Source organism: Acomys minous (assembly GCF_964271855.1).
Source record: "Acomys minous genome assembly, chromosome: 7".
NCBI lineage: Eukaryota > Metazoa > Chordata > Mammalia > Rodentia > Muridae > Acomys > Acomys minous.
In genome coordinates, this window is record NC_140488.1 from 26237221 (window position 1) to 26381399 (window position 144179).

Genomic DNA, 144179 nt, shown 5'->3' on the forward strand with positions numbered 1-144179 from the left:
ATACAGTATAAGCCATGGGTTATTTTTCTTTAATCAAAGCAAAATATTTGCATACTTTGAAAAGCGAAAGTAACCACATGAAAATACATAGTTGCATTGTGTACTTCTAAATTCTGATTGTGGAAGAGACCACTTGCAACATTTTCAGCTCTTTCTTCTGTTATTTAGTCCCATGTTTGCTTGTTTGTTTGTTCCTCCCTCCATTTCTCTCTCTCTCTTCTTCCCCTCCCTCCTTTCTTTCCATTTACTTTCCTTCCTTCTTTCTTTTCCCCCTTTGTTTGTTTGTTTCTTAAGCCAAATAAGTATTTATTTCCATGTTTCTTAATTTAAGCTGTCCGAGTTGGTTGCTCAGAGACCAAATCCTATATCCTCAGGTGATTCTTCTGACTCTTCCTTGGCTTCAACCTTGGCTGGGCAGCAGCAGTGGCGGCGGCGGCGGTGGCGGCAGAAGCGGCAGGAAGAGTACTGGTGGCTGCAGCCATAGAGGCAGTAACCACGGATGCAGATGGATCATCTAAGAAGGTCTTGGCCTTTTCCAGCAAGTAGGCGGGTATGCTTAGTCTCTACAAACAAAGAGAGGACCTGGGTGTGTCCATTGATAATAGAGTATGGCACTAAGGCAACAGTTGGGTAAACAATCTGTAGACAAACACTGGCAACATTGAGGACATCCTCCAGAAAGCCAGACTGCAGTTTCCTTTGTGCTGCCATGTACTCTTGGAGCTGTAGATACTGCCATTTTCAAACACCTGCTGAATGATGATCAGTCCAAAGCAGAAGGGAGAGAGGTGTTTACTGTGTTTATCAGTGTGGCTTTGCTAGCTCCCACTTAGTCTCTAGTCTTAATCAGGAGCACATTACTAAGAATTTCAGTGGTACCCTTGGAGATTTCATTAGTAATTTCTAAGGCCTTGAAGTCTTCCTGGGCCCAAGACCAGTGTTCTAGGCTGACACAGTGTATTAACATGGGAGAACGGCACCAGCATGGGTGCCAGTTGGCACCTTTTTGGCCAGCATGTCTCTGATCTCAGTGAAGTCTTCCTTGTCAAAAACAAAGCCTGCATCTTCTTGGGTATGAGACAACAGTTTTTCTAGAGATTGGTTGTTTTCTAGATGCCTGCTCATGACTTGATCAATGATGGTATTCTTGCCTATCAACACCACAGCCTTTCCTTGGAAATTCATGCAGATCTCCTTGGAGCCCAGATTGTTGGCTCACACAATGAAACACTTGGAAATATCTGGGCTTTCAGGTTGTTCTGTATTTCGTAGGCATCACAGCAGATGATGTGTCAAGCATCTAGGGAAGATGCTTGACAAAAGGAGTTACTCCCCTATCTCTGAACAACTGTGCAACTTCATTACTTCCTTTGGGAGTTTCCTTTCTTATTTATCTTTTTACTTATTCATCAACCCACTTACATACTTATTGAAATTGAGCAAATGCAATGGAATGATAATAACTAGAAAATCTAAGTGAATTATATGTAAGTATTTCTTTCACTAGTCTTTCTCTTATTGTATAGCTTGAAAAAATTTAAAATTAAAGCACTTGAGGAAAATTTCCATATTTTAAAATTCACGTTTTTATTCACTTTACATCCTGACTGCAGTCTCCCTCTATTTTCCCAGTATCCCCTCTGCATTCGCCTCTTCCTTTTCTCCCCTCTCTTCCTCAGAGAAAGGAAAGTCCCCCATGGGTACCAATCTGCTCTGGCACATTAAGTCACTGCAGAAGTAGGTGCATATTCTTCCACTGAGATCAGACAAGGCAGCCCAGTTAGGGGAACAGGATCCAAAGGGAGACATCAGAGTCAGAAATGGCTCCCACTCCAGTTATTGGGGGATCCACGTGAAGACCAAGGTATGCATCACTTACCTAAGTGCAGAGAGCATGCCCTTTGGTTGATAGTTCAGTCTCTGTGGGCCCCATGTGCCCAGGTTAGTTGACTGTGTAGATTTTCTTGTGGTGTTCTTGACCCCTCTAATTTCTTAGGATGTAACACTCCTTTTTCTTTCCTTATGGAAAAATTTTAGATTATCTTGTTTTATTATATGATTATTTGAGGTTTCATTGCTCTACTCTGGCATTAGGCCTTTTTATAGTCATTATGCTAAATACTCTGTGGCCCTAAAATTCCAAGAAATTATTTTATTCTGTTTATTGGTAATTTTCTTCTAATTCTATTTTTTTTCTGTTTTAAAACTATCAATGATTTGCATATTAATCTACTTCTATTGGCAGTATGTGGTTAATATTTTCTGTTTTTAAAATTCTTATTACTATTATTCTATTTTGGATATTTTTTAGTTTAAATTTCCTACATTCTATTGAATTGTTCTTTCACTAAGTTATATTTATTACCTTAATTTTGTATATAATTAATTGTTTATTTCTCTTTTTTAAAATGTGTTTTATTAATTTATTCATATTACACCTCAATTGTTATCCCATCCCTTGTATCCTCCCATTCCTCCCTCCCTCCTATTTTCCCCTTACTCCCTTCCCCTATGACTGACTGAGGGGGATCTCCTTCCCCTGTATATGCTCATAGGGTATCAAGTCTCTTCTTGATAGCCTGCTGTCCTTCCTCTGAGTGCCACCAGGCCTCCCCATCAAGGGGACAGAACTCAAGAAATTAAACACCACCAAACCAAATAATCCAATTGAGAAATGGGGCTCAGAACTAAACAGAGAATTCTCAACAGAGGAATATTGAATGGCTGAGAAACACTTAAAGAAATGCTCAACCTCCTTAGTCGTCAGGGAAATGCAAATCAAAACAACTCTGAGATTCCATCTTACACCCATCAGAATGGCTAAGATCAAAAATTCAAGTGACACCACATGCTGGAGAGGATGTGGGGAGAGAGGAACACTCCTTCATTGCTGGTGGAAATGCAAACTAGTACAGCCACTTTGGAAATATGTCTGGTGCTATCTCAGAAAACTGGGAATAGGGCTTCCTCAAGACCCAGCTATTCTACTCCTTGGAATATACCCAGAAGATGCTTCAGCACACAACAAGAAAATTTGCTCAACCATGTTCATAGCAGCCTTACTCATAATAGCCAGAACCTGGAAACAGCCTAAGTGTCCCTCAGTAGAAGAATCGCTAAAGAAACTGTTGTTTATTTCTCTTAAGCTTCAAAGTCAATGCAATGTATTGTTTTTTACTTTTTCTTCTTTTTTTAATAGCATTTTACATTTGTTTTATGGGTCTGATACTACTATTTTATATCTTGTAATATTTTCCCAATTCCTTGGGCTTTTTGTAAAGTTTCTTTCACTTTTTCATTTTTCTTATATTCAGGCGATTTCCTTAGCAATTCAATGATTATAGTTACCTGTTTGATGAGCATGATCCTGAGTTCATGCTTTCTGTGAATAAGCAGAGTGTGCAGTGCAGAGGTATTCACTGTGGAATGGTCAAATGGTCCACTGGAGATCCCAGATATTGTTATGTGGGCATCTTTTCTTTCAAGCTGTTTTTGTCCAAGAAACTCAATTCCAATTTCTTACTGAATGGCAATAATCTGGTTGTAAGGCTTTTTGCTCACAATGTAGACAAAGGGTTGTACATTAATAGTCAAAGATTTGTCAACTAACTTTTGTACTTTGTAATTCATGCTTATTTGTCATCTCACTTACTTTCCCTGATTCTGAAGAAATTCTAGTGTTTTCAGCCAATGAGTAAGATGCAGCTTCTGGCTTAAGAAGTAGGGTTTTGGCTAATGATTTTCTGTGATTACAAGTTATATCTGTATATATGAGAGTAAACTTTGAATATTCATACATACATTTCCAATTCATTTCTCATTTGCTTTGGTCACTACCCTCTTCCAAAAATTATGGCTCAAAGGTCTAATCTTATTGAGTATCTTTTAACAAAAATTCTCAGTATGTATTTTAAGTATGATTTTCTTCACTCTGACAAATTAGTTACTACTTTTCCATTTCATTCTGTCTCCTAAAAACATTCTTTTGTAATCTGATGTCTAATCTCCTGCTATAATTGGCTTTGCTTATTCTTTTTAATATTATAAGGAAACACATATGTTTAAAACATATCTGTTCTTATTGTTTATGAAAATAGGGAGTGAAACTAAAGCCTCACACATGCTAGATAAGAGTTTGGACACTGAACTACATTCCTAGTCTTTCCTTCCTTCCTTCCTTCCTTCCTTCCTTCCTTCCTTCCTTCCTTCCGTCCTTCCTTTTTTCTTTCTTTCTTTCTTTCTTTCTTTCTTTCTTTCTTTCTTTCCTTTCTTCATTAAGTTCTCTATGTTCCCTATGCAATTGACCTTGAACTTACTGTGTAGCCTTAACAGGCCTTAAACTGTGATCTTCCTGGCTCAGCCTCCCATGTAGCTGGGATTACAAAATTGTTTTCATCATTTTTTATTCTAATGTTTATTGTAACACATTTCAAGAATGAAACATCTATTGGAGGTCTGTCTGATATATTTTGATGCTAATTACTGCTTGCTGTCTCTATGGCCCACCTTGTACCTTGCTGAAGAGCCTAACCTGTTTGTCCAATGAAAGGCCATCACAGCTGGGCAGGGCAAATGGGATAGGTGTGGCTAAGGTTCCAGGGCTTTGGGAAGCAAAGAGAAAGAATCTTGGAAGGAGGAGAGACTAGAGGAGAGGAAAGGAGAAGAAGACTGAGCCTTGGGTTAGGTGGAAGAGAAGCACATGGCTGGTATGAATGGAGATTTGGCTCAGATGATGATAAATAGCAAGTATTTGGGATTATGGATGGGAGGTAGCTCGATAGAAATCATTAAATGGCACAGGATTGTGGCAGGTATCCCATACCTGTGCCAATATTGGAAGTAGTTTATGGATTTAATATCTCCCTTGCCCCAGGTTAACTAAGCCCATTTTAAAATATAACAGGCATCTGTATCTTGATTGGTTGCTAGTGGGTTAGAAAATACAGCCATAATAATAATTATAGGCGTGATAATAAACATAGTGATAATTAACCACAACAAACACCTTTAAGCTTTACCATGTATATGGATCATCAAGATGATTACACATTAAAATTCTATTCTGAGTGATGCCTAAGATTGTACCTTTTACACCAAGATTCCTGACACCACAATGACTAGCAGTAGTCTACTGCCCAAATCCCTTTGATATTTATCCTGTTTGACATGCTTAGGTGACAAATTCTGTTTGACTTGTTTCTGTGAGATTTTTAGATGTGGAACATGACTTGAAAGGACATAAAGAGGCTCCAAATTAAAGGTACTCCAATTAGGAATTTCTCCATATGGTTTCTAGCACCTGAAACATTCTCTCTCTCTCTCTCTCTCTCTCTCTCTCTCTCTCTCTCTCTCTCTCTCTCTCTCACACACACACACACACACACACACGTGTGTGTGTATAAACCATCTGCCACAACACTCTTTAAAATGAAAAAAAAATAGTATAATGCTTGTATTCAGATTTTTCTCTGAAAAGCAAACATTGTTACAAAAATGTGTAACCAGTAATCCTGTAACTCTACTATGGTGATGATAGTTATTAAAGGTAAATTTTTATAGAACCATATGCAAAATGTACAAGCAAAACTGGTGAGCTTTTACTTTTTCTGAAGATGCCACACATACTGGCCTTAGGACATAGAGAAATCAAGCTGGAGTTGTTTAGAAACTTTCCATGTGCTGGCCAGAAGGTGTTATGCAGGCTTCTGGGGGAGAAATGTCATCAACAATATTACTTAGCTGTAGACCTGTGTGCAACAAAACTGATCGACCAGGCAAGATGCAACAAAACTGACAGGCCACTGGTGCAATGGTAGTAATTCTTTTATGGGGATAACTAACTTTTAGAGTAAAGCTGGTGAGAAGCTGAGGATTAGGGAGGTCATAGGCCACAGTGGGGAAGCTATTACTATTGTTTTGCTAAGTAGAGGTGTTGTGCCCATCCAATTACCTTCTAACTATGCTTACACCCACATATTAGTGCTGCTTTAAGCTATAGTCAAAGAAACTTCTTTTATCAGTGTACAATACTGACTACCGAGACTCATAACTGGTCAAAATACTGAGACTAAATGACAGGTGAATGTTCAGCTATAAATAGATCTATATCACTCCCTCCAAGGCTTAGGGAATATACTGGAAAGAAGAGATGCAATGTAAGAAACAGAGAAAGATAACAGTGTGCCATGCTTCCAAACATGTAGCTGCTTGACCTTACAGTAGCTATCTATGTACCTTCAGAAGATCTGCAGAAGATTGGACCTGTGTAGTGAGAATTTTGGAATTTGGTTTCTTTAAAACACACTGAAATATTATAAAAATATGTTTCAATTTAATACCAGGTGTGGGGATACAGGCTGCTTCACAGCAGCTGACTATGATTTGCCTCATTGCTGTAGCAGGATCATGGTTTTGCCAGCTGCAGACAGTTTCTGCAATTGTATGATATTTGGAATTCTGGGGATGCTTCAGAAGGTATTTAAAACATTAGAGGCCTGAGCAGTATGTGTATGTGTGTGTGGGGGGGTGTTGTTGGTTGGTTGTGAGCCACCATATGGTTGCTTGGAATTGAACTCAGGACCTCTGGAAGAGCAGTCAACTGTTCGTAACTGCTGATCCCCCCAAAGTATACTCTTGTAGCTGGCATTTGCTACTTTGTGGGTTCTATTTTTCTGCTTTTCTCCCCCCGAAATAAATGGTGGGTAATGGCTCATTTCCAGCTGTCATCAAAGCCATTAGTCCTGTTTTAAATGGTTTCTTCTTGATTCCATCTCCTGTTGCATCATTTCCTTCTTGATCAGAGAGATGTACAGCTCTGCTAGTACTATCCCTGTAGTAGTCCTGATTTCCTCTGAGAATATCGATACTGTACCACCCCTGCCTGGTCACTCTAACATGCACTAAAGACTTCCTTGTGTTTTGATATCAGAGAACTCTAGATATGGCTTGGCTTATAATACTAGCATGGTACACATTCGAAGCAATATTGGTTGTATTCCTTATCTACTCATCCAGAGGCACTGCTCATGCCTTTAATGGTCTAATAACATTTTACATTTGGTATTTGCATTTTCATATGCCAAGGTCTCTATAAATACCTGTCTTGGGTCAGTCTCAGATATAGCTTTGCTCACAGCTAACACTAATCTTTGTTAAAAAAAAATTAGCGAAGGCTTCCCTAGAAACTTGTATAATCTTTGTAAATGAGGTGGACCTTTTCTGGAAGCATAAAAAGAAAAGTAAAGAGATCCATGAATGTTAGTTGCTGTTGCTTGTGGTTTGCTAAGTAGTCATGTGCAGAAAAGAAACATCAACAACAAGAACAAATTATATACCTTGATGGTGAAGATCAAACTTGCCCCAAGGAGCTCAAAGCCCCAATCAGTAGAAAGTAGTCTAATGATAAATCACCTCCTTTCTTCTCTATCCTTTTTGTTTCTCCTATTTAGTGTTAGGTCATTGAAAGAATGGAATAAATGGGGCAGAGAAAGGCAGAAGAAAAATAACCCACAAAGTTGCAAAGTCTGGTTACAAATATATTTTGGGGGCTTCAGTTGTTAAGAGCACTTGACTGCTCTTCCAGAAGTCCTGAGTTCAATTCCAAGCAACCATATGGTGGCTCACAAACAACCGACAACCCTGCCCCAGACATACACACACTGCTCAGGGCTCTAATGTTTTATAAAGCTTCTGAAAAGTCCCCAGTATGGATAAATATTAATAGATAATATTCATTCATATATTTAGTAAAACCTTATTTATTCATTAATCAATAATATCCACAAACAACCACACACTGAGATGGAATCATTCAAAATTAAGTTCAGAGGTGAACATAATAACTAATCTATTACTCCACTATAAATTTATCTTCCTCCAATTCAAGATCCCAGATACTTGCGTTTATTATCTTCTCTGGAATCTGTCCATTCTCCTCGCCGGAACCTTCTTGAACTCCCCAACTTCCAGCCCTGTAACCTCAAATCGCCACATCCCTTTCTTCTGCCAAATCCCAAGCTTAAGCAATTTTTTATTAGCCAATCAACTTTAAATTAGGTGGAACAAGGCCTACACAAGGACAGGTATATGTGAGAATGTGCTCTTCTGAGGAGGGACCAGATCTTGGGGGCCAGTAATTAGAATTAGAATGCATAGCCCCAGGCCAACCCCCAATTTAGACAGACCTTTTCTGTCTAAATAAAAGGTAATATATACAATAATATATAGTAAGAACAATTATGAAACAATTATAAAAACCAATAGGTAAGATCAACTAACAATTAACTTGTATTATTTAATTATCCTAGACAGTTTGTTATAGCAGCTTTAAAAGTATTGGAAGTAAACTTTGTAATAGAAGTGAGTTGTATGGGTACAATACCTCATATCAAAGTAGAAACACACACACATACACACACACACACACACACACATATCTGTGTGTGAGTGTGTGCTTGTGTATGTCCCATGAATGTCTTCACTTATCAGGAAAGTGGGACAGAGGGGAAGACATCCTAGTGGAACTCTGGGTGAGAGAAGCATGGGAGAATGGGGAAATAGAAGGATCCAGAGGGTCCTAGAAACCTACAAGAACATTATGATGGGCGGATCTGGGCCCAGGGGTCCTGCTCAAACTATGGCACCAGCCAAGGACAATACATGCAGTAAACTTTGAACCCCTACCCAGATCTACCCAATGGATAGGACATTTACACAGTTGAGTAGAGAGTGGGGTCTGACTTTCACATGAACTCTGGTGCCCCACATTTGACCACGTCCCCTTGATGGGGAGGCCTGGTGGCACTCAGGGGAAGGATAGCAGGCTACCAAGAAGAGACTTGATACCCTATGAGCATATACAGGGGGAAGAGGTCCCCCTCAGTCACAGTCATAGGGGAGGGGAGTAAGGGAAAAATGGGAGGGAGGGAGGAATGGAAGGATACAAGGGATGGGATAACAATTGAGATGTAATATGAATAAATTAATAAAATATATTTAAAAAGATTTTGTATCAATATATAAAAATTCATAGCAATGTATCAAAATAACCTTATTTAAATATAACAATATCTCTAAGTTGAAGAGTAGATATAGTAATACACCTTTTGTCTTATTATTCCTATAAGATATTTCTATATTCTCCCTTCTTTCTTTTCAACCTCTATCCCCATATCTAAGAAACAAATATAGAGAAAAGAAAAAGAGAAGGGAGGAAGCTCTGAGTTTAACCTTATTTTCTCTTTGAATCAGACCATTAATAACTTATAATCAACTCCCAATGACAATAAACATCCATAGCCTAAGAAAACAACCAAAAACATACCCAACCCCCTTACGGGAACTGGGGTATCCTTCTCAAGTTTTTTTTCTCTCTCTGATTTTAGGATGAAGAATGCTTTTTGGAGGCCCAATGAAATTGGAAAAAAAAATGGTTAAGCAAGCTAGCAATAGTATTTATGGTCCAGTCTCTGAATGTTGAGAAATTTCAGTCTTAATAGAAGTCCTATTTGGAACAGTCAAAATACTGGACCAATTGAGATAAGCAGAGTTTTTAAAGCTCTCTTGGGAACAGTCTCTGATGAAGAAGAGTAACCGAAGCTGTCGAGGCTAGAACATGTAGGATGCTGCACCACTTGTGTCAGCATCTCAACTTTCTGGAGGATGAATCCTGTTAGGTCTGATCCAGTGTCTTCAGTGTGCAGTTCTTTTGTTCTGAAAACATATAGTTTCTCACAAGTAATATATACATTTAAAATAAATAATGTGTGAGATGTGTAGGATACATAGATCAATTAAGGATGGTTTCTGTTATTTGTATGAGCAGAAGAAAGACATCTGTAAATTTTATTCATGCCCTATGAAGAACAGCATGTAATAAGTCATGGGGATTTTGTAGCCAACAAAACTTATTGTTTATGCATAGACATCCATGTCTCTGCAAGCCTCAGAGCTGTTCCCATGTAGCAGGATTAGCAATATAAGTTATCTGCTTGTCTGCAGTTTGAAGGAGAGGGCAAGAGAGCCAGGAGAATGGATGGATTCCAGAGAAGATAATAACACAAGTACCTGGGTCCGTGGATGGGAGGAAGATAAATTTATTGTGGGATAATAGATTAGTTATTATGTTCATCTCTGTGCTTAATTTTGAATGAATCATGGTCTCAATGTGTGATTATTTGGGGGGAAATTATTGATTAATGAAAACAGTTTTATTAACTATATGACAATATTAATTATTAATATTCATCAACACTTCAAAATTCCAAACATTACACAATTGCAGAAACTATCTGCAGCTGGCAAAATCATGCCCTTGCTAGAGCACGAGGCATACCATAGTCAGTGGCTGTGAAGCAGCCCCACTTCCCCACACCTGCAATTAAAACAAAAATATATTCTTATAATATTTCTGTATTTTTATAGAAACCAAAATTTCAAAATTCCCACTACAGACCTACCAATTCCCTATCAAACAAAGAGGAGGGACTCATGCAGCTTTACCTCTCCTTGAGGATTTATATACAGTCATTGGTTGATGGAGGAGGAAAGACAGTTTATCGAACGCTTCAGCCACTGGCAAGGTTCATATGCTTCTGGAAACAAATGCTCAGCTCATGCTCATGTTAGCAACCCTAATAAAGTTCATTGGCACTCTCTCTGTCTCTGTCTCTCTGTCTCTGTCTCTGTCTCTCTCTCTCTCTCTCTCTCTCTCTCTGTCTCTCTCTCTCTCTCTCTCTCTCTCTCTCTCTCTCTCTCTCTCTCTCTCTCTCTCCAATTATGCAAGTAGAAGGAAAACTATTAATTGGGAAAAGGAAGAGGATTAGTAAGAGTGGGAGGAGGAAAAGAGAGGGTAATTGTAGCTGCATATGATCAAAATATATTGTATACATGTATGAAAATATAATGAGGCCCATTATTAATAATTATGTATGCAAATGAATCATAAACATCAACCACCTCAAAAATTTGAATCTGACGAAACAATCAACAAAACTGGTAAGCTTTGAATGAAGTTTGTGCCACAGTTAACAGTATTGTGCCAGTGTTTATTTCTTGGCTTTTGCCATGGACTATAGTCAAGGGAGAACGTATGAGGAAGACAAAAGAATTATTCAAAAGATGATGTTATTTTACTGAGTTTTGTTTGTTTTTGTTTTTGTTTTTGTTTTTGAAGCGAGGGTTTAACATAAGCCAAACTGGCCTCTAATGAATCTGGCCACGATGAAGATGGCCTTGAATTGCTAATCCTCTTCCCTCCATCTGCCATCTGAGAAAACTGGCATGTACGACCATAGCTAGCCATAAAATATTGTTTTAAAAGTACATTCAAGAAATAAAAAGGAAATATAAGCTACATACGTATGAGTATTTTTCTTGCATGTGTGTATGTGCATCATGTGTGTGCCTGACACTTGTGGAAGCCAAAAGAGAGTATCAGATCTCCTTGGACTGGAGTTACAGATACTTTTGAGCCACTAAGAGGATATTAGGAATTGAACCTAGATCCTCTGAAAGAACAGTCAGGGGTTTTAACCAATGAGCAATTTGTTCAGTTCCTTTTCTGTGTCTTATTAGCTTATTAGCTTCTTCCTATAGGCTTCTGTTGGAGAAACCATTTTCTTTTTCTTTTTAAAATTAATTTATTCATATTACATCTCACTTGTTAGCCCATCCCTTGTATCCTCCCATTCCTCCCTTCCTCCCACTTCCCCTCTACTCCCCTCCCCTCCCCTATGTCTGTGTCTGAGGGGGACCTCCTCCCCCTGTATATGCTCATAGGGTATCAAGTCTCTCTTGGTGACCTATTATCCTTCCTCTGAGTGCCACCAGGCGTCTCCATCCAAGGGACATGGTCAAATATGGGGCACCAGAGTTTGTGTGAAAGTTGGATTTCCTTCTCCACTCAACAGTGGAGAATGTCCTGTCCATCGGCTACTCTGGGTAGGGGTTCGAGGTTTACTGCCTATATTTTCCTTGGCTGTTGCCATAGTTTGCGGAGGACCCCAGGGCCCAGACTCGCCTGATTCAATGCAATCCCTATCAGAATACCTACAAAATATTTTGAAGATATTGAAAGAACAATTCTCAACTTCATATGGAGAAACAAAAAGCCCAGAATAGCAAAAACAATCCTATACAATAAAAGATCCTCTGGAAGAGATACCGTTTTCATTCTCATTTTACACATGATAAACCAGATCTCAGAAAGATGAGATAATTTCTATTATAACATCTAGCTAGCACATTTCATGGCTGAGATGTGAGTTGCTAGCTGTCTGATGAGTAGGCTAACTCTTTTCTTATTGTAACCACCCTACCTTCTTGTAGGTACTGAAATGTGAACTTCCTACTCCAGACACGTATCTCAATGGTTCTCATTAGGAGGATTGTACATGACTCTTTTATTTTTGTAACTTTCCAACTCTTTTCCTGCTGAGATTTATTTTCTTTACTCAAATACTTTCTATGATTTTTTCTTCCTATAGAAAAAAAATGCCAAGAACTTGTACCACTTATAGAATTTTGCTCCTAGCTTATTTCCCTTTGGCTTCTAGATTTATAACTTAACGTTGTCTTATTTCAGTCTTTCTGGCTTTGTCTGAATATTGACAGAGTGGTTTTATCTGAACATTATGTATCTGGCTATATTTAACCCATCCCCCTTTAATCTTTATACCCTACTTCTCTCAAATATGATATCATCAGTTTCCATGAGAGAGGCGTGACAGGCCACATAAAAGGATAGCCTTTCCTTGCTCCACTATCACTTCAATTTATTCCCCTACCCACCCATCGCTATGTGGTATCTTGTTCAATTTTCACAATACATCTGGCATTTCATTTCTCTTCAAGAGTTTGAGAAGAAAATCACACACCAGAGCCTTTTCTTGATCCAGACACATTTCACAGCCTTTGACATTTAAAAAAAAATTCTGAGAAATCCTACTTCTTTTCAGTCAAATAATGCTTTTCTCTTTATTGCTCTTTCTAGCACCTGAAGGCATATGCATTCTGCCGGTCTCAGCACCTGTGCAGCTAGATTCTCTGTGTCACCCTGATGACCATTTCTACTTCCTCCCAGGTGCCACTGAAACCAGCAGCTTTCAAAGTTATGCTGAAGCTGCTGTCCTCCAGTCTTGTTGAACTCAGCAGTAAAGGCAGCAGGGCAGGGAGTGTTTCTCTGCTTTAACAATTGGATCTTGCTGCTCATTCTGGAGCTGTCATGTCAGCCCCTCTATATGCTGTCTCTTTCTGCTTTGAGCGGTACCTTAACATGGGAGCACAGCCTTTTCCTTCTCCTGATCCCAAATCAGTTAGGGAAAGAGCTCCTTGATTTGAATTTCTTTCTTTCTTTCTTTTTTCACCAACATGTCTATTCAATTTGATTATTAGGGCTACCACCAATGAACATTCTTCTTTTTTTACTTATCCTTTATTGGGTATTCATAGGACTTGACTTTTACTTTTACTTTTCCTCCTTGGCTCTATTACTTAATTTTCCTTTGCATTTTGCGTTTATTCTTTCTCTGCCACCTGCCAAGTATATCCTGCATGTGAGAATTTGTGTTTAGCTGCCCCCCTCTCGTTTTTGTTTTTGTTTTTGTTTTTGTTTTGACACAGGGTTTCCCTGGGTAGCCTTGGCTGTCCTGGACTCATTTTGTACACCAGGCTGGCCTAGAATTCACAGAGATTTGCCTGCCTCTGCCTCCCGAGTGCTGGGATTACAGGTGTGTGCCACTGTGCCTGGCTGTGTTTAGCTTTCTAAGCAATTGGGTTGGCTCTTTTCTTGTGTGCAACTTCCTGGGTGATGTGAACATATATATCTACTCACCCTAGATAGGGAATCAGAATCCACTACAGATTAAAGTGAATGATACCACTGAGCTCCAACTTGGTGAACCAATGAGTTTATTGGGGTTACTTACAGAGTGCAACTGAAGGGTTACCAAAGCAGGGGTAGCTAAAAAGGAATCTGAATCACCAACAAAGTCATCCAAAGCTTGGTGAAAACTCAAGAAAATTGCATCCCTGGTGCTCTCTGGGCAACTAGGAGGCAGTTTAGCCAGTGTGAGAGTCTCCTTCCCTAGTAGCTGTTTAGTGCATCCATAACTTTGGCAAGGGAAACTTATGAATCATCAAAGTTTTATTTTTCTGAGACTGGTAGGATTGTTTTCTTCCTGAATTTCATGTGCCTCCTCCTCCCTTCAGGAAGCAATTGTTGCTCAGCACTCTTTCTGGTGAGGGTTTTCTTTGAATGTTATTTTTCAGGTCATCTCTGTGACAACCCCAAAGTGCTATACAGCTTCTAAGAACTTATTCTTAGAAAAGAGCAGCAGTTGTATGTGATGATGAATGTATATATAGGATCTGGGGAGATGACCCAGTTGGTAAAGTATTTGGCATGCAAATATCATGATCTGAGTTCAATCCTTAGCATTTATGTTAAAAGCTGTGTGTAGCAATGCACATCTGCAATACCAGAGCTATGGCAGCAGACTCAAGCAGGTTCCCAGACCTTGCTGGCTAGCCAGTCTAGCCAATTTGTAACCTCATGATTCAGTAAGAAAGCCTGTCTCCAAAAAGAAAAAAAAAAAAAGATGGCAAGCTATTGGAAAAGCCACATGACATTGACCCCTGGCCTCCACACACATCTATGCACAAATGCATGTATACCTATACATATACATATGTATACCACACACATATGCACACATATGTTTTCTACACACACATATAAGCATACAGTAAAATGAAAATATATAAATATGTTCGTACAAAGCATAAAAGTCATTTCCTTGCAAAGAAAATAATCAATAGAGTGACAACAGACAGAGGAGGAGAAAATATTTGCAAACTGTACATCTTTTATGAAGTTATTATCCAACATATATATAGAATCCAACCCAATACCAAGAAAACCAAAAAAATGAAAAATGAGCAAAAGACTTGAATACATGTTTTTTTTTTAAAAAGTAGACATGCAAATGATTAAGAGATACATAAGAAAATGTTCAATGTCTATAGCTATCAAGGAAATTCAAATTAAAGCCACAGGACATCACCTTGACTAGAATAAGTATAATCAAATGAGTTAATAGTTATCAGAAGGACTCCAAATCCTCAACACTTGCTACTGTCTGAGATAAATTGGTTTGAACTATTGATAGCATTGTTATGTTCACTTGGATTGCAGATTGTAGTGAAAGATTGCCAACAACTAAATACTGGGGGCAGAAGTCTTGCCATTCCCTGATATTTTGATAACTGAGCAATGATATGTAGTTTTAGAGGAAGCTATCTATTCAGAGTATGGCCAGTCTTGAGAACCAGTGGATGTTATTAGTTCTGATACTGAAATCATGAGTTCAACATTTGGTTGAGAGGTATTTTCATGTTATGTATCAAACTTTTCTTAATAGCCAAAAGATGAGTCTAACAGCATTTTCTTAGAAGAGGCACATTTGATATCACTTGTTATCCTGTTTAACGTATTTCAATACTTTTTTAACTTACAAAAAATAAAGTACTTATGACGCTATGGGGAGAAGGGAACACTTGCTCACTGTTGGTGGGAATATCAGTTATTTCAACTTTTGTGGAAATAGGTATGAAGATTTGTAAATTAAAAAAATAGAGCTACTATAAAATGACCATTATTATATATAACAGAAATTAAACATAAAAGAAATTAGATTAATATGTGGAAGAGAAATATTTACTCTCGTGTTCATTACAGCAATTAGTGGCGAATACTGTTAACTCAACGGGATATCCTATTGCCTAGATGACACATTTCTAGACATATCTGTGATGGAGTTTCTATACTGAGATAATTGATGTCGAAAGACTGACCCTGAATAAAGGTGACAACATTTTATGGATTTGGTTCTTTTATTTTATTTTTTAGTTTATTTCTATTTTTAATTTATTATAATTTATTCAGATTACAACCAGATTGTTATCCCTTCTCTTGTATCTTCCCATTCCCCCTCTCTCCCTCTTTCACCCTATTCCCCTTTCCTAGACCTCTGACAGAAGGGGACCTCCTCATCCACCATATGACCACAGCCTATCAGGTCTCATCTGGATAGCCTGCTTCCCTTTCCCCTTCTCCTCTCTTCCAAGGGGAGGTGATTAAATTAGGGGCACCATATTTCATGTCAGAGTCAGTCCCTGTTCTCCTCCCACAACTGTGGAGAATGTGCTGTCCATTGACTAGATCTGAATAGAGGGTCTAGGTTTACTGCATGCATTGTCCTTGGTTGGTTACAACAGTTTGTGCAGGACCCCTCAGTCCAGATCCACCAGCCTTAGTGGTCTCCTTGTGGGGTTCCTGAACCCACGGGGTCCTTTCATTCCCTCATTCTTCCATACCACCCTCAAAGCTACACCTGGAATCCAGCAAGTAGTCCCAGCATCTTTCCTGACCTCTATGTTGGGCTAAGAAGGAGATTTATGCACTAGCTTATGCCTTTCTCTTTCTTGTCTATGAACACAGTGTGATAATCTGCTACCTCTCACTTCTGCCACCATTCCTTCCCTCTCATGATGGATTGTATTGCCTCAAACTATGGACTGAAATGCAAATGTTGTTTTTGTTTTCTCAGAAGAAGGGATGAGATGAGAGCTGTACACATACCCAAGCTCTACTAATACACAGCTTGGGCTGAGCACAGAGTGTTTCTTACTAATATCCCTAGGTCTAGGCCTATACACTTCTAGCCTCTGTACAATATAATCTTTTGAAAATCTGGGCCTTGGAGGCTTGAGATTCCAGCTTCTGTCTGCCAACCTACCCCTAGAATGTTTCAGCCTCCAAGATTTATCCTTTACCATTCTGCACCAAACTGCCTGCCATGAACTCAGCTGAACTGCACCAATCTATGCTATATTGAATGCACAAACTCTACTGTATTCCTGTTCTCTACTCCACTGAACTGTATTCTCTCTGTCTCTGTCTCTCTGTCTCTCTCTGTCTCTGTCTCTGTCTCTCTCTGTCTCTGTCTCTCTCTGTCTCTCTCTGTCTCTCTGTCTCTCTCTGTCTCTCTCTGTCTCTGTCTCTCTCTCTGTCTCTCTCTCTGTCTCTCTCTCTGTCTCTCTGTCTCTCTGTCTCTCTCTCTCTCTCTCTCTCTCTCTCTCTCTCTCTCTGTGTGTGTGTGTGTGTGTGTGTGTCTACTTTGCTCTTAAGTAGCCTCTCTCTCCTGAGAGCTGGGCATATCCTATTTCTGACTTATTCTGTCAAATCTTTATCTGATTATTCACTTCGTCTGCCCCTCAATTAGACATCTTTTTGAGATTAAATGTATGTACTAAGGGTGTGTCTGTATTCCAGCTGAATCACACAAACCTAGGTCTAGGTCTTTGGATATGATTCCTTGCCAGAGTAGCCATGTTACTGGATTAAAATTCCTCTACACTGAAATAATACATTTTTATTCTTAATTTTCTTCTTATCAGATATTTTTGTCATAACAATGAAAGAAGAACTGACACAACATTATTTGTGGTTATCATGATGAAGTAAATAAATGGATACAGAATGTGTTATATAAATTATTCATATATTTACATATATAATATATTCAGTTTTCAAAAAGAGGGGCATTTTGTAATTTTCAACAACTTAGACAAGCCTAGAGAACATTATGTTAAGCAAAATAAACCAGGCACAGGAAGAAAAATACTCTATATAATCTTACTTATATTTGCATTTTAAAATAGTTAAAATTATATGGACAGAAAGTAGCATAGTTGTTACTCACGACTGGTAATGTTATTAGGATATTTTTGTCAAAGGATATCATATTTAAAATTGATGAGATAAGTACATTTTGGAGCCGTATTGTAAAAATTGGTATCTATAGTCACTAGTAATATATTGGATTATTGAAATCATTAAGGGTAAATTTTAAGTTTTTTACTAAACACAAGGGAAACATATTGAGGTAATGCATATTTTAATTAGATTGCCATTTTACAATGTATACATATTTCAAAATATCATGCTTTTCATGATAAACTTATTTAACTTTTGCTTGGCAATTAAGAGAGAATGATGTGGTTGTGCAGCTTGATGCTCTTGTGCAACAGTTAACAGTGGGAATATTGGATGTTTTTTACTCTTTTGCCTGCCTTTGGGGCCCTTTTCCTCCTACTGGTTGCTTCACCCAGCCTCGATATGAGGGTGTGTGCCTACTCTTACTGTAACTTGTTCCACCATGCTGGGTTGCTTGATATCCATGGGAGGGCTGTTTTTTTCTGAAGGGAAACAGAGGAGGGGGAGGGGATTGTGGGAAAGAAGGAGGTAGGGGTCAGTTGCTATCCATAGAAGGTCTGCTCTTTTCTAAAGGAAAATGAAGCAGTAGTGGATCTGGGATAGAGTGGAGGTGTGTGCGTGGGGGCCTGGGAGGGATGGAAGGAGAAGAGGATGTGGTTGGGGTGTAATGTCATGAGAGAAGAAAAAACAAAAATAAAAAAGAAAGAACGATGTGATTTCTGAGAGATGCTGGTTTGTGTAAGGGAACCTTGACCTGTGCCTTTAACTTTACTTCACCTGGAGATAGAGGGAACAACTTTAATTGCCAACTAAAGTCTTTTGATATTTTAATATATTATTAAAGACAAAGAAACGTATTACAGGAACACACAGGACTTGATTTGATCAAGTGTTTATTTATTTTTAACTTGGCCGACTTTATATTCAATCTAGGCAATATGGTAAAAGGTTACATAGGGCTTTTAAAATCTTTGGAATATTTTAGTAGGTACATTAATTACCGTATATGAGGATTAATTATGACACTGTCATAACTATATGTAGTGGGCATAGATCATATCTGCTCCATTACTCTCTTTTTTGATTAATTATTAAAGAATTTCTTATCCACATATGCTATTTAGATCATTTTCCCATTCTTCCAACTACTCTCATGTCCCCTCACCCTCACATCTTTTCAAATTAACAGACTCATTGTCTTTAACTATTATTTTTACATGTACATGTGAAAATAAGTATCTAAATACAACCAGCTGAATTCTTTTAGCATTGCCCCTATGCACATGTGTTTAAGTTTTACCTCTTGGTGTTGGATAACCAATTAGGAGACGCATCCCTAAGGAAGACTGATTCTTCCATTCTTAGAAGCCATTAATTGTCCTTCATCTAGGGATGGGTCCCTGTAAGATTTCCCATATCCATATTGCTATATGGATGTTGTCATTATGCAAGTCTTACTTAGGCAACTCTATTGTTGAGATTTCATGGTGAAGCTTCCCCGTCATATATAGAAGACACAATCTTATTGCAGATACCCTGATTCTCTAGATATTACAATCTTTCCTCTCTGTCTTCCATGATAGTTCTTAGGCTTTCTGTGTGGATGTATTAATTGGGGATTGGTACCCCACAGTCAGCTATTCGATGAATCTCGTCATTAAGTCAAGTTGTTATTAAAATTCACGCAGTAATCATTGTAATATCCTTCAATGTAGGATCTTACTGCAATGGACTAACTACACTGGATACATTGCTGGAAGATACCATCTGTACCTGTGGGATATGGAAGACATATGTTTATGTATAGGATGCAATGTGATGAGTACCACAAGAGCCAAGTGAACCTTATCTTTGGAGATTCAGAAAACAGTTATCTATTGTGACTGCATTTGAGTTTCATCTTGAAGGAATGAGAGGAATTTCAGTGGAGGAAGTGACATAACAAGACAAGAATGATGGAAAGAAAATAAACTCTTCAGGAAACTATGCACTCTTCATTTGGATAAAAGAGGATGGATGATTAGAAAGGTTGAATCATATGGCCTTTTAAGGAAAAGTGAAGGAATAATGTGTTCAAAGCAATCCATCATCTTTATACTAGTTTGGGTTCACTTTTACAAAAACTTTGGATATCAAGTAAACAATATTTTAGTTCAAAGAAAAGCATTGGCAGAAATAATAATAATGACTACTCATATTACTGAATATTTACTATATATCAAGCCTGAGGCTATTTATTTAGTATACTTGGTATAACTTGCTGTATTGGCTGTACAAAATAATGTCTTTCATTTTATGTACATTTATACAATTTACTGTGATCATATTCATTTCTATTTCATTTTTTGTTCCTATCCCTCCTCATATTGCCCTTTCAGAGAGTTCTTTTACTTTCATATTTTATAAAACATTACTAAAATATTGATATTATTTTATACTGTATCATATTTGTACAAACTGATGAGTTTCAGTATAAATTTTCATACAGGTATATATAATCCCTTAATAGCAGCTTTTGTTCCTCCTCCAGTTGGCTCCCTTCTTATTCTCAATTAATACCCCTTCTACTTTCACATGTTTAAAAATCTAGATATCACATATGAGGAAAACAAGTGATAGGTGCATGTATTTGTTGCTTAGATTATTTGTTATCCTGGTATTTAATTTTGGAGTTAAAATATATTCATTTTGAATAGACATCTCTTGTTAGATGAATATTGGACAAATTTTCTAGGTTGTTTTTTCACTCTGTTGATGATTATTCTTGATGTCAAGAAGTCTTTTAATCATATGATTTTCAGGCAAATTGATGGAACTAGAAAATATTATCTTGAGTGTGGTAACCGAGATCCAGAAAGACACACTTATATTTACTTATGAGTGTATATTAGCCATATAGTACAGGATAATCATTCTACAATCCACATACCCAAAGAAGTTAAGTAACAAGGAGGCCCAAGTGAGAATGCTTGACACTCCCTCAGAAGGGGAAATAAAGTAGACATTAGAAGTGGATGAAAAGAGAGAGTGAGAGAGGAGGTTGGAAGTGGAATGAAGGTAGGGATCAGGTTTAGGGAGAGAGGGCATGGGAGGTGAGAGGGTTGAGAGAGAAAAGGGAAACTGATGAGGGGCACATCTCTGGGACAAGCTGGAGACCCATAACTGGGTATGCCCTTGGGAGGATATGGGTGTGACTCTGGCTGAGACTCCTAGTAACTAGGGATATGGAGACTGAAATAGCCACCTCCTATAGCCAGGCAGGACTTCCAGTGGAGGGAAGGGGACACTAACCCACCCACAAAACCTTCTACCCCAAATTAACCCTGCCTACCAGGTGTGTAGGGATAAAGATTGAACAGAGATTAAGTGAAGGGTCAAACAATGACTGGCCCAACTTGAGGCCCACACCATAGGGGAGAGCCAACCCCTGACACTATTACTGATACTCTGCTATGCTTCCGGACAGGATACTGGCATAACTGTCCTCTGAGAGGCTCCACCCACCAGTGGATTGAAACAGATGTAAAGACCCAGAGCCAAACATTAGGTAGAGATTGGGAGTCTTGTGAAAGAGCTGGGAGGAAGGATAGAGGGACCCAGAGGGGACAAGAACTCCACAAGAAGACCAACAGAGTCAACTAACAAAGGATCATGGGGCCTCACAGACATTAAACTCCAACCAAACAGCATGTATGTACTGGACCTAGGGGTCCCCTACACATATATAACTGATGGGCAGCTTGTTCTTCAGCTGGGCCCCCTAGCAATTAGAGTGGAGAATGTCTCTGACATGAACTCTGTTGCTTGCTTTTGGATCACTTTGAATTAGGTGGGCTGCCTTGTTGGGCCTCAGTGGTAGAGGATGTGCTTAGTACTGATGCAACTCATTGTGCTGGAGCAGGTTAGGGGTGTTCCCCTTTTCTGAGGAGAAGGGGAAAATTGTGGGAGGCTGGGGCCAAGAGGAGAGGAGAGAGGGATTTCAATAGGGATATAAAGTGAATAAATAAAATTTTAAAATTTCACTCAATTTCATTTGTTAAGTCTCACTATTATTTCCCCAGTTATTGGAACCTTGTTCAGAAAGTCATTGCCTATGCTTCTCTCTTAAAGTGTTTATGAACTCAATTAATATAGAATGGAAATTTCCATGTGGTATATTTTAGTGGTCCATGTCTGCTGTGTGATAAATTCTGTTGTCTCTGTCTTTATTGTTCCCTGTGCATCATCCATGCAGATTTAAAAAGTCTTTTGTTTCTGGAAAGATCAAGTCAAATAAATATGGTTACCAAAAAAAAGTGTTTTCCTTTAGCACTTTGAATATTTCATTGACTAACACTTATATGTTTGGTCCATTTTGAATTGAATTTTGGGCAAAGTGAGAGATAAGGATCTAGTTTCTGTTTTTTTCTGTTTTATTTCTTTTTTTCTTTATTAATTTATTCTTGTTACATCTCAATGGTTATCCCATCCCTTGTATCCTCCCATTCTTCCCTCCCTCCCATTTTCCCCTTATTCCCCTCCCTTATGACTGTTCCTGAGGGGGATTACCTCCCCCTGTATATGTTCATAGGGTATCAAGTCTAGTCAACAAGATAGACAGACCATTAGCCAAACTAACTAAAAGGCAGAGAGACAGTATTGAAATCAACAAAATCAGAAATGAAAAGGGAGACATAACAACAGACACTGAAGAAATACAAAGAATCATAAGATCCTACTTTGAAGGCATATATGCCACAAAATTTGAAAATCTAAGGGAAATGGATGATTTTCTTGATCAATTTCACTTGCCAAAGTTGAGTGAAGAACAGATAAACAAGCTAAATAGTCCCATTTCCCCTACAGAAATTGAAGCAATCATTGATAGTCTCCCAACCAAAAAAAAGCCCAGGGCCAGATGGTTTCAGTGCAGAATTCTACCAGACCTTCAAGGGCGAGCTAATACCGATACTCTTCATGCTACTCCAAAAGATAGAAAGGGATGGAACATTACCAAATTCATTCTATGAGGCCATAGTCTCATTGATACCTAAACCTCACAAAGACTCAACAAAGAAAGAGAATTTCAGACCAATTTCTCTGATGAACATCGATGTAGTTTCATTTTTTTCTACATCTGGACATCTAGTTTCCCTGATATAATTCTTGAAGAATTTGTCTTTTCCAACATATATTTTTGCCACCACTCTTGAGAATCAGATAGCTGAGGAAGTGTGAAGTAGTTAATGGATCCTCTATTCTGCCTGTTTATATGTCTGTTTTTGTGCTCATATCATTCTCCTTTTGTTACTATGACTCTATAGCATATTTAAAATAAGATGTTATACTTTCAACACTACTCACTTTACGGAGGTGTTTTATGTGTATATACAAATTTTGAGATTATTTTCAACTTCTTTGAAGGACTTCATTATATGGGGAATGCGTTCAATTTATGTATTCAATCTTTGGATGTGGTCATGTTTATATTAATTATGCTAACCCATGAATATATGAGGTGTTTCTATCTTCTACTACATCTAATTTATTTTCCCTGGAGATCTAATTTTTCATAATAGATATCTTTTATTTATTTGTTTAGGTTAATCTCTATTTATTTCATTTTATTGCAACTATTGTGAATAAAATTATTTTCAGGATTTTCATCTCAGCATGTTTCTGAGCATGGTATATGGAAAATATGTTGATTTTTGTATGTTGGTTTTGCATTTGGATACACCGCTATAAGTATAAATTCTAAGAATTTTATGGTAGAGTCTTTAGGTTTTCAGAAATATTGGATCATATTGTCTGTAAATAAGGATAGTTAGATGACTTCCTTTCCATCTAGTCTTATTTTTGTTCTTTTTTCTTTCTTTAGTGGTCTGGATATGAATTCCAACATTTTATTGAATAAGATTGGAGAGCATGGATACCCCTTTATTCAGGTTTTAGAAAAAATATTTTCTGTATTATTTAGTGTAATTTGGCTGTATGTTTGCTGTATTTAGGTTTTATTATTTTGAGGTATGAGCCTTCTATCCTTTACTTCATTAGGGTGTTTATCATGAAGGATACTTTTCCCCCAAATGCTTTGGTTTTGTGTCTATTTAGAAAATCATTTGAATTTTGTCCTTAATTCTGTTCATTTGCTGTATTGAACCATCCACAACATTTCAGAATATAACAAGCATGGTAGTAGTGTATGATCTTTTAAATACGCTATTGAATTCAGTTTACAACTATTTTTGTGTGGCTTTTTATGTGAATGTTCATGAAATATTTTATCTTTAGTTTTCTTTCTTTCTTTCTTTCTTTCTTTCTTTCTTTGTTTCTTTGTTTCTTTGTTTCTTTGTTTCTTTGTTTCTTTCATTCTTTCTTTCTTTCTTTCTCTTTCTTTTTCAGTTGTGTCCTTACTGGTTTTGGTATGAGAGTTAATTCTGTGCTCACATATGAGATCATTTCTTCTTATTTTGTAGACCAGTTTGAGCATCATTGCTGACAGTTCTTTAAAGGTTTTGTAGAATCTGGTAGTAAAACTATCTGGTACTGAGAAGTCCTTAGTTGAGAGACTCTGTTATTATTTTGATTCCATTGCTGGTTATAGATATGTTTGGGTAGTTTATATTTCCTGGGATAAGTTTTCCAATTTACTTTAGTATATTCTCAGAACATTTCTTAATGATTCTCTGGTTTATAGGATATCTGTTATAATAACACCCCATTTGTCTATAATTTTCTGTCTCTCTCTTTTTGTGCATTTGACTAAAGGTCTATCTGTGTAGTTTAGTTTTTTAATATCCATTCCATCATTTTCTGTCTTGATCTTCGTTATTTCTGTGGATCTACTAATTTGGAGATTGATGATGAAGGATCTTGGTGATAGCTGGTATAAGTGGACTTGTGGTTAGCATGGATGAAGGGAGGCAAAGGATGGCTCATGATAACTGTCCTCACACATCTGGAAATTTGTCATATGAGCAGTAACAACTCATTTTTCTCTTTGTAAGTTGACCATGAAGCTGACCACAGCCAATGGATTGTAGAAACCAGCAGAGATTTTTGGAACAATATAAGGAAGAAATATGTAGAAGATGGGGCAAAGATATCTATGTATATTTTATTCTAGATGGAACAAATGCTTTGGTTGATATCTTCATAACAATCTAAGAATTTGAAGGGGATGACTCTTGGTGATATTATGAGAGACTTAAACAATAGAAAGGTGGTAGGATATTGATGTGTTTGGGGTTATACCTGGAGAAATGAATTCTAACCATTGGAGCAATGCCTTGTTCTTAAGTGTCATGAACTTAAAGCTTTTAGATGGGTTATGGGCAAAGGCTCCAGAAGGACAGTAAATCTAGTAAAATATGTACAGTCCTATAATAGAGAGCAGACAACCTAGCATTATACTTTCTAGTGATCAAAAAGTATGCCTACACAGTAATGGCACCTCTCTATTTGAACCTAATCTTTACTTTTGATGAGTCATTTCTACTGAATGGTAAAATTAAATATTTGGGGATCTACTTTTGAGGATGTCACAATAAAATAGAAAGGTAGAAAGAGATGAAAAAATCCATCCAATTGATGTAAAGCATGTTATTGCTAACAGCATGCAAAGAGAGGAGTAGAGCAAGCACCATGATCATAATTTTCCATGCTTTTCTTACCATCATTCCTTAAGCTACCTGCATCATTGCTTTATCTTTGAATCAGGAGAGTGTTTGTACACATATTTTGATTTGCCTTGGCCTTTGTCCTCATGTTGATTTTTGTTCCCTACCTTCCTGTGACCTCAAAAAATGGTTAGAATCATAAAAATATTCTTTCCAGCAGTAATCTGCTGCCTGGTTCATGGGCATCCCTGGAGCAAAGATGATAAATAGGTTTAATCTCTTGGGCCAGTTCTGATTGAATGATACTTACCATGTAAGAAGAAGTCATTTGGGCCTCATCTGAACACAGCGTGAGAAGAGCCCATGACCAAATAATGATATTTGGACTATAGGTATGGGATGAGAGATTGACAGCATCTGTATCTCAAAATACATTATCCTTGGGTTCTAGGAAAGAGTCATTTAGTTCTGCCAAAAGATATGATGTTAGCCTTGTCAGGTTAAGGAGTTAGAACACATGACTACTAATTTTAAATGCTTATATGTTTTCTTGCTATCAGCATCAGACACTAAATTAAACTTTGATCTGACAACAACATCATTTTTGAATTTAATTAAAGCTGATTCCTAGCCCTGGTCACAAGTTGAACCCCAGTTTAACAACAGATAGCACCTTGCCTCCAGGTAGCTGTTATAAAATGATCATTATCACATGGCTTAATCCAAACCTATTCTCACTTTTGCAAACCCAATTCATGGCCTGCACCTTACCTGTGGTGGGTCAGTACCTCTGCCTTTTGTCTGTGAGGACAGTGTATTATTGATATAGTAATATGCCTGTCAGTGTTTCTCCTTCAATTATCTAGCTGCAGAGAGCACAAATGCTTTATTGCCACAGCAGACAGTCTTTTCCTTTAAAAGATCAAAAAAGAGAGAAATGAAACTCGGGTGAAAGAAGTAATTTCCTGTGACTGTGAAAACATAAAGCCAGTGCCCGAGCATGATTTGAAATGGGTCTGTGAATGCAGCTGATAGAAGCAAGCTTTCCTGGAAAGGACACAACTGTGAGCGGTGCTGCATATAGAGCACATTAGGGGATGAGGAAGCCAGGAGTCATGTGCTGGAAGTCAGTTTCTATGAAATGAATAGCTTCAAACAGCTACTAAATATGGTCTGGATAAATGGGATTTTAGAATAATATATTTTTAAAAATCACGAAGTGAGCTGATAAGCTAATAACAAAATGGCCAGACTCTCCCCTTTGACTGAAGCTTAGGTGTAGTAGGGGATTTATTTCAATATTTAAATCTGTTCAGAGTGTCAGGAGGGAGAAGCTGGGGAATTAGAGCTCCATTTGAATCCCATTACTAGGAAAGGAGTGGGGGCTCTGGGCTGTGCTTCAGCAGCTCCATTCAGTAGACCTTCCTGTGATGATGGAAATCTTCTGTATCCCCACTGTCCAGTGTAGACACCTCTATTGGCACGTGGCTATTAAGCACTTAAAAAAGTAACAAGTGCAATCAATAAATACAATTGGGAATTATCTTTAGTTGTAAATAAGTTAAAATGCACAATGGTTGCTACTATATTGAACAGCATAACAGCATAGTACTAGACATTTAGGTCCTCCTCAAGATCTAATCCTATAAAATAAAATCCAAAGGAAAAGACCAATGAACTCTGTTTGTGTGTGTGTATGTGTGTTATGTGCAATATGTGTGTATCCATGGGGACCAGAGGAGGGTGCTCGGTAACCCATTCTGTCTTTTTCTGCCTTATTTCCTTGAGATAAAGCTTCTCACTTGAACTCAGAGCTAGGCCGGTAGCCAGAGCTACTTACTGATGCAGAGGCTTGCTGCTATAAGCAAGGGAGGCCACACCTGGATTTTCATGTAGGTGCTATGGATTTGAACTCAAGTCCTCACACTTACACAAAAGCATTCTTACCCAGTGAGTCATCTCCCTAGCCAGATAAAACAACATGTCTGTACTCAATATACGTCTTTGCTGAGAAGTACAGCCTTTTGTTCACTTTGGAAGGACCTGGTACCTTGATTTTAGATGGCAGCATGTCAAGTTGTTGTCAGTAGGTTTACTGTTACTGCAATAAATTTGAGATTAATCAAATTTACAAAGAAGAAAGTATTTTTTAAATACTATGTAGTAAATAACATTCCATACTTGATTGGCTCCTGCAGCTTTGGGTCAGCTGTAAGGCACTATATCTTGGAGAATGCATCCTCATGACCAGGGTCCCTATGTCCTCTTTGAGGGCATGTCTCAATGACCTAAACTTTTCAGCAAAATTCACATTTTAAAGTTTCTACCACTTTCCTATAGCATTAAGCTTGGGGCCACAGCTTTAACACATGGGACTTTGGGGGATACTTAAGATCACAAATATATTATAGGTTTTGATGGAACCTATAGCTCTGTGATCAATCTAAGGCTAAAGAAAGTTCAGAGACATGATCTTTTACTAATGAGCATTAATAAGTTTAATGAAAGTAATCTATCTCATTTGAAGAAGAGTAATGACTAGTTCACATATTGTAAATAAGATTTTAATTAAAGGATCAGCTAATGATTCTTCTCTGTTCTAGATATAATAACCAGAATTCAACCTTATAGGAGACATTTAGAGTTTATTCAAGTTAAAAAATTCAAGAGTTGCTTAAGTATCAATTTAATAGTTACTTAAACTTTAAAATAATGAAAATGACACAAGAAAACCTCTATGAGTTTATATGGACATAGATTGGATGTAATGAGGCAGATTGTGTACATGACTGGCTTTGATTTTCCCCTTGCTCTTTTAGTGATTATAGTTTCAAAGTATGGATGTTGAATTTGCAACTTGCACTTCTTGTGCTATAGTTATTATTTTCTTGTTTATTATACATGATATATTTACTTAAAAACAATGATGCCTACTCTGCCTGCTGCATTGAATATTATGAGGTATGGTATGTGATGATGCCGTGGAGGAATCATGAGGCCATGTTAACGTATTAAAGTATTGCAGGAGCAGTGGAAGAAATGTTACATTTAAAGAAAGCTCACTTGCTGTGGCATTTAGAGTATGTTTGGAGATTACTTAAATAATATGCTGGTGGTAGTAGAGATGGAAATAATTACACAAATAGTGTTACTGATAAGTTTTGGGGATTGAGGAAGAAAATTGTTCCTCCCTGGATTTGCCTTTGCTCTTGCCCATGCCTTTTCTGAGACAAGTCTCAGAATTCTGTTATTCTCCCCAGTGGAAATACACATTTAGATGAATATTTTACATCAAAGGAAGTTAAGACCTAGTTGTATCGCACAGTAATATTTAACCTTATACTCTCATTAGACACCTCTCATTCAAAGACTCTTTACTATGGACATTTCCCTTGCCCTCTTCCCTTTTTGTTTCCTCTACTATGCGTGTTTCTCTAGATTCTCTGCCCTCCTTCTGAATGCTAAATTTTGTTCTGTGCCTACCTCATTTCTTGTGTAGAATATTTTGATTTTTCTCTGCCCTCCCCAATTTATAGGCTTTTAGTTGGGAGATATCATTTTAAAATCCAAGAAACAATGTAAATGTGCTGGCTAGTTTTATATCAACTTGATACAAGCTAGAGTTATCTAAGAGGAGGGAACTTCCATTGAGAAAATGCTTCCATAAGATTTAAGATTTAGCTTTAAAGCATTTTCTTAATTAGATGGTGGAGGGTCCAGCCCACTGGTGTATGGTACCACCACTAGGATGATGGTCCTGGGCTCTATAAGAAATCAGGTTGAACAAGCCATTTGGAGCAAGCTTAAGCAGCACCCTTCCATGACCTCTGCATCAGCTGCTGATGAACAGTGATGTGGAAGTATAAGCCAAATAAACCATTTCCTATCTTAGTTCTTTTGGCAATGTTGTTTCATCATTGCAATAGTAACTTTAAGACAGTAGGTGATAATATTTTTGTCTTTTTTTTCATTTGTTTTGGTATGAATAGACACATTTTTACTATTTTTATTTAAAATGTTCCTACTTTGTCAATCAGATTTTTGTATTAATTTTTACTTTAAAACCATTGCATCAAATATTATTTATCTTGACTCTGAGTCTTATATTTTATGTCCAAGAGAAGTAATCTGTAAGGATTTTAAAGATAAAATTTTAAGTATAATTAGATAATTGTATGAGGATTCAGTGTCATAGTTTGATATATTCATGAAGTATATGGTATTCCAATCAAGTTAGTTAACAGAAATAAATTTTCTGAACTTTCATATTACTATAATTTTTCTAAAATACAGAATTTCTTAGATACCTGCTGTGATATTTTTATTAATTAATCTTTCTACCCATTAGAGTCATACTACAGTGGATGAGTTTAATTCTATTCCTTTGACATTATTTAAGTTTCTATTTCTTAAGAGTTATGCTATAGAGATTTAGGTTTATGTTAGTGAACAAGATCTTAAAAATGGCTAGGACAAAAAATAAATAAAATGGCTAAGACAGAGAATCAAGGGATTATTTCAATCTTCTTGTTTCTGATGAGGCTTGCTTTATGATAAGTTTTGAAGAAGGTTCCATGAAGAAGGAACCATGAAGAAGGTTCTTTTGTGTTTGGGTGAAAAGTTCTGTAGATGTCTGTTAGGTCCATTTGATTCATGGCATCTGTTAGTTTCATTATTTCTCCATTTAGTTTATGTCTCAATGATTTGTCCATTGGTGAAAGTGGGGTGTTGAATTCTCCCACTATTAATGTTTGGAGATTGATGTGTGATTTAAGCTTTAGTAATGTTTCTTTTATGAATGTGGGTACATATATATAATATATATTCACACACACATACATACTTGGGGCATAGATGTTCAGAATTGAGACATCATCTTGGTGAATTTTTCCCTTGATGAGTATGAAGTGTCCATTCTCATCTCTTTTGAATAATTTTACTTGCAAGTCTATTTTATTAGATACTAGAATGGCTATTCCAGCTTGCTTCTTGGGTATGTTTGAACAAGTTTTCAAGCCCTTTACTCTCAGGTAACATGTATTTTTGTGGCTGAGGTATGTTTCTTGTATGCAGCAGAATGATGAGTCTTTTTTATGCATCTATTCTGTTAACAGTAATCTGTATCTTTTTATTGAAGAGATGAGTCCATTGATGTGACTGTTAGAAACTTTTATTTTTGTGTTGGTTGTGGAAGTGTGTTTGTATGCTTGTCTGCTTTTGGTTTTGCTCTAGTGAAGCTATTTATATCCTCTGGGGTTTTTTTGAGGGGGTGTAGTTAGCCTCCTTGGGTAGAAGTTTTCCTTCTAGTGTCTTCTGTAGTGCTGGGTTTGAGCATAGACATTGTTTAAATTTGGTTCTGTGGTAGAATATCTTGTTTTCTCCATCTATGATTTCTGAAAGTTTTGCTGGGTATAGTAGTCTGGACTGGCATCTGTGGCCTCTTAGGGTTTGCAAGATGTCTGCCCAGGCCCTTCAGGCTTTTATTATGTTTGCTGAGAAATCAGGTGTGATTCTGATAGGTTTGCGATTATATGTTACTTGGCCTTTTCCCCTTGCAGCTTTTAATATTTTTCTTTGTTCTGTACATTTAGTATTTTGATTATTATGTTGCTGGAGGGTTTTCTTTTCTGGTCTACTCTATTATATGCTTATAGGCATTTCTTTCTTTAGATTGGGGGAAATTTTCTTCTATGATTTTGTTGAAAATATTTCCTAGGCCTTGGAGCTGGGAATCTTTTCTTTCTTCTATTCCTATTATTTTTAGGTTCTGTCTTTTCATAGTATCCTTGATTTCTTGAATGTTTTGTGTCCAGAATTTTCTCAATTTAACATTTTCTTTAATGGATGCATCAATTTCTTTTGTTGTGTTTTTCTATACCTGATATACTTTCCTCCATCCCTTGTATTCTGTTGGAGATGCTTACCTTTGTAGTTCCTGTTTTGTTCTCTAAGTTCTCTCTCTCTCTCTCCAGGATTTCCTTAATTTGCTCTTTATTTACTGTTTCCATTTCCATCTTAAGATCTTGAACCATTTTATTGAACTCCTTCACCTGCTTGTTTGTATTTTCATATAATTCTTTCAGTAATTTATTCATTTCCTCTCTAAAGGCCGCAATGGTTTGCCTATACCTTCTTGTATTTCATAAGGATTTTCTGCATTTCCTCCATTACCATTTTCATACGATTCATAAGTCATATAGATTTAATATCATTTTCTTTAGTTTCAGTTGTGTTAGGAGATCTAGGGCTGCTTGCTGTAGGATAACTGGGTTCTGAAGATGCCATATTGCCCTGGTTTTTGTTGATTGTGTTTTTATCTTGGCCTTTAGCCATTTGGTTGTCTATAGTGCTGTCTGGTAGATCCTTTTTTTGGTGTGTGTGTGTGTGTGTGTGTGTGTGTGTGTGTGTGTGTGTGTGTGTAGAGTCCTGAGAAGAAAGCTGAATGTTCCTGTAGGTGCCCTCCTCAGACTGTTGGGAATTTTCTTGGACTCGTGTGTGGTTCTCAGATACTTACCAGAGGATCTCCTCAGATGTATGATCCTGAAGACCAAGTAGGGTCCTCAGGAGCCCAGGGACCCTCCTCTTGCCAAGGAAAGTCCTGGAGTTGGTTGCCCTGCTAACTGGCTTACTTGCTCCAAGTTAATCAGGTCTCACTTCCCAGACACTGTGTTCAGACGTTGTGCTCACATTGCGCTCACTAAATTAGAAAGCCCAAGGTTGGAGCTGCCTGCCCCAGTATCAGAAGGTATCCTTTCCATGGGAAGTTCTGAGTTTGGGAACCTGAGCTGCAGGACCAAGAAAGTGTCTATCAAGTGGTGGTGAGAATAGGCACCCACAGTTAGAGCCTCACAGCCCCTCATACCCAGAAGGTATTCACAGAAGGTGGGAGCAGACATGTGGCCTGAGGCTGAGGCTGCAGGCTCGTGGGAGCCTGGAAGATTTTCCTGAGTTTGGCTGGGTGACCTGAGGTTGGATCAACAAGTTTTTCACATTGTGGTCTCTTATTTTACCTGGAAAATGCAGATGTAGGGGTTTTGGGGTCCACAGCATGGCCAGTCAGTCATCTGCTCTCACTGCTCTCCTGCTGTTCAGATACCATGTGCACTCAGTGCCACCAATTTGGATCTCTAGAGAATCAAAGAAATATGAAAAAAACCCACATTATTTCTTAGCACATAGGTATGAATATATCAATGATGCCAGTTGTTACAGACATAATTTCTAGACTTACAGGACATTATTCTAGGAAAAGAAAGTCAGGAATTTCCTAAGTGGCCAAGAACGGGATTTGGGGAAAGAGATAAGGAGATCTGGTGCTCAAAATTGGTGGTGGTCAGAGGCAGTCCTTACTCCCCCCACAACCATGGAGAATGCACTGTTCATTGGCTGTATCTGAACATGGAGTCCAGGTTTACTGCATGTATTGTCCTTGGTTGGTGCAACAGTTTGTGCAGGTCCTCCTGGGTCCAGATCCACCAACCTTGATGGCCTCCTTGTGGGGCTCCAGAACACTCTGGGTCCTTCCATCCTCCCATTATTCCATACCCCTCTCAGCACTCTGCCCAAAGTCCAGAAGCAAGTCTTCGGTGGAGTCTCTTAGAAGAAATCTATATTGGGATAATATCCATTTATAAGTGAGTACATACCAATTGTGTCTTTCTGGGTTTGGGTTACTTAACTCAGGACAATCATTTCTAGTTCCATCCATTTGCCTGCAGATTTAAAGATTTCCTTGTTCTTAATAGATGAGTAGTATTCCATTGTGTAAATACACCACAGTTTCTTTATCCATTCTTTGGTTGATGGATATTTAGGTTGTTTCTACATTCTGGCTATTAGGATTATAGCTGCAATGAACACTGTTGATCAAACGTCTTTGTTGTATTGTGGAGAATCTTTCAGTTATATGCCCAGGAGTGGTACAGCTGGGTCTTGAGGTAGCACTATTCTCAGTTTTCTGAGAAAGATTCATATTGATTTCCTAAGAGGTTGTATAAGTTTGGACCTCATGAAACTGAAAAGTTTCTGTAAGGCAAAGGACACTGTCAAGAGAACAGAATGACAACTTACAGACTGGGAAAAGTTTTTCATGAACATTACATCTAAAATATATAATATCCAAAATATATAAAGAATTCAAGAAACGAAACACTACCAAACCAAATTATCCAATTTAAAATGGATAAACAGAGCTAAACAGAGGCTTCTTAACAGAAGAACATCGAATGACTGAGAAACACCTAAAAAAGTGCTCAAAATCCTTAGTTGTCAGGGAAATACAAGTCAAAACGACTGAGATTACATCTTACACCTACCAGAATGGCTAAAATAAAAATTCAAGTTACAGCACATGCTGGCAAGGATGTGGAAAAAGGAGAACACTCCTCCATTGCTGATGGTAGTGTGAACTTGTACAACCACTTTGAAAATCAATCTGGCACTTTCTTAGAAAATTGAGAATAGTGCTATGTGGTGTCCCTGATTTGATCACTTTCCATTGATGGGGAGGCCCAGTGGGCACACAGCGGAAGGGGAATCAGGCTAACAGGATGAGGCCTGATAGACTATGGTCATGTGGTGGGGGAGGAGGTTCTCTTTTGTTACAGGCCTAGGGGAAGGGAATAGGGCAGAAGAGGGAAGGAGGGTAGGAATGAGAAGATACAAGCCAGGGAATAACAATCAGGATGTAATCTGAATAAAGAATAATAAATTAAATATTTTTTAAAGTGGTGGTGGTAAGGAAGTTAGAAATTGGCTTTCCTGTGTAATAAGCCAAATGGTGAATGTAAATGAAAAATGTTAGAAGGCAGCAGAATGGACCGTTGCCAGTGAGATCAAGAGAAACAAAGTAAGCCAGAGTATCAGGATGGTCCCAGTTTAGTCCTAGACTCAACTTCATGTCCAGAAATACCTAGTGCAAGAAGTTCAAGTAGATGGCCAAGATATACATGGCATTCAAGGGTATAGATCTTTTTGAAAAATCAGAGAAAAAGAGCACTGCTATTTATTTTTTCCCTTTATTAACTTATTCTTGTTACATCTCAATGGTTATCCCATCCCTTGTATCCTCCCATTCTTCCCTCCTTCCTCTTTCCCCCTTATTCCCCTCCCCTATGACTGTTCCTGAGGGGGATTACCTCCCCCTGTATATGCTCATAGGATATCAAGTCTTTTCTTGGTAACCTGCTGTCCTTCCTCTGAGTGCCACCAGGTCTCCCCCTCCAGGGGACATGGTCAAAGGTGAGGCACCAGAGTATGTGAGAAAGTAATATCCCACTCTCCACTCTACTGTGGAGAATGTTCTGTCCATTGGCTAGATCCACACACATATGGTCACTTGATTTTCGACAAAGAAGCCAAATCTATTCGATGGAAAAAGGATAGCATCTGCAACAAATGGTGCTGGTCTAACTGGATGTCTATGTGTAAAAAAATGCAACTAGACCCATATTTGTCACCTTGCACAAAACTTAAATCCAAGTGGATTAAAGACCTCAACATAAAACCAGAGACACTAAGTCACTTAGAAGAAAAAGTGGGGAAGAGCCTGGAACATATTGGCACAGGAGACAACTTCCTGAACAGAACACCAACAGCCCAGGCATTAATGTCAACAATTAATAAATGGGACCTCATGAGGCTGAGAAGCTTCTGTAAGGCAGGAGACACTGTCAAGAGAACAAAACGACAGCCAACAGACTGGGGAAAGATCTTCACCAACCCTATATCTGACAAAGGTCTAATATCCAAAATATATAAAGAGCACTGCTATTTAAAAGAAAGAAGTATGCACAAGTACAAGCATATATTTGACAGAGTGGATGTCAGCTAAATGAAAATTGGCATCATTGACTTTGAAATTTAAAGGAAAAAAAAGAAATGAAAACTGGAAATCACTCACATTTTCTTTAAGATATATTTATTTTATTTTGTATATATGAGTGTTTTGCATGTATGTATGTATGTATATATGTTATGTACATGTCTAGTGTTCGTGGAAGACAGAAGAGGGCTTCAGATCTCTTGGAACTGCAGTTACAGGAGGTTGTGAACTGCTATGTATGTGCTGAGAACTGAGCCTATATCCATTGCAAGAACAGTAACTGCTGAGCCATTTCTATAGCCCTAATTAGCATGTTTTTACTAAACATGCTTGCAACATAGAAGGTCAATTGTGAAACCTCTGAAACCAGTGTTTCTTTAAATCTCTTCCTGATTAGGATCTATTTGAATTCAGAGCTTGCAGATCACTCTGTACATGGCTTTAGACTACAAGAGTAGTACCTTGGAAGGGAAGAGAACCTGGCAAGATCATTAGTGATGAATGGAAGAACATGTGTAGTGTCTTTTCAATTCTTTTACTGTATAGAAACAAAAACAGTTTTAAAGAGTAATTTTTTAATGATGATTTAATGTTATTTAAAAGAAAGCATGCATAGACATATTCTTTGTCTTCATTACTTGAAAAATGTTTTTTTCCCAAAGCTTAACTCAATTAAGGTTTTCCCTCCCCCAATATGTTAGAATCACAAAGCTGGTAGGGTGTTAGTTATGCATTCAATATATTTTTTAATATTCACTGCAACTAAATCATTTTCGCTTTTATACTGCCTTCTTACTGATATTTTGCCAAATTCACATATGGACAGGAAGAAACTTGATATTTTCTCTGTGTTAGCATAAGACACTTTATTGCTGAACTCAATGGCACCACATTAATTCAAAGGGAGAGAGGCCACTGAGACTGGAAACCAAGCCTTTCAATCCAGCATTTCCACATTTATTGCATTTGAAGATGCCAGAGTTTAATGAAGAAGCATTCCAGCAGGCGGAACTCACTGTTTGCAGCCTATTTACTCTGCTGCAGTTGAATGTGGCTGCATATGACAAATGTTGTGAATAAGTACGTTTCAAGGCCAAAGAGCTCTGTGAGAAACTCCATCATTCTAAAGATCACAAAGTCATTTCAGAAATTGAACAATATTACAGCAGCTTAATAGCAAATTTGAATCTTATGCCTGCAACATGTCAAGAGTTTAAAACTACCACATTTTATGCATGAACAGTTGGCATTCCTTTGGTTTGGACCTGTCTGGAACCCAAGCTGAAATTCTACCAAGAAGACAATGACTCAACTACATGGTTACAAACCGAATGGTCAAGGTTCTCATGGTGCAGGAACTCAGGAAATTGGGCTTTGCTAATGCAAACAAATCATATCTGTTGAACAAGGAACACATCATACAGCTTGAAATTATGGAAATTACTTCTTGTTTTTAGAACCTGAACCTGTTGTAAAATATAAATATATATCTAAAAGGTTTATTTTTAAGTACCTATAATTATTGCAGTGGTATTATCTATTATCATTAAAATAACTAGAGTAAGAGAGATGCAACAAATCTGATATGGAGATATTTATTTGGGGAAGAGAAGAGGAGAGGAGTTAGAGCCTGAGTGGGCCATGAGGGGAGAGAGAGAGAGAGAGAGAGAGAGAGAGAGAGAGAGAGAGAGAAAGAGAGAGAGAGAGAGAGAGAGAGAGAGACAGACAGACAGACAGACAGAGACAGACAGACAGAGACAGAGAGAGAGACAGAGAGACAGAGAGAGAGAGACAGAGAGACAGTGGGGGTAGGGGTAAGGGGGTGCCCCTTTGAGAGAGTGCAAGAGAAAGATGAGGTGGCAGGTTTGTCCTTTTATATAGGGTGCCTCTGGTGCATACCTGGTGGCAGGCAGCAGATGATGATGCCAGAGGTTGCTAATAAATGGATAAGAGTAAAGAAATCAATCATTTTGGGCTCCTTCCTGCTGACATTGGGGAGGTGATAGGGGGAAAAGGCTGAAATGTTGGCCAAGTCTGGGAAGAGCAGGCTGTTGCTGTCTAGGATTTGAGAACATCTATGCCTAGAAGGGAAAATGCAGGTCCAGCTGGCACAATCTGTATGTAAGGTTGGACTGGAGTATCTGTGGGTAGTTGTTTTGGCACTCTGTTGGATGTAGGAAATCTGGCAGGATACTGGAACATATATATGGGCATAAGACAAAATTAAGTAGGTTAGGCAGAAAATTCCCATTAGGTGTACATTTGAAACTTCTGGGACAGTGAGCAGAGATGGACGTTTTAGAGCAAACAGGAGAAAAGCTTAAACCTAGGGAATCTCCTTCCATTGAACCAATTGCTGGAAGTAATTAAAAAAGGTCTCCTTTTGCATCTGTCCACATTTGGTTGCGTAGGTATGTAACATTAGTAGCCCTTAATGTAGAGATTTGAAATTCTCTAGGCGGCATCCCAAAAGGGAGCCTGGAGGGACAGAAAATGGGCTATTCCCATGGGGAGGTGGAGTCAGTGACCAGTCAAGGCATCCTAAGAGCAAGGTTTGACTCAAACTGGTGCAATCTGTTCCAGCAACTTGCTAGCGCTGGTCAAAGACCAAAAGCATAGCCAGAACAGGAACTGTTCTGCTTAGCCTGGAAGACACAGTGCTAGGATTTTCAGCAACACCAGGGTTGGGGTGGGGTGGGGTGAGGGGTGAGGGCAGGGAAGAGTTCAAGAGAGGAAATCCACCCAAAGGGAAAGGTCCTAACTGAAGGTCAGCAAGGTGGACCAGCTGCTGTTGTGAAGACCATGGTTGTGGTGCCTCTGCTCCACAGTGAACTAGAGTGGTGCAGGCAATTTCGCAGACAAAAGGAAGTACTTATGCAGAACAGGAACTCACCAATCATCCTCTGTTGGGTGCAGAAAGGTGATAGTTGGGTAGCTGGAAAAGGAACCCCACCCTCTCAGATAGATAATAAGCAAAAAACTTGGGCTGTTGATTGGCAGTACTTATCTGGATTCCATTTGACCTGAAAGGCAGATTTCTGGTAGCTTACAAGAATCCTTTTTAAGTTTACAAAAAGAAATACATTTTAAACATGTTAGCATCACCATTGTTTGTACTTTGCTGTAAAATACACATTGTGGAACAGGCAGTAGACAGATATCACTTCTTAAAAGCATAAACACTTCAAGGTGAGCTCAGGGAAGGCAGAAGCCTTCCATGAAGTACGTAGAAGGGGAAAAAAACACTCTTGTTCTTAATTTTCAGCATCAGTACACATCACGAGAGTGGGGCTTCTTTCCTCTGTCCAGAAGACTAGATGCATATAATTCAAGCACAATGAAAAACATATTAAGTTTATATTTAAAAGAGAAACCAAAGGAAATTTAAAATCTTGAACTTGGAACTATGATAGTGGATCATATGATGGAATGTTTTTTTTTTTTAAACCATAGTTAGGTTAATAAATCAGGGCTCCAATGATTAGTGTCAATGCTTTAAACAGTCTCAAGGCAGCAGTAGCATAGCAACAGAAAAAAACATTTTTTAGACCGTCATAACTTGCATTTACAAATCTTAACCCTTTTATACTCTCTAACATTCATTACTTGCATTTAACTATCTTAAAACACCTTCTTAGACTCTCAAGTACTTTCTTAGAAGCTTTCTTTAGTTTTTAACTTAAAATTCTCTATCCTTATTTAATTATTTCTCATGAGACACAAGTGAAATTTCTCTGAGCAGTCACTGTTCTTTAGCTAAAAGAATGGTAAAAGGTTGCATATGGGACCTGCTTTTTAAGTCTGGTAACAATGTAGACTGTATCTAGACCTGTCAGTAGTATCTCTATGAGTGAAGCTTAAGGCCTGGTATATGAAGAGGATTGAGAAAGCATCTGAAGCCAGTTTATCTTTAACATGAGGTCTGTGAGTACGGCAAACCTGTTTGCCTTCTAAATAAGAGATTTAGTATCTAGTAGTTTTAACTAGCTAATGAATTGACTAATGAACTAGAATGGTGGATTATTTGGGGGCTAAGGAGCTAATTGTCTGTTCTATAGTTATCAAGCTAACATTAGCTTAGCCATCAATGTAATCAGAAACTTGAGAAGGATAAATTATAATCTAAAGAATCTATGTATCAATCCAAAGGACAGAGATGACTAGTCAGTCAGAGTCTGCTACCTAGAGAGTTGTCCTAGGCTTCTGTGCTTTGTAGGTAATGTAGGCAGAGACAGTCTGGCCATCAGGCACCGAGATCAAGAGCCTCCTTCTGTGGACGAACATGGGAGAGTCTGCCGTCACCTCATTTTCAGCAACGTGAGACAATAGCTCTCCAGGTATCCAGTTTGTCCACAGTTCAGGCTGGTTCCTAGCAGAGGGTGAGGCATTGGAGACAGTCTTTCCCAGTAGTTAGAGTACCACAATCCAGGGTTGAAGTCATCTGTTGTTGTTCCCAAAGCTTCTCAGAGACCTTGGGGAACTACTGCTGGATGTGGAAATCTGTGTTTATCATAAACCTACACATGTTAAATGTAATGTTCAGCAGATCGCGGACAAGCTTGAGGGTTAGCATATTTGAGTTAAGCTATCTTTGTATTTAGTTATCTGCTTTAACTATACATTGCAAACATAAAACAGAATGTTATGATATATGATTATGCCATATTTTGTAGATAAGTGTTTGAGGACCATGTGCACACACCAGTGGTGGTGGGTAGGCCAGCACTCATGCATTCTGTCCCAGAAGTCAGATCTTTTTTGAGGTGGGTCCACGCCCAGGCTGGCTACTTGAAACCATCTATGCACATTGGTAGTGGTTAACCATGCATAGATTGGCACTCGAGAGAGTCTGAGCAAGTGACCTCGGGCAGTTGGAGAGCCAAGTAAGCAGTGTCAGAGGCAGAGCAGATGGGGGTGACTGGTGGTTATGGGATTCTAGAGTGAAGACGATGGAAGAGTCCATCTTGTTTTGGCACCAAATGCTATCATTAGAATAACTAGAGTGAGAGAGATGCAACAGATATGATATGGATAGATTTATTTGGGGAAGGAGAAGGGGAGAGGAGTTAGGGCCTGAGTGGGCCATGAGCACAGAGAGAGACAGAGATACAATGGGAGAGAGAGGGGGGGAAGGGGGACCCTTATAAAGAGTGCATGAGAGAGAGATAAGAGGGAGAGAGACATGAGGTTGTGGTTTTCTTTTTATATCTGGTGCCACTGGTTCACACCTGGTGGGGGGCAGCTGATGATGGTGTCATAGGTTGCTAAGTAACCTAGAAGCAAATCAGATCAGCTACGAGGCTACCAGATTGGCTTGTGAACTAACATTACCTAACCTGACAACAAAGACACACACACCTGTTGTATTTTGGGATAGCCTTATTTTACTTGGGGTTGGGCAGATATTAAACCTCTAAACTATACTTAGGCCATCTGCTTTAGTCATTCCTATCTGGACTGCTTTCCATCCATAATGCCAAAATACTTGCTAATGTTCTTCATCTGGTCATATGGACTGCTTTCATTCATCCACACTGATCCAGTTATGTGCTTTACTCCAGACTAACCCATCATGACTTTTTTCATTCTTCCTCCTTATGTTCCTCTCTCCTCTCTCTACTCCTGCCTCATGATCCCCTGACACCAAGCCTGTGAACCTAATACTCTCTCTCTCTCTCTCCCTTCTGCCAAATCCCAAGCTTCAGCATGTTTTTATTAACCAATCAACTTTAAATAGGTAGAACAAGGGTTTTTTTAATTTTTAATTTTTAATTAATTTATTCATATTACATCTCAGTTGTTAGCCCATCCCATGTATCCTCCCATTCCTCCCTCCCTCCCACTTCCCCCCTACTCCCCTCCCCTATGTCTGTGTCTGAAGGGGACCTCCTCCCCCTGTATATGCTCATAGGGTATCAAGTCTCTTCTCGGTGACCTATTATCCTTCCTCTGAGTACCACCAGGCGTCCCCATCCAAGGGACATGGTCAAATATGGGGCACCAGAGTTTGTGTGAAAGTCAGATCTCCTTCTCCACTCAACAGTGGAGAATGTCCTGTCCATCGGCTAGTCTGGGTAGGGGCTCGAGGTTTACTGCCTATTTTTTCCTTGGCTGTTGCCATAGTTTGAGGAGGACCCCAGGGCTCAGACTCGCCTGTAGTTTTCCAGCAAGGTTTATACAATAAAGACAGGTAGGTATATATGAAAATGTGCTCCTCTGGGCAGGGCAGCAACTAGGTCTTGGGAGCCAGCAATTAGCATCAGAATACATAGCAGCACACCAAGCTCCAACAAGAACCATTTGTTTAAACCAGTTGCAAGTACCACTTCTCTCTTTTTGAACATGTTTAAAACAGTGCTGAAAAAGTCTAATAATATAAGTGCCAAGAAATCTATTTTATATGAGTGTATAAACCTTGAGTTCTGAGTATTTTAGAAGGAAATCTTTGTTTAAAAAATTGTCCTCTTAGGCCCATAAACTATTGTTGTTTCCAAGCCAGTCTCTTATTTTCCCAAACAGATGACATTTTTCTGACAACTTTTTACATTTTTGAGACAACACAAAAACTCATGTAAGACAGCCTGAGTGAAAGTTGGCATTAGCCTGTTTACTGTAAATTGCATTTTAAGATTTAGAAGGAAATTCTTGCATTGTAGCCTGAACAAGAGAGAGATGAAACCAGAAAGTAATTTCAGAATTCAATGGGAAAAGAAGATAAAAAAATTAAAGCTATGTGGGAGAAGATAAGACCTCCTCTCTCTGTTTCCTTTCTTTGTGTTTGTTTTTTTAAAATTTGAGATAGACTCTTAAGTCGTTCAGGCTGGTCTCAAATTAGTGGATCTTCTTGTCTCAGATTCTTAAGGAACTGGAGTTGCAAGTGTGCACCACCAGGTCTGGATTCTCTTCATATTTTAGTGGAGAATTTGGTAATTATACCTCCTAAGACTTGTTTTAACACAACTCCAAAACTATCAGTTTAGAAAGCACTTTGCAGTAACATGCATGGTTTTTAAATCTAATGAAAATAAAGCCTCCCCAGGCCTCATCAGGTTGTAATTGTTAAAATATCTCAATATTGCCTAACTTAACCACCAACACACCCTGAATCTCAGTAAGGTTAATTTTTTTCACAGTTTGTATGATTTTTTTTGTCAGATTAATTAGCATCTCCTGTAGTCCAATTCTTCATTCTCAGCCTGCATACCCTAAGAACTTACATCTATTTTTGGAGCTGGAAGGCATCCAAGTGTTATGATACACTGAGCTGAATTCCATATTTTTGGAGGAAGGGATGAAACTAGGTTCTCACTGTATTGATGTTTGAAAATTGAGACTGTGCATGGAAACTGGTAGAGTGTTGGAGCATTATCTTCAGCCCTCTGGCCCAATATATCTAATAGACATATTTGTGAGGTAGGAACTATTGAGGACTTGCTTGTCTTGGCAGAGTTTGGTCGTTGACTCTGCCTTCATCCAAGCTTGCCCTCTTTTAGGAAGAATTCTGTCTGTGGTAGAACTGAGGACATTTTGCCCAGTTATTTGTTTGCCACATTTGAAGCCATCTCCATAAGGAGATTCTTTGATGCTCAGGGAAGGTCTATCCTGAATAAGGACAGCACCATCCCAAGGACCAAATAAAATGGAGATGAGTCCAAGCATTTGTTTTTCTTTATATCCTGACTATATATCTCATGTAGTTATCTGCCTTGTGCTCCTACTCATAAGCCTTGCCTGCTGTGATAGAAACTGTATACTTAAACTGAAAACCAAAATAAACTCTCCTTCCTTTAAGTTGTTTTTGTCAGGAATTTTATCAGAATAAGGAGAAAAATAACTAATACAAAGGCTGCTGGCTCTATGAGATGGTCCAGTGGGTAAAAGCCTTGGTGTACAAACCAGATGCCCTGAGTTCATCTCCAGATCCCAATATGGGATGAGATAATTGACTCCCCAAATTTGTCCTCTGATTTCTCCATATGCTGTGGCATGTATGTACCTCTCCAATTATGGCAAATAAAATTTAAAAATCAAAATCAAAAGAAACAAATGAAAAACTAAGACCGTCACCGATTCCCTTTACTCATGCCCTTCTTACCCTAATCCTGGACCTCCACCTGTCAAATCAGTTCCTCTAAACCTTCAACTCCTGCCCAGATTTCTAGGGCCAGCTCAATTCTGGCTGCTTTCTGTGCACTGCCCAGTTTGTGTGTTGTTCTGAGCATACATCATGTCACGACACACTGTTTCTTATTAAACTGACAGAGAAGGTAGGAGCCTAAGGTCACAAAGTTATGTATATAGCAGAATTCAGGCATAAATCCATGTCATCTACTTCCATAGTTTAAGCACATGGTTACATAACTCTGGAACTAAGTGTCTAACTGGAGCAGGGGCTGTCTCTGACACTGATGTTTCCCTTTGGATCCAGTTCCCTTAACTGCGCTGCCTTGTCTGGCCTCAGTGGGAGAGGATGTGCCTAGTTCTGTAGTGACTTAATGTGCCAGGGTGCATTGGTACTCATGGGGGAGCTGAGGAGAAGGAGATGGGAGAATAGAGGGGAGAGGTATGGGGTGTGACTGGAAAGAGAGGAGGATGGACTGTAATCAGGAGGTAAAGTGAATAAATAAATTAAAAACAAACAAACAAACAAAAAAGATTCTGTCCCCTCAGATAGCTTTAGTTTGTGTAAAGTTCACGTAAAACTGGCCAGCACACCTGTTATAAAGTAAATAGATTTTTACAATAGACCTCTGTTCATTCAAATGACCTCCATTCAAAAATATCGATTTGTGGAGCCCACACCTGAACCTAGACGCGGTTAAGAAAACATGAGGAGGAAGGGGCAGAAAGACTCTAAAGACTAGAGAAGCAGGAAATTTGTTGTGATATTATGTCTACTAGTAATGTCATGAGCTACCCCCCTGAAGTTACCAACATGTCTTCCTAAACATACGGTGAACAAGGATGAAACAGTAGTATTTTTACATAGATTTATAAAGCTGGAAGTAACCTTACGAGTTAGCTGCCTCAATGGAATTCAACTAGGCTGTACATGACAAATCCGGGAGCCGACCTGGGTTACCCCTGCCCAGTCCAGTTATAATTGGGGTATGAGGTGGAGTTCTAGTCATTGATGTATTTTATTTTATTTTTTTACATTTATTGAATGTCGATTTACACATCATGCACCAAAGTCCCTCTCCTCCCTCCAGTAAAATAAAACAAACAGACAAACAAAATATCTTGTTAGAGAAGCTGTAGTGTATCACGCACTATAGCCTTTTGTCCACATATGTTTACTTTCAAATGTTCATTGCTACTACAAGTCATGGGTCTGGTTTGAGGCCTATGCTATCATTACAGGATGCTCACTGTGACTGCTGTCAGATATCCCGTTGTTTCCGTGTGTCAAGGAGATTCTTAATCTTTGAATCTGCAGGTCCAGCACCTTCATGCATTCCAGCAGGTCATACATGAGGAAGATCTTGGTGTGAGGTCCACTCAGAGCCCTGGATCAGGGCCTGCTCCCATGTCATCACAGCAGGGCCAGCTATTATTATGGCAGGGCTGGCTCTCCTGTTCCCCTGTCCTCACAGCAGGATTAGTTGTCCTGCCCCACTTTCCTCAGGGCAGGGATGGCTCACCTGCTCCCATGTCCTCAACGCAGCGCTGGCTCACCTGCTCCTGTTTCCTCAGGGCAGGGCTTGCTCTCCAGCTCTTGTGTCCTCAAGGCTGAGACAGCTCTCAGGCTCCCATGTCCCCAGGGCTGGCTTACCTGTTCCCATGTCCTCAGGGTCAGCTCTCCTGTTCTTGTGTCCTCAGGGTCAGCTCTCCCGCTCCCATTCAATTTGCCAGATTGTTGCTGGCCGTCAAGGCCTGGATGACCTCCTACTTCTGTGGGTACTGTATCTTGTGGGCCATCAAGCAGGTGGCAAGTGGAGGCCCCTCAAAGTCTCTGTTGAGTAGCTCACAGAAACCATTGATGTTGGCCCAGCTCAGCTTCTTGTCCTGGGAAACTTGTGGCTCTGTTGATTCATGCCTCCCGAGTCTCTGGTTCCACTGAGTGCTCCATCTGTCATGGGCCCCCGGCCTCGATGCTGGCCCTAGTATCCACCTCTGCATGATTCAGCTCTCAGCACAGAGCATGGCCCCACCCATGAGAGGAGGTTAGTGAGGCCTATGGTGTGGTCAGTGCAGTCATCACTCGGGCTGGGCTTGAACAGCACCCTCCTCGAACGCCATCTCCTTGGCCAGCACTGTGCCTGGCCACAACCTGAAAAGCAGCAGCGGCAGCAGCGGCGGTGGCCCGAGGTCCCTGGGAGCTCACCGGAGCATTGTCCCGTGGTCCTGCGGCGGGATGGCATGGACGATCCACATGACAGGATTTCCTTCTTTCTGGGAAACAACAGCACTGTGTTTTGGAGATCTCAGTATGGTCCTTCGGTGACTGTGCAGTCACTGCTGTTCTGTGGATCAGACACAGTGTGAGCTTGACACCATCTTGGCTGATCTTGGCTTGGGTATTTCTTTCTTTTCTTTTTTTTTTCTGTTTTTTATTTTATTTTTTTCTGTTTTTTATTAATTTATTCAGATTACATCTAAATTTTTATTCCCTTGCTTGTCTCCTCTTGTTCCTCCCTCCCTCCCTCCCTCCCTCCCTCTTTCACCCTATTCCCATCTCCTAGGTTTCTAATACATTGTACTAAGTGTTTCCTCCCAATCAGGCTGCTCTCCAGGGGTGAACATTTCTGTGTAGCTCTGGAATACAATCCTCCTCCTCAGAATGCATTGAGGACCTCATTTTTCGAACATTGCGGACCCGCGCTTGCCTCAAGGACCCGCGCCCCCCGCACCCATTAATGTATTTTAAATATGGTTTTAGAACTTCTTGGGCAATTATGAGGTACAGAGGGAGTGGAGAAGTATTTATTCATCCAACCAGTTCTGGTTTTGTTTGTTTGTTTGTTTTTCAAGACAGGGTTTCTCTGTGTATCCTTGGCTGTCCTGGACTCTGTAGACCAGGCTGGCCTCGAACTCACGGTGATCCGCCTGCCTCTGCCTCTGTTATAGCCTGTATGAGATGTCTCAGGCTCACAGAACAGAGATGTGCCATCTGACATCACACACTTTGGGGCAATTATAGACCTGCAATAAAGCTTCTAGACTAGCCTAGTTAGTCGACTCTGTAGGTCTTCTTGTGGAGCCCTTGACCTTTCTGGTTCCCTCTATCATTCCCCTAACTCTTTCATAGGATTCCTTGAGCTTTGTCTAATATTTGCCTGTGGGCATCTGCTTCCATCAGCTGTTGGATGAAGCCTCTCTGAGGTTTTATAAGAATAGCAGAAATCCCAGCACGTGGGAGGCAGAGGCAGGCAGATCTCCGAGTTCGAGGCCAGCCTAGTCTATAAAGAGAGTTCCAGGATAGCCAGGGATATACAGAGAAACCATGTCTTAAACAAACAAACAAAAGAATAGCAGAATAACAGTAATATTGTCAGGGATTGGTTATCTCCCATGGGATGGGTCTAAAGTAGGGCCAGTCTTTGGTTGGCCATTTGAGAGGGTATAATAAGATTAAGTATTATATAATAATGCTTAATAATTAATTAATTATATTAAGTATTATATAATAATATAATTATATTAAGAATTGAGAAAATATCTCCATAAAATAGGCCTGCAGGCAAGCCTGTAGGAAAAATTTCTTAATTAGTGATTGATAAAGGAGGGTCCAGCCCATTGTGCATATTTCCATCCCTAGGCTGTTGTTCTTGCATTTTATAAAAAAGCAGGCTGAACAAACCATGGGTAGAAAGCCAGTAAGCAACATCCCTCCGTGGCCTCTGCATCAGCTCCACCCTCCAGGTTTCTGTCCTGTTTGAGTTCCTGCCCTCATTGCTTTTGATGATGAACTGTTATATGGAGCTGTGAGTGATATAAACACTCTCCTCCTCACCTTGTTCATGGTGTTTCATCTTAGCAATAATAACCCTAAGGAAGGGAAAGGGTGAGGACTCAATTCCTCTGTGGGTATAAGGACAAATATTTAGAATATAGTTAGGATTTGTGCTGGTTTCATAAAGTAATAGTTGCAACCTTTCTTCCAAGAGCCATGACCTTAGTAACACTGAGGATTTGGCCAGGTTTCCAGTATAAGACATGGTGTTGCTATTGTTGGGTAGGTCCTAAGACCAATTATAAAGATATTGGTTATTGGCAAGCTATATATGCCACAGTAGTACCCTTAGGGTGATCATGCCATGCTGTTCTTTGTGGCTCATAAGTGTCAGAATTGGGTAGGAATGTTGATTGCTTCCTTCCTTTGGAAGATTGATAGTCCTCAGGGAAGAGGTATTCAGGCCAGTCCCAGCTCAGTGGCATCAGGGCCCTATGTCTGATGTGCATGTTGTTTTCAATGATAAGGACTTACTTTCCACCTCTGAAGGGTAACAAAGGTCGATAACAATAGGCTGCATGCCTTGGGAATCTCTTGGAAAGCTGTGGCCAAGATTCAAAAGAAAAATTCTCTTGCTTGATATTGGAATTCTGGTGGTTGGATTTTGGTTGGCTTTTGGAGGGAGCTCAGTTAATAAAATCTCATTAACACTATACATGTGTATTTATATATAGAATTACATGTTTTTATATAGGTTTTTAAAAAAGATAATTAGTAGTTTATTGCTGATAAAGTGTATGAGAAAAAGACCAAAGGCCTCAACACTGCACAATGAACTATAGGAAACTAAGGAATGCAGAGAATAGAGAAATAGTATTCACCAGGGAAGAGCACACAGATCCATTATCCATAGCAAATGGCCAGCCCTGAAAGCATATATATAACACTATACAAACCAAGCAGGTCATATTTATAAATATATATGTTTATACATACATGTATATGTTTGTAACCACAATTAATCACAAAAGAGGCCATGAATTTGAAAGAGAGCAAAGCCAAGTATATGAGAGGGTTAGGATTGGGGGTGGTGGTGGAAGGGGGAAATGATGTAATCGTATGATCTCAAAAATAAAAGAAAAAGGAAGTACTTCTGTGGATTCATTGCTATTGGTATTGTGGGGCTGATCACATGGTAGGGACACACACTATTGATATGTTAGTCTTAATGAAGAACAGCTAAGATTTCCCCACTCCAATGGAAAGATAGTTCTTTGACAATCTCAGCATCTTTACAAAACGATTATTGCCTCCTTGTATCCCCTACTAGCTATAGGAAATTAGCTGCTGTAATGTATGTTCTTAATGGGAATCTGGCATGTCACTGAGCTGTTTCTGTCATTGTGGTTTAGTCTGATATTCCAATATGCCCCTGCTGCTTTTCATGATACTTAGGGGGGCAAAAAGAGAGACAGTGGTTCCCCCTTGGTTCACATTTGACCAATTGCTGTGCTTGAGGCAATCACAAAACACCATAGGTGTTGAAATGATTAGGGTCAATTAAGACAGTGCAACCTTGAAGGAAGAAGCCACTCTCAAGCCTTCCATCTCTCAACAGCACAGGTTGTGTATTCCTGCAGCAGCAATTACCTAAAAATATCTAGTACTTAATTACTTCCAAAGTGTCAGTCTTCATAACAGGGTATTAGAATGTTCTAATTGATAGCACAGCTGCAGCTCGTCTGCTTGACACTGGCATATGGCTTGCAATGTTATTTTACCTTGATCAGTTTTCTTTGTTTATAAAGCTCAGTTAAAGATTGCAGATTTCAGAAGCAATCTAGCTGGGGTTTGTATTGCAGTGTCTTTTTTTTTTTTTTAATTTACCATTTCCTGCTTCGAAAGGGGAAAAAATATACTGAAAAAATAGAAAAGAAAGTAAAGAAGAAAACAATAGCTCAGAGGCCAAGAGTAACTGAATTATGCTGGAAAACTCCCTGGCTCCTGTGGCTTTTACATTTCTCTTTAAGAAAACCCTATACATATGTAATCAAGGGTTTGTGGCAAGTTTATCATTCTTAAAACCTTGATAAGATTGGCTAGAGCCTCCATCCCAGAGGTCTTCAAGCTGTGAATTTCTAGGATGCTAACACTACTGGGGACACCTGTAGCTCTGAGCTCTTACTATTGCCTAGTCTGTTTTATTTCAAGACCTTCTCGCTGTGCTGTGCGTGCTGTTTCTGTCCTATGCCATGTTGACTCAAACAAACAGTGGATTTTACTGAAGCTTGTGGATTCAGGCTTTTTCTTTCTGTTTCTTTCTTTTTGTTGCCACGGGCATGCAAACAAGTTCAAGTGGTGTGCTAGTCTCCCTTTTCTGAACACAGAGCTCTCCTCTCCTACCATGTTGATCTCCAGCCCCCCCACCCCCTCCACCTGGGGCTCTTTTTTGTCTTTCTTTACCTTTTGTGCTTTTTGTCTCAGGTGGAATATGAACACGGTACAAATGCTGCCATGTAGAACAGCTCAGCTCTGTTTTAGTTCAACTCCAAAACTTATCTGTACCCTTTGCATAGCCACAGGTGTACACTTAATGCCTAGCCATGCCCTTCTGGTTAGACTTTTTTTTATAGCACATGCTCATAAGTGTGCAAGCACACACACACAGTGTCTCAAAGTTTATAAAGATTACATATTGATTTTAATTCATTTAAACAATTTACCAATGTAATTTCTTATGATATAGCCACCTAAATGATGTGGAAGGCTCTGTTTTTTTTTTTTTTTTTTTTTTTTTTTACCAGTCCTGTCTATATAGCTGCCAAAAGAATCCTCCAGAGGGGTTAAAAAAATTGTGTTAATAGGATCTAATGGCTATCTAGGTATACATAGTTGGTAATGGGTGGATATTATTACTCTTAGTTAATTAATAATGTCTTAATTACTCCCAAGGACATATGGTGTCTTAAACTAAAGGGGTAATAATCTCTATGAATTGCTTAGAATAGATCCTGAAATATAATAATTACTAAGTAAAGGCAAATGGCTAATATTGATTTGGTTAATATTGAGATGTGGGGGTGTGGCAGTAGTTGAGTCAGTGGATCAGTGATAGGAAATCCTCAAGTCATGGGGTCTTGCTGGTGCTGTTTGGATTGCTCCTTCTTTATAATGATTCTTTGTTCATCTACTTTCCTTGGGCAACTGGATAATTCTTCTTAAACTAATACCCATCTTTCTCAGCATTCCATGTAATATCTTACATGGTTTTTCTCTCTACTTCTCCAAACCTTGGCTTTCCTGTGCTCCTCACCCTTGTGTGTTCTAGTTGTGGATGCCTTATAGCTGTACCTCAAGAGATTATGCTTGTTGAAGTAACTTTAAATAAGAATTCTCATTTGAAACTGCAGGTCAGCTTGACCAAAATAAATCTACCTAAGTGATATGGTAGGTGGAGGGAGATAACTTTAAGAGTTAAATTATGCAGTGTTCAATTCATCCATCATTGTGCATTTTCTGTCTTCTAAATAAGGTCATATAGTGAATGTATTCATTTCCCTTTACCTTTCAATATGTAAAATATACTCCGATCTTAAAGGCTCCAAGTGTTTTCTGAACCCCATTGATGACTTGCTAGCTCATTGAGCAGGGTACTTTAAGGCTGCTTTAACTTTAACCTCCTTTTTCATGAACCAGATAAGGCCAGGGAAGCTGTTCTTCCATAAACTGAGGCAGGGTTGAGCAGAGGCCAGAGGCAAGTACCAACTCAATTAGCAGAACATCAGAGGCCAGGCCCTCTGGGAAGTCTCCTAAGCACTGACAAGTTATATGGTGGAGGAGCTGGGCATGCTTCAGCAGCCTCAGTTTCTGCCTGAAGTTTGTTCCAAGGACAGTTACTCCAGAAGTCTGGCTCATTTGTTGGTTCACACTTTAATGAATACTATCAATCAAAAGGCATGCTGCTTGCCCATAACTAAGTTTATTGTGGTCTTTCTGAAGTGAATTCTTTGGCTTTTTAGCTCCTAAACAAAATTCTATACTGGAGAACACAATGAAAACACTGTTTTTCTGTTTTGTTTTTAAGATGGCAAAATTGGCCCATCTGTTTTTCTCCCTGCTTACCTGTAGATGCACAAATGCTGAGACATACCCCTTGCTGTTGCCCCAGACCTTTTCTCATGCATTCAACAAGTTGGAGACACTTACTTTTATTTCTGGAGCTGTTCGGTTTAACAAAGAGACCACACTACTTAGGGAAAAGGTCACAGTTCAGTCACAAAGGTTTCTCTTACCACACTTATCTGACTCACGATAGGTACGGACAAGAAATGTGTATTACAAGGAAATTATGGCACAAGTACAGAGTCTGTACACTAAATCATTACCAGTTATTGAGTACGTTAGGGAGTAGATAAGGATATATGGAGCCTGAGCTTAGCTCACACTGCTTACACCTCTATGTGTGTTAAAAGGTCGGTCTGTTGGCAGGGATATATATTCGTGTGTGTTTGTGTGTGTGTGTGTGTGTGTGTGTGTGTGTGTATGGAAGTTAGCAGGAAACTTGTAGGAGCTGATTCACTCTTCCCATCATTTGGATCCCAGGGATTGATATTGGGTTGTCAGGCTTAGTGGCAAGTGCCTTTACACCCTGAGCCATCTTGTCAGCCTTAAAATTTTTTTAAAACTGTCTCTATGTAGCTCAGGATCTCAGGTTGGCTAATAACTTCCTATGTAGCAAAGATATTTTTTAATTTTTGCTTTCTCCCCATGTTGACCAAAAGTATAATGCAGTTCTCCATTTATATCTATACCTGGGACCGCCACGAGATTCTCAAGAGGCTCTAAATGACTATTGTGAAAAACCTTTTTAAATGGAAAAGTATTGTACATTAAATGCAGGGACTTGGCTAGAAAAACACAGAATCTTAATATTTGATGAGTCATCTAGTCCAATTGCTTACCCTGTTCTTGAAGAATCTACTATTGTTATTCCATTTAATTGAAGACTTACAACAAGAAGGGACCATTAATTGGGGAGAGACTTAATGGATCATTCAGCAAAGAATTACTCAGTGTGACAGTTTTTCAGATGGTGTTATGGTTATTGTAAATGCAATAGTGGATGGAACACACATGACCTCTGCCCTCCAAACTTTGAGAAAATTTGACTAGGAAGAGAATAGGTGAACAGAATAATGCACCTCATATCTGATAGTGACATTGTTTGCCAGGAATTCAAATAGGAGTATCACTAGAGAGTGATTTTGTAGAAAACCTTAGATTAGATGACCAGAGAGGGTTTCTCCAAGGAAGTGACATACAAATTTAGTTCGGAATGGCAAGGAGGAGCCAGATAGCAAAGACCAAGAGGAAAAAGTTTGCAGGCAGGGGAAATAACCAATTAAAAAGTCCATGGGACCTCTTTAGAGTTTGTGTGGAAGACAGCATATGAGAAGACCCCTTAGAAGGAGGCTGGGCCAGATCATGAAAGAAATTGAAAACAAACAAAATTTTATGGGATGCCATTCTGAAGTTTTAAACAGAGGAAACTGTATGATAATGTATGAATTTTCATAAGAATTCTCTGCCCTGATCCAGGTGTGATGACTCACATTTGTAATCCTAGTACTAGGGGGACAGAGGTAGAAGGCTCACCAACAGCATGGATTTGAGGCCAACCTGGGTTATATAGTGACACTGAGGCCAGTGAGAGCTACAGACAGAGACCCTATCTTAAAGATAGATAGATAGATAGATAGATAGATAGATAACAATAAACACAATTTTTATAAAATAACCAGATGCTTGCTCTGTTGAAAATGGGAGAATGGCAAAGTAGAAGGATCCAGAGGGTCCTAGAAGCCTACAAGTAGAACATTATGATAGGCAGATTTGGGCTCAGGGGTCCCGCTCAAACTAAGGCACCAGCCAAGGACAATACAGGCGGTAAACTTTAAACCCCTACCCAGATCTAGCCAATGGACAGAACACTCTCCACAGTTGAGTGGAGAGTGGGATATGACTTTCTCACATACTCTGGTGCCTCACCTTTGACCATGTCCCCTGGAGGGGAAGACCTGGTGGCACTCAGAGGAAGGATAGCAGGCTACCAAGAAGAGACTTGATACCCTATGAGCATATACAGGGGGAGGTAATCCCCCTCAGGAACAGTCATAGGGGAGGGGAATAAGGAGAAAATGGGAGGGAGGGAAGAATGGGAGGATACAAGGGATGGGATAACCATTGAGATGTAATATGAATAAATTAATAAAGGAGAGAAAAAAAAGAAAATGTGATAGTGAGTGGGCTAGGGTTGAAAGTGGGATAATAGTTAAGCCATGGTACAAGTTCATTCCTGCCATGATTTCCCATAAGCTGAGTCATTTGAGGCTTGGCTGTTTGACTTAATTTGGTGAATAAAATGTCACCAAGTGGAACATATATCCAGTCTGAGCAGAACTTTAAATATATTTGGATTTGGCTTTGCCGCTCTGCGCCTCGCTTCTTCACCCTGAGACTAGCCCCTGCCTTCAGGCTGGGTGCTTAGAAGACATGTAGAGCTAAATGTGTCCTAGCAAAGCTTAGCAGAATCTTGATAACCTGCATCCCTCCCATGACTCCCAAGCTCCAGAGACCTTGATTGAGGTTATTTGACTGTTTTCCAAACAAACAAACAAACAAACAAACAAACCCTCAACAAAGCAAAACAAATACTGGTAACACTGGTAGTGGTATGAGAATCGATGCATTACTCCCTCCCCAATGAAGTTTATATGTGTGTGTGTGTGTGTGTGTGTGTGTGTGTGTGTGTGTGTGTGTGCATGTGTGTTTGTGTGTGTGTGTGTGTTTGTGTGTGTGTGTGTGCGTGTATGTGCGCGTGTGTGTGTTTGTGTGTATGTGTATGTGTATGTGTATGTGTGTGTGTGCGTGTGTGCGTGTGTGTGCGTGTGTGTGTGCATGTGTGTGCGTGTGTGTGTGTGTGTGCATGTGTGTGTGTGTGTGTGTGTGTGTAGTTTAAAGAGAGCCCAATAGCACTTGTGATGTTTGTGTCATGTGATATGAAAGAGATATAAAAGAGCCATGTGACTTTGGAGTAACTGGGTAAAGCGTCTTTACTGCAATGGAGAAGACTTTGGGGAAAACAGCTATAGGGTGACATAAGAACTCATTTTTCTCAAACTATAAGTTTGAGGTGAACATATATCGGTCTACTTATGCCTCCCAATAAGTTCTTATTTTTGTTTTTGAAATTGTATCTACAAGAAGAATGTTTGGTGACTTACAGTGAAATTCCTGGCAAAATAGTTAATATAAAGGGATCCAGAAGGGAAGTGATGTTGAGAAGTCTTGGCAGAGAAAAACAATTACAATCCAGTACAATTAATGTTGAGCTTCTTAGTAACAAAATGAAGAACACAAGGCAATGGCTTATAAAACTCTCCTTTTCTGGGGCAGTGGCTCTCCTCTTGTGCTGCAGCGTATAATCCTGGTGACCCCCGGAAGTCCAGCTGAGCAGCCCTCTCCATTGCCCTTTCCTAGAAATTCAAATTCTACTGTTCTGGCATGGAATTGGCATACAAATATATTTACTGTTAGATGGTTTTAGTGTAGTGACAAAATCGAGAATTGCTATCATTGTAGAAGAAACTATACCCATTGACACGGAAAGATAAATTTGTTCTTGAGCTCTAATTAAATTTGTCCCTGGCATCTTTATGAAAGGGGCACTGAGCTGTGTCATGGGTATTGCTATATTCAGCAATTTCACAGGAGATGGAGAAACCTTCCCACTTTGCTGCTTATTATATGCATCCCAATTGAAAGCTGTTGTGATGAAAAATTATAGTCATATAAAAATCATCTCTCTACAAGACAGAGTGACAGGGTCCAGTTCTATAGCTTTTGGGCAATTTGATTCAGTATAGCATTAAGCATACAGAATCATGAAGAAGACTTAATGAAACTTTTGGGACCACCAATAGTCAGTGGACCACTATGAACTATTCCTCAGGGCCTCAATGCTTTTGTCAGCCTCTTTTCACCTTAATGGAAGCTGACTCATGTTTGGACGTGGAGTGGTTTGTGGTCTTCTTTCCTTTTACTTTTGTCACTATTATACCAAGCAGGTTTTTCCTTTGGGGAAAGACACTTAGGCAGAGAATAAAATTAAGAAATAATGCAATGATGATGGTGGCAATTCTTTGCACAGCTTAAGAACAGTTGGCTGCTAATTGTGGAGTGGTAATAAGGGGGGCCTTGGGCCATAAGGTTTGCATTTGGAACACCTGTAGTTTTCATTTAACACCATGGATCATTAAACAGCTTGCTCAGAATAGCCTTATTAAAACAAACACATTTGCACTGTTTTATGCATGTGCTATATTGCAGAAAGTAGATCAGATACAAAGTGAGAAACCTTGGTTTTACAAAACCGGTACCCTTCGCATATTCCAAAGGTGCTATCTCATGAAGACCAAACTATACAGACATTTCCTTCTGCTGCTGCAAAGGTGAAAATGTTAGACCTTGCTGGAGGTTGCTTTAAGTGCTTTGGCTGTGGCTGAAGAGTACTGAAAATGAGGTGATGGGAGTCTTTTGGGAAGGAGTTCCTCACTCAAGCTAGCGGTGTGCTCTCAACCTGGCTTGTCAAGTGTGTTCTTCTCACGAGTAAAGCAAAGGACACACTTCTCAGTAATGTGAAGATGGTTTTCTGGGGGAAAAAGAGAGCTTTCTGTCCTCAAAAATGTGTTTTTCCCTCCATCTTCCACATTTTCACAATGATGTCCCCTTACAAATGTTCTCATACACTTTTGAGATGACTAATAAAATTAGATTCAAAGTTGGTGCCTAGGGTTAGGATACGGATTTTTCTATTTCTATTTTCTATATTAAAATAATGGATTGCTATGATTTTGATATGCAGTTCCTTAAAGGTTCCTATGTTTGAAGATTTGTCCCTGCTACAGTGAAATTAAAATGGTAGAACTCTAAGTGGTGGGAACTGGTGGCAGTGATGAGGTCTTGGGTGCATGCCTCTTGGAAGCAATCACTGGAATTCACCTAAGATCATGCTAGTGCGTATGAGTGCGGTTTCTTACAGCATGAGTCTACCTGTTATACTAAGCATCTTCTGCAGGCAGATTTTGTGTTTTCTTCCCCTTATGTTATAATTTAGCAAGAGGAACTCTAGTCAGATATCAGATGTCATGCTCTTTGGACTTTCCAGCCACTAGAATTGTGTATTAAATAGCCAAATACATCCATTTTCTTTATAATTTGCCTAGCTTCAGGTATTTTTGTTATAGCAGTGCAAAATGGACTAAGACATTGGTCCTGTCCTTGGTGGTGGAAATATTTATTAGTTATTTGTCAAAGGACAGTGGATGTTTCTGGATACATAAATCTCAGAGACGTAATTTGAGTAGGTATATGTTGGTATTTTAAGGTATATTTTGAGTATGACAGTAGAGAATGTATAAGGAGGGAAAGTAATACAACATCAAACTTTAAATGTAGATTAATTTTTGATGTACAAATATATATCCATGAGTAGTAATTTATGTGTTTAATTCTACATAGCATTGTCTTTATTTGTGGCCTTGATTTCATTAACTGACAAGAACTTGTTTTTTATCATTGCTGTTCCAAGTGATATTCAGAGTAGGAAAAGAGATCATCATAAAGGCAGTTCCTTTGTCATTGAAAGTATAGTTATGTATTAACTTCACATTATTTCAATGAAATGCTAGTGGCAATTTACTTTATAAAGAGATAAGGTTTCTATTTTATTCCTGCTTCTGCAGATTTCAGTACAGATTAGGTAGCTCCATTTGTTTAGGACTTCTCTCTCTCTCTCTCTCTCTCTCTCTCTCTCTCTCTCTCTCTCTCTCTCTCTCTCTCTCTCTCTCTCTCTCTCTCTGTGTGTGTGTGTGTGTGTGTGTGTGTGTGTGTGTGTGTTGGAGCAAAACACATGATCCAGGGAGCAGAGAAAGATAACTGAGAGACCACGGCTTTTTAATCCTCTTGCGGGCAAATCCCTAGTGACTCAACAAGGCCTTTCACAGTACCTGACTGCTCAAAGGATCCACCTGTTCCTAATAGTGCTACCTTGGGGACCAAGCCTTTAATACAAGAACTTATCCATGCTCAAAGTATCACAGATTATTAGGAAGAAAATTGATTGGGGGGAGGGGAGAATTTTGAGTGGATGCATGTCTCTCTCTCTTCTCTCCTGTAGGTACCCTTTGTTCGGTACCCTGCCACCTCAACCCACTGGCTGGCTCTAGTTTATATTGACAAGTTAACCTTTGGCACAATTGTTAAAGCTAGTGGTTTAGTTTGGGTAGTCTTCACTTCAATCTGCTGGATCTGTTCCCCTTTTCTCCTTTGGTGAGTCAGCCTTTCCTTCCTTTCCTGCTCTCTTGTATTTACTGATGTGTTCCCAGATCCCTTCAACGATATTCTCCTCTTGTCAGACTGTGCTTTAGGAGAGGATAGGAAATTGTTACAACATGATAGGGAAATGACCGAAGGATCTACTGCCTCAAGGTCCCACCCTTCAGCTAATGAGCTGAGATACTACCATGCAACATTCAGGCATCTTGCTGACTGGAGGTAAAGTTGGAGGCAAAGACAGGCTGGGATACTTTAGTCCTTCCATTTTAGATTTTTAGACCAAATCACAGCATCTTGTCTTTTTCTAGACTTAGCTCTGTATCTTGCATGCATGAATGATAGGAGACTATCAATAAATATTTCTCACTAACCAGATGAATAAATGAGCAAATATTTCTAGGGAGATCACTTTGCCTATTTGAAAGCTTCATGCTAAGTTAAAAAAAAATCATCTCGAAGCAGAAGAATTATGCTACTAATAACATCATACAGGCCTTTGGCTTGTGGTTAACTTTCAGTAAAAAGATCCAGCTAAGCATTATGGGCAACAAAGGTACTCCTGGTTTTGCCTTCACCATTATGTAAGAATGGGTGGAAGAAACCCATCTTTCCCCTTTTAAGTGGCTTCTCCTTAAATGCATTTTCAGATTGCCAAATGGAGCTTTGTCAATAAAGAGTTAATTTCTCCTACTCCATTTTCTTTTCTTCTGCGTTTAAATTTATTTTTAACACTAGGGTTCTTTTATCTCCCCATTCTTCTCTAAATTGTAATTACTAATGCATATTAATTATACATATTAATAGACTTAACTATGCCATTTTCACACATACATATATAGTGCTTTATAATCCCACTCCATTTCAACCTCTAGTGACAATGAAAAGAAGAGATAATGCTAGTTTAGTATATATTTTGCATGGAGACTGATGACATTCAGGGTTTTTTTTTTCCTGGTTCTTGCAGTCTTGAGCTTGGATTCAAATTAATCTGTGCAGTCAAAAATTCTATTTTAGGATTCTAATAGCCACGGCATGAGTTAGTTGCAGTGATGGACACTCAAAGACTCAAACCATTGGCACACTATCCCCCTCACAACTGTCATCATGTCTGTCTGAAAACTTCTAGGCTATCTGAGAAGTATTTCGTTGATCCCTGAGTAAATTCCTCCTTATAATACTTATTGAACTCTCAGAAAGACATGGAAATAAGAATTGGAAATCACCATGTTCATGGAAATAAGCCAGATTCATAAAGGCAAACATTGTATATTTTCTCTTATGTAAAGTATCTAGATTGCATGTAAATTTAAAAAATATTTAAGTGTGGTAGGAAGTATGAATCTAGTGGGAGAGGGAAGGTGAAAATAAGGGAGAATAATAGGATGAGAAAGATTTTTTAATTATGAAATCTAAATATCTCCTTCCTCTTCTTTTTCTCTCTCCGTCTCTGTCTGTCTGTCTGTCTGTCTGTCTGTCTGTCTGTCTGTCTCTCTCTCTCTCTCTCTCTCTCTCTCTCTCTCTCTCTCTCTCACACACACAGAGGGGGGGAAAGGGGAAAGCAGAATGGGGTTGTTTGTGGGGGAGGTAAGAACAAGTGAAGATGAGGAGTGGGGATAAATATGAGCAATATTTATTCAATATGTCATATTGAAACCTATTATTCTACACTAAGCAGAAAAATATGTACATCCACAAAGAATTTTCTTAATCCTTAAAAGAAGGCAAATCAGATTGTATGTGGATAATTAAGAAAATCAGATATCTGTTTTTTTTTAATACATTTTTATTAATTTATACATATTACATCTCAGTTGTTAGCCCATCCCATGTATCCTCCCATCCCTCCCTTCCTCCCACTTCCCCCCCCTACTCCCCTCCCCTATGTCTGTGTCTGAGGGGGATCTCCTCCCCCTGAATATGCTCATACGGTATCAAGTCTCTCCTTGGTGACCTATTATCTTTCCTCTGAGTGCCACCAGGCATCTCCATCCAAGGGACATGATCAAATATGGGGCACCAGAGTTTGTGTGAGAGTTAGATCTTCTTCTCCACTCAACAGTGGAGAATGTCCATCGGCTAGTCCGGGTAGGGGTTCAAGGTTTTTACTGCCTATTTTTTCCTTGGCTGTTGCCACAGTTTGCGGAGGACCCCAGGGCCCAGACTCGCAATAGTGGGAGACTTCAACACCCCACTTTCACTCAAGGATAGGACTTTGATTTCAAAACTAAGCCGGGAAATAACTTCATTAACCAATGTCATGAATCAAATGGATCTAACAGATATCTACAGAACTTTCCACCCAAACGCAAAGGAGTATACCTTTTTCTCAGCACCCCAGATATCTGTTTTTAACCACTCTTTTATTTAGTCCTGCTGGATGTTGAGGTTAGCACCTCCATTATGACAGAGAACCTTATAGGTGAAGATTATACCCTCATTTCCTGTAGTACCTATTCATTTTGTTTTGCCTTTATAAGAAGAAAAAGAAAACTTGAAAAGCACTGGCTTTTCACATGAGTCCGTAGCAGTGGCACAATCCAGAAGAAACCATAAGATTCCACCAAATCAGCATGAGTCAGTGGAAGTGGCCAGAATCAGCATGAGTACCACAAGACGTTTTCTGGAATGTTTCTTTCTGCTAAGTGATGATCAGCAAAGGCCAGTGATGACCAGTGAAGAACAGTGTAGACCAGCAAAGACTGGCAAAGCATTGCACAGCAGGGTAGCAGTACAAAATCCTTCTTTTACTGTCTGTGGGGTTCTATTTGTACCCTTCCAAACATCACGTGCCCTCTGTTGTTTCTGCTTCCAGCAAAATATCACATGCCTCCTCACAAGATCTCTTTTAGAAAAATGTCATGTGACAGAACTGAATTTTCAAAGACACCAGAAACTTCCACTTCAGGAGAGTTTAGATACAAGAGTCCATCTTCATTTAGAATAATTAAATGTTTATGAGCTGTAGTAGTTTCTGGGTAGAATTTTGGGGGTCACGTATGTATTCTATCGTATCATCTGTGAATAGCTATACTTTGACCTCTTCCTTTCCAACTTGTAACTCCTAGATCTCCTTTAGTTGTCTTGTTTTCTTTCCTCTAGTTGTCTTATTGCTCTCCCAAAGCAATCCAAGGGAAGATATTTGAATCTCATGCAGAACAAGAAAGAATAGACATCTGAAGTAGATGGAGAGAGGGAACTGTGGGGGATGGGGGAATGGGGAGGGTAATGAGGGTCGGGGGTAGGGATCATATAGGTAGAGAGTAGGGAAACAGGGGTAAGGGGGAAGACCCCCAGAGAAAATGGAAATTGGCAGGGGATGTCTCTGGTACAGGGAAGGTTCCCAGGAGTCTATGGGAGTGACTCTAGCTGAGATTCCAAGCATTAAAGTTAAAGAGCCTGAAATTGACACCTCCTGTAGCCAGACTGGACTTCAGCAGAGGGAGGGGGACACCAACCCACCTATAAAGCTTTAGGCCCAAAATGTGTCTTGTGTACAAGAAGTATAGGGGTAAAGATAGTGCAGAAATTTAGGGAATGGCAAACCAATGATTGGCCCAATTTGAGACCCCACACCATGGGAGAGAGCTACCCGCTGACACTGTCAATGATATCCTGCTATGCTTGCAGACAGGAACGTATCATAACTGTCTTCTAAGAGGCTCCACCCAGTAGCTGATGGAAACACATGCAGAGAACCACAGCCAAACAATAGGCAGAGCTCAGGCAGTACTGTGGAAGAGTGGGAGGAAGGATTGATGGAGCCAGAGGGGTCAAGGACACCACAAGAAGACCTCCAAAGTGAACTAATCTGGGTCCATGGGGGCTTACAGAGACTGAACCACCAACAAAAAAGCATGCTTGGACTGGGAGTAGACCCCCTACACATATGTAGCAGATGTCTAGTGTGGTCAACATGTGGGTCCTCTAATAATAGGAGCAGGGGCTATCTCTCACTCTGTTGCCTGCCACTGGATCCCTTTTCCCTAGCTGGGCTGCATTATTAGGCCCTAGTGGGAGAGGAATCCCTTAGTCCTTTTGTAATTGAAGTGTCAGGGTGAGGTAATACTCCTAGGGGGCCTCCTCTTCTCTGAGACAGAGAAGGGAGAGTGGGAGGAGGGTGGGCCAGAAGGAGAGGAGGGAGGGGCTGGGATTACACTGTAAAGTGATTAAATAAATGGAAAAAAATAACAATTAAAAGTTTTTGTTGGTAAACAGCCACACAGTTTTTAGAGAAGTATATTTTATTTTCTTTGGTTGTTTGTAATATGTTAACATTTGAAAGAATATAGATAGGTAGATATTCTGAAATATATGTGAATAAGCAATTAGTTTTTAAATATATTTTTGAGACAGGTTCTCACTATGTAGCCCTGGATAGCTTAGAATTTACTTGTTGATAGACCATACTGGACTGGAACTTTCTGAGTACTTATATTAATGGTAAATACCACCACACCTGGCTTTATCATTTTTATAATTATATTCTGTATAGAAACACGCTTTTAAAAGCAAGTTCATGATTCTAGCATTCAGAGACAACTGGTTTAATACTAGATTATAATCCTTACTTGGTCCTAAGAACCAACTATATATTAGAATTCAGAATATTTCAGTTTTTAAGATAATCAAATGTATGTTTTTATGACATCCTTAGAGAAATGCACAGCAGTGCTTTATAATCACACACAGTAATATTTTGGCAGCAAACTGTATAAATATTCACTCTATGCAAGATAAACAAAAGCTATAAATGTCACAATTGTTCATGTCAGATTTTGATACCAAATGAGTTCTAAAACTCTTTCCATTACAGAGCCCTTTGTACTTTGTAATTGAATATTATGTTTGTGGGCTTACATTTTAACACATCATTTAGACAGTTTTCTGAGCACCCATTGTATGTTAGGCATCATGGAGGAATTTGGCTTATAGAGATTTGTGCTTTGCATGCTGATAGTGGTATTCTGAGGGATTGGGGTCCTGTGCCTTCAAAAGTGGCTGCGAACAAGGTGATACTGCAGATAAGGATTTGTCCATTTTTACCCCGACTGTCTGGCTGTTTACAGCTTTCGCTTAAGTTTTGGCCATGGACTCAGACATTCATTCATGTGGATCTGTCACCCCAAGCTGTAGATGGCCCTACATTTCATCCTATCTCTGCCCCCAATTCGCTTTAGCTCAAAGGCCAGATTGTGGCAGCCTGGTCATGTTCTCTAAGCAAACAAATCCCATCCTATCTCTGGTTTTGCTTTTGAGAATCTATTTTAGCACTGACATTTCATAGGGACTTCTGCCCTGCCCTACTTGGTCAAGTTAAGACAAGCTTGACCTGAGAAATGGTTGAGAAGAAAATAAATAAAGGTGAAGGCTAAATACGTGCAGCATCCGTGCAGATTGAAGAGATGCCTTGGGAAGGCAAGTATAAGAAAGTAAGCAAGTAAATAACAGAACACCATGAATCACTGCTTTGTGACTTGATGGCTGCCTGTCTGTGCCTCTTACTGTGCCTACACTCCAGCTTTCAGCGTTCTGCCAGATAATGAGTGTTTTCCAGAAGGAAAAGTCAGAACTCTTTCTTCTTTACAAACCAAGAAGTGAACTTGGTGAAATGACAACTAATGGGTGAAAAAAAATAATGAAAACCTGTAATTACCTATGATAAACAATATAGCATACTTTCTTTTCTTTGTTTGAATCTGCTGCTGCGTTATGTAATGCAGTATTTCAGGCAGGCATTGCTTTTCAATTATATGGCTCATGCTAAAGTTCCTGCTGACAGGGAGAATGAAAGCATATTTTGGTTATTATGTTTTGCTTCCCTTCCTTGTGGAATCCAAATGCCTATATGCTAATGTAAGCCCCGATGACAGGAAGTCCAAGTGGAAATGTTATTAGAAAGCTATGAATATGTAGTTAATGAAATATGTATGATTACAATATTGCAGGACATGTGTAATATTGATGGAAACTCAACTGATCTCAATATTTAATAAAGACTTAATTTAAAATATGGATATTTGAGGGAGTGGGTTGTTTTATTCTTTCTGCAAATGCAGCATATGTTAATTTATTGCTGAGAATTTGTCTGGTGGATTCAATTTCCTCCTGTAATTTCTCCGTTTGAATTTTCCTTTTTTGGAAGCATGCTTCTGTGCTCCAGTTTGAACTCACTACTTCTGCATGTCCTAGGGTGATAGAAACATGGAGCATGCTAGAGCAGAAAACTGGCCACTAATGAATCTCTTATAGTCTGTTTTAATTGACATTTGCAAGTATTGGGGAATGTGGGTCAGTAACATAACTTTAGAGACTGATTTGAAGCCTCAGTATTTAGTTTAGGTATTGGCTAAAGTAGTGGTCCAGGAAGTAGACTTAACACAGACTGAAATTGCCTGTGTAGTTATCAGAAAATGTACTTGCAGGTTGGTTGAGCTCAGGACTTTTTATGAATGCCAAGAAAATGACAGCCTGTATAGATCATTAATAACTGAGCAGTAGAGGGTCACAGAAAGACAAATGGAAACTGCAATCCATCAAAATCCTGTCTCCTTGGATTTATAAGAGTATTTTATTGTCATTTTTATTTCAACTATTCATCCTTTTGATAATTCCTACAACTTAAAACAAAAAATGTTATTTTGTGTCCCTTTTTTCCAAATGTTTCCACATGTGTAAGTTTTTCCTTCCTACCTTCCTTGTGGAGAGACACTTGTATACTTACTTTAGAGCAGAAAAAAGCGAGTCACAGGAAGGTTATATAACTTACCCAAGGTCGTGCGTAAAGCTGGGGAATGGAAGAACTAAGAATCTGAATTAGGTATATCTGTGCAGAAACAGAATATGAAAAATGATTAGGTCCTCAGGAGTGCAATATAAAATGACATAAAGCGAGAGAAATAGAAGAAACAATTTAGGAATCAGTTAAAGTTTATTTTCAAGATTTATTTAGCCTTTTTGGACTAGTTCCTGGAGACGAATCCTTGGACCAGAATGGACAATGTGGATGACTTGGCAAGGACTATGTCTATCCTGCTGGAGAACCAACTTCAGATATCTAACTTATTAAATAACCAATAAAGAAGAGCATATTGAAATATGGAATGTTGTGTCACTGTGTTGATAGCATTATTATGCTGCTTGTGCGTTTGCTAAGGGTGAAAAATTATGGGTTTCTGGTCAAGCACCCTACCTACTTGCAAACTGAGAGAGTGGGATAGCAAGATAAGTTTGTGAACATCTGTTTTGTCTACCTTTTTTGTGTATTGTATAGGAATTCCTTGAAAGGTTAGGTTGCAGTGATTTACCATGACCAGCTCTGGTTAAACTAAGAGTGGGATGCTAGTGTTGAGCAGGCATAGAAGACACTCAAAGTTGAGGGCTTTACCTCTGACACCAGGTGTCTTGGCTTAGAATACCATCTCCTCTAATTATGTAAGGATTTTAAAATGTAGTTTGCTCCCTATTAAAATAGGGACAAGCAGTGCTTTCTTGATTGGAATTTTTAGAGGGTTAGATGTCATTGTCAATAAAGATTTTGAGTGGTATCTGTCTCATAGAAACCCCTCAATAAAGATTTAAGTGTTGGTCATTATTCTTATCAGCTAAAGTGCTGGCCAAAATTGGAAATTCATGGTTCTTTAAAAAGCAGCACTGATCTAATCTTATCAAGTGCTACTATCCTAGCACTCTGGAGGTCAAGGGAAGAGGATCTTGAGTTTCAGGTCAGCCTGGGCTAAACAGTGAGAGCCTATATATTTTCCTTTCAAAATATTTTGTAGAAAAAAAATCTACATATTTAGAAACACCTAGCCAAAAACATGGCCGTATTATCCAGTTGGTGTCTATATTTATTTATTTTTAATTGTGTGTGTGTGAGTGTGTGAGTGTGTGAGTATGTGTGTGAGTGTGCACACACATACACCCTGACATGCATGTGAAGGTCAGAGGAGAGAACTTGTAGGAGTCAGTTTTCTTCTTCTATAACGTGGATTCTGAGAATCAAATTCAGGTCATCAGGCTTGGTTCAGAGCACCTTTACTCACTAACCCATGTTACTGCCCCATTTATCCTATTTTGATAGTGTTCCCTCCCAATTTGTATGTAGTATGAACATTCTGATTGTGATACATCATTTATGTATTGAAATGTATGATAAATATATTTACTAAATAGACTCAAATGGAAACAGATTTTTTGGAAGTACAATAACATACATGGAGAAGGAAATTGATTAACCAAAGAATATTTTAATTGGCTACATGACTATGTGAATTTGTCATATTCACATATTGCCTATGTGATTTTTGTCATTTTAATTATTAGAGGTTTTTAATACTAGCAAGTCAAGTAATGGCAACAAGACCACAACTGCTGTTGTCATAGATTAAATAATGGTAGTATAGTCACTCTACTGTGAAGGTTATGTTTATATCAGGTTTCATTGTACTAGCCTGTCTGATTTATGTCTGGAACGAAGTGACCCTGTCTCTGGCCCCTCTGTGCTCACATAGTAATTTTAAGCACAACCTTTGAAAAAAGACCCCTTCAGAGTATTTATGGAAGTCCCCGGGGGTTAACTTATGTGCACTCTGAATTAGTTAGCACTACTGCTGTTACTGTACCCTAGACTCTCATGGCACTGCAGCTGCCTTGCTAGCTTGCTATGGACACTGTCCTACTCGTTGTCTTACCTATTAATTATTTTAGTTCTCATGGACCAATGATGCCTTATGAGTCACTTGCACAATTGTAAGAGTCCTTCTTCCTTTGTCTTGCATTATATACCTTTAGAGTCCCTATGGAGACATTTTGATTTTGAGAAAGCACAAAGTTTTGTCAGGACACAGGCTTTTACTCATGTCTCTAAAGCACAAAAATTTCCCAGCCAAAGTAATTGGGTTGAGGTGCTTGAGTGTGTTTGAAAGAATCATTTCATTGAATACTGAATTCTGAGTAGTGTTTTTTTTTTTAAAGATTTCAATATTTACCTCCATCCTCATCTTGCTGACATGGTTTCTACTTGTGTCTATTATTTAGTGGCATTCTTGTCCATGCTCTTCTTTTCACTGTTGAGTTCTTTGGGATTTCCCTCTGATCTTTGCTTTTCTTTAGTTTGAATATACTGTTCTGAGTTGCAGGTTCTATAGTATTTTGTTGGGTCCTGGCCCACTGGAAAAATCAAATCAGGGTTCACCTGAAAGAAGGAGTGGGGATTGAAAGTAGGATACAGAGATGCGAGAAATAACGAATCAAATGAGGAAATTTCTGATCAAGATTCACTTTAATGTCCTACTAGTAAGAATATATATAGAGCAAGGTCAATAGGATCTATTCTTATCTCACTCACCCTAGCCCCCAGGCAAGAATGCAATAGCCTGAATTGCTCCCTGTAGAACTTCCCTTGTAAGAACTTCCTTGATCCTCTGGGTGGCTCCAAGTTGGGGCTTCTCTACTTCTTTCAAACGTAAATAGTCCAAGGATGGCCTAGAACACAAGACCTTGTGAGGTAAAGGTCAGCAACTCGAAGGTCACAGCATATAGCCTAAGCATGGGATTTCTGACATGGAAGAATTTGGCATGGATTCCCACAATATTTTTCCTGCTTGGTGTTTTTGTTTTGAGTTTTGGATCTTGGTTCGGTGTTTGACATTAATTTTGGAAATGCATCACCCAGAATGGCCTCAACTATTACATGTGCCCATTTCTATAAATCTTTATACAAATGTTTATACTTTTAAAGAATATTTTCAATATTCAGATTTAGGGATGTCAATTTTTCCTAAGAAATGCTGTGTCACTTCCTTCTAGCTTCCATTGTTTCTCACAGAAAAATCTACATCCCTTCACAACACTGTATTTCTACAGGTAGTATATCCATTTCTCTGGCTTTTTTTCATGATTTGGATTCTCATCTTCAGTTTTCAAAAGTCTGACTCCCACTTCCCAGATAATCCGTATGTTTTTCTGTTTGCTTTAAGAGTGGTCAGAGTTGCTTATATGGGCATTCTTTTAACGGATACTTTATAAAGTTTTAATCACCTAAGTACAAATTCAGTTTCATCTGATGACTGTTTTCTAGATTTTCTTCTCAGGATTGGAATGAATTTTTCTAAATATATAGTGATTTTGGGCTGTGATGCTGATATTTTGAATATTTGAATTTTGTTTAAATCCTATGACACTCTGACTTTGTTTAAATCTAAAAAGCATGGCGATATTTTCCTTTTTAATAGGCAATTGATATGGTTCAACTCAAATCACAAGTTCTAACATGCCCTCTATGAGCTGAGTTTCTTATGATATCTTAATTTTAAAAATATTTGTGATGTTTTTTGCAGCTGCCCTACATACTTGGCACCCAAGTGGCCAGAATGAGTAGTGGTCTATCAGTTGAATTCTCAATAGCTTTGGTATGCTGACTCCGACCAGATTCACACATATACACTTTGGCATTGATCTTAGCTGTACTGAGCTTCTTTTTTTTTTTTTTTTCATTTTTTCCTTATTCTCTATGGTGTCTCAAGACTCTAGCTTTGGATCTTCTGGTCACAATCTACCAACTTCTATGATCTTACTCCTCTCTGTCAGGCAGCAAGAGAGTATGGAGAGAAATAATATATCTTAACCTTATCCTCTTGGAGCTTGGATTTAACTGAGTGGAAGGCAAAGTTTTATGACCATATTGTCAATACCTGTGTGTTATTACTAGTATCCCTGCTATAGCCACAAGGTTTACAGTAGGAATGAGAAAGAAGGAAATGAAAGCAGGGATACTCCTGTGCATTGACTATTGACACAGCAGTAGAGAGCTTCTTCTTAAGCCACATTAGACTGCTCCCTTTTGGTATTCTGGATGGCTTGATTTTTGGGAAAGGAAAACAATGCTAAACTCACTGATGGTTGATACTAGGAATTTTTTATGTTCTTTCTTGCTATCCCAACCGATATTTACTCTTTGGAGTCCTCAAATAAAGATCCAGCATACATTGCCCAAGATTTCAGGTTTCATTTCAGTGAGAAGAAATGTCTGGCATGTTTTTCATTCAATTTACCTAGCAGTGAACTCAGTCCTCTTCAGAGTGATCTTGGCTTGTCAAAGAGATGAATCATTTTCTCTGTAATAAAAATGAAAAATATGGTTAATGCTTTCTTACCTAGAACTCTCCAAGTGCACAAAATTATTTTCCTTGGACTATATTAGCTTCAAGTTTTGCTGAATTTAAATGATTTCTTCAATCCTGTTCCCAAGATCGGTACATGAAAGATGGTGATTAAATGAATAAAGCTAGTACATCCCATGGAAAAGCTGGAGTTTAGCAAAAAATGCTTCATTTCATAGCTTAAATATTTCACAACATGTTCTCTTAAATAAAATACACACTTTCTGATTTGAATTTTTTCTTAACTGGTACATTATGATAGGCTTGGCTAGTGCTCTCTTTTGGCCTGGTATAGTTAGAGAGTGCTCCTTCATTGATTGACTTTAGGTTTGGTCATGTGACTAGGTAAACTGCAAAATAATAACCTTGGAGTATGCTTTTGTGGTTAACCTTGCTCCCTTGTTCTTCTATCAGTCCCAGGAGAAGAGTGTGCTTCAGGGACTCTGCCACCTGATGAAAGTTGGGACAGGTGGATTCTTCCCACAATTCTGAGTAAAATTCTAATGAGTACAATATACCCAACTGATGTCCAAGTATAAAGATATACTTGTTGCTTTAATCTTTGGAGTTTAGAGATAACTTGCTAATGATACATTTTGTGGCAACTAATACCTTAGTTATGAGCTTGTAAATGTTTCATTGAAGATGTGTTGTATTTCTTCATGCAATTTAAATCAACATAGGAATTTTACTTTAATTTCTGTGCCTAGGGACACGCTTCTCTTCTTTATTTTCTTCACTATTTAGTCTCTTGTCACTGATAGGATAGTTCTTACTAAGGAACATGCTTAAAACAAACAAACAAACAAACAAACAAAAACCCTCCATCTCCGGTTTTCTAAGTTCTGCTGGGCCTATTTGGGGCAATGAAACATGGTGGGAGCTTGCTGTGAGAGACATCAAAGTGTCTATTTCTGCACAATGTATTTGTTGTTTTCCGTCCCTGTTATAAATGCCACATCAGCATTCCTATAGGCCTTGCTTCACAGCTGGTGCTTATAGAAAACCTCAGATCGCAGGGCTGTGCGTTGATTTGCTCCTCATGACTCTTGTGTTCTAACCATGTAGTAGAGTGAACTTTGGAGTAGGATTTAGACAGACTGAGGCTTGAGTACTACTTCTCTCCTTTAATGCCTGCAGGACTAGAGATAAGGTATATATTGTCTCTGAGCTTTAGATTCCTCACATATAAAATGGGGTGATGAGCTCTGTCTAGCTTTCCTCACAGCAGTGCTGTGAGTGTCAGGAGATGAATATAGACTAAATATATTTTACTGTTATTATTATTTATGCTGGGTATGTTTAGCGAGCTAATAGCAGTTATCACAAATGTTCTGGTGTTCTAGGGAGTTTCTAGAGATCTCATCCAGGCAGCCCCATCATCTGACCTCTGGATCATGACACAACTAATACCAATACTTTCACTCTCCCTTTGTATACTTCCAGGACTCAGAATGGTAAACCATAGTCACATTCACCATATACCTAGGACTCACTGAATTCCTTAGCAATGAGAATACAGGTGTTAAAGAGAGAACTTTGGAGAGATAAAACTGAAGGAGAGATAAACCTGTTTTTGTTATGATCCCAAGTGTGGGATGGGAAATGGTCTTGTGAGAGAACAGGTAATGGTGATCCACTAGAAGGCAAACTATCTCATGTGGTAGCTTGATTGTTGCCAGCTGAAAAGATCCTTGAACAAATTCTGAGAGGAGGTATAAATGTGAGCCAATAACAGGAAGAGATATATAAATGAGCCCAAAATTGGAGGCAGGGCTTTTGGAGACTTGGGATAGTTTTGGCTGTTCATCGCTCCACTTCGAGATGCTCCTAGAGAGAATCACTCCAGGGCAGGGTTCGGGGCTCCAGGCTCCTGCTGAGGTTCTGGCTGAAGTTCCGGGTTCTGCTTGCTCCAGGTTCCAGCAGAAGAAATCCTGCTGATTATGCCAGGAGAGTCGATCATCGGAACTGATATCCTTACGATTTCGTTATTGTATTCTTTAATCCTCTTCTATTAATCTTCTATTGTTTAGGTTAGTCGGGTTATAAGTGAGGTACTCTCAGTTAATAAGTTCATAATAAAATATATTTGTTAAGAAAATTGAGCTTACATAAAACAATACTACCGATGCTGCTGTTTGTACTATATTGTTTATGAATTTGTTTCTTCTAGTTGATTAAATGTGACATTAATATATATTTAGTCTAGAGACTAAAAGTAATATCCAACCAGCCAACCAAATGACAACAACAAAACATCTAGCCCAAGCGCTCTCTATCAGCTTCATGGGCTCTCATACTGTTTTATAATATTAAAGCATCTCTTCTCCCTCATTCTTACTGATTGTTAAAAAATATTTTTATTTTTGTGTTTGTGTAAATTACTGTCATGTCTGTGTGCATGCTTGTGAAGGCCAGAAGAGGGCATTAGAGTCCCTGTAGCTGGAACATTTAAAATATTTTCATTTCTGTTTGTGTAAATGACTGTCATGCCTCTGTGCATGCTTGTGGAGGCCAGAAGAGGGCATCAGAGTCCCTGTAGCTGGACCAGTGTGAGCCTCAAGACATAGGTGCTCAGAACAGAACTCAAACCTTTTGGAAGAGCAGCAAGCACTCTCAATCACTGAACCATCTATCCAGCCTCTGCTATTGATACTTTAAAAACTACAGAACCAGGGGAGCTTAGAAAAGAGTCTGGTTATGATTGCACATACCCTTTATTTCACTAGATTAATTGGGAAGGCTTTTAAGTGGAAAAGAATTCTTTTCTTGCCAGGTATTTACCACGTATCAGGTTCTTTATATCATTATTCTCATATGCTATGATTTGTCTTGACCCTTTGTTTATGTTTCACTTTTCTGGAAAGCTAGGCTTAGAGTTTACTAATAAATAGAATCAGAGATTACATTTGCACCTAGCTGAATCTAAATTTTGTTCCTTCTATGCATTACACTATTTTCACCTTCATTTTTGTCATATGAGGAACATGGTTACATGTGTACTCCAAATTCATTTTGGGAAACAATGATTAGAGCTCCGATATAGAATCAGGTATTAAAAAAAATATTTTATTTATTTATTTTATGTATATGAGTGCTCTGTCTGCATGTACACATACATGCCAGAAGAGGGCATTAGAAGCTATAGATGGTTGTGAGCCATCATGTGGTTGCTGGGACTGAACTCAGGACCTCAGGAAGAGCAGACTAGTGCTCTTAAAAGCTGAGTCATCTTTTCAGCCCTAGAATCAGGTATTTTTGATTTTGAACTATGGCCCTATCATTTCTCAGCTGGGTGACTCTAGAAATTTTGCTTAGTCTGTCTACATTTCAATTTACATATGAAAATAATAGTATTTCTTATTTAGGATTTTTGGGGAATGTATTATTTTTCTGTTGTATTGATAAAACACCATTACTAAGGCAACTTACAAAAGAGTTTATTTTGTAGTATTCATTCCAGAGTGTTAAGAGTCCACCACGGTAGTGAAGCCTAATAGAAAGCAGCAGGCATGGTAGCTGCAGCAGAAAGCTGAGAGCTCATATCTCACCTGTGAACACGAAGCAGAAAGAGGAAACAGGCAATGTAGTGAGTGTAGAGCTAATCAAAGTCCACCTCCAGTGATGTACTTCTTCCAGCAAGACTACCTCCCAAGGTTCCACAACTTCCTCAAACAGTGCAAACAACTGGCACCAAGTATTCACATATCTCAGCCTACAGAGGGCATTTTCATTCAAACCCCCTAGAGGGAATTAACTGATACAGGGAATTTACTCATATAAAGTGGTTTATATAGTACCTATCACATAGTAAGCACTCTATAAACACTGGCTAAATATATTTCAAGGTGAAAGATTCATAGAAGCCAAAATATCTTTTTTAGTTTTATAGGTCATGAATGGATATTGGAAATACAGTTATAGGATGTTAGCTGCAGGGTAAGGTCTTAGAGGTTTTTTCTTTCTTTCTTTCTTTCTTTCTTTCTTTCTTTCTTTCAAACTCTTGGCATATAATAAAACTAGGGTTCAGAGACAGATCACTGTTATGGAAGTTTTGGTTTATATGTAAGGACGTTTTTGTTTTAATCCCAGGTGTGGGATATGGGGCCTGCCCCAGTTTGTCCACAGCTGATAGTTGTCTCTTGATAGGGCAAGTGATGTTTGCCAGCTGTGAAGTGCCTCCTGTGGGGGCGTGGTCTTTGTCAATGGGGATATGAGCCAGACCCGGAGAGAGACTGGGGGCTTCAAGCAAGAAGAAGGCTGGTTGCTGTTTATGCAATTTGACTAGAAGAAGTTGAAGATATCCTGAAATGAGGATTGGACTTTCCCCTAGGAAGCTGACAACCCTAAATAACAGGAAGTAGTTAAGGAAAACTATGCCCCCTTTCCCCACTAACCCTCCTTCTCTCTTACCTGGTGTTGGGGTGTTAGAAGGAATTGGAGTGGAGAAGGGAGAAAGATTTAAGGAACCCAAAATAAAAATAGGATGTAAAAGTACACCAACAATTGGTGTCCAAAGGGAGGCTTCAGATAATGGAAAATCTGGATTCTAATGCCAGAGAAGACAGCATGGTAAGGAGAAATGAATATACTCTTTCAGGATATGAGCAAAAGGTTTACTGTAGCTTCTGCCACTGGGTTCTCACCTGCTTTACTCCTAGAGGGGAGTCTCTGGTTTGCCTCATCGTCTTCCTGCATTCTGTTTTTAAAAAGGTTGGGAGAATGATTGAACAATTGGAAAAATTGTGAGTGGATGAAATAGGAAAACTGAAAGTGTCACTACATTCTCTCCTTTTGAAAAGGACTGTAGAGTTGGCTGTACAACTAGAGAGTTTGCGGGTAGAGGTTGAAGAGCATGGAAAACAAAAACCACCGTTGATATAGGGAGAGCACTTGGTAACTGGGAGCCAGGAGTTCCCCACAAATCCTGCCCTGTCCTGCTCCTAGTACTTTCTGTGTTAAGTTCCCCCAGCTCCTGGACAGGAAGCCAGGAGGAGCAGAAAGCCTTACAGTGTGAAAGGGTTAAAGAGAAACAGCCTGTTTCAAGAAAAAAGAAGGTTAATGAACAAACTGAGTTGCCAGAGGAGCAGGCTTAGATTACCACCCATTAACTTTCCCAGTAACTACTAAAAGCCTTAGATATCAAAATACTAGGTGCTTCAATTGCAGTAAATTTGGTCATTTGAAAATTGTGACCAAACCGCCAAAAGCTTCAGAGTTCAAATTGTCTGTTGCGTTAACTCTGAGAAATATGGTACATTCCGCCAGAGAAGCAGAGGAACCATTTCTGGCAATACTGGGTTATCAGCATGAATGTTTACGTTTCCCAGAGTTTGTAAACATTATGATAAAAAGCGGTCATTTGAGCAGTGAATGCATGTCCAAGAGAGACAGATGAGGTAACTTCTTGTCATTAGGAAGCAACTCTGCATTTGCTCAAGGCTCAGCAGCAAAACATATGAGCTGTTCCAGACAAGAGGATCAGAGAGTTATCAGGTTATAAAAGAACATATTAAAAGAAAAGCCTTTTTTTTTTTAAACAGAAAGGGGGAAATGTGGAAGTTTTGATTTCTATGTAAACATGTTTTTGTTTTAATCCCAGGTATGGGATGTGTGGGCTGCCCCAGTTTGTTTACAACTGATAATTGCCCGGAGAGGGCACATGATGTTTGTCAGCTGTGAAATTTCTCATGCAGGGACGTGGCCTTTGTCAGTGGGGATAAAAGCAAGACCCAGAGAGAAAATGGGGGCTCCAGGAAAAAAGAAGGCTGCTGGTGCTTCTCCTTGCTGCTCCTGGTTGTTGTTGATGCAGTATGATAAGTCAGCAGCACCCTGAAAGGAGGATTGGACTTGCCCCAAAGAATGACCCTAGACAGCAGGAAGTAGTTAAGGAAAATTACATCCCTTCTCCCTACTAGCCTTCTTTCTCTCCTATCTGGCGTTGGAATGTTGGACAGGATTGGGATGGAGAAGGGAGAACGAGATTTAAGGGATCCAAAATAAAAATAGATTTTAAAAGTACACCAACCGAGCACAGCTGAAATCAGTGGCCTTCAGTGAAGAAGTCCTTGCTTTATTTATTCCAAAATTGGTAGTGACCTCTTTCCACATACAGTGGCTGGGACTGATAAGAAGGAAGTGAGATTTTTAGGGGGATTTGATTATGAAAAACATGTTTCCTCCACTATGCTCTCCTTTCCCACATCCTTGCACACTCATGCTTCCCAGAAAAGGCTTGAAATGAAACCAATGCTTCCATATGTAGACATATCTTTATTCTTCTTACAGTCACTACTGTCAAAAGTTCCTTTCCTGTATTCTATTCCCACTGGGACCTGTTCTCTGTCAGCTTTACTTGATGGAGTAAAATATAGGCGAAAATGTTAATGATTTAAAGCACTGCCTTTCCTACATATTATCTGCATATTAACAGGAGCTTTTCCTCTAAGGAATATGTACAGTAATATTTCATGCATGAAATTATAAGCTTATGGGAGAGGAAAGTGTAAGGAGGTATCTCTGAACCACTTGGGTAGTCATTTGGAAAATAACCATCCCTTGTTGTTTCTTCAAAGACAAATTATGAGGGGCTGGAGGAATGGCTTGGCGGTTAAGGGCACTTGATGCTTTTTAGTAGGATCTGGCTTTGATTCTCAGCACCCATATTAGATTACTATGACATCAGCTCCAGAAGATCAGACACCTGCTTCTGGTACCCACAAGAACTTACATACACAGACAAAGAGGCACATACACAGGTGAAAATAAAGTGAATCTTAAAACTGTGGTTCTATTCTTGCATCTGTCATGAGGTGTGGCCTTGAGGTGGTAGCAGACAGGAAGAAGTAGAGCTTGCCTCAGCTCTTAGTGATAGGACTTGACCTGCTGGAGTTCTGAGGTCGGAGAATATAGTGAGACTCATGGTGGAATTTTTTTTTTGAGAGGACAATGGAATTTTTAATATCTATGCATGAAACACAGAGTACCCAAGTTTGAAAAAGAAACATCACTTCAGCTTACGTCACATGTTGAGTTGATTTCACATCACAGACTGATAGAGGAATAGTTCAATACATATGCAAATTTTGCCAATAGACAGGTCATCCATACAAAAACTACACAGGGAAATGTTGGGGCTAACTAATGTTATAAACCAAATGCACCTAACAAATATTTCCAGAACATGTCACCCAAATGTAAGAAAATATACCTTCTTCTCAGCACCTCATGGAGCTGTCTCCAAAACTGACCACACAATTGGACACAAAAAATATTTCAACCAGTTCCATGGTGGAATTTTTAATGGAATGAGGATTGAACTGCGGAACAGTATCGATAAAGCTAGAAAAGAGAATTTTCTTGGAATCAAAGCCACAGACATCTCCTATCAGTTCTTTGAAGGCGAAAGTAATTTAGAGGTGACAAAATAGCTGCTGCTCATTTTCATGGCCCCCACCCCCACAGCTACATCAGTAGAGATACCAGCATACTCGCTAACTGTGATAGTTGGGAAGACTATGAAGCTTGATATGTAGGAAAGCCCCAGGATAGAAAACATCTCCATGTTAACCACTCCTGCTGTATCTCTTTATATTATTAGCCCCAGGATATGAGAGGGAGCACTTTGCAGGCATGGCCTACTTTACTTATTTGTTGGAATTTTTTAGAGACAGGGTTTCTGTGTGTAGCCTTGGATGTCCTGCAACTCACTCTGTAGACCAGGCTGGCCTCATACTTACAGAAATCCACCTGCTTCTGCCTCCCTGAGTGTTGGGATTAGAGGCACCACCCAGCATGGCCTACTTTATTACCTGTGGGAGTGACTTGTCCAAGGTTACAGAGTAAGTTCATGATTTAATGAAAGTTAAAACCCAGGATTCCTGATATTGCATTCAATGTTCCTCTTAGTCTAGTCTAGTGTAGTCTAGTCTAGTTTCTCTTTAGTGGGTTATGGCTACATAGGTGGGTAACATGAGTGTCAAGGTTCCTTGCCTGTGTAGATACATGTGGATGTATATGTGTATATTCATGCATGTTCATATGTAGCGGTTGGCATATGTAAAATATTTTATATAACATTGCTTTTATTACTAGTATATATATGGACCACAAATATGAGAGTGTTGAGACATTGTAGCTCACTCCTTTTGGTGTGTGAATGTAAGACATTCAGTATTTCTCCACAACTTAAATCTTCATAAAAATTTTACTAAGCTAACATCCTTCTCAAGCTCATATTCCTCTTCTTCCTATATCTCCTCCCCCTCCTTCTTCTCTTCCTCTTCATTGTTATTATTCTCAACCCACCAGGTGAAATAATAGGGTCAGGGAAATTGAATGGTTGAGCAATGACTCACAGCAAGTAGCAAGTCAGTGATGGAGCTCAGTAGACCAAGGCCAGTATTTATCCTACTACAACAGAGCCACAGTCTCAAGATCCATGCAGGAGATAGCAGGGCAGGCTCCTGCCCTGTCTGCACAGTAAACGCTGGTTCAGGGATGGAAGGGTGTTGTTTCGCATAAGCAGCAGGTGCCCTAGAGTAGGAGCTGAGGAGCAGCCATATGGGAGAATCTGCTTATCACCCTGTTCTCTTCGGACAAGCCACACTTACAAGAAAGAGTGGCTTATTTTATCTCAGCTACATGTAATTGGAATGAAACTGACAAAAATAATGAATTCTGATCCTACTGAGAGGCAAGCTCCACAATGGGATCATAACACAGCAACATGTCTGAGAAGCAGAAAGTAGAGAAAGGAAATAGAGAACACAAGAGAGGGCGGGACAGAGACATGAAAGCCTTTCCCAGGCAAGATCTCAACATAGAAAGTAGAGAGGTAAAAAGCAAGCAGCTGTGTGAGAACAAAAGAATATTCTTCAGCTTCTCATTCTGCTTGCTGCCCAGACTCTTCTATTGCAGTTCCTGCTAAATAATAATGTGGGCTCTCTTTGCTCCCAGCTCAAAGAGAATGATAAAACAGCAAAACACTCGAAGTTACAGTATAGCCACAGATAAAAGTTGATGACATAGATTTCGCCCTGCCTGTCCTCACTTTGGCAACCACTACCAGAGATACACAATGACAGTGAATATATTGAACAAAGAAGGGAAAGACTTGAGCTGAGATGGAGAAAGGAACCTTTCTTTAGTTCCCTAATGGGGTGTTTTGATGATTGTTAATGTTGACAGTGCTCAATTTTGCAGCAGCAAGTGGAGGAGGAAGGAAAGGCCACTTATTCTGCTATGTAATTTCACAGTAGGGTAGAGATATCCCAGCTACAAAAGGTACACTTTAGATGACAGAATTGTAAACATTAATATCCAGATTCTTATACGAATTAGGACAGTTAAAGAAATTCATCCTTGAACTCTGTTCATTAACAAGAAGACATGAAATGTTAAAATGAAATTCCAGTTTTTAGAAAGGAACTAATAGTAATTATAAGCCATATACTGACAAGCTGGGTGTCAATTTCAGATACTTATTCTTGAAATTTTCATAAAAAATGGCTCATAGTCAAAGCAAAATTTATATTAAAATATAGCTCATAATCAAACCAGTGGGTGTCAACATAAGTTTACTGAGAAGTTGTAGAATACTAACTTTATCTGCTTATTTGATTTGAGTAGCTGACTGACGGTACTGGGAAATAGAGAGATAGCTGTGCTGGTTAGTTTTTGTCAACTTGATACACTAGAGAGACCTAGGAAGAATCTCAGGAGATGAATTGCAGTATCATGTTTGTGGGGTATATTCTTGATTGATGGTTGAGGTGGGAGTATTCAGTCCATTATGGGAGGTGCCACCCTGGGCAAATGGTCCTGAGTTATATAGGAATGCAAATCGAACAAGCCACAAAGAGCAAGCAAATCAGTAATATTCTTCCATGGTCTCTGATTCATTTCCTGTCTTTAGGTTCATTCCCCAGCGCCTTTAATGATAGACTATAAGCTATGATCTAAAATAAGCCCTTCCCCTTCTTAAATTGGATTTGGTCAGTGTTTTATCATAGACGAGAGAAGTAAACTGGAACAGTAGCCTAGAGCTATGTAGATGCTTCTCACCCTGTTATTCAGCAAGATTTTTTTGATATATTTGTGGAATGTTTGAAAATGTATGGCCTCACATGTCAGTAGTTTCTTGAAATAACTTACTAATAAAATATATAGTGCAGATATGGACAGATTATTTCCTGTTCATGCTGACAAACTGTTTGCTTGATTTTGGACCCTAGGATTGAGTGTGTTGGGGTGATCTTTTTTGTACACTGTGTAAAGATTGTCATTGTATTACTCAAATGTTGATTTCTGTAACAGCAAAGATTTGATTACAGTTTCCACTTTGGTATTGTTATTCTTTGACAGAATCATGCTTTGTAAACACTCCCTTCAACACCTTCTGATTGTTTTAATAAACAGCTAGATGGCCAATAACAAAGGCAGGATAGGAACATGGGACTTCTGGGCAGAGTTAGGAAATCTGGGAAAGAATCTGAGGCATGGAAAGTTGTGGACACAGAGGAAGAAACAGGGTGCTGTGATTGAGGGACTGAGAAGGGGTAACACACCATGTGGCAGAACATAGATTAATATAAATAGGATGATTTAAGATAAGAGCTACTTGGGGAGCAAGCCTAAGCTAAATACAATCTTTAATAATTAATAAAAATCTCCATGTCTTTATTGGAATCCAAGGGTCCAAGAAATTTGAGCTATAATTGGTACCCTACCATTACAATTGGTCCCCAACATTTATAATTGGCACATCAATGTGATGTATGTAAATCCAGACATTAGGCCAAAAATTCAGGACACATGAACAGCAGAAGTTACAGGCATATGACACTTCCCTAGCAGCCACAACCTGCCTGGAGTTGGGACAAGTGGGGCAACTGAGGTCAGCTAGCAGTACTTTTCAGGAAACTTGGTGGACTATGACCTCAGAGCAAGGCCCACAAGCAAGCAACTTCCCAGAGATACCATTGAAGACAAAATAAGTTACCCAGATGATCCAGCCTCACAGATTGTCTCAACAGCTGTCTCCTCAGAAATCTATAGCTAGAAAAAATTCAAAATGGCTAGCTAAGATGGCCCAGGCTCACAAACTGTCCAAGCCAGTACTTCAGTTCATCTCTGCACTTTCCCATCATACTGGACAACTATCTCAGGAGTTGGTCAATATCCCAATTTTCTTAGGGCCCCCAAAAGATGCCATCACCCTCAGATAGCATGAAGCAATTTTAATAGTATGATGCCCCATTTCCAAGAGGTGAGGTAGGTGGTTTTTGGTCATTCAGTAGGTGATGGATATTTGTTGTCATTTAAGTGGGGGGGGGGTTGCAAATTATTATTGGTCATGGTCAGGGAGGAACCAAAGTAAAGGAGGTTAGATTCATAGATTTCTTTTCCCTCCCTTATCTTTCTTTCTCTCTTATCTAGTGTTAGGGGAAAGGAAGGAGAAGGGATGTAAAGAAAAGGGTAGATAGACGTATGATAGAATAAAAGAGCAGATTATTAAATCTACTTTTAAACTAAAGAGTTGCTACAGGCCAAATATTTTACATTGGTGTAGATTATTGTATATTGATACAAATTTAAGGTTATATTTTGCTACAGTACACTGTTTATATATGTTTCAATTGTTTTTCAAGGTATCATACCTATGTAACTCATTTAAAAATGCAACATGACATTCTAGACCTTTTGAAAACTACTATTAAAAACTATTTAGGATAATTAAGACATGCAAGGTAGTAGTCAGTCAATCACACTTGTGGTATTGTTAGGTACTAGTTTAGTCAATCACAGAAATAAGCCTTGTTTAGCCTCCTGAAGAGTTAATCAGACAGTAAATAGCTAGAAACAAACATTTACCTATTCAATTACAATATAGATGGTCTACAAACACTTCAGATATCAAGAAAATATGGCATTTAAAGTTTTTTAATATTAGAAGGCCATTTGATATTCAAACACATCTGCTCCTGGCAGCACCACCACACTACTTCAAAGAAGATGATGGGCATCAAAGAAGCTCTATATGGAGTTTGCTTCAAATGTGGCAAAGCTAGCCACTTGGGGGGGCCTCCCACCTCCCACCCTTGCCTCAACTGCTGACCCTATGCTGCCCCAGCTGTGGACAAGCAGGACACAAAGGGCAAGGTAGATCAGTCTTTCATAACTCCCGCTTCACAGAAAAGTCTGTCAGATATTCTGGGTCAGGAGGATGAAGAGATAGATGCTCCGATGTTGTCAGAATCTTGCAGCAGTCTCTGTCATTTCTATAGTTTTAGAAGCTGTTCTTCACTTCCTGTTTACTCAGATAATTATCCTTCTCAGGTCTCTGACGGGGTTGAACACTAGATAGTTATAGTCTTATAATTTTCCTTATTACAAAATTCAGAAAAGAAACTTACAAAAGATGTAAAGTTTACAAAGGTTGAGAGACATGTAATCTTATGTTGTAAAAGATCTAAAAACATCTTTTAAGGTTTAAAAAATATTTTGAGTTTGATAAATGCAAGTTATGATAGAAAATGATTTGGGTAGGTATAGAACTTTGGACTCAGCAAGATAGGACAGATCGTAGAGTACTTTCTCCAAGGTTGCCAAATCCAAATGGATTAGACATTGTGAATGCAATTCTTACCTGATAGTTCTCACTGTATATAGTTTATTGATATTAGAGAAAGATCCTTTTATTTGACTAAAGGAGAAAATGCTGGGGTGACTTTTCTGTGCACCGTGTAAAGATTGTCTTTGTATTATTCAAATGATGATTTCTGGACCAGCAGAGAGCTGAACCAGACTCTGGTATTGTTATTCCTATGGCTACATCATATTTTGTAAGCACTCCCTTCAACAACTTCTGATTGGTTTAATAAAGTGCTGAATGACCAATAGAAAAAGCAGGATAGGGAGGTGGGACTCCTATACAGAGATAGGACCTCTGGAAAAGAATCTGAGGTGCAAAGAGTTGCCAGCCAGACATGGAGGAAGAAACAGGTGCTGCTACTAAGGAAAGGTAATGAACCATGTGGCTGAATGCATATTAGTATAAAGAGACTAATTTAAGTTAAGAGCTAATTGGGGAACAAGCCAAAACTAAAACCAAGCTTTTATAATAAATATAAAAATGGAAATGATTTGCCTTCCAATAATTATATGAGTGAGTTTCACAGTTAAGGTCTTAGTGTATTTCAAAATAACTATACCAAACCCTATACTAGGACACAGTCCCCTGTTATCAATAAGCCTCTGGGAAGAAAAAGGACAGCAAAATTAAATGATTGTTTTAGAGCATCAAGCATGGGGCTCATGTTCAGATTTGATGGATAAAACACATTCTGAGGCAGAGTGGCTTGAGAGATGGCTCAGCAGTTAAAGCACTATCCCCTCTTCCAGAGGCCCTGAGTTCAAGTCCCAGCAATTGTATGGTAGCTCACAACTATTTATATTAAGATCTGATGCCCTCTTCCAGCATGCAGGTGTACATGCAGATAGAGCACTCATATACATAAATAAGTAAAGAAATAGATAATTCTTTTTTAAAAAAACACATTCTGTCCTCTCCTGCTGTATAAAGCTATAAAATGAAATTTGAATGAATTGAATACTCAGGACAACAGTGGCAGATTGAGGAAGTACCAGAATTCAAAGAATCTACTATATCTAGTATGCTCTGGGCTCCTGTATAGCTGTTGTTCTCCTTTTGGCATATTCTGACCTAAACTCTGTTTTGGAAACTTCACAGTGCACTTCAGAGTGCTGATGGAGAGGGATAGAAAAGGACTGCTCTTATTCTGAATCCAAAGTAGAGAAACTCCTGACCCCGAGAGCACACTCTTCCTCTCCCTTTTCCTCGGTTCCTTTTCTGAGTTTTGCTACTCTGGTATAATGGTGGCAGCAAGCAATGACTGGAGCCTGCAGTAATTAAACCTCTCTGGGTAGAGAATGTTCCTTTTCCAGGGTAGATGTGGTCAAAAGGAGCCCTGGATCAACTTTTAATGCCTTTCTTTTTTCTTCTTTAACACCACCATTGGTTCTAAACAAGAGCACAGAAGAAAATTGCATAAGAGAACAATTACTTAAATTCTACCATTTGAAGTAGAGTATTAGATAATTTGTGGATGCACAATAATTCCTTGGTATTCCCAGGGTACTGGCTCCAGGATGACATGAGAATTTATAGATTTTTAGATCTTCTGTTCTCTTATGTACAATGTTAGCACATAACTAATACATATGCTGCCATGTACTTTAAATCAACCCCAAATTAGTTATAACACTGAAAACAGTGAAAATGCCATGCAAAGCGTCAGAACATTATATTATTTAAAAAATAATAACAAAAAGAAAAGTTGGTAAAGTACAGATGAAATACTCCTAGTGCTGACTACACAGTGCACTGGAGAGACACAGGTGAACAGCACTTACCAGTATAAGTTCTGGAGGGGCTCTGAGGGTCTGTGGAATGCAACAGGTCACAGCAGGGATGATGACCCACAACCTCGTCCTGTTGATTGATTCGTGCTTAGCTCCGTTCCTGAAATCTCTGTACTTGTTGTGTAGCAAATTCAAGTTTTGAATTTTAGAACTTTCTGGACTTTCCCCAAATGTATGCAGTCCCTGCTTGTTTGGCTCGGCACGCATGGAACCTGTAGGTAGAAAAGAGTGGTTGTATTTTTAAAACCACTTCTGATAGAAATGTGCTGAGGTTTCTATAGGTGGAAGGAATCAGATATGGAAAAGCACTAATGCAAGGGAAGAAATTAAAATGGATACGCATGGCTGTTTTTCAGTTCATTTCTGGGTGTTTAGTCATTAAGCACTGGTGGCCAAGATGGTTCCCCCAGTGTCAGCTGTCTGAGCCCTCATTTGTGCTTTATGGCTTGGGAAGGCAGCAGAAGCAGTGCTCTTATAGTGAGAGATAAGTAGAACATGAATCTTCTACTATTTTAGTTTTTAGGCTCTTGGGACTAAGGGAGAATTATATGAAGGTGATCTTTTAGTTGCAGGGGTAAGTCTTTATAGTAACACAAGGAGGTGGCCCAGGGATATTATTTGAGGCTGAATGTCCTTGATAATACTATACACTGCCACTGTCTTCCACCTTCTTACCAGCTAAAAGATGTAAGGTAGTTGTATTATTATATCCACCTTGAAAATGTACATTTGTTCCAGTGCAGTTGAAATATTAGGGGACAGTTTGAGCATGACATGAATTTTGCGTTTGCTTGAGCATGATTCCATCAGCAAGAAACATGAGATGAATATAGAAAATTGCACACAACTCAGTTGAGCTGCAGGTAAGATATTAAACACACCTCAACATTTACCAGACATACCTATCCACATTTAATGTGAACCCTTTCCATCTGACTTCAGATAACCCCCTTTTTACTGCTTCAAACAAACACATTTATACCTCCTCAATGTAAAGCACCATGTGTATTGAATTGTTTATGTTTTTTAAGCCATCAGCAAACAAAAGACTATGTTGCCATTGCTGCCTGTTTTTCTTTGTGTGTTTGGTATATTATTTCTGTGGGAGGAGAGGTGGGGGACTGGTAACTAACCTGCGTGAAAGCACATGGATGCTGATGTTGAGACGACTTCCAGAATTGCTTCTCTACCTTATTGTTTGAGGCTGGGTGTCTCACTGAACCAAGAATTCTGTTTTGGCTAGATAGATGGCTTTTAAATTAGTTTCCTGGAATTTGCCTATTTCAGCCCTCCAGCACTGGGGTTCTAGGTGTGTGCTGCCATCCCTGACCTTTAAAAGACCTTTAAAATTATTGTCTAAAAATTTTGACAATATCATACTTGTATACAGTGCGCTATGGCCACATTATTTCTTCCCAACCAAGCTTTCTCATTTGCATCCCACCCCTCCTGACCTCGTTCCCAATCTCTCTCTCATCCTCATCTCCCTCTCTTCCTTCCCTGTCTCTCTCTCTCACTCCCCTCCCCACAACACTTTTTTCTGTGTGTCTGTCTCCTCCTTCTGTATAGGCATTCACAGCTGCTCTGGATTCGTGATTGTAACAGCCATATCACATCTAGAATATATTACCTCACCACACTCACATTCATCTTTCCTCTACCACAGTCCTTCAGCCTCCTTTTTATACTATGGCCCTTGTGATTTTGGTAGTGTGAGATGCTATAAATGTTCTGCTTTGGCCCAAGAACCCAGCAGGGGTTTTAAATAACTTTTTAAAAATAATAAGGAGTTAGTTATAACTCCTGGCTTTGGCAGATGTCCACTGGCAAAAGAGGCTTCTCTGCACAAGGCTGAGCACTGCACTAGTATATGAGCATCAACATCAGTGTTTAGAAGGCAGTTTAACTATATATCCATTTGGCAAAACATCAGTAATAGGTTCCCTGAAAGCCTCTGTGAGTTCTTCAAGAAGAGGCCTCTGACTAGTGCTACAGTAACATGTGCTCTCCCATGGAGTGCATCTCAAATCCAACAGGGAACAATTAGCTAGGCCAAGAACATTCATAACATTATAGCACCAGTAAGAATACCTTGCCAGGTGGGTCTGTATTGTAGCAAACAGTCTTGAGTTGTCTGAGACCATTGATCACAGTCCCTGAAGAGCATGCTAAGCACCTTCAGAAACAATGAATGCTGGCCAGCAGAAAGGAAGCTTCCAGCTCAGTTACAGTTTGCTTTCTCCATGACTTGCTTTCCTGTATCCTGTATGTGTGGGGCCCTCACTAATAGGGTCTTACTTTATAGTTCTGGTAACATTATGTAGGTGCTGTGGATCCTCAGGCTTGTGCTGCAAGTCCCTTGCCTGATGAGCTACCTCCTATGGCCTCCTACCTTTTTTTTTTTTTTTGTATGTTACCAAGGTGTGTGTTGTTCCTCGTTTCTTTCATGGGATGTGTGGTTTTCATTGTGTAATTTTATATTGTGTAATTTTCATCTTTCCTCTGAGAATATACTTTTATGATCGTCTAGTCATGCTTGAAGACCTTACTCTGTGACACCTGGTGCCAAGATGGCCCCCATCAAACTCCAAAGTGGCTGGAACATTTACAATAGGAAATACCCTTCCTTTCCCTATGGAACCCCTTGGACTTCATGGAAGGAGGCAGAAGATAAGCTTAATTATTTATCTTGTTCATCATTTTTTCCTTTCATTATTATTTAAGTGGTGCTACATGATAGTTAAGAATTTGGTCTCTGAGTTGATGACTTGTCTTTCGGCCCTAGGATACTTAATTTGTCTTTACCTCAGTTCTTTTATCTTTAAAAGTTAGATTCTAATAGCACTTCCCTAACAGGCTTATGTGATGATTAAATGTGTAGGGTAATTCATGAAAAATAGAAAAGGTGGCAAGTTGCACTGGGTTGGGTATTGGGAGTTGAATTAGAAATGCATGATAACACAGAGAGAGAGAGAGAGAGAGAGAGAGAGAGAGAGAGAGAGAGAGAGAGAGAGAGAGAGAGAAGAGAGAAGAGAGAAGAGAGAAGAGAGAGAGAGAGAGAGAGAGAGAGAGAGAGAGAGAGAGAGAGAGAGAGAGAAGAAAATGCCATAATGAAACCCATTACTTTGTATGCTAACCTTAAAAATATATTAAAAGAAAAACTAGTTAAAGTTGAGTAGGTAGCTTTACATGCATGACCTCAATCAATTTTAAAATATAAGGAGCCTGTATATATTTAGAATACAATAAAGATAAAATTACTTTGAACTTTTTAAGTTCTGTCAGAGGAGAAATGTGCCTTTATTTATGCATAGTTACTTTTTAATTTTTATTTTAAGACTTGACTATCACATTTAAAAGGCACAATTGTGATTCAGTTTCTATTTATGAAGTTTATAAGCATTGCTATATTTTTTATTACCTACGTATTTTACTTTTATAGACAAGATTATCAAGGTAAATATACTTCTGTATGACTTTGGGAGGAGATTTGATATTTAGGTTAGACAGCTTTAATAACAGAAATGTGTTTTAGGTTGCTCAACCAGTATATTATATATAGTATTAAATGAGGCTGATATCATCAAAAGAAGATATGCTGCATATTTAGTCTTGTATGTCCTTAATATCAGATACAGTGGTTCTCAATCAGGAATGATGCCCTCCAGAGGATTCTTGCCCTGTCTAAAGTCATTTTAAAAATGATCTCTACCTGGTGATAGATTACAAATGGTATCTAAAGGGGAAAGGCCAAACATCCAATAATGAACAGTTTATTACACTACCACAATGAATTATTTTTCTGCAAATGCAAATAGTGTAAGCTTGAGAAAACCTGTTCCAAAACAATATCTAAATGTAAGTAAATTGGGGGCCTATCAGGATGTACTTGTTGGATAGATAAATGAATAAAAAATTTGGGAGACAACAATGTTATTTGATGTGAGAGACAACTTCATGGATCTGTAATTGCAAAGACAGGCATTCTACTAATTGGTGCTAGCAAAATATAAAGAGCAGTGTTTGCACGCATTCATTTCAGTGTGTTTCTGGACCATATGGTTACTAAATATTTTGGACAATATCCATGAGATATATTTTTCTAAAGGCTTAAGGCAACTAGATCTGCAAATAATTATAAACCACAGGAAAAGAAATTACATTGACTTTGTCCTTTGTAAATAAACAGAAAATGATACAGGGAGAGGTTATAGATGAGTCAAATTCTGGAGGCCAAAGAAAATTAGAGTTAAATAATTCAGGGAAAGTGGGAAAATCGAGCCAATCTATTTTAGAGTCCCTCTATCTTAATCAAGGCAACTGACTCCAGAAGGGGAGGATATAATGGAGAAAATTAAGAAGTAGAATAAAGCAAGTCAACAACCCACAGGAAACCCTAAATCCATTTAAAAGCCTATTATTGTAACCCTATAACAAGTGTGTGCTGACCATGAAGAATAAAAGGTTTTAGGAAAATAAAGCACAAAGTTGGTTACATGAAAAAGGAAAAGATGTTCTCAAATGAAACACGGCATCCTTCAGAATCTGCAAGACTACGAGCGACCTTGAGTCTACAAGCTTTGCAGCAGCTGGTGAAGAATTCAAGTGTCTTGAAATTTTTTTTTAGAAGTTTTATGATAAGGGACTCTTGATAAAATATTCATTTTTCCCAAGTTTAAGAATATGATGATTATGTATTTTTTCATGCATTCCTTAGTCAGAAGTTGTTTCTTAGTTGGGTGAAGTGGCGCACACCTGTAATCCCAGCACTAAGGGAAGCAGAGGCAGACAGATCTTTGTGAGTTCTTGGCCAGTCTGGTCTACAAAGAGAGTCCAGGATAGCCAGGACTGCGCAGAGAAGCCCTGTCTCAAGGAACCAAAATTAAAACAAACAAACAAAAAGAAGTTGTTTCTTAGAATCACTCACTTTAAGCAAGTATGATGTAAAGAAAATATTTACTGACAGACTACCAAGGGGAGTAATAGATAGCAGTTAAGAGGAGGCAGTTCAAAGCTCAGTAAAGTTTTGAAACCATATTAGACTTTGGTAGTCATCAGAGAATTGCAAATTGAAAAGTTGAGATACTTCACACATTATGTTGGCAAAAAAGAAAATTTGATTAATAGCTAATTTTAGTTGAAAATGCATGGACCCGGATACTCTAGCATTGTGTATATTGTGACATAGTCTTTTCAGAGTACATTTTTACTATGCCTAGTTAAACTAAAAATGTTCTACTTTCATTATATCAAATACATATATATGTACATATACATTCCATGCAGAAATTTTGAAAACATGCATAAAAGGGTATGTGCAAGAATGCTTTTTTTTTTTGAAGTATCAGATTGGCCTAATCCCCTTCCTCACCAAAGGTAACTGATTACATAAACAAGGATATACTCCTGTCATGGACTAGTCCATGTCAGTTGTATATGGTAGCTTTGTATCTACTGATATGAAAAATACCTAAGGCATATTGTTAAGAAAAAATGGAAAAAATATATATAGCTTGATGCTGTTTATTTATTAGTTAAACAAACAAACAAACAAACAACCTCACCACCCAGCTAGATTTCCTAGTCTTTCTCCAGAGTCTAGTCCCATGAGTCTCCCTGACCATTCTCATTCATGATTTCTCCCCAACCCACCATGTCTAGCCTTTGTCCCATATCTACTATCCTAAACAATATGGAACTGGACAGACATACAGACCAATGGAACAGAGAAGACCCAAACACAAGTACATATAACTTCTCCCACCTAATATTTGGCAACGATACCCAAAACATAAGGTAGAGAAATGCATCTTTAGCAAATGGTGCTTGGGAAAGTTGATGTCCTCATGCAGAAGAATGAAATTATACCAGTATCAATTCACCTTGCACAAAATCTAACTTCAAATGGATCAAACACCTAAACATGAAACATGAAAAGTTGAGATTGCCAACAAAAACCATAGCATAGTACTTAATACAGGTATAGGAAAGGACTTTCTGAATAGGACTCCATCTGCCCAAGAATTAAGGCCAACAGTTGACAAGTGGTACCTTCATGAATCCAAAAAGCTTCTGCAAGCTACGAAAATAATTGAGAAAAGAGGAAGACAACAGAATGGGAGGGAATTGTTGCCAGCTACATAATTGAGAGAGGATTAATATCCCAAATATACAAAAATGGGGACAGGAGGGTGGAGCCTAGGACCTAAACAGAAAGTTCTCAACAGAAGAAAAATGGCTAATAAATATCTCAAAATGAGCCGGGTGTGGTGGCTCACGCCTTTAATCCCAGCACTTGGGAGGCAGAGGCAGGCAGATTGCTGTGAGTTCGAGGCCAGCGTGGTCTACAAAGAGAATCTAGGACAGTCAAGGCTACACAGAGAAACCCTGTCTCGAAAAACCAAAAAAAAAAAAAAAAAATTCTCAAAATGTTCATCATCCCTAGCAATCATGGAAATGCAAATCAAAAGTTTTGAAATTTCATCTTATCGCTGGCAGATTAGTAAAAATCAATAAACCAACCAACAATAAATGGTGGAAAAAGACCCCACATTCACTGTTGGTTGAATTTCAAAATGGTGTAGTCATTATGGAATCAGTGTGGAGAAATTCTAAAATGCTAAATGTAAGACTACCATATAATTGACCTATACCACACCTTGGTAGATGCCCAGGGGATTTGACATCCTATTCCACAGAGTAGGTATGTTCAGGTATGTTCATTGCTGCTCTAGTCTCAATAGCTAGGAAATGGAAACAAACTAAATGTCCTTCAACCAATGAATGTATAATGAAACTGTGGCACATATACACTATGGAATACTATTCAGCTGTAAAGAAAAATGCAATCATGAACTTTGAGGGTAAATGGATGGAAATAAAATTAGATCATATTGAGTGAGGTAACCAAGAGCCAAAAAGACAAACAAATGTTATATGTTTTTCTCTCATCAGATCTTCAGATGGGAGTTGTTGAAATACTTGTAGAAACCAGAAAAGTAAAAAGGGACCATTGCTAAGGTAGGTGGTGGGAATCAGCAGAGAGAGGTATAAACCGAGATTGCTCAGTGTAATACTGAGATCACCCGATCTCAACCCACCCAAAAAAGACCACCAGGACTCTGGTGCAACAAACCCAGGGTTCTGTATTGTGGGCTCAGAGCTTCAGATCACAATCCTTCCTGACACAGCAGGATAAGAGAGTGACCCTGAACTTCAAGGGCAATGTCTTGTAAAGGGAAGCAGGGGTTGTGGATCCCAGGAATGTTGCTCTTTAGGCAGGTTGGGTGGATGCTGGGTCTGGAGGGGAAGTCTTTTTATCTCAGAGGAACACTGGGATCTAATTGTAAGTAATTGCTCTAGTGGAGTTTCTGGGGACTGCTGGCAGGTGTTATTCCCAGAACGCAGGGAGAAAGGTCACCTAGAGGACAAGTTCTCATACATAACATCATTAATTGCAGAAGATACGTTACATATAGAATATGGCATTGATTTTGCCCTTATAGAGGAATAGCAGGGAGTACAAGTGAGTTGACTAGGAAAATGGGGAAAAGTGCTCTAATTGTGGGGGGCAGGGAGGGAAGGGGCAGAGGGAGATAAATACTAAAAGAGGAGAGTTAAATAATAGTAAAAGGTGTCTGAAAGTGTCATAAGAAAAAAATACTATTAACTATCTACTGAAGAACAAACCTATAATATACACAAATCTGTGTATAAATATACATACATAGTTTAAATGAAATTTTGTCATCTCAGCTGAAGTGCTCTATCCAAGACACAAAGACCATGTAACAAAACCCCCAATGTCAGTCATGAGAAGCCCTCAGTTGAGTTATTGGTCAGAGCTGATTCTCCAAGGGACTTCCAAAACACTACAGGGTATTGCTATTTCCATTGGTGTCCCAGCTCGCGGGACAAATCGAACCAGGATTCACCTGAAAGAGGGAGTTCGGAATGAAAGTGGGGACAGAGATGCGAGAAAACTGAGTCAAGTCTGGAAATTTCTGATCAAGACTCTCTTTAATGCAGATGAATAAGACTTTATATAGCAAGGTCAACAGGATCTACTGTAAGCCCACTCTCCCTAGGCCCCAGGCAAGAATACAATCACCTGAATAGTTCCCTGTAAGAACTTCCTTAATCCTCTGGGTAGTTCCCTATAAGAACTTCCTTATTTCTCTGGGTAGACAATCCAAAGATAGCCTAGAAGACAAGACCTCCTTCAGTAAGGGTCAACAACTTGAAGGTCACAGCGTGTAGCCTAAGCACGGGATTTCTAACATAGCTGAATTTAGCATGGCTACCCACACATTGGTTGCCCCCAGAGGAAGAAGGAAAGTTCCTATTGATGAAGATATCATGCACTTCAGACAGAGGGCCCGGAGGCCCCTGAGCTGCAGTTTACTTAGATACTTACTCCATGAGAAATATCTTTCACTGGACCATGCAAGATTCCAAAGGCAGGAAGCAACCAACAATCCTACCCAACTATGATGCCTATAAGCCATAAAAATGACTAGCACGACGTAATAACCCTAAGTGTGCAGTAGTGGCCTGCATACCTTGGTTGTAACCAATACTTCTCTTATTGGACTGAAGACTCACTCAACAAGAGGAAAATAATACCTGTTATTGGAAGAATAGCCAACTAGCCAAAGGCTAGTCAAATCATGGAATGTAGAGGATCATCTACAACCACCACTTTACTAAACCAGCATAATCCCTAACTGCACTCTAAATATATGCCCTTTTATCTACTGATAAGTGTAGTTCTCATCATGCATAGAGGAAACTTATCTTTTCAATAGACAGAGACCATTACAGAAAACTCAATCAATCAAAATGCAGAGTTGTAGATCCCAGTTCCAGTGGACTCATCAACAACATACTCTTTCACCTAAAGCTCAGGAAATATTGAGAAAGAGGGGATAATAAGGTGTAAGAGCCAAAGTATATAGTGAGTTTTCTCTGAGATTGTGTCTTCTAGTAATTTTAGAAGCTATACCCATAGACTCAACATGACTGACTAAATATGAGCAAAACAAGGAAGATATCAACACACATGCTAACATGAAAGGGGGAAAGACCATGAGGCCTCAAACCTATACAAAGAACTACAGGCAACTAAGGAATGCTGAGTGTGGGAGCAATTGTCTTCCCCAGAGATGATTATAGCAATTGGTTATCCAATACCAAATAGTCAGCCCTGAAAACATACATACAAGTAACATACAGACTGAACAGCCTATATTTAGGAATATGTATACATATATGCATGCAACAATAATGAACTAAAAAAAAAACGAGGCCATGGATTTGAAAGAGAAAGAAGAGGTTATCATGGGAAGGTTTAGAGGGAGGATAAGGAAGGGCAAAAATTGTCTAATTTTATAATCTCAAAGTTGAAAGAAAAAGCAAACAGCTTTACAAATTTAGATGCAAACATCCCCCAAAACAAAGAGGAATAGGAAAAGACCTTGAGGGATAAAAAGCAAAATGGTCAGAGCAGTTTTCTCTGGGGAAAGGAATAAGGCAGGTAAACAGTAGTCAAAGGAACCATTCTAATTTGCTTTTCTGTTGTTTTGATAAGAATCATGACTGAAAGCAACCTGGAGCGGAAAACATTTATTTCAACGTACATGTTATAGTCTATCTTCAAGAGAAGTCAGGAGCAGGAACCTGGAGACAGAAACTAAAGCAGAGACCACAGAGGAATGCTGCTTACTAGCTTGTTGTCGTGGTTAGCTACCTTTTTTATACAGCCCAAACACATCCACATAGAGATGGCATAGACTATAATAGGCTAGGTCCTTCTACATCAATTAACAATCAAGGAAATGTCCTATGGACACACACACAGCCAATTCTGATGGGAGTAATTCTTCAACTGAGGTCTCTTCTCAGGTTTGTCAAATTGACAACCAAGATTTGGCATTACAAGTGCCCCTTTCTTTATGTGTACCAATTACATTGTATAGGAACAAAGTCATAGAGTGTATACGTATACAGAAGAATTATGGGGTTCTTTATATACCAAAGAAACAGTTGCTTCTAGATTTATGTAAAAAGAAAACTTGATGTACAACGTGCTGCCTAAGTATGGCAGTAGGGCCTAGAAGCCAGTCATGTTCAATGCTAAATAATGAGTGAGACAGGACTGAGGCAGGTATGGCAACTTAGTTGTGCTTGTTTGTCCAACCTCTTTGTCTAGCTCTCAAACCACAAGGCTGCTCCAACAGACTAGCCTGTATGCTAGAGCATTTGCAAGTCCTGGAACTGTGTAAAGGGTGGAGAAGTCTTCACTTTGTGTTATTACTTTGCTCCCTGGCTAAGCACTGCCGTAGGGGAGATCTGTGTTTATGGCCTGTGGCATAACCAGGACAGAAGTGTGCTGAGCTTCTGTTGGATTAACTCAGTCATCTGAGTTTCGGTTTACTTTATAGAAAAAAAGTCTTGAAATTCATCATTTGGTCTAGTAACAAGCTAAAAATAAATGTGTATTTTCCCCTTCAGTCTACATTAATAAAAACATCCATTATTTCCCAATAATTCAGTCAAATGCCTTAGAATTATCTTCTAAATAGCTTCTGCAGTAGTGACTTACTGGCTCATTTCCTTCTTGTTGTATTATTAAAGTACCATTTCCCTATAATGTAGAGTACGGTCCTTCCAGTATTCTAGTTGATGTGTAATTCATTTCCTATGCATAGAGATTAACTAGTGAGGATGGGACTAGTGGATTTGGAAGTTGGGTACAACTCTGAATATCAGCAGGTTCATGCTAGGTGACTGAAATTGAGGTCTCAGTAGTTTTTGATAAACCACCTAACTTACATATACCTAAGGTTCATATCTGGGAAATCAGGACATCTACTTATATTTTCTCTCTTAGATGCTGTCCCTTTCCCTCCCTCTCATGGATATTAGGAAAGCATGCTATTATTGAGCTACAACCAAACCTACATTCTTTTATTTTGCTTTTGCTTGGTTCTATTTCTAGGTCAAATTTGGCAAGTCTTTGTGTTGCTTGAAGAAACAGAATTCTAGAGAAAAAAATACAAGGGTGAATAGATTTGCTCATAAAGACTGCTTTCTGCTTTGTTCATTGGTGTATTGTAAGTATACTACATGTTCAATAAATATTTGTAGAATAAGAAAATGAGATCATCAAGCATATATGTGTGTGTTATGTAATGTGTCTCTCTCTGTCTCTGTCTCTGTTTCTGTCTCTCTCTGTCTCTGTCTGTCTCTGTCTGTCTGTCTGTCTGTCTGTCTGTCTGTCTGTCTGTCTGTCTCTCTCTCTCTCTCTCTCTCTCTCTTCTGTCTCTCTCTGTATGGGTGTTTTCCTGCATGTATATCTGTGTACAACTTGCCTGCCTGGTGCTTACAAAGGCCATAAAAAAGCATCAGTTCTGGAACAGGATTTATAGAGCATTGTGAGCTACCATGTGGGTGCTGAGTAGGAATCAAACCTGAGTCCTCTGAAAGATTTTCCAGTGTTCTTAACTTCTGAGTCATCTCTCCAACACTCAAGAATATATTATATTGTCTGGTTCATTCTAGTAGCAACAAGAAGGCCACTATGAATAGAATGAACTATTCAAGGAAAGAATAACAGGAAGCAGATGAAACTTATGTAAGTTTTTGTGTGCCATATCCAAAATCCACCTATTTTGGATTTTATTTTAGTCATGAGAAATCATTTGTAGTGTGTTGAGCAAGTGAGCGACATGATGACTATAGGCAATAGTTTAGGTTCAAAGCACTCATGATTTTTGTGTATCTAATCATATGCCCTTCAAACACTACAATGTAGCTACTAATATAATGTTCATTGTAAAAATGAATTCAAGCAACAGAGATGTTAACAATACTGCCCAAGATTAGCAAGGCAGTAAGTGATATTATTAAAGTTTGAATCTGGGCATTGGCAGTTTAGCTTCAGAGCTACAATCCTAGTTGCATTATGCTTCCCTTTTGTTCCTCATACACATTATCTAATTTACACCTTAAGTTGCTCTATATAAGTGTGTATACTGTGTAGACAGACAAGTTGGAAATTGTTGCTGATTTGGCAAGAGACAATGGTGGTGTGGACTCTGTTGATGGTAATGGAGATGGAGAACAGAGAGATTTTGAATTTTGTAGAGTCTAAAAGGGTTCTTGAAAATTGGATAACAGAGTATGAATGACAAAGAGAGGTCACAGATGACCCTGTATTTGATTTCAACACAAAATTTAAAAAAATGTGCAGTTATGCCCTCTGTTCTGCCATATGCAATATCCCTGTCTCATCCCTAGTGCTGCAGCAGAGCACCAGCTCCAACAATCCATCCCTTCTGCCCACATCTCCTGTGGATCCCACAGACCATCCTCTACTAATCCTCCCCCACTAGTCACTGAATTCCATCACCCGACTCCAGCAGTATGACTTCCTAGAATTTAATGAATATAAATACACAGTGTATCCACACATAGAGGACACAATGAAAGCAGAGCTGAGAGGAAAGTTCATAGAATGAAATAAATACATAAAAAATCAGTGTGGTCTCATAATAGCAATTTCACAGCACACCTGGAGCTCTAGAGGAAAAAGAAATAATCACACATAAGAGGAGTGTGGGATAAAATCAATAAAATAGAAGCAAAGAGACCAGTACAATTAATTAAAGAAAAGGTTGGTACTTTGAGAAAATCAATAAACCCCTATCCAAACTCCCTAAAAAGCAGAGAGAGAACATCCAAATCAACAAACTCAGAAGCAAAAAGGGGACATGACATCAGACAGAGGAAATCCAAAGAATCATTATGTCACTGGGCATGGTGGTGCATACCTTTAATCCTAGCACTTGGGAGGCAGAGGCAGGCAGATCTTGGTGAGCTAGAGGCCAGCCTGGTCTACAGAGCCTGTTCTAGAACAGCCAAGCCTATAGAGAAAAACCCTGTCTTGGGGTGGGATCATTATGTAATTCTTTACTCCAAAAAAATTGGAAAACCTAAAAGAAATAGATAACTTTCTCAATAGGTATCATTTATCAAAGTTAAACCACAATCAGATAAACAATTTAAACAGACCTATAATTCCTAGTGAAATAAAAATAATCATTAAAGTTCTCTGAACCAAAAATAGCTCAGGGCCAGATGGCTTTAGGGAGAAATGCTACCAGACTTTGAAAGAAGAATTAACACCAATACCTCTCATATTATTACACAAAATAGAAACAAAAGAAGCATTGCCAAATTTGTTTTATGAGGCCACAGTTACTCTGAAAACAAAACCACATAAAGATTTAATTAACGAAGAGAATTACAAATCAATTTCCTTTATGGACATAGATGTAAAAATACTCAAAAAATAAAATATTTTCAAATGGAATCCAAAAACTCATAAAAAGATCATCTACCATGATCAAGTAGCCTTCAACCCAGGGATACAGGGATGGTTCAATATACAAAAATCAGTAAATGCAACCCATTATATAAACAAACTGGAAAATAAAAACCACATGATCATCTCAAAGAAAAGGTCTTTGGCAAAACATAACATCCCTTCATGATAAAAGTCAAAAGAGATTAGGGATACAATGGACATACTTAAACATAATATAGGCAATGTATGACCAGCCTATAGCTAACATTAAATTAAATGGAGAAAAACTCAAAGCAATTGCATTAAAATCAGGAACAGGACAAACTTGTCCACTCTCTCCAAATCTATTGAATATGGTACTTGAAGTTTTACCTAGAGCAATAAGATAACTAAAGGAGATCAAGCAGATAAAAATTGGGAAGGAAAGAGTTAAAGTACCATTCGTTATAGAGGATATGATAGTATACATAAGTGAACTTAAAAATTTCAACAGGGAACTCCTGCAGCTGATAAACATTTTTAACAAAATGGTTATATGCACGATTAACTATAACTGTTTATTGATTGTTGCTCTTAGAGCTTGAGCTGTTGGTGTTCTAGTCAGGAAGTTGTCTATTGTGCCTAGAAGTTTAAGACTCCTCTCCACTGTCTCTTCTAATAGATTTAGTGTTTCTGGTTTTATGTTAATGTCCTTGATACATTTGGACTTGATTTTGTGCAGGATGATAAATAAGGGTCTATTTCCATTTTCTACATGTAGATATCCAGTTAGACCAGCACCATATGTTGAAGATGCTGTCTTTTTTCCATTGTATGATTTCAGCTTCTTTGTCAAAAATGAAATGTCCATAGGTGTGTAGGTTTATTTCTGGGTCTTTGATTTGATTCCATTGATATACTTGTCTGTCTCTATGCCAGCACCTTGCAAATTTTTATTACTGCTTCCCTATAGTACAGCTTGAGATCATACAGACTGGGAAAAGACCTTCATCAACTGTACATCTGATAGAAGGCTAATATCCAATATAAATAAAGAACTCAAAAGATTAAACACCAACAAACCAAATAATCCAATTAAAAATGGGGTACAGAGCTAAACAGAATTTTCAGCAGAAGAATATAGAATGGCTCAGAAACACTTAAAGAAATGCAACATGTTCTTAGCCACAAGGAAAATACAAATCAATATGACTCCATTTTACACCTATCAGAATGGCTAAGATAAACACCTCAAGTGATAGCACATGTTGGCAAGGATGTGGAGAAAGGGGAATACTCCTCCATTGCTGATGGGAATGCAAACTTATACAACTACTTTAGAAATCAATATGGCAGTTTCTCAGAAAATTGGGAACAGCTCTACCTCAAGACCCAGCTATACCACTCCTGGGCATATACCTGAAAGATGCTTGACCATACAAGGACATTTGCTCAGTTATGTTCATAGTAGCTTTATTCATAATAGCCAGAATCTGGAAACAACATAGATGTCCCTCAACCGAAAAATAGATGAAGAAACTGGTACATCTACATAATGGAATACTATTCAGCTATCAAAAACAAGGACATCATGAAAATTGCATGCAAATGGATGGAGCTGGAAAATGTCATCCTGAATGAAATAACCCAGACACAGAAGGACATGCATGTCATATACTCACTTATAAGTGGATATTAGCCATATAATACAGGATAACCATATTACAATCCATAGACCTAAAGAAGCTAAGTAACAAGGGGGACCCTGGGGAGGATGCGTAACTCTTATTCAGAAAAGCAAACAGAATAGACACTGGAAGCTGTTGAATAGAGGAAATAGGACTGGAGCCTACCAGGGATGTCCTCTGAAAGACTCCACTCAGCAGGGGATTCCTATGGGAGAGTAATGGGGGGGGGGACAGGGAGGAGGTTGATAGAAAGACCTAGAAGGGACTGAAGCTCCACAAGAAGACCAACAAAGTCAACAACTCTGAGCCCAGGGGACCAGTGGAGACTGATGCACCAAACAAAGGCCATGCATTGAGTGGACCTATGCCCTCCCCTCAATGTAGCTGATAGGCAGCTCAGTCTCCATATGAGTCCCTTATTAAGGGGAGCAAGGGATGTCCCTGCCATGGACTCTGCTACCTATACTTTGATCACTTCCCTGTGACAGGGTGCCTTACCATGCCACAGAGGAAGAGAATGTAGGCAGTCCTGATGAGACTTTATAGGCTGGGGTCAGTTGGTAGGGGAGAGGGCTTTTCCTCTCTGAAGACTAGGGGAGGGGAGTAGGGGGGAAAAGGGAGAGAGGGTGGGACTGGGAGGAGATGAGGGAGGGGGCTATGATTGGGATGTAAAGTAAGTAAATTTTAAAACATAAATTTATATAAAAAAGATCAACTAAGAAAAGGTCAATAGCCCTCCTACATACAAATGACAAATGGACTGAGGAAGAAATCAAGCAGACAATAGCCTCATATAATATAAACTACCTTGGACTAATTCTAACCAAGCAAATAAAAGATTTGTATGGTAAAAATCTGAACTCTTTGAAGAAAGAAATTGTAGAAGATATCAGAAGATGGAAAGTATAGAGGAATTTTAATTTAGAACATAGATGTTCTGGCAAGAGATCCCATCCAAAGACCTATGTCTGTGTGATCCAGCTGGAACACAAGCATGCAGAAACATGAGGCATGCAGATCTGAGTTCAAGGCCAGCCCAGTATAGTGTACATTTCAGGTAAAGAAAAGCCTAGGTCCAGGTGTGGTAGTACAAACCTTTAATCCCAAACTACAAAAGTAACTTTGTAGAAGGAAGCACCCCTCTTTGAAAGTGATGTTTAATTGAGTGGCAGAAAAAGTGACAAATCAGAGAAAGATTTGATAGAATTGAATACTCCCAACTCTCATGAGAAGAGAGAGGAAAGAGAGGTGACTTAAAGGGGCAATGGGGTGGGGGACAGGCAGGCAGGCAGTTTTACCTGGAGATAAAGATTGAAGGCAGAATGCCCAGAGAATGAGAAGGAGCCCAGAGGAGTAGGGAAGATGGCTGGAGTTAGTTTGAGGCTAAACAGAGTGAGAAGTGACATTGAATAAGTCATCTGGGAGAGGAGTTTGAGCCAGGACAGCTCAGCTGAACCAGCCAGCTATGAGCTCAGAAAGAACAAAAAAGGTGAGCAAATTTAGCAGTAATTTTCAGAGGCTAAAATCATTCTAGGCCTAGGTTAGATTGTACAGAGGATAGAAGCTGCCAGGATTAGTCCTATGTTAGCAGATGGAGGCAATAAGCCTCTGAGACAACAATTGAAACAGGTGAATTAAAGTTCTTTTTACAGGAAATATCTTCCATACTCATGGATTGGTAGGATTAACATAGTAAAAAATGGCCACCCTACCAAAAGCAATCTACAGATTCAATGCAATTCCCATCAAAATTCTAATACACTTCTTCAGACTTTGAAATGATTCTCAACTTCATATGGAAACAAAACAAAACAACTCAGGATAGCTAAAACAGTGTTGAATAATAAAAGAACTGTTGGAGGTCCCATTCCCAATTTCAAGTTGTACTATAGAGCTATAGTAAAAAAAAAAAAACTATATAATATTGCCTTTTTAAAAAACGTTTTTTGGAGCTGGGCGTGGTGGCGCACGCCTTTAATCCCAGCACTTGGGAGGCAGAGGCAGGCGGATCGCTGTGAGTTCGAGGCCAGCCTGGTCTACAAAGTGAGTCCAGGACAGCCAAGGCTACACAGAGAAACCCTGTCTCGAAAAAACAAACAAACAAACAAACAAACAAAAACCATTTTTGACATATTGATCAATGAAATCCACTGAAGACCAAGATATAAAGCCACACACCTATGAACATGTCGTTATTGATAAAGAAGCCAGAAATACACACTGAAGAAAAGATAGCATCTTCAACAAGTGGTGCTGGTCAAACTGGATGTCCATGTGTACAAGAATGCAAATAGATATATCCATCACCCTGCATGAAACTCAAGTCCAAGTAGATCAACGATCTCTTTTCCTATTGTTTAATGATGGTGGATGTCTTCTGAATTACCTATCAGATATTTGTATATCTTTTTGGACAATGTCTCTCATCTTCTGACTTTTAATTCTTTTGATTTTTATTGTTCAAAATTTTCAAAATTGTGGAACACTTTGTTATTGTGGAAATATTTGAGGAGATATAAGTGTACACAGAACAGATTATAACACAATACCCCAGGCATCATAGGGAAGGAGACAGAGCTCAGTTCATCACTCTTTCCTTCATTGCAGCCTCTGGGAAGACATATTAAAACCCTTAACATTTTTCTAGCTCCTTGTAAAACTACTGCCTCTTTGGCATTTAGAAATGGATCTGTGCCTCAGAATATCTGAGGAGACACAGGTAAGCACAAACAAATGCTCACCTCAATGGTTCACTAGCTTCAAATATTGACCATGACAAGAGAAATGTGGAGTTTTTCACTGGAGCATATAAATATTTTGTCACTTAGCTTCCAGAGACACACTCAGCTATTGATCCTTCTACATATCAAGGGAAGCTCATAAATTATTGGGGAAATGTCAACAAAAATGAAGAAAATGACAGAAACTCTTCCAGGTCCAGAGAAATCCATTATTTGCAAATTCGTGTCCCCCAGTAGCACGGAAATCCCCACAGGCAGTTCAAATTTGTGAGAGCAAATAAGCCACTGATCTTGCTGCTATTTATCATAGTTGCTCAATTCTGCTTCAGCCTTCAGCCCCTGTTGAATCAGTAGAATTCTGAAAAGTGAACTTTGTAAGGTTTAAAGATATTTTCTTAGTTTCCAAAGGAAAGATCTAAGATTAGATATATTATTTTGGGAGCAAACAGTTGGCCTTCCAGCTAAGTTATCTTCCTTTGGCACTTCTCTCTATTTGGGGGTGATACCCCCAATAGTTATGTTTCCTTTGGCCCAAGCAGGACCCCACTACTTTTTTTAAAATTAGAATTCCCTGCCTTTTGACATCTTGATGATCAATTTTCTCTGTATATTCAGAACAGTTTGTAAGTTTGGAGGAAAACAATAACACATTTACTTGTCTGAATTCTAAGTAATTGAGAAATTGAAAGGATTCTGAAGATTCAGTTATTGAACTGTTTTCATTCATTCATTCATTCATTTGAGACAAAGTCTCACACTATAGCCCAGGCTTGACTCAAATTCAGTGTAACCCAAGCTGGCCCAGAACTTGCAGTGGTTCTCCTGGCACAGCCTGTCCAGTGCTGGAAGTATAGGTGTGAACTACCACACTGGCTTTGAAGGCTTTGAAGTTTAAATTAGCAAATTTATTATGAAAAATGCTAACATGAACCCAGTTTATATCTATGCACAAGTGGACTTTCTCACACAGAGAACCTGGGTTGGGGAGAACCTTCTTCTTCCTAGGCTTAGTTGAGGGTGGTATTCCAGAGTCATGGATTCGCCAGTTCTGTTTTTTTTATGTTTAAAATTTTTTAATTAATTAGATATTTTTACATATACATTTATATTATTAAACATATATACAATAGACTACCTATAGCAAGAAGAACCATGACACAATCAGGAATTACATAAATGTTACATTCTTAGTGTTTTGGCTATTTGTATTTGACAGCCTTGAAGAAAACATCTTTCCTATCTTGGTGCATCTAAAATTCTGAACGTAAATCAATCTTCATTACATCTTGCCATTATCAACTTAAAACATCTATCTGGACCTAAAAAAATCTTAACCCCTAAACAACCAAGCTTCATTGTAAAACTAAACTATCTGATCTTCAACTCCATCAGATACTTGAGAAGGAATAAACTTGATTACCTGAGTATCCTCGGAGTGCAGGTTAGTAGCTTTCCAAATGAGAAGATGATAGAGACAGTTTCCTACCTGAATACTCACCCAAAACTCTCTCTAAGGTTGGAACATCTTCTTCTGAGGAAGTCCAAAGAGTCAGATTCACTAGTTCTTGATCCTGAGCTTTCATCAATGAGTTAGGTCATTCAACCCTCTCCTTTCCATAGGATTAGCATTCCTTCCATGTGAGAAGAAATGAGACAAGATTCTTCTCTAATTTTCTCGATTTTTCCTATTAATCCACTGAGCTTAACTCAAGGCACTTCAACAGAAAGCAGCGGTCAGTTTATGGGGGCATCCTAGTACCCATTTTTATGGGCTACCCCCACCAACAATCACTGGCTCTGCTGATGGATGGTATGTATGTTGGTGCATTGCAAAGGTTCTGAAATATGCTTGAAGAATATATTAACTAACAGCACAAATATTCCATTCCCAAGCCCAAGGATGAAAATTCATATTCTGTTTCTGGTACATTGCTATAAATAGCCTATTAAAAAGAATACAATGAGCTCAAAGGACAACATTAAGAGACTACAAAAATATACAGCAATAAGATGTGTTCATTTGAACATAATCTTCCCTTATCACATATCCAGGGGGACATTAGAGTCCAGATATTAAATTCTATTATAATTTACAGTTAAAAATCCAGAGAAATGAAAGTCCAAATTTCTTAAGTCCAAAGGAATTAAATTTTAAAATGAAGTTTTCCCCCTTTGGGAATGAAAGTTCAAAGACATTAAAGACCAAAATATATTCTCCCTAGCTTCTTATTCTGCTCCATCTTAATGAGAAAAGTTCTCCAGGCCTGTGGAGAATTGGGCTTCTTCATTGGTTTTAGCCTATGTTGCCCCTCAGTGGAATTGATGTGGTTCCTTCAGGGCTTCAGAGTTTGTAGTCTGTGATGTTTTATATAATTCAAAAACTCAGAACCTACAAGATAAATGCATCACTGCCACAGGCATTCCTAATATAAAAAAACCCTGGTGTTTGTAGCCATCCAGGGGTCTCTGGTTTCCTAGAATTTACTTCTTGCTGAATCTTTCCAGTGTGTGTGGGATGAACTTAGTATTCTTTTAACAAATTGAGTGTGGCTGAAATGATGGAGTGTCACATCCTTGATTAGTTTACAAAAGACTAACTGCCATCTGTGTAGTATTTCCCCTCTTTTGGCTCTTTTTGGTTACTTGTGCTAATGAAGCCAGTTGCTTCATGCTGTGTTGGAAGCTGCCTATTGAGAGGAGTATATGACAAGAAATTTGCCTTTAAGGGTTGGATCCTTCAGATCATTGTATTAGTTTCTTTTTTGATGCTATTAACAAATATATGACTGAACAATGTAAGGGAAAAAAGATTTATTTTGGCTGACTTTGAGGCTGATGCAGAGGGTATGGATTTAGGAGCATGAAGCTGCTTGTTCACATTCTCAATATAGCAGGAAACAGAGGGTCAGGGAGATGGAAGCTTGGTCACACTGTATCTGAGGGAGAGAGAGAGAGAGAGAGAGAGAGAGAGAGAGAGAGAGAGAGAGAGAGAGAGAGAGAGAGAGAGAGAGAGAGAGAGAGAGAGAGAGAGAGAGAGAGAGAGAGAGGGAGAGAGAGAGAGAGAGAGAGAGAGAGAGAGACAGACAGACAGACAGACAGACAGACTGACAAAGACAGAGAGCCTGTTATGATAAAACCTCAAGCCTCTCTTAAAGTAATCCATTTCCTACTAGTAGGCCTCACTTTCTTAAGGTCCCATAGCCTCCCCAAACAGCTTTTCCATCTTGAAACTACAGGTTCTAAGACACAAGTCTATGGGGGGACGTTTCATGCCAATCCTTAGCAAGAACAATCATCAGGAGATAAGATTCTGTCAGTAGCCTTGTGAGTGAGCTTGCAAGCAGAAACTCACCCAGTTGAATTTACTTTATGACTGTAATTCTGTTTGACACCTTGATTGTAGACTATTAAGGTTCCTGAGACAGAACCAAGATAAGCTGCACTAGACTCTCGACCTACAGAAATTGTGAGATAATAAGTATTTCATGTTCAACCACTAACTTTTGGGGTAATCGACTTTGCAGAAACAGACAGCTAATGCCTAGCCTACCAATAGTCCCTAGAAAGGTCAAATTATATTACCCATAACTAGTAATCAGTGTTGCTATAGGTGTGACAGAAACTCGCTGTTGACTGCAGGAAAGAAAAGGATGGATATAAAAAGTTGGTTTTGAACTTGCTAAGGGTGTCTGTATAAACAAATATTGGGCATCTATGATCTGCAGATTTAAATTCAATTTTGAGTAATTTCTCACCAAGATGCTGATTTTGATCTCATGCATTGAAAATGCTATTGGTTAACTATATAGTCCAGAGTTTTGACATAAAATTGACTTCTATACACTGAAAGATTCTAAATATCTCATTTAAATATTGAAGTTCAAGGCCCATCTCTATGTGACTTGTCTCTACTCCAAGACCCTCCTCTTTCTATTGTAGTCTACTAATTGTAATTGTCTCTTTCCATATTCTTGCTTTAATGAATCATATGTTTGGACTGGAGGAAGTCCAATGAATAACAACTCAAAATCCAAACTGATAGATAATTTTTAAAAAGAGAAAAAGACAGATGGGAAATTAAAATAGCTCCTTTATTTTGGGTTAAGCTGAAAGGAATGTAGTTTGTGCCTGTGAGTGAGCATCCTGATATTGTACTGTAGGTTTATGTACCTAGTCAAAGGCAGCACTAGGCTGTCATATTGCTTGCCCTTCACCCCCAGGGCTATTTAAGGTCCTTCCGAATTCTTGCAGAGAGGTGAAGAGCATGATCATAGTCTCTAGAGGTCTTTACTTCAAAGAATAAGAGGAGATAAAACCAGGGAAAGGTGGGGCTAATGAGATTGCTCGGTGGGTAAAGACACCTGATGCCAAATCTGAGAATTGAGTATGATCCCCTGGTTCTTTATGTTGGATAGAACTGACTCTTACAGATTTTCTTTAACTTCTACCCACAAAATAATTTTGTTAGTTATTTAACAATTTCATATAGTGTCTTTTGATTACATTCATCCTATGCTCAACATCTCCAAGATCCACTACCTTTCCCTACCCATCCAAATGTGTGCCCTCTTAAAACTAACATGTTCAAAAATGTGTGCTGTGTTTTTGTGCTCCTTCCAGGAGTGAGTCTGTTCCAGCCATTTCCATAGATACTCATCTATGGAAAAACATGTTTTTGCCATATGCAGCTTGTCCTTGTGATTGTATACAGCTTGAACTCATGAGAAGTTTACTCATGTGACCTTTCTCAATCTTCAGGGTACAAATTGTATGATGCTGAGAATAAAGCTAGTTTTTGCATGATACTTTAGTCAGCCTCATTTTTAGGGCCTGCTTTCCCAGGTTCATGCAGCCAACTAGAGCAGTAACTCGTACCCCTTTCTCCTAAGGCTTGAGGATGGATTGGTGTGGAAGAAGAGTGGGAAGATTTTAAAAGGCAGAAACAGTGGATAGCCATAAAAAGAAAATCTAACTTTTTAAAAAGTAGCTAGGACAAATGGGGCTAATTTTCTGTCTGGCTCAATACTCAGGTAAATCCTTCTTCTCAAAGAAGAAGTGAAGTTGTTAAATCATACAAAGCAACAACACATCAAGGAAGAAGTGTTCTCTCTTTTCTCCACACCTTTTAAACATCTGTCTTCTTCTTCTAAGTCTCCAACATCACCTTTTACAGATAGCAGGGGAATAATGATAATTGAAGACCAGAGGGAAGGGAACAACTAATGTGTAAAAAAAATTGTATGTTGTGATAGGTAGAAATCCAGAAGAGATGCCAAAGAACTCTTTCTGGTCAAAAGTATTCCTTTGGTATATGTTCCACCATCAACTCCAAATCTTCAAGATCCCCTTTAGGCCATCTATCTTTTCATTGATGATACTGAAATTCTTTGGATCTATCAAACACTCCAGAATCTCCTTTATGATAAACATAAATATGCACATATTTAATTTTTAGAATATATGTGCCTTTAGGTTTATGTTTAAAGTGTAATATATTCATTAAACATAAAATAGGTTTCGTTTTGATATTTTCATTCTTGTATGTAAGGTATTTTGACCATATTCACTCCTATGAACCTCTTTCATCCCCCTCCTGCTCCTGTCAATATGCTTTCCCAGCCAGTTTCCTTTCTATTTTCATTCCCAGCACCTTCCGTCTTACTCTGAAAGATTTAATTTTGATGATATGTGGCAAAATGATGAGTTATCAACATAAGAAGCTACCTCCTGGTGAAGCTAGCCCTGATCTGTGACTTAAAAATGTCTGAATTGGCTTGGTGCCTGACTTAATACTGACCTCTGAAGCAGACAGCTTCCGTGGGGAAAATCCTTTTTTTTCTGGATAAAAAAATAAATTCATATTTGGAAGGCTTTTACCATTTTAAATCCAAGAGAATTCAGATTCAGGGTCTTTGGGAGTTCTAAGGATGACAAATACTGTTACAGAAGAGTGTAAACTGAGAACTAGGAGGGCATTTCTGCATTGTCAATTTCATTTGAATGAATATTTCATGTACACCTTTTGTCTTATATAATATAATTTAAACAGTGTTTGTTTGAAATGTGAAACTCTCTTGCAGCCAAATACACTGGTCAGGATCTTCTGCTTTTTCTCGAAAAGATCAACTCACAGCTAAGAGATTTTATCACTTCTTATGGGCCATCAGGGGGCTTAGAAAGAGCCATGGCAAATCCAATATTCTCAGGAAGAGAGAATTCTGGCTGGTTTTGTTCTGTGCTCGGGCTTTTAATGTTTATCAATTCAGAGAAGCACAGAGGCGTTCTAACACGTCCCTGACAACACCTGTGTTCCCCCTTTCATGCATTATTTCTTATCAAATGTGTTTGACTACAACACAACACAACATTTACCCTTGGCTCCACTGTGACAGAACATTATGATCTTTTATACAGCTTACCCGGTGCTCAGAGATACTTGTTTTGTGTGTATGTTTGTGTTGAAGCAAAGGCTAGGGTTCACAGAGGCAGGGAACTGGGGAGATTAGAATGACAAAAGCTTGTTTGCTTCCGTTCTTTTATTTTCTTCAAAATCATATGATCAATTCACTTGAGTGAAAAGTCCATTTCTAGAACATGTGGCAAAACTCATCCTTTCTCTCTTTCTTTTACACTCCGACCCAAATAGAACCAATCAAGTCTGACTCCCTAACATATGTAATAAAGGTGTGACAACAAGGTGTGGAACTATACAAAATATCTAGGCCCTTGATCTCTTTCTTTTTCTTTCTTTTTTTGTTGTTGTTGTATTTTCAGCCTTTGTCAGAATGTGATGGGGTGAGTACTGCAGCAAGTTATCATCCATAGGTTAGACAGTGGCTCAGTGGATTAAGCAGACAGACAGGACCTTGGGGGACATAAAACTATAAGCCCTCAATAAACTGTTTCTTCTGTAATTACCTGTTCATGGTATCTCTTCAGACTAATAGAAAAGTAAGATAGATGGCTTGAATGGACCCATTCCATCATGGTGGGGAAGGTGTGGCTGCATGTGGCTCTATACAGCAGAAGCACAAGGCTGTTAGCTCATATCTTAGAAGACCAGGAAATAGAGAATGGGGAATTCTTGCATTTGGTTTGATTTATCATTAATAAGGATTCAAGATAGTGGGATGGAATTGCTCACTTCCTACTCTCTCAGTTAATTCTCTCTGGAAATCACTCTGTCCTCTCTCCTCTCCTTTCTTCTCTCTCACTCTCTTGGTTTTTTTCCTATGTAACCTTGGCTTTTCTGGACTTACCTGTAGATCAGGCTGGCCTCAAACTCTCAGAGATCCACCTGCCTCTGTCTCCCTGAGTGCCACCAGTTGAGGTTTCTGGAAAACTCTTATAGGCACACTTGTATAGCAAATTCTTCTGAGCTGAAACATCTCATTGGTAGTGAAGTTCTAAATTGGTACATTCCCTCCACAAAGTAGGAATGATAGACATGAGATTTAGGAAGTAAATAAACTTAAATTAATTATAAAACTAACAAGAAATGCAAGCACCCTCTCCAAGATTATAGTCATTACCCAGGAAGGTGGGCCTTTCAGTACCGCAGCTGTCTTTGAGACATCCCTGCTCCTGTAAGTAACTCTTCACCTATACTTCTGTAAATGACAGCAATTAACTCATTGGTTCACCAGATTGGACTTGGATATAATTACTTTGGTAATTATTTGGTAATGGAAGATGTTATCATCTTATTTTGTTTATCAGAGACAGGGAGAAAATATGCCTGATATGTATAACCCAGACATCTAAGATATTCTAACAACCCAGCCACCCTGTAGTATATGCTCATTTAGCTCCTGTGTTGTGGTGAGAGTCTTAGAATTATTGCCTCCAAACTAATGTGAGAAGCCATTAAATTTATCTTTGGTAATTGTAGCCTCCCAGTTTATAATATATGCTGTTTTTGAATACTTCCCATATTCTGTGAAGTTTGTAACCTGCCATACAAAGGCATATACAATAACATGGAATCATTTTCACAAGTCTGTTAAGCTACTTTTTGGGTGGCTTCTTGTGTTCCCTCCACTATACTATGTATCTTTGGTTATTTTTTTCTTATTCATGACTGACTGAAACTTCTGAGGGTGTGGATACTACTGTTTTCACTTTATAGACCTCCCCCAAGATTTCATAGAATGAAATATTTTGCTTAAGTTTATAACAGAGAAGTCACTGAAATAAGGTTTGAAATCTGGCTTTCACAGAAGAAGTTGATTATTATTCAAATGAAGAATAGTGTTGAATTTTGGAACATGGTGATAGAGATAAACAAATGTTTGGCTCAGGAGGACTACTTCTCATCCAAAAATTTCTACAACTTTCTTTGAGTCATTCAGGTTAAAACTCTCAAGTTTCCTATTTTTTCTGCAAATTCTTCAGAATGTTTGAAGCAAACCACTTCTTCCTAGGTTCACTACTACAACTTTGTTTCATGATCTTATCATCTCATTTGGATGATTAGATCAGATGTCCTTTGCTTCAGCCCTCTATGCAGAGATTGATAGCTGTCCATCAAAACCCATTTTCCTTTCTTTGAAAATACACTTAAAACTTTGGCTGTTTGGCTGAAGTATACACAGTTTTGCTTATAGTTAGGTGTGGTCATGTAAGTAAGTTGTCACCAGTAGAGTAAGCACTTGCTGTTTCTAAGTCAAAAGTCTGTAATATTAGGCTTGCTTCCTCTATACTCTTGTTATTGATTTCCCTTGTGGAACCTGGATGTTTTGACACTCTGGCCTACTCTTTATGTACCATGGCAAGCCTTTACTTAAAATCTGAGCAACAACTTGAAAAGAATCTATTCCCCTGGATCATTGTGGTCAATGGATGTTCTCTGTGGATCTGTACTAACCACATTTTGAGAATTTCACACATGACTACCCTGTATTTACAACATTTTCACCCTTCCTCTTCCTCCTTCCACTTCTTCTCATTTCCCCTTCCCCTGTCAAATTCATGATCTCCTCTTCTATAATTATTGTTACACACACACACACACACACACACACACACACACACACACACAAATATACACACATGTTCAGTTTGTGTTGCCTCTGTGTGCATCTATTTAGGGATGAGCACTTAAGATTGGGAAAACTATAAGGGGCCTTGTTTCTTGAAAAAATTTATTTTCTTTTTCTCAGTAGCAGATTATGCTACTGTCCTAGACTTACTGTAGCTGGTCATGTATGTTTAATCCATATCCATTAAATTTTCCCTATTCATTTTGGCATGTTGATTGGTATGGTCTTGGGAGGATGACCATATTGTTGAGTTTCATGGGTGCACTATTCCTTTTATATTCAGAAGAAACTATATGACAGCAGTTTGCCCTGGTCTTCTGGCTATTAAATCATTCTGACCTATCTTTCTTGATTTTTCCTGTACCTTAGGTATAGGTAGGGTTGCGTTGTAGATGCCTCATTTGTGCTTGGGCACCCCACAGTCACTTATATCATTTTTGATTAGTTGTAGATTTCTGTATCAGCTTTGATCTGCTGCATAAAACTTGATTTGATGAGGAGTGAGCATCATATATGAGCATAAAGGTAAGCACTTAGAATACAGTTGGGGGCTAAATTCATTTAGAAAAACCACAATGGTAAGTTCTTTAGGCACTATGACCTCTACAGGCATGAATTTTTGGCCAGGTTCACAGTGTTAATCATGAATTTTCTTATATTGAGTGGACCCAACTGGTTACACTCAAAACATAAATTGCAATGTTGCACCCTTGGAGATATCTTGCTAGGTTGCTGATTGTTGTGATTCACAGTCTTTACTGCTGGATAATGTTGGAGTATACTTAAACAGAGATAGGACATGACAACTTTCTGCTAGGAGGCAGCATATATTCCTGCCAGCACTGGCTCAGCAGATTCACATCAACGACTGATCTCAGTACTGCAGGGTGTTGCCTATATATAATGTCTCTAGTTTCCTTTTACTCTTTAATACCTTTGTATCCACCAATATGGTAGTATATGTTCTGATTAGGTGCTTTATATTACAGGGTTGTCCCATATTCTTTGTTGTCTTCCCTTTATTCTGTGAGTGCTTTTACAGTGGGACTGTTTGATAATGTATCTCCTTTCAGAAGCTTGTGCAGTAATTTCCCATACACTGAGAGCTAGCCCTTAGGAAGGACTTTTCCAGGGAAGTACCAGATTGATTCCTACAAGTCCTATGATTGAAATGTATAGTATCTTTATCAATAGGCTCTTACCCTCAAGTTCTTGAAGGCAATCAAGAGATGTGCAAATAACCCATGTTGTTTTGGGGGGAATATAGGATGGCCTGTCCATCAGTTTCTTAACTTTCAGACACTCTTTTAAATCCCAATACTACACATATTGGATCACCTTGAGATTTAAACCCATTTATACAAAGATCCAAGTCCCCTGGGCTCAGGAATCTATTTGATGGTGCTTCCAAGGGAACTAAGCTGTGTTTAAAGATGGTTCCTCTCAGTCTTTAGTACACATGAAGATCACCTGGGTATCACTTCAAGTGCAATTCTGACTTAGTGGAAGTGAGAATGATAGTGGGATGAGGCTGAGAGTCAGAATGTCTTATAAATTCCCAAGCAATGCTGATACTGTTGGTCCATCGGCCACAGATGGACTAGCAGGCTTGAATCTTCAAAAGGGTAGTGAGTTTACTATTTCTCTGGGGCTACCTACTCCTGTGCTGCAGAAAAATTCCTTGCCTGAGGCCTAGTGGTAGCGGCCTAATTTTCAAGCTCTGTCAAGAACTATGCTTGCCTAATATCCACTTATAAGTGAGTATATATCATATTTGTCTTTCTGGGCCTGGGTTACCTCACTCAGCCCAGCTGTAGATGAAAGAAAGGAGGCTATTCTTATGAGACCTGATAGGCTGTGGTCATATGCTGGGGGAGGAGGTTCTTTTCTGTCAGATCTCTAGGGGAGGGGAATAGGGAGAAACAGGGAGAGAGAGTGGGAATGGGAAGATACAAGTGAGGGGATAACAATCAGGATGTAATCTGAATAAATTATAATAAAAGAAAAAAAGAACTATGCATGTTTTAATTAAAATACTCTGAAACAATTAAGATACAACATCTAGAGTGACTGTAAAATTCATGGATGTAAATTGTGTTGTTTTTCTGAGGGAGTGGAATAATGTTTCTGTCTCTGTTTAATATTTAAAAAAATGAAAAAAAAAAAACCCAGGAAGTTTGGGTGAGTGACAGATGCCTGAAAGATCTGCATAGAACCTGAATGACAGTTTGGTGAAAAAAAATTTTACATTTGGTGCATCTCTTAATTTTGGCCACTTTGTGGGAAAATTTGCCTTTCTCACCTTGTCTTGTTTTCTTTTAAGGAAATGTAAAAATCCTACTGCCACTTAATTTTTTTGCCTCAATGCATTTCAATTCTAGAAGTTTCCCACAACAAAATAAATGTCCCCTACAGGAAAGCATTAAGTACTCAACAGTTGCCAACACCTTAGGGCAGGTGTTTCAAACTATAGGGCTTCTTGTTTAGGCTTCAGGGGAGCTCTGCACTCAGAACTTTTTATTTTCAAAAATTTATATATGTACTTACATATAGACACATTTTCTGTGTTTTTTTCCCTAGGTATAGTCTATAACATTATTCTCCGATGTGGTCTCAAGTTCCCTGAAGGCTAAGAGTCTTATTAGATGTGAAGATAACAGAGAACTGGGAGATTTTTTTTGAGTTATGTGAGAGAAATGTATACTGTCTTATCATTTTGTTTAGCTTCTATTTGTATGTTGTTTTTCCTGCATTAGATTGTGTCTTCATTGAGAGTAGTGCTGCTCATATGTTTATGATGTTCAGCATAGTGTCTTGCATGGAAAATATACTCATAAAATTTAAAACTAGGCTGGGAACTATATGCTAGTTCCCAGATAGAATGCATCTAGGAAACAGAGCATGAAATGTGCTCAAGGAAAATGGTATACTGAACAGGCTCTGGTAGCTGGATTCAATTCAGAAGGCTAGGAATAGAGAAGACAGGACTGGATGGGACCTAGAGAAAAGTAGGTTAATATTTTTGTAGGACTTAACTTCATCTAACTACACTCCACTCTTTTGTGGGATCATTCTCAATGGGATGCAAAATGTAGGTCTGGCATCTCAGCTTTTTCCTTCTTGTTTCCTAGTTAAGACGTGCTGTTCAATCAATAAAGATGAATAATTTAAATTCAATATCCCTCTGTCACTATCAGTAATACTTTTGTGAGTGATGTAGTACTATGGTAATTCAATTTGTTAGTCCCTGCCACACTTTCACGTGACAGTCTGCTGAAGTTGTAAACTTAATTTACTCTAGGCACTTGACACAAGAAACATTGATGGGTTTTATCTTTAAAAGTATTGATTTTCCACTAGAAAAAATCTCTCCTCTGTATTTTTGTTTATTGAATAAACAGACACATGTCTGTTTAAGGAAAACTTTTTAAAGCTACGAAACCTTCCTCTTTGGTTTAAAGGAACTCTTGTTTGAACAACATAATACCTAGGATTGGGAGAGGCCTGGGGTATTCTGTTGTCTTAACTATTTAGTCTCTCCCATGGTTAGCTTTTTATCATCAAGCACAGTAGAGTCTAATGATAGGTAACTGTGATGGTTGAAAGCTCTCCACAGTGGGACAGAACCTATTGTTCTGTATTTTCTTGTGTTATCTAAATGTATTATCTACCAACTGCTTGGCAGGTGTTTCCATATATTAGAAGATTGTTTGCACATCCATCTAGTATTTCTCTTGAACAGTTAAAAATCTCTGGTACTTTTAACTCATTCCATTTGAAATTATTTTTGTGTCACTTCACAGTTGTGGATGGTCTCTAGCAAAACCAAAGTTGTTGATACAGATTTTCAAAGTGTTGCGTCTAAGCAGAGTACTCTTTTGCAAGATCTGAGGACAAGAAACACTTAAAGAATGCTCAACATTCTTAATCATTAGGGAAATGCAAATCAAAATGACTGAGATTCCATATTACACTTGTCAGAATGGCCAAGATCAAAAACTCAAGCAACAGCTCATGCTGGCAAGGATGTGGAGCAAGGGGAACACTCCTCCATTGCTGGTGGGAGTGCAAACTTGTACAAGCATTTTGGAAATCAATCTGGTGCTTTCTCAGGAAATTAATTGGGAATAGAGCTACCTCAAGACCCAGCTATACCACTCTTGAACATATAGCTAAAAAATGTTCCACCCATACCACAAGGATACTTGGTCAGCTATGTTCATAGCAACTTTACTCATAATAGACAGAATCTGGAAACAACCTAGATGTCCTTCAACCAAAGAATGGATAAAGAAAATGTAGTACATTTACACAATGGAATATTACTTAGCCATTAAACACAATGATATCATGACATTTGTAGACAAATGGATAGAACTAGAAAAGATCATCTTGAGAGAGGTAACCCAGACCCAGAAAAACAAACATGGTATGCAATTATTTATAACTGCATAGTAGCCATAAAGTATAGGATAACCATGCTATAGTCCACTATCCAAAAGAAGCTAAGTAGCAGGGGTGGGGTGGGGGCTGGGAGTGCTTGAATCTCACTGAGAAGGGGAAATAAAATAAACATGGAGGGATGAATGGATGGAACCAGGTGGGGAAGGGGATATGGAGGGGAGCAGGATGGAGCAAGTCAGGGGAGGATGGAGGGAAAGAGTGAGCGGAGAGAGAATTGAAATTGGTGTGTGTGTGTGTGGGGTAATTTCTAGGATGAACTAGAATACTAGGACAATGGAAACTCCCAGGAATCTATGTGGGTGACCCTAGTTAAGATTCCTAGCAATGAAGGATATGGAGCCTGAAATGGCCATCTCCTGTGATCAGAAAAGACTTCTAATGGAGGGACTGGGATACTAACCCAGCCATAAAACCTTAGACCCACAATTTCTCCTGCCAACAAGACATACCAGGGTAAAGATGGAGCAGAAACTGAGGGAATGTGCAAACCAAGGACTGGCTCAGCATAAAATCTATGCCATTAGAGATAGCTCATCCCTGACACCATTAATGATATTCTGCTATAATTCCAGACAGGTGCCTAACATAACTGTCGTTTGAGAGGCTTCATCCAGCAACCGATGGAAACAGATGTAAAGACCCACAGCCAAACATTAGGAAGAGCTTGGGAGAATTCTATGGAAGAAGAGAACAAAGGATTGAAGGACCCAAAGAGGTCAAGGACACCACAAGAAAACATACAGAACCAACAAACCTGGACACATAGAGGCTCACAGAGACTGAGCCACCAAACACAGAGCGTACTTGAGATGGACCTAGGCTCTCTGCACATATGTAACAGTGGTGCAGCTTGGTCCTCATGTGGGACTCCTAATAGCAGGAGCAGGGCTGTCTCTGACTCTGTTGCCTGCCTTGGGATCCTTTCCCCCTAACTGGGCTGCTTTGCCTAGCCACAATAGGAAAAGATGCACTTCAGTCTTCTACAACTTGATATGCTAAGTCAGCTTGAAATCCATGGGAGGACTCCATTTTTTCTGAGGTGAAAAGGGAGGACTGAAGCATGGTGGAGAAGTGGGGTGAGAGGCAGGCACTAGAAGGAGAGGAGGGAGAGGAAAGTGTGCTCTGGATGTAAAATAAACAAATTAAATAATAAAAAGATCTAAAGAGATTGAACTTCACATGGAACTCTTCTTAAAATGATGTTCTAAAACAAATCCCTGTTTAACTTCCTAAAAAATTAAATGAATAAATTACATATGTTATGCATATGATTTTTGTCCCCCTCTGAGAGATTAAGTTCAATATATCCATTTGATTTGTTAGTATATATTGAGCATCTTGGATTCAAATAAAATAACATCTTAAAAGAAATAAAAGTTTGTATTCACTAGCAATCATATTATGGATATGTTTTAAGTTTCTTTGATATAGGCTCTCATTATACTCTATTGCCCTCTTCCAATGGAAACACTTCTTCTTATGACTATAATTAATTATATCTAAGTATCTGGATCCCTAAGGTTTATAGAGTAATTTGTGAGAACTAGAAATTTTAATAAATTTTAATTTTTATTGTTCTTTAAAATGTTTTCTATTTTAAAATGGAAAACTACATTATTCATAAACATAATAAATATTGGCTCCCAGGGACTCATTCATTTAGGTTTTATAAATGTCAGTTCATGAACACTTCTGGCTGCATTTAAATCACATGCTTCCCATGCTGAGAATTATTTTAAAGAAAATGTAAGGTATCATTTCATCTTAAATATTTCAGTACACATTTCTAAAAGATTTATGTAAAAATGTTATTCTCATGCCTAACATTTTATTATCATCAAATAGTATACTTGAATAATTTTCATTTATTTTTCTCATGAATCTTCTTTTAATGGTTTATTTCAAAAAAGATCCTAATAAGGTAGCATTTTATATTTAGTTTGTTGCTGTATGTCTTAAGTTTCATTTGCTCATTAGATGATTCCCACTAAGCATATTCCTATCTTCAATGTGAGTTTTGCTGATTACATATCAGTAGAGTCACATTCAATCCTTTGCTATTTATTTGCTATATATTGATAGGTACTCACAGGAATACTTTATAGGTGCAGTTACTCACTTTTTCCAGAAGAATATATGTTTGTCTTTCTTTTTGTAATGTCAGCAGCAACTGATGCACATTTTGCAGATCTGTGGAAGTTATGCAGTGGTGACATCCTTGTACTTTTCTAATTGACAACCTGTTTGGAGAAAGGGGCTGAAAAGAAAGAAGGGGAAATATAGAAATATATAGGGAAAGTAGAAAAAAAGTAGATTAGTAAATCTACTCCTCGACTTAATGCCTCAGTTGTCATTCACAAGGTATTTTTAATTCACTGGTATATAATTTTGAATATAGATGCAAAATAAGTTTAATTCTAGATACAGTGGTATAGAATTCCAATGTAAGACTATTCTTCACACAGAGTATGTTTATAAAGACAAACTTCCACTTCTCAACTCTGATTAAATTGAACTGTGCACCACACAAAAAAGAAGGATGAATGCTCCCTTCTTCCACTTTCTTAGCTTTCAAGAGAGTATCTGCCAATAGTTACTGGTGATTTTTACTACCATTGTGAAGTCATATGCTTCATATACTTAGGTTTCAAGCCTGGAGATAGAGCTCAGTAGAAAAGAACTTGCCTAGATATATGAGGCCCTGTATTTTATCCCCAACACCAAAATAAACAAATATATGTTTGGATTTGTTGCAGTTATTATTAGTTCCGGTGTAACTGTTTAACATTGATCAGCTGGATCACCTTCATGTTGATTCCTTTGACATGATTTCAGAGCAGTAGGCATTAACAAAGTAATGCAGTCTCACATTGAACATTTCCTGTCCTAAACTTGTAACTTTTAAAAAGTGCCCTGGTTGCTGGTTAACAATGGTATTTTGAGGTCTAGGTCCTAAATGTTGCTTTTTACTTATGTGTAGTAATGCTAAAAAGGAATTTTTTTAATGATACCAAACTATCACTAGCTGTAAGACTACCGAAAAGAGTGTAAGACTTTCAATGTTCCTCCTGTACTTAATGGAATGTGCCATACCAGGGTTGGGGAATCATATTATTGCACTTTTAAATTATTGGAGGTCTGGGGACATGTATCAGTAGGTAAACATGCAGTCATGAAGACTTGAGCAGGAATCCACAGGACCCATGTAAAGCTGGATGTGATAACATGTGAACTTGTGTATGTAATGCCAGTGCTTCAACCGCAACATGGGAGGTGGAGGCAACATTCTTGGAAGCCAACTAATCCAATATTTACAGTCAAGCAAGGTTGAAGGTGAGGCCCTACATCTGAGGCTGTCAGTTTCCCCTCACATGTACTCTATGATGTACACATGCCCACACTTGAATGTAGGGGGAAGGGGGTAGGGGAGAGAGAGAGAGAGAGAGAGAGAGAGAGAGAGAGAGAGAGAGAGAGAGAGAGAGAGAGAGAGAGAGAGAGAGAGAGAGAATAAAAGGGTTAACAAGATAAACTTTTCAGATCTATGAACAAAATTTTTAAGGCTTTCCTTAAATTCTTTTGACTTCCTATGCAAGAATATGGAGGCTCGAAGACAGAAAACCTTCACCTTTGTTTTCTTTCCCTTCCTCACTTCTATCATACAACTACATAAGAGGGTCATTCTTTATCAACCCTTCAACTTACACATCCAAACAGTGTCTGTACCCTTTAAAAATAAAAGTATTGCCTTAATTATCCTTTTGGTTTAGCTGCATGTATATTTGGGCATAGATTCTTCTTTCTAGAAAATACCAAGAAAACAAAGGAACAAGAATCATGCTGGCCCTAGATGGACCTAAAGAATGAACCTACAGAAGAACCTCATTCCTCGAGGTTCTACTTCTGAGGGAGATTTCTGGGGTATTGAGTACAGATCTGAGCCTAGAAGTCTCGACTATGTAGGCTTACTTTTCTGAGTGGATTCTCTGCTTTGGACGTAGGGGTATAGTAAGAGGAATGTCAAAATAGGACCTGCCAAATCTCATATCAAACACAGAGTCTACATTTGCTTAGTTTACAAGGGTATGGCTGTCCAAAATAAAATCTATTTGTGTGATGTGACTTTCCAATATTTTACTGAGAATTGTGACAATGCTGTCTGGCAAAACATGGAATAGTCCTTTACATATACTTGAATTTTATTGATTGTTGGTATTTATTCTTATTTTAAACTGTTTTCTTATTTAATATTTTCAACAGAAACATTTTTAATAATGAACTATACATTAAAGTTTCATAAAACAATTCTATCAAATATAACTTGGCATTTTTGAATATTTTAAAGTTCTATATTATCTTCATGAGATCCTGCTTTTATGTGGGTTGTGACATAACTCTGGTCCCAGAGGTAAGATAGTGTAAATTGAATGATTTTTTTGACAATTTTTTTTGTACCAGGTCTCATGGAGCATACCTGTAATCTCAGGATTTAGGTGGTGGAAGCAGAGGATCAGGCATTAGATGTCATAATTGACTACATAGTGAGATTGAAGTTGGACTAGACTACATGAGACTCAGTCTCAAAAATATTTTTATTAGCAGCATGTTTTATTATTATATATTCATAGTTATTATTATATTTCTTATATATGTACAGTGGTCATTGATATAGTCGCTCCTTTCACCTTCCTGTATCCTCTTACTGGTCCATCTTGCCCACATATCATCCTGTTTTACTTTCATGTTGTTTACAATAAAATCTGGGTTCTGCATATGAAAAAAGGAAAAAAGGCTTTTTCCTTTTTATATGATATGTTCAGTTCCATCTGTTCATTTTCCTGTGAATGATATAATTTTATGCTTCTTTATGACTAAATAGTATGCTGTTATGCATATGTTCCATTTTATTTATTGTTTTACCCATTGATGTTCATCTAGGCTGATTCCATAACCATTCTATTGTGAATGGTGCTGCACATAATATTTGTGGGCAGATATACCTACTTAATGCCCTGTGCCCACTTATTCCTTGGGGTAGCAGGCCCATTGTGCACTGGGATGGGCTGGATGGAGTGAAGCTTAGCCAGGATGGGTGGGTGCAATACAGGGTCTTAATTGGTGATGAATGCATGGGTAAAGAACACATCCATGGATAGCTTCAGAGATCTGATTCAGTTTACTGGAGGACAGTGGTCTTTACAACCTTGGGGAGCTGGCCAGGGTCTCTGGGGCAAAGTTTGTGTGACTGTGTACCATTGACCAGCGCAAGGGTGTTGTAAGGTGCTTTATCTGAATACTCAGGGGCTGTAGGGGTCAGAGGAAAACCTTATAATGTCAAACAAGGAGTGAAGCCTGATAACTCTCAAGGTAACCAATTCTTGATGGTGGGGGAACCAGTTTTGTGGCACCAAGTTGGGATGGGGGAGGTAGCCAGCGCCTGCCTTCCTTACATTAGAAGTTTATGAGGTTGATGCTTCCTGTACCTTTCCTCTGTAACCCTGTGCCATTACAGTCACACATCTAGTGTATGCTGAGTTGAATCCATTTTGGTATATATTCAGGAATAGTAGAGTTGAATTATATAGTAATTATGTTTTCAGTTGTTTTTGAAGGACCTTTATGGTGATTTCCATAGTGGATACATTGACTTATATTTCCACCAACAGTATGTAAAAAGTTTCTTTTCTTCTGTATCATTACTAGCACTTATTGTTTGACTTCCTGTTCTGATTGGAATGTGATGGAATCTCAGTGTCATCGTGAAGTACAGTTATGTGCTTGCTAATGATGTTTGAATGCACCTTTTCATGTATTTCTTGGACATTTTTATATTCTGTGTTGAACACTAGTTACCAAATATGACCATTTATAGGTTGGATTTTTGTTTATACTTAGTTTCTCTTATATTCTGGATACTTTAATCCCTTTTCACATGATAGCTGGCAAAGTCCTTTGTCCATTCTGTGGGCACCTTTTTACTCTTAGCAATATTTTTACTTTGCCTTATAAAGCAGAAGCTTTGTTTTATTTTTAAATTTTTTTATTTAAATAATTTATTCAGGTTACATTTCAATTGTTATCCTCTCACTTGCATCTTCCCATTCCCCTCTTTCTCCCTATTTCACCCTATTCCCCTCCCCTAGGTCTGTCTGTGACCGAAGGGGACCTGCCCCCCCCCCCCCCCCCCGCCACCATACAATCACAGCCTCTCAGGTCTCATCCTGGCAGCCTGCTTACCCTTTCTCTGAGTGCCACCAGGCCTCCCCACCAAGGGGAAGTCGTCAAATATGGGGCACCAGAGTTCATGTCAGAGTCAGTCCCCATTCTCCACACAACTGTGGAGAATATGCTGTTCATTGGCTAGATCTGACTAGAGGGTCTATGTTTACTGCATGCATTGTCCTTGGTTAGTAAAGTAGTGTGTATAGGACCCCCTGGGTCCAGATCTGCCAGCCTTGATGGTCTTCTTGTAGGATTCCAGGACCCTCTGGGTCCTTCCATTTCCCCATTCTCCCATACTTCTCTCACCAGGAGTCCCAGTAGGAAGTCCCAGCATCTATCCCAATCCCCAGCTAAATGAAGATTCTCAGAGGACATCCATGTTGTGCTTGTATCCAATTATAAGTGAGTATATGCCATGCATGTCTTTCTGGGTCTGGGTTACCTCACTCAGGATGATCATTTCTAGTTCCATCCATTTGCCTGCAAATTTCAAGGTTTCCTTGTTTTTAACAGCTGAGTAGTTTTTCATAGTGTAAATGTACCACAGTTTCTTTATCCATTCTTCAGCTGATGGACATCTAGGTTGTTTCCAGATTCTGGATTTTATGAATAAAGCTGCTATGAACATAGTTGAGAAAATGTCCTTGTTGTATGGTGGAGCATATTTCGGGTATATGCCCAGGAGTGGTATAGCTGGGTCTTGAGGTAACACTATTCCCAATTTTCTGAGAAAGTGCCAGATTGATTTCCAAAGTGGTTGTACAAGTTTGCACTCCTACCAGCAATGAAGGAGTGTTCCCCTTTCTCTACACCCTCTCCAGCATGTGCTGTCACTTGAGTTTTTGATCTTAGACATTCTGATGGGTATATGATGGAATCTCAGAGTCATTTTGATTTGTGTTTCCCTGATGATTGAGGAAGTTGAGCATTCCATAAATGTTTCTCAGCCACTCAGTATTCCTTTGTGGGAATTCTTTGTTTAGTTCTGTACCCATTTCTTAATTGGGTTATTTGGTTTAGTGATGTTTAATTTCTTGAGTTCTTTATATATTTTGGATATTAGCCCTTTGTTGGATGTGGGGTTGGTGAAGATTTTTTTCCCTAGTCTTTAGGCTGTCATTTTGTTGTATTTACAGTGTTCTTTGCCTTACAGAAGCTTTTCAGTTGTTCATCTTAGAGCCTGAGATATTGGGATTCTGTTCAGGAAGTTGTCTCCTGTGCTCTTCATTTTTTTTTTTTTAGAATTTTTTTCTTATTGACAGTTTGCTTCTTTTAAGTTTTGTGTGTGTGTTCTTTCCTTCCTTCCTTCTTTCCTTCTTTCTTTGTTTTTTTGTTTTTGTTTTTTTGAGTCAGGGTTTCTCTGTGTAGTCTTAGCTGTCCTGAACTCACTTTGTAGACCAGGCTTTCCTCAAACTCACAGAGATCCACCTGCCTCTGCTTCCCAAGTCCTGGGCTTAAAGGTGTGCTCACCATACAGGCTTCGTGTTTCTTAGTTTTCTTTTTTCCATTCTTTTTTATTTCTTTTTGAAGGGTAGATAGTAAAGAAAAAAAACAGAATGAAGTTGGATGAGTCGGAAGGTGGGAAAGGTTTAGGAGAAGGAAAGCAGGATCAAAATATATTGTATAAAATGTTTATAATAAAAATGAAAAATCTAAGTATGTGTACATATCCTGTGTATCTCTTTCCTCACACTTCACCATAGCACTTGTGTTTATTTGTAAAAGCAACTAGTATATGCCATCTAATTTATATTAACAAAACTTTTCTTCTATATAAAAATATCTAAAATAAAATTGTATCTGAATATTGTTTTAGGATATTATCCTCTAAATAAATTTGATCAGATTAGAGGATAGACATCATGACATCCAGTTCTGTCTCACCATTGTATTTATTTTTATTTAGCTTCATTTTTTCTAATTTTCCTCTGTATTGCTTAATTGAATTAGAAGTTTATAGAAAAATATTGTCTAGTTGGGTGAACCTAAAAAAACATTACTATATTTTTGTGATCTTCATTTGTGGAACATTTTGTTGGACAGTTATTTCAAATTCTAATGAATTTCCAAAAAGTAAAGTTGTTGTACTATTGCTAGAATCATTTGGAATATTTGATCCCCAGGTATACTTTTATTTCCAAATTATATTAACCTTCTCTTGAAATGTAATTTATTATCCTAGAAAATGCTAAAACTTTTATATCCTGGGAATTAGTTCTAAAATATGGCTATGTCTTTTGGCCATGTGTTTCAAGAAGCATTCTGTAAGAGGAATGTGGATTGAAAAACCAACACATACTGGATCATCTATGCAATCTGGTTCTCCATTGGAGAAAAAAGTCAAGAATTCTTTTCAAATTGGATTCTTTTCAAATTCCAAATTCAAACTGCATGATATGGACAGCAACAACTACTGACAGGTGTGACCAAGCCAGTGATCTTTGAATATAAGTGTTAATCAGAATTACTTGACAGTCGTATTAGAGCACTGACTGAGTAAGTCTGTAGTAGGAGCTAAAATTTTATATTTTTAACTCTGTCTCCTATTCGCAGTTGGTGTAGATACTTCTTACTAGAGACCATGCACGCAGAGCTAGATTACCATGTTCCTACCTATAAGTAACAATAAACAATAAGCCAACACAAGAGACGTTTCTCCAGAATTTCTCTTTTCAGAACTCATATGGACTCAAGATCAATGATTTGACATAGTTGTATTTGAATTTGGAATTGGAGTTCAAATACAACTTGTTAAAAACAATTGGGATAAATTCTTCTTCTTCTTCTTCTTCTTCTTCTTCTTCTTCTTCTTCTTCTTCTTCTTCTTCTTCTTCTTCTTCTTCTTTTCTCCCTCTCTCTCTCTCTCTCTCTCTCTCTCTCTCTCTCTCTCTCTCTCACTCTTGCTCTCTCTGTCTCATCTACAAGATGATCCACCCAATGATTCTTCAAGTTAGTCTTAGGACAGAACTATTTCTTCTGAATTTCTTGGTTACTAGATAACAAATGTTCATAATTCACCTTTTTCTCTTCTTTGCATTTCCTGCCAGAAAACTTGGAACTAATTTGTACACAACTGTCAAACTTAGTACTGATTTATATTTTCTTCAAATATTTATATTATTTCTTCCTTTATCATGGAATTCTGGATCTTGAATATGAATTTTAATCATTAAAGTCATATGTATCTATCATCTACTTGTCACCTAAAATGATGATATATTTCAAATCTTTTACCAAATGTAAAACAAAATCAAAGACAATAATTAAAGCCTATATTAGAGGGAACATTAGGGAGCAGCAACATTGTAGAGAGCAAGTCATTGCCTTGGTGGTCAGTGACCAACTCTGGATTAGCTTTCATTGAGGAAGAATAAATATCATCATGGCATTGTCTGTTTATTCGATTGTATTTAATGTGCCAATTTATATGGTCTTCTGTGTATGTCAGTCTTCAATAAATTTCCTGGGATTTTCCTCTAGAAAATATTTAGATTTTACCTATTTTTGATCATTTCAGATGTGTGTTTTTTCTACTTATGGACCTTAGTTTTGGGAGATAGGATAGAAGGATACTAAAAGAAATCTATTTTAGAAAATGTAATATCCCGTTTTTCATGGAGGAGCTGTACAGAATCAGAGGTAATAAAAAAATATCTGCACTCCTCCAAGAGTTTCCGTAATACCCCACAAAGCATTGGGTGCTCTTTAAAATGGACTTATGGATGTCAAGGGAATGAGCATAATGAACACAGCACAGACATGATCAAGAAATGTTGCCTATGTAAAAAATCCTAATTGCTCCTTGCTGAACCTATCAAAGAAGATGTGTTGTCCCAGTAGGAAGGCTTATGGAAAGAGCATTGCAATAAGCCTCCCAATGCTACTTATAACAATCTGAAGTGAGACTTCCACCATACATCCACAAGAAATTCAGGTATATCTCTGTCCAACTGTTGAATACTTTCATCATCACTATCTATTTCTAGATACTGAGAGTTGGGGTTCACATATGGGTATTCAACATTCTCAAAAACACAAATTTATGAACTTCTATGAACTTGGAAAAGTGCCATATTCTGAACTCAGTGAATATTTATTAAGCACCCAGTGTGCTTATAGCACAATATTATGTATCTTGGGGGAAATTTGGTGTCTGAGGAGTGGAATAAGCCTAATTTAAATAAGCACAAATAGAGTTTGTGGTGTCAGATGGTGTGGCAGTAGTGGGTTACTAAATGAAAATTAAATACATTAAGTGGGACCTCATGTATTTTATCAAAAGAATGCTTTCAAATTTGACTTTTTACACCACACTATTTCTTCCTCCTCCATTTTCTCAAAAGTCTCCTTTGTCTAGTATTATTCAGTGTAATGTTTCAAGAGTGTAGTCGTGGCAATGTTACTATTTTGGTGGTACATAGGTCAATATAGCTTTTGTAGTTTTATATTTATTAAAAACACAATTGAAAATGCTACAGACCATATATCAGACCCTTAATGTAATATAGTAGTTATGATGTAGCTGTATATAAATTAAGCAAGTGACATGATTTGAAGAAAATAGTCAAATAGTAATGCAGGGTTAGGAAATGCTTTATCATAATCCTAAGTACATGATTATTTGAAACAACTAGAAAAACCTATGAATGTTTATCAAATTAAAACAAAGCCAAACTCCAAATAAAAGTGACTACTTCTGTCCACTAAAAATTCAGCAAAATGTTTTGAAGAAATGAATGGCATGAGACGTGCAGTGATTAAGAAGGGATAGTTTTTAGACAACTTTGCCTCTAAACTCCCCTATTCTCAGTCTCATTATTGAAAAGGAACACTGCTGCCTGAAATGAACTATTTTCTCTTCAGGGCAGCAAGTCAAATATTCACTTCTCATTAATAATTTAATGTGACAAATGCATTACTTTAAAGGTGCAGCAAGTCAATTAGACAATGGGGTGTTGTATCTTTCTGACAGTGTTCTTGACTGGCTTCCACGTGTGACATTCACCAAAACCTTGACTTCTAATGTATACTGAATTCCATGAGTTGGGTTTGGAATTGAAACTTGATCAGCCCCCAGAGGGGTGGTAGCTACATTCATCTGTGGGTATAAAGATAAGATACAGAATGTAGTAAGAAATTATGCTGGCCTAGCAAAGTGATAGTGGTAGTTTTTTTCCCTAAGGTTCATGACCTCATTAGCCCCAGGAAGTTGGCTGGGTTTCTAGTACAAGTACCAGGCATTATTTCTGTCCTGTTGATTGGCCTTTAAGTCCAATTAGATAGCTTTTGGTTGCTACTGACATGTGAATGCCACTTATTGCACCTTTAGGGACATATTGCCGGGCTGGCAGTTGTTATGGCTTATAAAGGATACATCTGGGTAGGACAATTAATTTATTCCCTTCCTTGGTAATTTGAATATTATTTTCTGGAACCATGGAAGCTAGGCCATGTTTAGAAGGCTTTCAGGCTAGACGCAGCTCATATTATCCAAGTCATGTGTCTAAGTGCAGAGGGTTCTGTACTTAGTGATTACTTTCAACATCTGAGAGACAACCAAGAGCTACATCAATAGTCTACATTGTTTTGTGGAGTATTTGGGATACTCTGCTAACCATTTGAAAGGTTCTTTTTGTACCTGGTACTGGCATTTGTGTTAGTTCATGATTCCTGTAGGGAGCACTGTCAAGCCCTGGTAGCATAAGGTATCTATCTCCTCTATACATACATACACATGTATAATATACAATATAGATATAAATATAATGTGTTTGTTCTGTATACATTTTGGTAAATATATAAAATGTGATTTCTTGAAGCTTTATCAAACAACCATGATGCTATTTGCTCCTTATCACTCTTTAATTTGCACTGATCTTTCTTCCTCCTTAGTTGAAGCCCCCTCCCTGTCTTTCCACTTCCCACTTTATGCCATGTGTATCCTGCTAGTCCCATCCCCCTTCTCCTCACATCTATGGTCCCTTTATACTTTCCTGGTTTCTATTGTTACTTCATGTTGTATGTTCATCTGAACACTTCGAGTTAGGAACCATAGATGAGCAAGAATATGTGGAGTTTGTTTTTCTTGGTTTGGGATTCCTCACTCAATGTAATCTTTCTAGGTCCATCCACTTACCTGCAAATTTCATGATTTCATTTTTTCTTTAGAGAAGAATCGTATTCTATAGTGTATGCATACCACATTTTCATTATCCATTTATCCATCAAAGGTCATTTAGGTTGTTTCCATTTCTTCAACATTGTGAATAAGGTAACCATGAGCATCTTTTAGCAAGTCAGTGGCATAGGACATTGAATCCTTCGGGCATATGACAAAGTGTGGTATAGCTGGGTCATATGGTAGTTTTAGTTTTATGAGGATTCTCTATACTGATTTCTAGAGTGGCTGCATCAATGTGCAATTCCCACCAACAGTGCCCTGACCTCCATTCCCTGCCCATTTCTCCATAACCTCACCAGCATTTGTTGTCAGTAGTTCTGTTGATCTTAGCCATTCTGACTGGAGTGAGATGATCTCAAGGGTATTTTAATTTGTATTTCCTTAATTGCTAAGGGTGGTGGTGAACACTTTTTGAGGTATTAGCCATTTTTGTTTCTTCTGTTGAAAACTCTCTGTTTAGAGCCCTAACCTTTCACTCATCCCATATATGGCTTCTCTGTGTAGGTTTGGCTGTTCTGGGACTCATTCTATAAATTAGTCTGGCCTCAAACTCAGAGATTCACCTGCCTCTGCCTTCTGAGCTGGGGGTTTTAAAGGTGTGTACCATCACTGCCTGGCTGTCCTAACCTATTTTTAAAATTGAGTTATTTGTTTTCTTCACTCTTTTTTAGTTCTTTGTATATTCTCTTTATTAATAAGTCAAATGAATAGCCGACAAATATTTTTCCCATTCTGTGGCTTTTTTCTTAACTCAGTTAATTGCTTCTGTAGTTGTACAGAAGCTTTTTAGTTTTCTGAGGTCTTAGTTTTAAATTATTGGTCTTAACTTCTTGATGAATGGAGGCCTATTTAGAAAGACCTTTCCTACATCTGTGTCGTGTATGGTACTGCCTATATGTTTCAGGCTCCAAATTGAGGTCTTTTATCTCCTTTGACCTATGTTCCATAGCCACATATATACAAAGAATATCCAGTGATAATGAATGATCTAAGGTAAACTCACTTCTATCTGCTACACCTGAGAAAGGCATGAAAGAACATTCCAATAACAATGTTGTGTTTTTAAAGAAACTGAGGCCACAATACTCTGGTCTTGATTTTGTTGTTGTTATTCATTTATTTTGTTTTGTTTTGTTTTGGAGTTTTCTCACAAGCACGCAGAATTCAATTAGCATGAGTCCATTCTTGGGCTTCACTCTGACACCAGCATCACTTACTTACAATGCTGTCTTTTCTCTGGAGTATGGTTTTTTTTTTTTATAACTTTGTCAAATATAAGATGGCTATAGTCATGAATACTCATGTTTGGGTCATTAATTTTATTCCATTGATTTACATTTTCTGTTTTGTGTCAGGAGCATACTGCTTTAATTACTATGGCTCTGTAATATAGCTTGAGATCAGGAAAAGCAATCCATCTAGTATTCTCCAAGATATTTTATCATCTTTGTAGATGGGAGTGTCTACAATCTCTTTCTTAGTGATTGTTGTTGTATAAAAGGCTATTTTAAAAGTTTTGGTTAAGTTGAATGCTGCTACTTTGCTGAAGTTTATTGTTTATGGTAGTTTTCTGATGGAATGTTTGGGATCTCTTATGTATAATACCATATCATCTGCTAATGTGGATAATTTTATTTCTTTTCCTATTTATATCCCTTTAATTTTTTCTATTGCCTTATTGTTCAGGCTAGTACTTCTCGCACTATATTGAAAATAATTGGGAATAATAGACAGCCCCTCTTGGTCTAGAATTTAATGAGCTTACTTCAAGTTTTTCTCCATTTAGCTGTGGATTTTTGTATTGTGTGATTATTATATTGAGGTATGTCTCCTTCAGCCCCACTCTCTCTAAAATTTTTATCATGAAACCATGTTGTATTTTGTCAGATTTTTTTTTGCATCTGTTAAAGTGATTATGTGATTTTTGTCTCTAAGTCCATTTGTGTGATTTATTATCTTTATTGAATTACACATATTGAACCAACTTTGCATTTTCAGGATAAAGCCAGCATGATCATGATGCTATACTCTCCTTTGAAGTGCTTACATTCAATTTTTTATTTTATTGAGGATTTTTGCATCTCTGCTCATCAGAAATACCAAGTCTATAGTTTGTGTGTGTACCTGATTTGTGTATTAAAGTACTACTGGTATCATGGAGTGAGTTTGGATGAGCTATTTCTGTTTCTTTTTGTTTTTGTTTGTTTGTTTATTTTGAAAAATATATACAAATTTTTTTGTAGTTCCTTAAAAGCATGGCAGAAATCTGCTGTAAAGCCATCTGGGCCCGGACAAGTCTTTAGTCTGAAGACTTTTTATCATTGTTTCAGTCTACTTCTTTGTTATGGGAATGTTTGTGTTGTTGGACTCTTCTTAGTTTAACTTTTATAGTTAATAAAGAAACCAATCCATTTCATTTATATTTTTACAGGCTTTAAAAGTATTCCCTTATAATAGTCTCTATTTGTTCAGTGTCTGGTTGAGATGGTTCCTTGTTCATCTCTAATTCTGTTAATTTGAATCCTCTTTTTCTTTTGGTTAATTGAACTAAGAGTTTGTTGATATTGTTTGTTTTCTCAAGTACCAAGATCTTAGATTAGTTGGTTCTTTATATTGATCTCTTGGTTTCTATTTTGTTAGTTTCTGCTATGATTTATAAATTACTTCTTGCCATCTTCTGGGTTTGGGTTTAGTTCCTTCTTCTATTTCAATTGTGTGTGTGTGTGTGTGTGTGTGTGTGTGTGTTGTAGCATTATATAATTTATTTGCGCTCTCTCTGGTATTTTATTGTAGGTCCCTAGGTCTACAATGAGTAAGTCACATGTGGAGCAGAAAGATGTAAAAAGTGCATCATCTGGTTGGGCAGTGAATGAGTTTAAACTTGTAGACCTTCAAGGCAGTTGAGACCATAGCTTCAATTGCTAGTGGTAAGCACCATTAAGTAGCTATCTCATGGTTTGTACTGGGGCAATAGAAAAGGTACCCTCAGGCTAAGTCCCCACTAGTTGAAGGCAAGTCTTGAGAAAATACAAATTCATTTGAAGAGAGAGAGCCTGAACTGATAATTCCCTCTGAAGAGATTTGTTTTAAAAAAATCTATGAAATTGTTTCCCTGTGGTTAGCACACAGAGGCTAATGCAACTGTGTTCTAAGCCCAAACTCCATTCTGAGCTGGGAACATATCTCAACCGTTTTATAGGCATGATAGATAAATGATTGAAGGAGTCATGGATTTTAGTGTCATAATTCCAAAACTCCAGTGATTTGAGGCAATATGTGGTTCCAAAGAACCCCTCAGGCCAGTACCTTTTTATTTCATAAAATGTCACTTGTTGGTATTGGATAACCAATTAGTGTGCTCTTCCCTGGGGAAGACTGTTTCTTTCCCTGACATCCTGTAGTTCTTTGTCTAGGATTAAAGTCTTGTGAGCTTCTCCCTCTTTCACATGTCCATTGGTGCAGTCCTTGTTTAGATCATGTTACTAATTTCCAAAAGGTTTAAAAAGAATTTCATATGTGAAGACTATATAGTCATAATTTCTACCCTTCACTCTCTTCTTTCAAATCCCTCCTTTGTCGCCTTGACTCCATCTCAAATTCATGAACTCTTATTCAGTTATTATTGTCTCTCTCTCACACACACATGTACACACACGTGGAGACTTATAGATACATGTGCATATATAGCTACAATCTGCTAAGTCCATTTCATGTTGTATGTATGCATATGTGACTACTTGAGATTGCATAACCTGCAATGGGATTTGTCCTTGAAGAATACTGATCATTCCTCTCTCAGTAGCCATTAATTACCAGTAGTTTTTCAACTAGGATTCGGGCCTCATGAAGTTTCTTTTATCTTTTTTTAGCATGGCAATTGCTTTTTATCATTACGCTACTTTTGTTTAGGCAAGCATATTTTTGAAGTGTCACGACTATAGTTTCTCTGTAATGTCTAAAGGACATTATGTCATAGGTGGTATCTTTTTCCTCTAGCTCTTACAATCTTTCTGACTCTCCTTCCACAATATTGCTGGCAGCTTAGGTGCAAAAGTTGTGTTGTAGACGTATCATTTGTGGTTGGTGTTCCTGTGGTTGTTTGTTCTCTTCATTTTGCTTGTTTTTGGATCTCTGCATTAGATTCTGACTGCTGCAAAAGTAAGCCTCTTTGATGAGGAATGAAAGACACACTTATTTGTAGATGCAGAGATAAGAAGTATTTAGGATATAGTTAGAAATTTTATTTATTTAGGAAAATGGTCATAGTAGGTTCTCCTCTATGGTCTAGGATCTTCCCAATCCACAAGTGGCTAGGCTTACAGTACTTGGCATAAGTTCCCATCAAATAGTGACCAATAAACATAAACCCTCCAAATTGTGTGCTGTTATTTCTTCTTCGGGGGGGGGGATGGCGGAAAGGGTTTATTTCATCTTATAACTTTCACGTCACAATCTAGCACTGAGGGAAGTCAGGGCAGGAGCTCAAGGAAGGAACATGGAAGCTTCAACTGAAGCAGAGGCTATAAAAGAGCACTGCTTACTGGCTTGTTTGCCATGGCTCACTCAGCTGCTGCCATTGATGCTGCTTCCTCTTCCTCCTCCTTCAACATTTTAGTTATTCTTTGTTATTTTACATCATATACTTTACTCCTGCTCATCTTCCTGTCCCCTTATATCCACCCTTTGCTCTTGTAATATCCACAAATAAACACACACACACACACACACATGCACACACACACACACACACACATGCACACACACACACACACACACACACACACACACACACACGACAAAGCATAGAAAACATCTCATCATGGAAGCTATAGTATGTTACATTCTGTCCCAAGTTTATTCCTCTGTCCATACATCTTTACCTGCAAATGCTCATTTCAATGAGTTATTGGTCTGATTTGAAGTCTCTGGCTTCTGTGACACCTTCAATATTGGCTCCTCACCAGGACTCCTTCCCGTTATCCTGCTGTTGCCCTGTGTCCTGGAGATCCTGCAGCTTTGGATAAGCAGGACTGGCCCTTTCACATGCTCCAACTGTTCACAGATAATATAGATTTTAGGGTGGGCTAACTCAATGCCCTGGATCTGTTCCTGGGTGATAGCTAAGCTGATCAGTGCACCAGCTCTGCCTTATCCACATCACCAGGGTGAGCTCTTCAGCACTGTTCCAGCAAGGCCACCCAATGCAGCCATCCTCAAGAGGCAGGTTCTGCTTTCCTGCTCTCATGCCCTCAGGTTTGTCTTACCCTCATCCTGTCATCAAGGCCAGCTCTACTCTGCTGCCTGGACAAGGCTCAGGGCCCACCCTCCTAGGTGCCACTACTGGTAAGAGGTGGGGGCCAGCTTTCCAGAGCATCACAGCCAATAAGGGACAGGGCCAGTTCTGCACATTTCTTCACATGGTCCAGAAAATGACAAGGGACATTCCCCTTTTCTCTAATGGTAATATGAGCCATGGACATTGGCCAGCAATACTTACTCCTGCTGCTGTGTAGCCATGGACTCAGACATGGTCCTCAGTAGTACCTCAGCCTGAGACTTCACCATAGCCCCAGGTGATAGGGCTGACCACTCACAATAGGCTACTCCTCTCCACCCTTGAGTCTCCAGTTCCATCTTTCTTCATAATGCTCAAGCTGCTCCACTTCTCTTTCTCTTCCATTTGTCTACCACGTACTTGCACACTCTGGTGGCTCCTGCTTTAGGCTGGCCATACACTAGCAGAACTCTGGGTGACAGGTGTAGAGGCTAGGGGGTGCCTATAGTCTATCTGTGAAGTGCACAGGAGGTCAGGTCTGTGGATGACATGGCAATCTGCAAGTCTTTTGTCTGTCTTCCTCTTCCCCAGATGAGCTGTGTGGTGGTAGACAGGGGTCCGTGTGTCTATGGCCTGTCTTAGGAATAAAACAGCATTGGCTACCAAGCTAGGCATCATTCTATGATAAACAAAGGACTGTCAGCTTCTCTGCCCTTGACTGATGTAAGAACACCACCCACAAGATATCTCTTTGCCCATTGTCTAGGGAGCCAGGTTCTTCTGTCTTTATTGAAGCCAGAAATACTGGGATGTGGGCAGAACTCTGTACTCCTAATAAAAGCACAGATAAATATGGATAAAGAATATATCTATAAATGCATATGCACATGTGTCTTTATTTTATTTGACTATGCTCTTTGTGTATAAATATCTCAATGTATAAATCTGTTTATTATCAAATTAAAATGTGTGGAGCCTCATAAAACAGTATGAAAATGTCTGATTCAATTTCCCCCTTTAGAGTAGGGCTACAAAACAGATACATCTTGCTATGCATGCTTCAATTCTTGCTTTCAGGATCCTTCCGTAAGTTCCTTCTTCAGCTTCCTTGGTGAAGGACTGTAACCTGTAATCAAAACAAATCCTTTCCTCTTCAAGTAGCTTTTGGTCAGGGTTCATCATAGCAACAGAATACCAAACCAGAACATAATGTTTTGTTAATTTTATTCTTTTTTAAATTTTATTTTATTAATTAATCATATTACATCTCAATGGTTATCCCCTCCCTTGTATCCTCCCATTCCTCCCTCCCTCCCATTTTCCCCTTACTCCCTTCCCCTATGACTGTGACTGAGGGGGACTTCCTCCCCCTTTATATGCTGCTCATAGGATATCAAGTCTCTTCTTGGTAGGTTAATTTTATTCTTTAGTCTCCATTTGAAATTGCAAAAATTAGTGAAAGAATAACCCGAAGCCCTTTTTTACTCTGGTAATTAATTTTATTCCTTCTCAAGTCTCTGATGCAGTTGAAGACCAGATAGTTTAATTTTACAATTAAGCTTAGTTGTTTAAGGGGTTAAGATGTTCTTAGATCTAGATAGATGTTTTAAGTAGCTAGAGATGAGATATGATAGATATTGGTTTACATTCAGAGTTTTAGATGTGTCAAGATAGGAAAGATGTTTTCTCCAAGGCTGTCAAAAACAAATAGCCAAAACACTAAGAATGTGACATTTATATAATTCCTGATTGTGTCATGGTTCTTCTTGCTATAGGTAACCTATTGTATATATGTGTAATAATATAAATATATATGTAGAAAATTTTTAAAAATTAATAAAAAATGAAAAAATAGGTTAAGGTTCTAATCACTTCTCTTTTATGTATTCAATTTTATCATTTAAGAATCTAAAAGGTACATTTAGAATATATAATGGATGTGTAGGTGAGAAGGAAGTTTTAAAATTCTGTATCTAACTTCCTAGTGATTCAAATTGTCATGTAAAATAGTGGGGAGAATATTAGAACATGAAAAGGCTATAACAAATGCCTAGTTGAAGCCATTTATTTTCAGATGAGGAAATTGAGATCTCGGCAGAATAAACAATTGCTCAAGGTCACACTGTACGTGGATAAAATGGATGTTTTCAGTTTTCCAGATACACATGGACTGCTCCAAAATCCAGTTTTATTTGTTAAGAATGGAGGAAATGTGGCAAGTTGAATAAATGCATGCCTATTACCTGGGAAATAACCTGTGAAATAGCAAAGCTCCCATTCTCATTGACAAGGTAAATTATAAGTGGCTTAAGGGAATTTTTAATAAATTTTCTGGTTAAATGATGCAAAAACGAGAAAAGATAATAAATAATTCTGAAATAGTTAGTGTGGTGAGAGTTTCCTGAAAAGAAAAAAGGAATAGTGTAGCACAGACTTTCCAATTACACTTAATCATTAATTGCTTCCTAACCTCAGAGGACTTTGAAATGTGAATATTATCTTCAAAACCTACAGCATTCATATGGTTTTCTGCATAGTCTATTCCACTTTTCTCTTTTTAAAATTTTGTATTTTATTTATTTATTTTGTGATTGTATGTGCTTGTGTATGTACGTGCACAAACAGGTTCTGTAAGACTGCATACAGGTGGCTGTCAAAAGAAGACTCGCAGGAGTCAGCTCTCTGCTGCCAGGTGTGTTCTGAAGATTGGGCTCAGCTAGTTGGTCTTAGCAACAGCTGTTGTTACTTGCTCAGAATTCTCGCCAGATCTCGCTTGGTAATTTTATACGACCTACCGTGTACAAGAATATAAAATAGGTTCATAGATAAAATTATTCATATATAAGAAATCATAAAGACATTTATTTTAAAATGCTTCATATATGTACATATATAACTTCACAATTTAATAAAGATGAATGCAAAGTAGCATTCTAGTTAGATGACTTTGCTTATTTATTTTTACATAAAGAATTAAATCATAGCTAAATAGTTAATACTGGAGAAATGTTTTCTGTCTGTATTATCTTGGCATTCACCATTGACCTTTTCTACTATAGTCCATATTCCACATATACATTATATTCTTGGCTGCAATTATATTTGTTGAAGAGTAACTTTCGGCATGAAGTAGATTAGAATTCTCTGTTTTCTGTTTTTGAAGAATTTCTTATCTAAGTATCTTGTATTTATCCCCAGTGCCCTTTTGACCTATTGAATCCATGATCACCTCTATCTCTCTTTCAGTCTCTTGTCTTTCTCTTAAAATGCTTACAAACATCAGTCAAACAAGATTTTTGGTGGAAACACTTTGGGAAGAACTGATTCAGTTAATCTCATTATTGAGCAACTAAGAATTCTGAGGATCTGCAAGAGAAAATGTCTTATCCAATGTCAGTTTACCTTAGTGACAAAGCTGGCCCTGTATGTCAATCTGTTGTTGCTATGATCAACACAAATTACAGGAGAGGACATGAAGCTGTGGATTGTGACAGGACAAGGTGGCATCATACTTGTCCCACTCTTTTGCCTTTCATTTTATGCACCACAGATTTCTTTTTCTAAAACAGTTACAATGACATTTGCCATAGAATGCCTTTTGGTCCTTTAACTTTCTTCATCAGTTTTACAGCCAAAAAAGTCTGATTTATACCTCTAGATTATGTGATTTCTCTACTTCTTCATATGGCTTGATCCTTTTTATCCTTTAGCTCTTACTGTAAATAAAAACCCCTCCAAATTCTCAGTTGTCCTTTTCCACTGTAGGATGATCTATGGAAGTGATTCATTCTTCTCTTTTGTGCTCTATGGAGGTAATAGGTTTCTCTGCTGTTTAATTTTCCATGTGTACTCAGCAAAATGACCAACCTACCAGAAATACTCAATAACATGTAGAGAATGGATAAATGAATGAATAAAACAAGAAACAAAAACTCTTTCTGTGATAGTTTATATAAGTTAAATGTACCTTTCTACCCCTTCCTGACCCTTTGGATTTTATGAGAATTAGATTAGTTCAAGAATCCTCTGGATGTCTTCTAGAATACTTGTCCCATCAGCATAATGTAATATGCCTGCATAGCCTATTCTTAGACCCGTTTCTTTGTAAGGCAACATTATTTGTCCCCTTCACTATAGTTAAGATATGATTGTGTTTCTTCTGAAAAGAACATTTTACATTAGAATTTAGTGGGTTAGTGCAGTGGAAACATTTTACAAGAAGATAGCCAACAAATGACTGGTTCCCACAACATAATCAACAGACACTTAGATTGATGTGTTAGATTCAATTACAGTTCAAAATTACCTTCTTTCTCCTCCCATTTCCATGAGATGAAGACATGGACCCACCCACTGACTTTGAATTCAGCCATGTAGTATGGCTTAATGAGATGTTTAAAAATATGCTATAAATAGAGCCATGAAATAAACTTAGATGGTAGAGATTGTACTTTTTTGTCTGTGCTGTTGCCAATAAGAAGAGTTGCACCTCAGTTTCCACATCACTTTCAACAAGTAGACTTGAATCTTTCTTTGATGAAGGAATCAGTCACATTTGCAACTTGAAGTAGTACTTGTCTGGTCAAACCTAATATGTGTCAGCTAACCCTCTTTTATTCTACAGACTCATAAATGATTGTTTACAAAAGTTTTTTTTTTTGAGACAGGGTTTCTCTGTGTAACAGCCCTAGCTATCCTGGCCTCACTTTGTAGACCAGGCTGACCTTGAACTCACAGAGATCCTCCTGCCTCTGCCTCCTGAGTGCTGGGATTACCGGTGTATTCCACCATGCCCAGCTGAGTTATTTGACTTTTTAAAGCAGTAATAGCTTTATTGACTTCTGGGACCTCTTATAATTTTATCTGACTGCTTCGGGGATCTAAGTGCTTCCTTCTGTTCTCTTTAGGGCAATTCTTGATAATACCTTTGCCACTTCAGGAAGAGATCCACTTTTGTTGACAATGTGACTAAGACAGCTGGAAGCTGATCAATTCATCTACTTCTCTGGACTGAGAGCTAAGATGAAGCTAAGTTGGTCTCATCAGAAAGGGAAAATGTTGATGGAGGACAGGAACAAGAAAGGGAAAGATTAAGTAAGCCAGGGGTAGCATTTGTGGTCCATTTTTCAAAAGTTGTGAAATTCCAGGCTTAATAGGAGTCCTGTGTAGGACTGAACTGCTGGACCATTTGAAACCAGAAGCTTTATACAACGTTGTCCTAGAAGCTGTCCTGTTCTGATGGGTAACAACAACTGAGGCACCTGGGGATGGAAATGGAGGGTGCAGGACTATCAGAGTCCAGCTTGCTGAGAGGAATGAATCCTGTCAGGTCTAATCCAGGGTTGGTGTCCAGTTATTTTGTTCTGAAAGCATAACATCTCACAAACATTATACAGTTCTAATATTGTGATGGTATGAGGTGTGCAGGATGCACAGAGCAGTTAAGGCTGGTCCTCTGCTCATTGTGTGAGCAGAAGTAAGACATCTGCAAATCTTCCTTCTATGCCATACTAATGGCTTATTTAACAATTTCCCCAATTTTTGGGGGGCCTTCAAAGGAATTATTTGCCCAAATCAGCCTGAAGAAACCTTAAGAGAATGATGTCCCATTTCCTCTAAGGGGGGTTGGATAGGTTTCTGTTTACTCTCTTGGTCTACAGATGCTTATTCTCATGGGGAGTTGGTTATAAGTATTATTGGTCTTTTGAAGATAGGAAACTAGGTTTGACTCAGGGATATATCTCTTTTTCTTTATCTTTCTTTTGTAGGTAAGGAGATAGGAGCTGAAAAGAAAGAAAGGGGGATATGGAAATATAGAGGGAGGATAGAAGAAAAGATAGATTATTGAATCTACTCATCTCAAGACCCTAATTGTTACTCACAAATAAGGTTATTTTTTAATTCAATGGTATTGAATTTTGTATATTGATGCAAATCATGCTCATGTCAAAAACTAGTCTAATTTTATCACAAGAATATATATTTTAGGTGTAATAAATATGATTCTATAGATGTATGAGGTAAATGGTTAAATAAGGTCTTCAATAACCTCAGAGACCTACAGAATATGGTATTTAAAGATGTTTTTATTATTCTAAAGATTCTTTGACAAAAAGACAAGTTAACTCCTGGCAACACCCAGCCTGCCTCAAAGAAGAAGTTGAGCATCAAAGAACCTCCTTATGGAGCTGTCTTCAAATGTGGCAAACTAGCCACTGGGAAAAATATCCTCATTTGTGCCACAGACAAAATTCTGCCTAAAAATGGGCAAATTTAGATGCAGGCAGAGTTGATGGCCAAACTTTGCCAAGACAGGGTAAGCAAGTCCTCAATAGTTCCTGCCTTGCAAATATGTCTGTCAGAGATATTGGGCCAGAATCCTGAAGATAATGCTCCAATATTATAGATAGTGTTGGGTGACTGTTCAGGCAGCAAACTGTATCAGTTATTTTTTCATTTTGGAAGCTGCTAACCTGCACTCCAGGTTCAGTCACGTATTTAAGTTTTATCCCTTCTCAAGTCTCTGATGGGTTTGAAGACAAGATAGTTTAGTCTTTCAATTAAGCTTAGTATGTTAGGGGTTAAGTTGTTTTTAGATCAAGATAGATGATTTAAGTTAATAGAGATGAGATATGATAGATATTAATCTCCATTCAGAAATTTAGACCCAACAATATAGGCAAGATGTTTACTTTAAGTTTCCCAAATCAAGTAGCCATTCACTATGAATATAACATTTATATAATTCCTGCTGTATGTAGTTTATTTCACCCGTGTGTAATAATATAAATGTATATGCTAAAAAAGAAACAATAAAATATTAAATAAATTAAAAATAAGAAAAAAGAAACTGACAAATGGGCAACTGCTTGTTGAAAAGGAACTTGGGAGGAGAAATGCCTGTGGAGGGTTTGGATTAAGTGTTTGATCTTTGTAAAACCCTTTCATACTTACAATCACAAAATCTTCAACAAAATCTTCCTCATGCGCTAGTGCTTTCCAGATCATCTTTGTTTTGATGCGATGTAGTTTTGAGTCCAGTTTTGACATGGGCAGCAGTTGAGGCTGTCTGAATGTTTATGCTCGAATTCTTCAGTAGTACCGGCTGAACTAGGAAACATTAAGGCATCTTGATAGAATGCAGGAAAGGGAATCACACCAATGGAGAAAGCAGTTGTTTCAACAACTTGGTGACAACAAGGTAAATATGAAGTGCTCTCAGATATTTATCCATTTCTTTCACTGGCCATCTTGTAATTTCTCTTCCTTTCATTTTGTCCTATCTTTATCCTGCCAAGATTCTGGTTAAAATCTGAGAGATGCCATGACAATGACTTTTCCCAAAATATGAATTATTGATGTTCTGATGCTTGAACCTCAGATATCAGAGAATTAGCCATTCTAACCAAACCATTCCTTTTCAAATACAGTGCATTGCCCTTCAGGCAGAAGGCTTAAGGAATTTGTGTGGATAGGATGGAATAGAATTATTTTATTTCTTTTTGGATTTGATATTTTAAACAGAAAAGTGAAAAGAACAATGTAATGAACAACAGTGACCCAATTAATAAATTCTAATGTCTTTATACTTTGTAAGAAATAAATGCCATAGATATGTATCCTCTTTGCATTCCTCTTTCATGCTTACATTAGTATATTCTCTCTTCTTAAAGGTAATCTACACCCTTCAATTAGTGTATATTTTTTCCATGTATGATATTTTAAATATACTAACAAGCTGGGCACAGTGGCGCATGCCTGTAATTCAAGCACTTTGGGAGGCAGAGGCAGGCAGATCTCTATGAGTTTGAGGCCAGCCTGGTGTACAAAGCGAGCTCAGAACAGCCAAGGCTACACAGAGAAATCCTGTCTTAAAAAACCAACTAAATAAATAAACATACTAACATAAAATATTGGAGTATAGTCACAGATTATATACAGTATTATAAAAGCTTTATATACCTATGTTGATACATACAAGCCTGTATGATTTTTACTTATTGCATCATATTATATGATATAACTGTAACATAATTTATTCACTTTTGTACTAATTAACACCTAGATTCTTTTCCATTACACACTATAAACATGGTGCTTATCTTTTTGAGACAGGGTTTCTCTATGTAGCACTGGCTGTCCTGGACTTTCTTTGCAGACCAGGCTGGCCTTGAACTCACAGAGATCTGTCTGCTTCTGCCTGGTACTTATTCTAAGTTAGCAGACTAAAAGTGGAATTTGTGACAGTTAAGTGGTCTAAAACTTCAAACTCATTAAATATCCCCAAACTGTCCTTTCACATGGCTTCCTAACGTATATTCTTTCACCAGTGAGTGAACGTTCTCTCTGCCATCTTGACAGCAGTTGGCATTCCCAGTTTTTGTATTTCTCTAGTATTGGACTTGGTAGTTCCTTGCTTTAAGTTGTATTTGGTAGCTACTGACATTGAACATAATTTTACATATATACTGGACATTTGTAGTTCTTTCTTAGTGAAATACTTACTCAAATCTTCCCCCATTTTTCTATTGTATTTTAATAAATTGGTAGAAATTCATTATGCATTTGAAATCACTATCTTTTATTAGTTATATACATTGCAAATGTAATCAGTGATTACATTATAAGTGCATTTATAATTTATTTTATAATTCAGAAGCTTTAAATTTTGGTGTAGTGAAACCTGTAATTGTTTAAATCTGAATTGTCTCACAAAACCATTCATGTCATGAAGGTCCAGCTGCAAATAGTTCTCTGAGGTTTGGCTTTGGGGCAGTAACTGGGTCTTGAGGACTGTTTCCATGAGATTCTCTGAGCTCTGAAAAGAGGCTCTGATGGAGACTTTCTTTTTCATTTCTGACTGTGGGTATTTCATTTGCTTGACTAGAGTTACCCCAAGATATTTTATACTATTTGAGGCTATTGGAAAAGACATTTCCCCGATTTCTTTCTCAGCTCATTTATTGTTTTTGTATGGGGGAGCTACTGATATTTTTTGAGTTAATCTTGTATTCAAATACTTTTCTCAGAGTGTTTTATCAGCTGTAGGAGTTCTCTGGTAGAATTTTTAGGGATATATATATTCTTCAAATAACAATACTTTGACTTCTTCCTTTCCAATTGTATCCTCTTAATCTCTTTCAGTTGTCTATTGCTCTAGCTAAAATTATATACTCCGTTGAATATATATGGAGTATACAACCCTATGTTATTCCTGATTTTAGTGGAATTTCTTTGAATTTGTCTCCACTTAATTTGATGTTGGCTATAGCCTTGCTGTAAATTGCCTTATCATGGTTAAGTATATTCCTTGTGTGCAAAACCTCTTTCGGACTTATGTCATGAAGGAGTGTTGGATTTTGTCAAAGAACTTTTCTTTCAGTTTGTTTATATGGTGGATTACACTGATGAACTTTTTTATGTTGGATCACCCCTCCATCTCTGGGATGAAACCTACTTGATCTTGGTAGGTGATCTTTTTGTTGTGATCTTAGATTTGGTTTGCAAGTAATTTATAGAGTATTTTTGCATTTTTGTTTTTAAAAGGAAATTGGTTTGTAATCCCCTTTCCTTGTTGAGTTTTATGTGGCTTGAGTATCAGGGTTACTGTGGCCTTATAAAATGAATTTGGGAAGAATTTGCAAGATGGCAGCACTGATCGCACACCGCATCTGATTAGCAGGAAATACAGGACTGCACAGCAACCTAAAGACCAAACTGAGAACTACAAAACACCAGTGCTTCTGATTTTCACATGAAATGGATCCAAATTGTGTGGGGCACAGGTGGGTCAGACCCCTGGCCACCCAGCTAGCCCACAGAAAAATCCCTGGGAACATCCCACATTAGCCAACATCTTGGGAAGGACTGTGGGAAATCCCTGCAGCTTTGGGTCTTCACTGCCTGTGGGACCTTGGGCAGAAAAATTGTAGGATATACTTATAGCTCCGGGCTCTGATGCCCCTGCTCAGCCCCCTGTCCTCTGCTTGCTAGATCCAGGATAGCGAGTGAACAGGCAGAGCTTAGTCTTGGCACAGGACACAATCCATATTAGCTGCCCCCTGAGAAAAAAGTGCAGGGCATCCAAGTACCTCTGAGCCCTGAGCTATCTCAGACCCCCAGCTGCTTGCTGGCCTAGACTGGCTGGATCACAGAACAGATAAATATACCCCTGCTATCTCAAGATGACCTGTGAAACTTATGAGCAGCTTAGAGACCCGATCTCTTACAACACCCACAACTGCCTACTAGCTGGGTACAAACCTTGTGGCTAGTGGAACTAAATCCAGGCTCTGGCCAGAGTCTACATTAGCTGCCATACTGTGAGCAACTTCAGGCCTTGGTCTGTATACACACACCCTTCTGAAGCATACCACTCAGCTAAGACACAAGGCAAGCTCACTGAGCTGAGATAAGCTTGGCTCACATTACTCACTAATTGCAATCCTGATCTCAACCTGCCCACCTACAGCCTATTGGCCAGATCCACCTAAGTCACAGAGAAGAGATTTGTGCAGGCCAAACCCCACATTCACTACTGTTTCTTGAGAAACATGGAGCTCTAGTCTCTCTCCATTGGCCTTACTCAAATGGGGCACAGAGAACCATCTGTAATGTAGCAGATAGACAGAGCCCTGCCATTTCAAAAGGGACTGTAAGGTTCCTGAGCAACTTTGCCCTTCGAAATATACAATCTTCCCCTGCCTTACTCAATTGAAATACAATCAGGGAACCCAGCTCAGCTGAGCTAGGTGCAGACTCTAACACGCACTGTGCAACATCCTAAGAAGGCCTCTAGGGAGGCCTAGCAAACAACCTTTGGCTTGGAGTTCTCCTTACTTGCTCTCAAACTGCCTGGCCAACCTGGGACACAGATAGCAACCTCATTGGAGGAATCTTTATGCCTGCCAACACCAGAGATAACCAGGTGACTAGAGGACAGTGCAAGAAGGCTAGCAACAAAACTGAGAGCCATATAACAACACAGGAAACCAGTGATCCTAACACAGCAAGCCCTGGAGATATGAACACCCACAAAATGCAAAAGGAAGACTTTAAATCTGAGGTGATGAAAATTATAGAATCTTTTAAAAAGGAAAATAAATCACTCAAAGAAACACAGGAAAATACACTCAATCAGATGAAGGAATTGAATAAATGCTATAAAGAACTACAGGAAAATATATACAAAGAGATTAAGGAATTGAATAAATCCTATAAAGAATTACAGGAAAATTCAATCAAATGGGAGAAAGAAATGAATAAGACTATTCAAGACCTAAAGAGGGAATTAGAAGCAACAAAGAAAGCAGAAGCTGAAGCAATTTTAGAGTTGGAAAATGTGGAGAGCTGCGAGGTGCCGCACCTTAATATGGCGTAGGCTTCCACCATCCTGACGGCGAGCACTCTCTAAGATAAACAAGTCCTTATATGGCAAAAGGCTGTGCAAGGGTAACTGGTGATCTGATGACGAGCAGTCCTGTTCTGACGCGGACCTATGAGGAGGTGACACCTGGCATGAGCTGATTGGCCCTTGAGTTGTACTTAAGCTTGGCCCTTCCCTTCTTCGGGGCCATTCCCACTGAGCTTAATCCTGAGTAAAGATCTCGAGAAGAAGTCTGGTTGTTGGCATCTTATTTCCGCTGGACGGTGCGGCGCCGACAGGAAAACATAGGGAAGAGAACATGGTGTGGACTCAAGCCACACCAAGTGAATACAAGAAATGGAAGAGAGAATATCAAGCATGGAAGATATGATCAAAGTTATCAATACATCAGTCAAATAAAATGTTAAAACTAAAATGTTCCTGACACAAAACACCCAAGAAATCTGGGACACTATAAAAAGGCCAAATCTAAGAATAATAGGAATAGAAGGAGGAGAAGACGCCAAGATCCAAGGCCCAGAAAACATTTTCAACAAAATCATAGAAGAAAACTTCCCCAACCTAAAGAAAGAAATACCCATTAGCATACAAGAATCCTATGGAACTCCACATATATTCAACCAGAAAAGAAAATCCTCCTGCCACATAAGAATCAAATTATTAAATTTACAGATCAAAGAAAGAGTATTAAAAGCTGCAAGAGAAAAAGGCCAAGTCACATATAAAGACAGAATTACACCT